The following is a 144,179-nucleotide window of genomic DNA, read 5'->3' as shown; positions in this document are numbered from 1 at the left end:
AAAAGGCCTAGGAACGCAGTAAACAAGTTTACTATCCTTGATGAATGTAACTTTGTTTTTCCTGTTTAAACTATTGTCTTTGGTTCAGTCCCCCAATTCGATGTAAACCGATCTGATATGGTCTTCTAACCATGAAGGTCGGTATAGAAAAGTGTTAAATAAAATAAATTAATTAAATCAGGTCCTAAAAAATTAATTCACTTCCTATTAGGAAAACAGAACAAGCCAAGCTGCTATAGAGCCCCACACAAAAATAACTGTAAAACTATACTAATAAATGTTTCAAAACAGCTGATGAACAGAATAACATCCAACAAAACTCGTAAAAATTATTTAAAAAATTGTCCAAATATCAATAAAATATTTCAAAACAGCAGACACATCACATAATACTCAATAATTAAAATGGCAGTCAATCAAGAAAAATAAACTTAAAATGCCACTTTTACTTACCATCTCCAGCAACTCTCTTACTCCTTTCCCTTGAAAGCACATACAAGGAGCAGCAGCAGCAGCTGCTGAAGTTCTGTCCTTATGGTCCTCTTCTTTAGGGCCCACAAGTCACAAACACAGGGCCGGTGCAAGAGTATTTGGCACCCTAGGCGAACCTTCAGAAATGCAACCCCTCCCCTGGATTACGTATTGGCAGCAGCTCCGGCACAGCGCCCCCTCCTTTGGTATTGGATTTGTCGCAGGACCTCTTGTGCTGGTGGGAGTTTGCAACCCCCCCAAATTGTGGCACCCTAGGCCACCGCCTAGTTTGCCTAATGGAGGCACCGGCCCTGCAAACTCACACACCAATTAAACCCTACGATCAGTCTCTGTCTCTCACACACACCCCAGTCACTTCCCTGCCCAAACTCTCACACACACCCCAGTCACCTCCCTGCCCTGCACTTCCAGCCCATGGCTTGAACACTGCCACTCCTCCCAGCCCGATGCCCCCCTTCTTCCTGCCCCACCGGCCAATCAGAGGCTTCCTCCTTCTACTGGCAGGAAGAAGGCTTCCGATTGGCCCGTGGGGGCAGGAAGAAGGGAGGAGGTTTCCCATTGGCCCACGGGGGCAGGAAGAAGGGAGGAGATTTCCCATTGGCCCGCGGGGGAAGGAAGAAGAGAGGAGGTTTCCCATTGGCCCGCGGGGCCAGGAAGACGGTAAAGGGAAGTATTACTGGGGCTGTGGGACACCGGGAGCCGCAACACACCAGCTGGTTTTATTAATTTCTTTTCTCCCTTGGGTGCCTGCTGATGCTGCCTGCTTTTTATTGGCTGCAGTGTCTTGCAAAGAAATTTGGGTGGGCCTGAAAGGAAAGTGGGTGAGCCACTGCCCACCCAGGCCCACCCGTAGCTACGCCACTGCTCCAGAGGTTGTGATGCCAGCCAAGAACGCCCTCTGAGGCCCGATAATAAGTTGGTGCATAAACAAAGAAACATTTATGTGAGCGATCATGTAAAACCTGTGAGCAATGCTCTAAAATGTATGAACAATCGCGTATGCACTCAGCTTAGAGGGAACTATGGCATGTAGTTTCTGTGCAGGGATCTATAACATCTTGGCTTGTTCTGTTTTTCTAACAGCAGGTGTATTTGTATTTTAGGGCCTGGTGTAATATTTGGAGTGCTGCTTTTTCATATTTCATATTTGAGTGCTGGCAGTTAGTGTTGTTTTCATACGGGAGGTTTACTATATTGCAATTCAGTATACTCAAAGCTTTCTGAAGACTGAGTCCTCACCCAACACCTGTTACAATAAGCTGTAATAACATATGGCCACAGGTGGCTTTTTTGCAGAGTTTTCTGGTTGGTGCCATAGTAGTGCATGTAAATAATATACATGTTATATATGATATTTTTACCTTAGAAGACTTTACTTTGAATGTTCTTTTTTTATGTAAAATCTGTTATTACAAATTACCCTTGCACCAGCCCTGGCTGCACTGGATCTACAAGAGAGAACAGGATTCCCTTCTGGAGCTGGGCTAGTAGCTCTCCCTTGTCTTGGCCACAGCTTAAGTTTTCCTTTTTATAAGCCCAGGGAAAAGTATGGATCACTTCTGGTCCCCTATCCACTGGAGTAGGTAGGCAGAGTCAAGTCTGGGAAACCACACCAGACTGTGTAGCTAGCATTCAGGCAGAGGGAATACACTGGAATGGTGGGAGGGTGGTGGAGCAGTGGAGGCAAGCTACAGGCACAGGAAGGGAGAGAATGAGCTCGGAGGAAGTACCTGTACAGTGTTGGGGAGGCTTCTGTCTGAGGTGACTGGACTGAAGTGTGAGAGGAGCAGTTAACTGCGGAACCAGCAAGTCTCAGAATGGGATTGGAAAAGGAGGAGGCTGCTGCAGAATGAGGAAGGGCTGGCAGCAAGCAAGAACTTTAAACTGTGATGTGGTAGTGCTGTGGTGGGGGCACGCTCTGTGTGAGCACATATGCAGCTGCACAACAGTAGCATGTTAGAGAGAGTCAGTGTCTGTGTCACACAGAGGGACACATACCTATACATACATTTGTGTCAGAGGGAGAATGCGTGTGTGGGTGTCTCTCTCTGTCATACAGACACACACACACAAACACACACAAACACTCTCTTGCTCTCAGAGTGTGGGTTTATCTGTGTGTCTGTGAGAAAGTGTTTGAGAGAGTATGTGTCAGTGTATATAAAGTTTCTGCAATCTATAAATCTGTACGTGTGACTGAGCATGTGTGTGTGTCTGACACTGGCTGGCAGTGTAGTTGTCTCATTACTTTCATTACTTTCAGATCAGCAAACAAGGGACTTCTAAAAACACCTCCTACGCAGTCCAATCAACTCACCTCAACCCAAAAGAGAGCAATTTCTCTAGGTAGCCCAAAACTCTGGAACTCCCTACCAACTGAACTCAGAACTCAAGAAAACCTAAAAACATTCAAAAAAGAGCTAAAAACATGGTTGTTCAACAAAAAATACCAACTCACCCAATGAACAACACAACTTCACCCTTGACTTCAACCTGAAGATTAAATGAATAAATGAACTTATCTCAACTATGGACTATAACTATGAAGTTAAACGTAAACCAGAACAGTAATTAACTAACATTTGATTCCCCTATGTTTAACAACATTTGAACCTTTTTGAAACTCTGTTTATCCCTTAACATGTAACTTTCATATTTGTAAACCGTTATGATGGATTTATAATGATGAATTTGAATGACGGTACATAAAACCCGATAAATAGATACAAACAAATAAATTAGTTCAAGACTGCTAGGTTGGCTAGACCAGGATATTTGTATGTGTATGTTAAGCGATTTGAATAGATGGAATGTGGTCTATAGCTTTGTTTACTCACAGCTGGTCTAAAGTATGTTCTATTTCTTAGTTATTTAGGAAATGTGAAATTTATTTTGGAGATATTTAGGGGCTTAATTCTGCCAGGTTCGAGTTGACTTGGTGTGCTGCAGAGAAAGTGCATGAGGGAGTCAGATACCCCATGGGCCGGATTTGAAAAAAATCCCCAGGGCTATTTTCCTGCAATCCACCCCGGGTTGCTGTGAGCTATAGGCAAATGGACTGTCACAGGCTCCTCTTAGACTCTGAGCTGATTCCTCCCTGAGAATCACCTCAGCAATAAGGCAATGACCATATACATACAGAGATCAATAAAGAGATCTAGGCATCATAGTGGACAACACATTGAAATCATCGGTTCAGTGTGCTGGGGCAGTCAAAGAAGCAAACAATGTTGGGAATTATTAGAAAGAGAATGGTGAATAAAATGGAAAATATCATAATGCCTCTATATCGCTCCATGGTGAGACCGCACCTTGAATACTGTGTACAATTCTGGTCGCCGCATCTCAAAAAAGATATAGTTGCGATGGAGAAGGAACAGAGAAGGGCTACCAAAATGATAAGGGGAATGGAACAGCTCCCCTATGAGGAAAGACTAAAGAGGTTAGGGCTGTTCAGCTTGGAGAAGAGATGGCTGAGGGGGGATATGATAGAGGTGTTTAAAATTATGAGAGATCTAGAACAAGTAAATGTGAATCGGTTATTTACTCTTTTGGATAACAGAAGGACTAGGGGGCACTCCATGAAGTTAGCATGTGGCACATTTAAAACTATTTGGAGAAAGTTCTTTTTCACTCAACGCACAATTAAACTCTGGAATTTGTTGCCAGGGGATGTGGTTAGTGCAGTTAGTGTAGCTGGATTTAAAAAGGGTTTGGATAAGTTATTGGAGAAGTCCATTACCTGCTATTAATTAAGTTGACTTAGAAAATAGCCACTGCTATTATTAGCAACAGTAGCATGGGATCTTCTTAGTGTTTGGGTAATTGCCAGGTTCTTGTGGCCTGGATTGGCCACTGTTGGAAACAGGATGCTGGGCTTGATGGGCCCTTGGTCTGACCCAGTATGGCATGTTCTTATGTTCTTAAACTTTACTAGCACTTATAGGGCAAAAAAGGGAAATGAGATAGCATGAAAAAGAATAAATGTGGTCAAATATTCTGATATAACAAGCATGTAGTAACTCTCTCCAACTGGAGCAAGAATCCTACAAGCAGTTATATACAGTGAATCACTTCAATATTTATTAGAAATGGTGCAACTATTCCCCAGCCCAATACCTGCAACCCTCCCCCCCAATACTCAGGATGTAATTTCTCAGTCACTGAAAATAGATGTGCAGCCATCTGGTTGGGGCCCTTGAAGATTTTTCATAACACCTGCAGAAAGGATTTCTGGAGAATATTTCCAAGGGACAACGGCTCTCTCCTTTGGCTGGCTTCAAAGTCCTCACATCCCTCTCTTGGGGGTACATTTAAGCACAATCTTTCTGGTTGCCCCTGTCAACAAAAGATTTGCAATGCCCAGCCCTGTGCAGGTGAATTAGGCTGGGCTGCTGCAGCAAGCCAGGGAAAGGCTCCCCTCTTGGTTTTTTCTGTGAGGGAATGTCCTTATACTACCCGTGTAAGTACTGAGGATGTAAATTCTCAGTCGCAGTATACAGATATGCAACCATCTGGTTGTGGCCCTTGAAGATTTTTCATAACATCTGCAGAAAGGATTTCTAGAGAATATTTCCAAGTGGGCAACATTCCCTGAGGTGATTCTCGGGGGGGGGGGGGGGGGGGGATCAGCTCAGGGTCTAAGGGTGAGCCTGTGACAGAATATTGATTGGGCACAGGGCTCATCTTCCAGTCGCTGTACAGTAACCCGCAAACCTTTCCCCCCATTTGCATATTCCCAATAGAATAGGTGAGGGTCTTCTGTGCGGCCCTATATCCCTTGGCCATTACTAGAACCCGAGATGGATGTTACATATGCTTCCAGTATACAGCCAATCTGGCACCATTTTGTTGTATGTATGACCGTACAAGAAAATGGCACAAACCTCAGGGCTGACCAGCACCACTGTTCCACAAGCAAGAGCAGCTGGGAATAACTCCTCCCCCTTTCTACACTGAAAGCCCTATTTCAGCTCTGGATATTTTGGATATTTTTGGGTAAAGATGATTTTTGGTTTGTTTCTTTCATAATAAACTGAAAAATTAACGTTTTCATTATGAAGTGTGTATCAGTTCTAAACAAATGCACATCCCAATAGCTCCAGATCTGAAGTGAACCATAGTAATGACCTGGACTTCAAGAGAACTGGCATCAAGATGATGAATGATGGAATTTAGAATACTCTATCAAGAACTAAGTATTAAAGTTTACAGACAAACTATGCACAGCAATGAAATGGAACATTTGGAAGGAAATACATGGTTTATGCAAGTTAATGCAAGGAGATGAAATAAAGAAGGAAATCAATATGGTTTTCTAAGGACATAGTAGAAATAGTAAGATAAAAAGGCTAACTTTTAGAAAATACAACAACTGATGGAGGAGGACAGGCAAAATTATTAGAGAAAACAAAGGGCTACAGGGAAGGCAGTTAGAAAATCAAACACCCAAAGGAGAAAACCATCCAGTCAATAAAAGGAGGCTATGTGCTTGTCTGCAGATCATACTAAACTCTGCAATGATATAAACATGCCAGAAGGAGTTGAAAAAATGAAAAGAAGCTTGAAAGAACCATCAAGGGTAAGGACAATAAAGTTCAGTGTTAAAAAGTGTAAAGTCATGCATTTGGGACAAAAAAACTCATTAAGAGTCAGGGAGATATGGAGTAGCAGAGGATAAGGGAGAGATGGAGGAAAGAAAGAGAGAGTGAGAGATGACAAAAAAATCTATATTTATTAAATAACTCAAATATATTTTCAAACAAATGGCAATCATTTTTTAAACTATTCAATTCTTCACAATTATAAGGCACGATGTTCCAACTTTACAAATAAAAGGCACTATCAAACACTATGATTGTGCTGAAACCTTGCATGGCATTACTAGTCTGCAGGACAGATGTTTCATGGAAGACGAGACATCTGCAAGGGAATGGTAAAGTCCTCGCAGAAGGCACTGAGTGGGAGCTATGGAGGTTATCAGCAGGCAATTTCTTCCCACCAAAGCGTGGATGCCTTTCTCTACCCTTTCCACCATGGATCTATGACCTCCTGAGAAAGCAAATCTTGTGTGGTGTGGTTGAAAAAAATGTATGCATGGGGGCACCAGGGTGGTGGTGTTGTTTTTCTAAATTCTGTTTACTGGTGTATATTGATAACTACTGCAGTCATTAATTTGATTAATTTATTTTTATTTAGTTAGTGTATTTAGCTCACACCTTTTCATCGAGGTTCAAGGTGAGTAGTACTATAGGTATTTTTCTCTGTCCAAAGACCACAACAAGCATTCAGAGGTTGATACTGAGTAAGATGGTGAGTGGCAAATTTATCTGGGTAAAGGTTCCATGTGGACATTCAGCAGGACTGACTCAGGTAAGTTTGCCACTGAATATGTGGACAAAGGTACATGCACAGCTTTTTCTGGATAAAGCTAGGTCAGATAGATTTCTGACTAGATGTACCTGCATAACCTTAGCTGGAGAGCACTCACTATGTCTGCTCAACACCTAAAGTTTAGCCCTGCCTTCAGAAGGTTTCCAGAAACACTTTCATTTTAACAGTTCTATTGAGTTCCATTTTAGCATGGCATACTAAATTTCTTAGTAGGGATGTTCAGGCCTGAGATTTTCATTTCAGTTTGTTTTTTGGTCTCAGGGAGGAGGGTTTGTTTAATGTTATTTTTTATTTTTTATTCAGTTTATCAAACCCCCTGAAAACAAAAAAATTAACAGGCCTCCTGTGACAGGAGTCCAGCACATTATAAAGGGCAAGACTGATGTCTACTCACTCCTCCCTATCTCTGTATGATCAGCACCATGTTGTACTGCCCTCACAAGTTTTTACAAGGTGGGATGAAGGGGTCAGAGGGGGCAGTGGAGGCCTTGGCTGGGCCCAGCTAAGCCATGTCAAGTAGACTTGGCCCCATTGTGATTTTGGCTCCTGACAGGAGGGTCAGAGGCACCTGGCTAAGCTCAGCCTGGACCCAGAAGCTTTTGTTGAGTGGGGTATGTATGGGGAGGCCCTTCAGGACACTTTCTTTGTTTATTCCCCCTCACAAACATGAAAATACTCAAAAATGTTCTGGTATTTTCATTAGAGGACATTTTCGATATGTTCTATTCAAAACAGACTAAAAATGGCTTAATTTGTTCTGGGGTTGTATTCATTTCAAACAAATGCACATTTCTATTTCTTGAGTACATGCTAAAAAAATATCAACTCAAGTTTTTAGTGCATAGTATCCTTTCTCTAAAGTTTGTAAAGAACTTACAAGGATATCTCGTATAAACTGAGTTCTAGTTCACAAAACCTCCTCTTGTATATGTAAACATTTGCCTTGCCTCAATTGTGTAAACTGAGAGGTCCATCTTCAAAAGATTTGTCTAGCTAACTTTGGGAGTTAACCGGACAAATCCCTAATATTTAAAATATCCACCACACATAATTTACCTGCATGGGAAAAGATGGTGTTGGAGACATTCTTGGAGCAATGGTTACACTTTTTCCAGACAGCACTGAATATCAGTGCTCTCTGGATAATGTTAGCCAGGTAAGTCTGGTTCAGTTGGATAACTTATCTAAAGTTAACTGGATAATATTATCTGGGTAGCTTTATCTGAGTATATTTAGTGGCATACTTAGCCACATTATGATTAGAGCTGGGGCAGAGAGTTATATATAGAATTAGAGAAAGGAAGTTAGGATAAGCGGTTGAAGCATGTCTTATTTGTCTACTATAAGCCTCTCATATGAACATTTCTATTCTGGTCTGTCATATAAGCCTCTTTAAATGCATAGAATAATGGAAATTATGAATTTTTAACACACAAAAAAGTAAAATACAAAGACAATAAAGAAAATTGTCCAAGAACCCTTAAATAACAGGAATGGAAAACATGTCCACATTAGAAAAAGAAAGAAAGAAATGGGGAAAAACAAGAAATTATGCAGGAAAAAAACAAAAAAAAAGTCAATTCTAACTGATAGTCCAAGTGGTACCACCTAAACCTTAGAGAGGTTTTAGCTGCTCTTTATCTTCAAGAAAAGTTTCTAAGTGGGAAGGGTGCACAAAAATAAATCTGTTCTTACTATAGGCAATCTCACACTTACAGGGAAATCTCAGGAAGAAGGTTGTCCCAATCTTAAAAACACAAGACTTAAGTTGAAGAATTGTGACAATTGTAAGATTGGCTGGGTTAATGACAGTTCCAAATGTGACATCTGCCACCAAATGCCTCTTGAGGAAATTTCTGATGGCTCTGAAACTTCTTCAGAGAGAACAACCAGTAGATTTGATTGCGACAAAAAAACTGGTTGTGGAATGGCAAGTCTAGATTCAGTACGGGGTCCTTCCTGGATAGGGAGCAGCTCTAAATTACCTTCCTTATTCATAATAAGAGATCCATGAGAAGAAGCCTCAGTGGGAGTAAAGAAATTGGAGTTCCAACTAGGAAGGTCCCCAATTTGTTTGGAGGAGTCACCAAATCAGAAGAAGAACAACATTCATCTAAGATTGGTTGTGAAACCTGGGGCATAATAGGTGGTGTCAATCTCTGGGACTCAGCAAAGCATCCATAGAATCCCCAGAAGTATTAAGAGAAGGATTCATATAAATAATATGGGAGTCCATTGAACCACTCACTGGTATCAATGTCATCGATGCAAAAACAATCTTTTCTGGCCCATACCAATGGAGAGAAAAAGAGAGAAGCCGCGCACCACTTCAATGTGCTGGCGGTGGTGCGCCGCTGCCGCACAGATTTTATAGAAAGCCTTTGGCGCCGATGGATGACATCTATGCCATTCTCTAGTTCCTCTCCTCCCTCTCTTGGAGCAGTGGGAACAGTCCACGGACACCTAGCAGGCAAGAATCCCTCTGCTTATCACTGTAGCACAGATTTTATGGAGAGCCTTCAGCGCTAATGGATGACGTTTTCACCTTTCTCCAGTCCCTCCTCTCTCTCCAACCAATGAGAAGAGGCTATGGACATCTAACAGGCAGGAATTCCCAAAGTAATGGACATTTAAACACAAAATAGTTTAAGTTTCTGCAATGGGCATACTATGGAAAAATGGATATTAAAGAATATGGACATTTACACACATACATTAACCAAACCAGAAAAAATACTAGGCCCAGAAGCTTTTTTTCAGCATTTGAGGGCTTTCTGATGAACCAGAATATTTTGCAGTATTTAAAAGTCAGAGCTGTAATATTTTCAGCTGTAGAGTAGGTGAATTCTATCACTAAAGTCAAACAGAAGCCTTTTCAGAACTTGGCAGTTGTATATAAACTGAAATCATAGTTGGAAGAGTTTAAAGATGGATATCAATTGGCTGAGAAAAAATACAAGAACTGTGTTTAATAAAAGCTCATATACAGTATGTATGTATTTATTTATTTAAAGGCTTTTATATACCGATAACCATTTTTACATCGTATCGGTTTACATGGAACAGTATAATTAAATAATATAGAATAACAGTTACATGGAACAATTGGTAGCATAATGTTAAGATATGGTACATAACTATAAACATAGTAATAAATAAAAAGTAAATGATAGGATTTCGAGTGAGGAAAAATAACAATTAACAAGTGAAGGACTCAGAGAGGTTTACATGTATTCTATAAGGGGTGTATTCTGTAAGGGGAGTATTCCATAAGGGATGTATTCTATAAGGAGAGGGGGCAATCAGAAAAGGCTTCATATCCAGATTTTTCTATACCCCTATACCATATGGGAGAAGAAGTCAACAAGCATGTGATGCTGTAAAAGACCATCTGATCTGGAACAAACAGGATGCCCTAACATTTATTGGGTGTGAATTTATGCTCAGATCCAACCAATGAACTGAAAAACATGCAATCTTCATGTTTTATTGCATGAGAAAGCACCATAAAAAGGGCTAATGCTGAGATCAGAATTTGGCATCAGCCCCAAAAGAAATGATACAGGCATCCAACCAGGCCCCAATGTGAGATGTGACCAGAAGAAGACAGACCAGAACAAAGATCCATGGTAAAGCAGATGTGACAAGACCTTTGGCATAGGGGCATCCAGTCAGCCCAACCACAGATGTGACCAGAAAGAGACAGACCAGACCATGCAGAGGTAGACCTGAGACCTTCAAGGAGACATGCAGAGGCAACATGGACTCCTGGCTGTAAAAGATAGCCTGGTTCTGGACAGGTAGTTGTTCTGCTGTGGGAAGTGGTTTCCGTGGAAGGATGCCTCTGGGGTGAGGGAGGGGAGCCTTTTGGGTATAAATGCATGAATGCCTCTCATGGATGATCTCTCTCAAGGGAGAGTTCTTGCTATGGTGAGAGGAGGGAGTTGGAGTAGGGCGATGTTTGGTCAGAAGCTTCGGGAAGAACCATTTTCGATTCAACAGGTTTGGAGGGAGAAGAAATCCATTGAACTAATCATCCAAAATGACCATGGATTTCAGGCCACAGTTGGCATGATAAAAATGTAACACTTGATCCAAGGCAAGGGTTAAACTTTGGGCTTTATCAAGTTCACATAAAGTAGTGGATGAGAACAGAATACCACACTATTTCCTCTGGGCCTAATAAAGCATCATTTCCATATGAAACTCTCTTACTTACAAGTGAGGGCATGCTGATTTTAGCATGAGCTTGCTAATGGTTTTACTGCATAGCATTCTATTTATAGTGTACACTAAAGGCCCTTAACCTGCCCATTGAATTTTATTGCATTGAACCCTTTATGTGATTTTTTTTTAGGTCAATGTTCTTGTCTCAGACAGCTGAACTCCATTCTCTATCATTGCCACAGCTGATGTGTTGGGTATGCATGCTTCTGAGAAGAAGTTTTTTTAAATCATTTTATAAATTTGTTAAAATTTGTATTGAGTTTATTTTTTAGTAACTTGCCCTGAAAGTCATAGATCAGATAGATAGTCAGACTTCCCTGATATATTTTTGAGGTTCTTTTTTTCAAATCTTCAAATATTTCCATTTAAAAACATTGAGAACCAAAGTTTTAAATCTCTCTATCATACAATATGTAGCCTCTTCCCTGGACACATAAAATAATTAGAGGATCAGATACATTTGGACTAAGAGTCAGTCTCTCTAATTTCTTTGTGGGTTCAACAAATGGGGTCCATCAGATGGTGAAGTGGACCCAATCAGAAACAGGATATTCAGCTTTTTTTTGTTTTGTTTCAATTAGTGCATGCTAAAACTTATTGCACACTATTGTGATTTAGTGTGCACTATTTGTAAAATAGTGTGTACTAAAAACTAACAAAAAGAAAACAATGAAAATGGGATCAATGTTTAAATGACACGAAATGACAAAACAAAAGATTTTTGGCTGTATATCCCTAATTAGAGGCAGTGGAGTAGGTTGCTCTTTTTGTCTGGTCAAGGAGATATATCCATTACTCTCCCCTCCTTGAATCTTAACCCTGTGTAGCACATTAGGTGCCTGCCATCCTTAAAGTCTCACAAAATTCTCCCCACTCCAGGTCCAGTCAAACTCTTAACTTTTATTTTCTGGGATCTCCAGCTAGCAACTATGTACATAACCTATAGAGGATATTCAGAGCATACTGAATTATTCAGAGTTCTTGGGATACTCAGCCAAGTTAAACATTCAATAACAAGGGTGATAACTTGCATCCCAGGATTTGCAATACCTCCTTACCCTTCAACATCTGGCATTCATTCCACTTTTCCACCACCACTTTCGTGCAACACACCATTAACAGGAATATAGAGCGTCACCATCCTTATACCATCCTTATACCATCCAGGTATCAGTGATTTCCATCAACAAACTTGCTCTCTTCCTTCACCAAAGGCAGGTGAATCACACTTTCCAGATTCCTCTTCCTGTTAAATACCAGAATCCAATGTGCGGCATGGGAGGCACATGCCTAACACCTGGGGCAACTCGCAACAGTCCACCTCCTTTTCTTTATGTCTCCTTTGACTCTTGCACCTCTCCTTAGTCATCCTGATTCTAACCTTCCAGCAATGTGCAGGTCTCCTCCACCCTCTGCCTCTTTGGGGTACTCCTCCTTTTGGAACAATCCTAGGTCATTTCCTCAGGGGGAGGAATTATCTCTTCTTCAATATTCTTGGCCCTGGGCCTCTTCCCTTGAGGGGAAAAGACCCTGCAGGGCCCCACTTCCTACTGGGAGGGCCCCCAGGTCCACCAGCCTTCAGGCTGGCTACTCCAGGCTCCCTACATCCTAGAGATCCTTTTCTTCCTCCGCTCTATGCTTAGAAAAAAGGGCAAGTCCTACCAAATTCACCCAGGATTTATATTCTCCTAGATCACTCTTAAACAAACATCGCTTGCCATCTCACTTAAGGGGAAGCCCATATAAAAAATCCCTCTGGTAACTTCAGGTTAAAACATCACAATAAATACAATGCAATCCACAGCCCAGCACTATGCTTGATGCCATTCAGAGGCCATCCAACAGTACTGCATGCCCAATCACATTTCTCCTTGTAACGTCAGATAAAGGACACCCCAGGATCTCCCTCACTGAAAAAAAGTCTTGAAATGGTGATTCCATCACACAACTGGTGATCACTTCACATAACTGGTGATCCCATAACAAATATGTTTCAGAAACAGATCTATAGCATCTTGAATATTAAACCATTGGTACCTGACGTGTCTCATCTGCTGCTAATCTGCATCAGTGCTTATGTTTCAGAGGACCAAGAGCTGTGATGGTGAGGATACCACAGCTCATCACAGTAAAGAGGCCTTATTGGTCTCAGTAAATGACTATATTTTACACACCTTGGATTCAGATAACTCTATGATTGCTATTTATCTTGATGTGGCCTTAATGTTTGATGCTATTAATCATTCCATCTTAATGACCAGGCTACAAGAGCTAGGGTTTGAGGGAAAAGCATTATTATGGGTTGAATTCTACTTCACTAATCAACAGCAACAGGTGAGGGTTGAAGGTAAAATTTCTAGCTGGTTCCCACTCAAATCAGGAGTACCCCAAGGGCATGTTCTTTCCTCTACTATATTTAATATTTTTATTCAACCCTTATTTTTAATAATGGATATGCACAATATTCAGTTTAAGGTCTAGGCTGATGATATTCGGCTTTATTTTCCTGTTACTGCTGAGATCTGTGTCACCAAATAATTGATATCCTCCTGTCTGCAGTAAGTTGATAAATGGATGTCAGGAAATGCCATGGTCTTAAATTGATCCAGAGTTTTTATGGATTTCCAGGAAAAAAAAAAGGCCAGCAGACTTGGCAGACTTTATATTTCAGAGTGTTCAAATGAAATGCTCGGATCAAGTTCACAATTAGGAATCCAATTTGATTCTAATTTGAGTTATAAACCTCAGATTAGATTAGTTTTATGAAATGGCTATTTTAATCTGATACAAATACACCACCTCAGGCTATTTCTGGAAGAAAATGATTTCTGTGTGATAGTTCGGGCATTTAACCTAACAACGATAGACTATAGTAATTCTCTATATGCAGGACTACCTATAATTTGTACCTGTGTTCTTCAATTCTTACAAAATTCTGCAGCGAGATTAATAACAAAAACCTCAAAATTTGAGCATATTACTCCACTTCTGCAAAGTTTGCATTGGCTGCCTGTCATCCAGGAAATAAAATTTAAAAAATTATAATCTTGGTTTTTAAAGCATTACAAGAAAATGCACTAGAATATCTTTTTAAACTTGTAACAATATATGTTCCCAAGCGATCATTGTGATCATCATCGTAACATTTACTTGATACCCCAAGTAACAGAGAGATCCATCTTCAAGAAACCTTGAATTGGACCTTTTCTGTTATTGGTCCCTTTCTGTGGAATTCATTACCGGATTTAAAAATAACTTTTTAAATTTTTTCAAAAGAAATTGAAAACATTTTTCTTTATAGAAGTTTTTGGCAATTGTGATTAATTTCACAATTTTTTTTTAATTTTATGTTGTTTTGTTTTAATTGGTTTTAATGTTATGTGATAGAATTGTATTATTGTGCTGTATTATTGTCTTAATCTGTACTTCGCTTAGCATTCTCTTATTATAGGCAGATTATAAATGTTTTAAATAAATAAATAGATGCAATGAGAATGTTTTTTTCTTATTTAGTGCAAGGATTGTCTATATGGAAGTGGGCAATCCATAGAGACAGCAGCCCTCTTATAGAAACAGAATGTGAGGTCACATGTAAGAAAAGTTCTCCACTACCAGTTCATTCACACTGCCTACTCATCTATTCAAAGGTTATGTTCATATTTGATGGCAAAAAGTTATATATAGATCTGAAATGAACTGAATGAAGCACCTAATAATTTGCCCTTGGGGGCTGGCATTTTGAGACTGGCAGGAGGGATTCTGTTACCTGACATTAAAAGAGATAGAAATATGCATTGAAATAACCTTAAAAGTTGGATATAGTCTAAAAGCACAAGGATTTTGAGAGTAAAGGTACAAGTGGTCTTCTATTAAACGTGCCTTGGAAATTGTGATGCCGATGCAAAACTAAAACTATGTTTTGGTAGGAAGCTGATTCCTTGTTATTTAGTTAAAAAATAGCTGTAATCGTTTTTTTTCACTGCCAAGAATTTTCCTGACTCAAGTACACTTCAGCAGCATATTATGATGTTGTTCACTTTTCATGTTCTAGTCCTTGTACAGCCCCTTTCCACGCTTCTTTCGCTCACCAAGCAAGACCTTTCACTTTGCTCTTTCAAGACATTTACTGACACAGAAATTAAAGGACAGAAATATTCACCTACTCACTCACCGTCTCAGTCACAGAGCCTGAACAATGGCCAAACAATGGAAAGAAAACACACAGAAGGAGTTCAAGACACCAATAGGTCATGCAGATGTCTGGTTTCTCCTCTCCCCAAACTCTTTGTTCTCCTTCAGCCTCCTCTCTCTAGGCTCCATTTGGTATCCCACTCTTCCCCTCAGCATTGACAACCAGCCCGATGTTCTATGCTTCCTTTTATTAGGGATGTGAATCGTTTTTTGACGATTTAAAATATCGTTCGATATATTTTAAATCGTCAAAAAATCGTTAGGGCCACGATACAATAACAATTCCCCCGATTTATCGTTAAAAAATCGTAAATCGGGGGAAGGGGGAGGGCAGGAAAACCGGCACACTAAAACCCCCTAAAACCCACCCCGACCCTTTAAATTAAATCCCCCACCCTCCCGAACCCCCCCCCCCAATGCTTTAAATTACCTGGGGATCTGGCGGTGGTCCAGAACGGCGGCGGTCCGGAACAGCCCCCTCAATAGAATCGTGTTGTCTTCAGCCGGCGCCATTTTTCAAAATGGCCGCCGCAAAATGGCGGCGGCCATAGACAAAAACGATTCGACGGAGGAGGTCGTTCCGGACCCCCGCTGGACTTTTGGCAAGTCTTGTGGGGGTCAGGAGGCCCCCCCAAGCTGGCCAAAAGTTTCCTGGGAGTCCAGTGGGGTTCCGGGAGCGATTTCTTGCCGCGAATCGTTTTCGTACGGAAAATGGCGCCGGCAGGAGATCGACTGCAGGAGGTCGTTCAGCGGGGGTTCCGGACCGCCGCTGAATGACCTCCTGCACTCGATCTCCTGCCGGCGCCATTTTCCGTACGAAAACGATTCGCGGCAAGAAATCGCTTCCGGAACCCCGCTGGACTCCCAGGAAACTTTTGGCCAGCTTGGGGGGGCCTCCTGACCCCCACAAGACTTGCCAAAAGTCCAGCGGGGGTCCGGAACGACCTCCTCCGTCGAATCATTTTTGTCTATGGCCGCCGCCATTTTGCGGCAGCCATTTTGAAAAATGGCGCCGGCTGAAGACAACACGATTCTATTGAGGGGGCCGTTCCGGACCGCCACCGTTCTGGACCACCGCCGGATCCCCAGGTAATTTAAAGCATTTGGGGGGGTTCGGGAGGGTGGGGGATTTAATTTAAAGGGTCGGGGTGGGTTTTAGGGGGGTTTAGTGTGCCGGCTCACGATTTTAACGATTTTTCACGATAGTTTACACACCCAAACGGCAACAATACGATTCCCTCCCCCTCCCAGCCGAAATCGATCGTTAAGACGATCGAGGACACGATTCACATCTCTACCTTTTATACAGTTTTCATGTAAGGTGGCGTGAAAAGGGTTAGCATGCACATTAATAGCATGGCTACCACTGAGGCCGCTTTTTACTGCCCAAAGTAAAACAGGAGTGAATTTTCAAAGGAGTTACTGTTATGCTCAGGTTTGTGGACCCATGGGCCGACGAGGGGATGTTACACCTTGCGGAGGATCCATAGATTCTCTCATCAGGTAGCGAGGCAGGACAGAGGAGGAGAGCAGCTGACCCTTGGCACTGAAGACAGAAGCTACTGTGGAGATGGACAAGGAGATGAGCAGAAGGACGGTCTGCGGTCCCCCCGGGAGGAGCCCGTAGGGACCCGACTGCTGGGACTTAGGTGGACCTCGAGAGGTCAGGGTAACAGTGCAAAGGCCAATTGGAGCTTCGCTCTGGAAGCCCGCGGTTCCCCCAGGAGGAGCCCGTAGGGATCCAGGCCGCTGGGACTTAGGTGGGCCCTTGGAGACGGTAGTCTTGAAGGAGTCCTAGGTCGAGTGCCAGAGGATCAACGCTCACCAGTCCGAGGTCGTGTACCAGAGAGTCACTGCTTGCGGATCCGAAGTCAGGAACCAGAGAATCACCACTTGCCAATCCGAAGTCAGGAACCAGAGAATCACCGTAAGCCAATCCGAAGTCAGGAACCAGGAACGCCAAGACGAAACAGGAACCAGAGTCCAAGCGCAGGGAACTCACCGAAGCAAGCAGACTAGACAGCATTGAAGGACGTTGCCAAGTCGAGGAATGGTCAGAGGAAGTCTCCTTATATACTTCCTCTGGCCCTAGAGGTAAGAACCAGCTGTAGGCAATTAAAGGGGCAAGGTCCCTTTAACTCTGGAAAAGGGGCATGGCCTCGCGTCCAAGCATGGCGGCGGCCATCTTGGATCCGGGCCATGGAGGAGAGCAGCAGCGCCCACGCGGGAGGAGCAGGGACAGCTCTGATCCTGGCGGCCAGCCCGAAGGGCCGCGCCGCCGCGCGGGGGTGCGGAGCTCAGGGCAGGGCAGTTGGTCCCGACGCTGCCCTGGTCGTCAGAGGAGGTAGGGGGCTGTGCCCGCGGACGGCCGTAGGCGCGGAACACAACAGTTACATAGGAAAATATAGCATAAATCATAGCAATTTTCAAAAGCTCATTTACTCATGTAAAGTCAATTTACACTCATAAAACCTTTTGAAAATTTAGCCCTATGAAGTGAGTAGCAATTTTCAAACTTAATTTTATGCACTTAAATATTTTTGAAATTACAGCCTTTGTGCATTGTATGGTCACTGAAGCATAATCCAGGTTTTTACATGTTTTTTAGTCTGTTCTTATCTATTTTAATATTAATTTTAGTCCTATTTTAGAAAGTTTTGATAGAATTTTATTCTCTGGATATTTTGTTATTTTCTCTTTTTATCATGTTCTTAAAATGTGATTATTGTAAACCGTAGAGATAGAACTTGTTTCTGTACAACGGTATATAAAAACTGTATAAATAAATAAATAGATAGATAAATAAATAAATAAATAAATAAATAAATAAATAGTGAGGGTTAAAATTCATATATATAATGTGCATGCAGACTTCAATCTGAATTTTCAAAGCATACCTATGCTCATTAGTCTTCTTTTAAAATAAGTGGGTGTATGTGAAACCCAGATTAGAGGTATGATGCTGAAACTGAACTGTAGTAAACTGTGCTGCTTAGGGACTTAAGCTACTAACAAATCATAAACTGTCAAAAAGTAAAGGCTCACATGGTCAATCAAAACTGTTCCAGGCCCAGAATATCTTCCAGTGAGGATAGCATAATTAACTACCATACATTTTGGTTAACATCATCTTTCATAGAAAATGAATTTAATTCAATTGATTACTATGTTCACAGCCCCCTGTCCAGTGTTTACTGAAGAGGATGTTGGGGAGGTACCCATACTGGAGAAGATTTTCATGGGTAATGATTCAGATGGACTGAACCAAATCATGGTGAACCTAGAAGATGTGGTAGACCTGATTGACAAACTGAAGAGTAGTAAATCACCTGGACCAGATGGTATACACTCCAGAATTCTGAAGGAACTAAAACATGAAATTTCAGACCTATTAGTAAAAATTTGTAACCTATCATTAAAATCATCCATTGTACCTGAAGACTGGAGGATAGCTAATGTAACCCCAATATTTAAAAAGGGCTCCAGGGGCGATCCGGGAAACTACAGACTGGTTAGCCTGACTTCAGTGCCAGGAAAAATAGTGGAAAGTGTTCTAAACATCAAAATCACAGAACATATAGAAAGACATGGTTTAATGGAATAAAGTCAGCATGGCTTTACCCAGGGCAAGTCTTGCCTCACAAATCTGCTTCACTTTTTTGAAGGAGTTAATAAACATGTGGATAAAGGTTAACCGGTAGATATAGTGTACTTGGATTTTCAGAAGGCGTTTGACAAAGTTTCTCATGAGAGGCTCCTAGGAACATTAAAAAGTCATGGGATAGGTGGCAATGTCCTTTCGTGGATTACAAACTGGCTAAAAGACAGGAAACAGAGAGTAGGATTAAATGGACAATTTTCTCAGTGGAAGGGAGTGGGCAGTGGAGTGCCTCAGGGATCTGTATTGGGACCCTTACTTTTCAATATATTTATAAATGATCTGGAAAGAAATACGACGAGTGAGGTAATCAAATTTGCAGATGATACAAAACAGTTCAGAGTAGTTAAATCACAAGCAGATTATGATAAATTGCAGGAAGACCTTGTGAGACTGGAAAATTGGGCATCAAAATGGCAGATGAAATTTAATGTGGATAAGTGCAAGGTGATGCATATAGGGAAAAATAACACAATTACACAATGTTAGTTATACAATATTAGGTTCCATATTAGGTGCTACCACCCAAGAAAGAGATCTAGGCGTCATAGTGGATAACACATTGAAATCATCGATTCTGTGTGCTGCGGCAGTCAAAAAAGTAAACAGAATGTTGGGAATTATTAGAAAGGGAATGGTGAATAAAACGGAAAATGTCATAATGCCTCTGTATCACTGCATGGTGAGGACGCACCTTGAATACAATTGTGTACAATTCTGGTCGCCGCATTTCAAAAAAGATATAATTGCGATGGAGAAGGTACAGAGAAGGGCGACCAAAATGATAAGGGGAATGGAACAGTTGTTATGGTCGTGGACCCTTAGGCCGGCTGAGACACTGGATGATATGCTGTGGAAGCCCACAGCGAGCATCACAGCCGGGAGGTGGCAGGGAAGGGACTCAGAAGAGGCTTCACCACTGGAAGTCCGAGGTCCCCCCAGGAGGAGCCCATAGCGACCCAGACCTCTTGGACTTGGGTGGGACCATATGTGACCAAGGATCCGGGCTGCGGCCGAAGAGATGGACAAAAGACGGCTAGGCCCAGGTAGTAGAAGAGTCTTCACCCTTGGAAGTCCGCGGCTCCCCCGGGAGGAGCCCGTGAGAGCCCGAGCCACTGGGACTTATGAGAATCCTCTGGGCCAGCAAGTACCGGATACCTGAGGTGATGAAAGAATCCGAAGTCTGAGTCCAAGAGCGAAGCCGGGTCAGAAACCAGAAGTCAGAGATCCAAACCAAAGCCAGGGACGAAAGCAGAAGACAAAGTTGTGGGACAGAGCCGGATCAAAACCAGAAGTCAGAGGACAAACTAAAACCAGGAGCGGAAACTGAAGACGAAGTCAGGAGATGAAGCCAAGTCAGATGCCAGAATTCAGAAGTCGATACCAATACCAGAAGCGGAAGCCGAGGACGTGGTCAAGAACAAAGCCAGGTCAGAAGTCAGAAGCAGAAGGACGATCAGGATACTGCAGCAACTAACAACTCAGGGGAACTGAGGAATCTCGTTGCAAGGCGAGGTACTGCTGCAGCTGCTGGGTTTAAATGGTCCAGCAGCATCTGACACCATCAGGGGCTGTTCCTGGGTTTTCCCATGCTGGCCCCTTTAAGAGAGAGCCCTGGAGCGCGCTCATGCGCCTAGGGGGTGGGGCCAGTCACGGATCGGTGCCGGCGTCTCCCTTGCAGGGAGAACACCGCGGAGGGCCGTGTCCTCGGCCTTGGAGGCCGGAGAGAAGGCATTCCTGTGGCCAGACCGGCCGCGTGGTAAGTGCAGGTTCTGGGGGCACGGCCCGGGACTGTAACCGGACCCCCCCTCTTATGCCCCCTCCCTGGAGGCCTGGGTTTACTTGGGTGATCCACATGGAACTGACGAAGGAGGTTTTTATCCAGGATATTGGAAGAAGGCTCCCAGGAATTTTCCTCTGGGCCGTACCCCTCCCATGAGAGGAGGTATTCCCACCGGCGATGGTGGAATCGAACGTCTAGAACATCCTTCACCGTATAGGTTCCATCGGTCTCGGCCTCAGTGGCGGTGGGTTCCGGAGGCTCGTCATGAAAGGTGGAGAGCACCACAGGCTTAAGCAGGGACACGTGGAACATGTTGTGAATCCACAAAGTGGATGGGAGTCATAGCCGGTAGAATACAGCCCCACTCGCTCCGCCACTGTAAATGGACCAATATACCTGGGGGCCAGGTGCATGGAAGGGACCTATAACCGTATATTTCTCGTGCTCAACCAGACTTTACTCCCTGGGAGGAGGACCGGAGCCAGGCGCCGTAGTCTGTCAGCGTACTTCCTCGCCTTGTCAGATGCCAACCGGAGTTTTTCCTGGGTAGAACTCCAGAGGATGCGCAACTGTCGCACCGTCAGTTGAACCTCAGGCGAGGGTACTGTCAGCAGCAGAGGCAATGGAGGTCTAGGACTCTTTCCATAGACCAGCTGAAAAGGGGACAATTAGTTGCAGAGTGTTTGTGGCGGTTATACGAAAACTCAAGGCAACAAGGTGACCCAGTCATTTTGCAAATCTCCGACGAAGGCCCTTCAGAGTTCGGTTGGTCCATTCGGCCTGGCCATTGGCCTTAGGGTGGAAGGCGGTTGTCAGGTCCAGCTGCACCCCGAACTTCCTGCAGAGGGACTTCCAATACTTCGCCGTAAACTGTGGACCACGGTTTGAGGTGATGTTCGAAGGGAGTCCATGTAGTCGGAAGACGTGCTGTGTGAAGAGGCTAGCCAACTCCGGTGCTGAAGGCAGTTTGGCGAGAGGCACGAAGTGGGCCATTTTCGAGAAACGGTCGATCGTGACCCAGATCATGGTCTTCCCATCAGAAACGGGAAAATCCACTATAAAATCTGTGGACAAGTGAGTCCAGGGTTCAGTGGAAATGGGTAGCAGCTGCAGGAGCCCCCAGGGGCATCCATGAAGAGGTTTCTGCCGGGCACAGGTAGGACACGACTGGACATAGTGTCGTACATCTTTCTTGACCTGCAGCCACCAATAGAACTCAGTCAGAAATTCGAGGTTCCTGGAAATTCCTGGGTGCCCGGTGGTCAGTGAATTGTGGGCCGATGCTAAGACTTTCCTGCGGGAACGAGAGGGCACCACAGTCTTACCCGCGGGAGCCAGCTCGGAATCGGCCAGCAGGACTTTGGCTGGGTCCAAAATGTACTGAGGTGGGTTGGTGGTGTCTTCAGTCTCCGTCATATGGGAGAGAGCATCCGCCCGGATGTTCTTGCATGCTGGTCGGTAACGGAGGAAAAAACTGAAATGCTGAAAAAGAGGGACCAGTGCGCCTGCCGTGGATTAAGACGCTGGGCACGGCACAGGTATTCCAGGTTCTTGTGGGTCGGTATAAATGACTATCGGATGTTGGGCCCCCTCCAGCCACTGGCGCCATTCTTCGAAAGCTAGTTTGATAGCCAGTAGCTCCTTATCACCGATGCCGTAGTTTCTCTCTGCGGGCGTGAACTTACGTGAGTAGTAGGAACAGGGTAGGGGTTTGCCTCCGGTGGACAGTTGGCTTAGCACAGCCCCGACGGCTATGTCAGAGATGTCGACCACTATGATGAACTGGCATTGAGGGTCTAGGTGGCGAAGGCAGGTGTCCTGGAGGAATACGTTCTTTAACTCCTGAAAGGCCCACGTGGCCTTAGTCAGCCAGTTCTTGGCATCGGCCCCCTTCCTGGTGAGGGCCGTCAGTGGGGCCACCATCTGGGAATAATGGGGGATGAATTACCGATAAAAGTTGGCAAACCCGAGGAACCACTGGAGTGCCTTAACTCCACCCGGTTGCGGCCAATCCTTGATGGCTGCAACCTTGTCTGGGTCCATGCGGAACCCTGTGGAGGATACGATATACCCCACAAAGGGTAGGGATTCTTCCTCGAACTGGCATTTCTCAAGTTTCGCGTAGAGTCGATTCTCCTGCAATTTCTGCAGTACTTGGCAGACATCATGATGGTGCGTTCCCAAGTCCCTGGAATATATTAGCACATCATCAAGGTAGACAATTACAGAGGTATGTAACATTTCCCTCAGGACCTCATTCGTGAGGTTCTGAAATACTGCCGGGGCATTGCAGAGGCCGAAGGGCATGACCAGGTATTCGTAGTGGCCATCCCTTGTGTTAAAAGCGGTCTTCCATTCATCTCCAGGATGGATGTGCACTAGATTGTACGCCCCCCGAAGGTCTAGCTTGTTAAATACCTTGGCTCCCTGCAGGCGGTCGGGGAGTTCGGGAATCAAGGGTAATGGATACCGATCCCGCCAAGTAATGCTGTTCAAGCCCCGGTAATCTATGCAGGGTTGAAGGGACCCATCCTTCTTCACTACGAAGAAGAACCCGGCTCCAGCCAGGGACTTGGAGGGTCGAATGAATCCTTGGTCCAGGTTCTCCCGGATATAGGTGGACATGGCTTGCGTCTCAGGCAGGGACAACGGGTATACCCTTCCCTGGGGCGGCGTGGTACCCGGAAGCAAATTGATCGCACAGCAGAAGGGGCGATGCTCTGGGAGAATCTCGGCCTTCTCCTTGGAAAAGACATCGAGGTAGTCTTGGTAGTGTGGAGGCAGGGCCAAGGAAGTCATCAGGAGAGGTATCGTGGCTGAGGAACCGCAGCCAGACAGGAGTCGAAGCAGGTTGATTCCCAGGCTGCTACCTGGAGGGAATCCCAGATTCCAAGGTAGCCCCAGAATGACCGGGTGAATGGACTTCTCTAGGATGAGGAAGGAGATCTCCTCCTGATGCAGAATGCCAGTGCGTAACATGAGAGGCTTGGTGCAGGTAGCGATGGTGCCTGGAAGGAGTTTCCCCTGAATAAAAGACACACTGAGAGGGGGTCTTTGGGGTTGGACCCCAATCTGGAGTTGCTGAACTAAGTCCTTAAGTAAGAAGTTCCCCCCGGCTCCTGAGTCGATCAGGGCTTGTGTATCGAACTCCCCCTCGCGGAGGAGTAAAGTCACCGGTACAATGCACGGGAAGTCAGAGGTGGTGTGACCAAGGGTTAGCTCCCCGACTGTCCCTAGGTCCAATCGTTTCCCAGACGCTCACTAAAGCGGGCAAGGAAATGGCCCTTGCCACCGCAATACCGGCATAGGCCCAGAGACCGGCGTCTCCTTCTTTCTTCTTGGGAGATAGGCCCCCGACCCACCTGCATGGGTTCGGTGTCTTGGGCCCCTGGGGAAGCAGACGGAGAACTCCCACTTCGGGAAGGAGTGGTTCCAAATGTCCCAGGCCTATGAGCTGACCTTCTCTCCCAAAACCGGCGTTGGATGTGGTGGTCCACGCAACCCGCTAGATCAATCAGATCGTTCAAGTCGTCTGGGAGGTCTCTGGCTGCCAATTCATCCTGGAGTCTTGGGGAGAGACTTTCCAAAAAGATACCATGCAGGCTGTCACTTCCCCAGTTCAATTCAGCGGCAAGAGTCTGGAAGTCCATGGCATGTTCCGCCAAAGGCCGGTTACCCTGACACAACTGGAGCAGCACTGACGCAGCAGTGGGTTTGTGGGAGGACTCATCGAAGACCCGCCTAAAGGCAGAGACGAAGTGCACCAGGTTGTCCAGGCAGGAGTCCTGATGCTCCCAGAGGTTGGAGGCTCACGCCAGGGGTCTCCCGTCCAGCAGTGAGTTAATAAAGCTTGTCTTGACCCGGTCTGTAGGAAACTGAAGCGGAAGGAGGTTAAATCGAATATAGCACTGGTTCAGGAACCCTCAGCAAAGCTTCGCATCTCCTGAAAACTGTGGAGGTACTGGCATCTGTATGGGTGCTGTAAATCCGGAATTTGTCCCAGCTCCGGGTACTGAGGGACTGGCAGCTGTGGCTCCGCCAACACGGTCGGCTAATCCCTGCACTGTCACCATCAGGGTGTCGAGGCAGGTTTGCTACTGTTGCAGCCTCTGGGCAATACCCGGGATGGCTTTCAGGCCTGCAAGGTCCGCCAGGTCCATGGCCTTGCAAACTGTTACAGTCATGGACCCTTAGGACGGCTGAGACAGTGGATGGTATGCTGTGGAGGCCCACAGTGAGCGACACAGCCGGGAGGCAGCAGGGAAGAGACTCGGAAGAGGCTTCACCACTGGAAGTCTGAGGTCCCCCCAGGAGGAGCCCGTAGGGACCCGGACCTCTTGGACTTAGGCGGGACCCTATGCAACCAAGGATCCAGGCTGCGGCTGAAGAGATGGAAGAAAGACGGCTGGGCCCAGGTAGTAGAAGAGTCTTCACCCTTGCAAGCCCGCGGCTCCCCCGGGAGGAGCCCATGAGAGCCCGAGCCACTGGGACTTAGGAGAATCCTCTGGGCCAGCAAGTACCGGATACCTGAGGTGATGAAAGAAGCCGAAGTCGGAGTCCAAGAATGAAGCCAGGTCAGAAGCCAGAAGTCAGAGATCCAAACCAAAGCCAGGGACGAAAGCAGAAGACGGAGTAGTGGGACAGAGCCTGGTCAAAGCCAGAAGTCAGAGGACGAACCAAAACCAGGAGCACAAGCTAAAGACGAAGTCAGGAGACGAAGCCAAGTCAGATGCCAGAAGTCAGAAGTCGATACCAATACCAATACCAATACCGATACCAAGTGGAAGCCAAGGACGTAGTCAAGAACAAAGCCAGGTCAGGAGTCAGAAGACAGAAGGACGATCAGGATACCGCAGCAACTAACAACTCAGGGGAACTGAGGAACCTCGATGCAAGGTGAAGTACTGCTGCAGCTGCCAGGTTTAAATGGCCTGGCAGGTCTGACGTCATCGGGGGCTGTTCCTGGGTTTCCCCATGCTGGTCCCTTTAAGAGAGAGCCCTGGCGTGCGCGCATGCACCTAGGGGGTGGGGCCAGCTGCGGATCGGCACCCACGTCTCCCTTGCAGGAAGAACGCCGCGGAGGGCTGTGTCCTCGGCCTTGGAGGCCGGAGAGAAGGCGTTACTGCAGCCGGACCGGCTGTGTGTAAGTGCAGGTCACGGGGCGCGGCCTGGGACCGTAACTACAGTCCCCTATGAGGAAAGACTAAAGAGGTTAGGACTTTTCAGCTTGGAGAAGAGACGGCTGAGGGGGGATATGAGAGAGGTGTTTAAAATCATGAGAGGTCCAGAACGGGTAGATGTGAATTGGTACATAAGAAAATGCCATACTGGGTCAGACCAAGGGTCCATCAAGCCCAGCATCCTGTTTTCAACAGTGGCCAATCCAGGCCATAAGAACCTGGCAAGTACCCAAAAACTAAGTCTATTCCATGTAACCATTGCTAATGGCAGTGGCTATTCTCTAAGTGAACTTAATAGCAGGTAATGGACTTCTCCTCCAAGAACTTATCCAATCCTTTTTTAAACACAGCTATACTAACTGCACTAACCACATTCTCCGGCAACAAATTCCAGAGTTTAATTGTGCGTTGAGTAAAAAAGAACTTTCTCCGATTAGTTTTAAATGTGCCCCATGCTAACTTCATGGAGTGCCCCCTAGTCTTTCTACTATCCGAAAGAGTAAATAACCGATTCACATCTACCCGTTCTAGTCCTCTCATGATTTTAAACACCTCTATCATATCCCCCCTCAGTCGTCTCTTCTCCAAGCTGAAAAGTCCTAACCTCTTTAGTCTTTCCTCATAGGGGAGTTGTTCCATTCCCCTTATCATTTGGTAGCCCTTCTCTGTACCTTCTCCATTGCAATTATATCTTTTTTGAGATGCGGCGACCAGAATTGTACACAGTATTCAAGGTGCGGTCTCACCATGGAGCGATACAGAGGCATTATGACATTTTCCGTTTTATTCACCATTCCCTTTCTAATAATTCCCAACATTCTGTTTACTTTTTTGACTGCCGCAGCACACTGAACCGACGATTTCAATGTGTTATCCACTATGACACCTAGATCTCTTTCTTGGGTAGTAGCACCTAATATGGAACCTAACATTGTGTAATTATAGCATGGGTTATTTTTCCCTATATGCATCACCTTGCACTTATCCACATTAAATTTCATCTGCCATTTGGATGCCCAATTTTCCAGTCTCACAAGGTCTTCCTGCAATTTATCACAATCTGCTTGTGATTTAACTATTCTGAACAATTTTGTGTCTGAACAATTTTGTATCATCTGCAAATTTGATTATCTCACTCGTCGTATTTACTCTTTCAGATAATAGAAAGACTAGGGGGCACTCCATGAAGTTAGCATGTGGCACATTTAAAACTAATCAAAGAAAGTTCTTTTACACTCAACACACAATTAAACTTTGGAATTTGTTGCCAGAGGATGTGGTTAGTGCAGTTAATATAGCTGTGTTTAAAAAAAAATTGGATACGTTTTTGGAGAGGAAGTCCATTACCTGCTATTAATTAAGCTGACTTAGAAAATAGTAGGGATGTGCAGCAGGGATGGATTCATCCCATTTGGGATTCGGATTCGTAGGGATCCAAATCCGTTGCATCCGTTCTCGAGGGCCCCCGATCCGTTCATATGTCAAAAATGCATTTGTTCCCTCCCAAAACCCCCATACAAACCCTTTAAAGTAATTTATCTACAATCCCCCACCCTCCTGACCCCCCCCCCTCAAGACTTGCCAGTGGAGTTCCGGGAGCGATCTCCTGCACTTGGGCTGTGGGGCTGCCAGTATTCAAAATGGCGCCAATAGCCCCTGTGAGATAGTATGGGCAAAGGCTATTGGCGCCATTTTGAATACTGGCAGTTGAGGAGCCGAGTGCAGGAGATCGCTCCCGGGACCCCCGCTGGACCACCAGGGACATTTGGCAAGTCTTGGGGGGGGGGGGGTCAGGAGCCCCCTCAAGTCCCTGGTGATCCAGCGGGGTCCCGGAAGCAATCTCCTGCACTCAGGTCGTCGGCTGCCAGTATTCAAAATGGCGCCGATAGCCTTTGCCTTACTATGTCACAGGGACTACCGGTGCCATTGGTCGGCCCCTGTCACATGGTGTCATGCTGACTAGAAAAGTGCAGGGGCAAAAGAGTAGGATTTGTAAATTTCCTTTTCTCTTATCTTTCCTTTAATTTTGTGATATTTCTCTAGCTGCAATTGCTGAAGTCTATACTCAAAAGATTTGTTTGGTTAAAGTTGGGGCTTAGCTGGACAAACTTTGGCCTTTAAATATTTGTCCCCAGCATTACATGCTAAGGGATAGATTTTTAAAAAATACGCTCGTGTCCATGTGCACATGCTACCCGGCGCGCACACATGGACGCGCAATTTTATAACATGCTAGTGCTTCTCTACCTAAGTAAAGAAAAAAAAAGGTGCTCAAAACAGGACAATATAATAATACACAATAGAATGCATGAATAGTGCCTAATTATTTAAGAAGTGCAATGGTAAGTTTTAGAATACGTAAATTTAATTATAAAGACAGCTGATCCAAGGTGAAGCAGTGTCAGCATTGATAGTTTTGGTGAATGAAAAGAGTAAATATTTATAGAGAGATTGCTTATGAGAGACAGTAAACAATCCAGGGAGTGAACACATGAGACTCCCAGAAACTGCTCTTCCAAGGGAAAGCTTTAAGTGGAAACATTCACTCTGAGTCATCCAGTGAATTCTAAACTGGAAAAATTTCCACTGGTTTTGGAGAAAACCTGAAAAAGGGACTTCTCTTCCAAAAAGGCTCAGGAGAGAAAGTGAACTGAAAAAAAAGCTTAAACTTCCTACCTACAAATACTGAGTGCTGTTAGTGAGCATTAACCAACCAGTGAGTTGTAAAAAGGGAGTAGAGTAAAGCTAAAACACTCTCCCAAACAAAAGAGAAAGTGGAAGATATTCTCTCAGAAAAATAGAGAGAAAGAAACCTAAAAGGACAGAGTGAGAACATAAGTAATAGGATGAGTTCCCATAAGCAAAGTGTTATGGTCATTGGTATTTGGGTGGATCCTTGGACACTGTGACAGCTGACCACGCCCATGGGGGGCAGTCCCATGAGGGACCACGTTGTCAGGCTAGACTCTGAACATACAAACACAGATTGAATCTTTATTTAAACAGTTTTGGAAACCACCAGAGGTGGCAGTAGTGAGTAGTAGATGTTGAGCCCGGCTGGGTAAGTATCCCACAGGGCGCTGGAACAGTGGATCCTCTGCTTGGCTGTGCTGTAGTGGAAAGAGACTGAGAGTTATGAGTACACAGTGAGAAAGATAGAGTCCCAGGTTGAATAGGTGAAGCTCTGAGACAGGGAGAGCAGGCCCTCGAGGAGCGAGTACCTGATCCCTTAGAGTAGAGAGACTCGGTGGTATTGTACTCACACAGCGATTCCACTAGAAGAGAGGTCTGGCACTGGAATAGAGTGCAGGCCCTCGAGGAGCGAGTGCCTGGATCCAGGGAAGCAGTACTGTGGAATAGATGGTAGTTGTACTCACAGAAGGAAACTGTTAGTGAAGTCTTCCAAATAGAAAGGGTTGTAGATTCAGGCAGCGACTCAGGGAACATGGGCCCTCAAGGAGCGAGTACCGGTTTCCTGATAGCACCTGAAAGAAGCAGAAGAGGCCCCTGAGGAGTGGGTACCCTGTTATCAGTAAGAGTTCCAGATAACGCTGGAGTGGCAGAGCAGCTTCGGTATGGAGAGCGAATCCCATCCGTAGTAATCCGAGTAGTTGCTAACTCGATTAGCTAGCAAAAGAGAGAGGCTTAAATATCCGGGCAGCGTGACGTCATCTCAGGGGGAGGCCCCTGAGGTTCGCGCCAATGAGGAAATAAAGATGAGGGCAGCGTGCGTGCGCACGCCCTATGGTACTTTGGAGGAGCATGGCGGGAAGCAGCACCAAAGCCGGTCCGGGGACGCCGGAGAGGACGGCAGACAGACGCTGCAGCAGCCAGTCCGAGGTGAGCGGGAGGAGCCGCAAGAAGAGTAAGGTAGGCAAAGCAAAGCCGTCGCAGACTGACGGTCGCAACACAACGTGCAAAGCAGTCATACGCTATTGGTCCTAAACAGCGTTAGTTAAGGAAAATACAATTATCCTTTGTTTTCTATGGTTAGCTGAATTAGTTCAATAAGCCATAACATTTTAGGGAACACAAATAGTTGCCAGAAGAACTGTCAGGGCCAGGGAGTCAGATTTTTTTTTTATTGATTTTTGTAAAGTCAGGTAGTAGAAGCAGAGTGACGAGAGTCAAGAGGAATTATCCATGCACCCCAACAGCATTCTCAAAGAATGCTGGACAAGGTCAAAGAAGAGAAAAAGTAAAGTGTGCAAAACACACAGGCCTGTTTGCAAAAAACAACAGAGGACGGTGAACGGCAAGGAAAAGAAATAGGAAAGTAAACACACAAGAGAGACAGACAGTAAAAAGAAAAGATTTAAAAGAGAAACGTACTTACCCAGGAACACTCCTGAAGGCAAAATAAACACTCGCGTCACCTAAGGAGACATAAGTACTACACAAAGAATTTGTGAGTTACATTAAGGGGATAGACTTAAAGTGAAACAAATGCTGCAACTGACAGAATTGATACATATCTTACTATATTGCCAGTAGAGTCCTGGAAATTTGGAGTTTTTTGCCGTAAGTTCTTGGAGTAGTAGGGTCTAGGAGAAAAGAATAAATATAGAGTTTTCTTGTTATTTATTTATACACTGAATTTGATTTAAAAAAAAAAAAAAAAGTATTGTATATAACAGAAGTACTTCTCCAAAACATATGACCTATTTTATATAAAATTATTTAGTTATTAATAATTGATGTTAACACATACAATTTTAAATATTATTTGCACAATATGGTCCGGATTTTCAAAAGGTTACGCGCCCCGGGCTCATTTTCAAAAGGCTTGGCGACACGCGTAAAGCCCTGGGACACGTGTAAGTCTTGGGGCTTTACAAAAGGGGTGGGGAGGGTGTGGGGCAGGGACAGGGGCATGGCCAGAGGCCTCCGCGCTTCCGCTGGGCCGGGGATTGCGTGCCGGCAGTCGGCCGGCGCGCGCAACTTACATGAGTTAGCGCGCACGGGAGTTAGTGTGCGCTAACCTGAAAAACGATTTTTCAGTAAAAAAAAAACGGGGATCTGCGGGAAAAAAAGATTTTCCCGTGTCCAGATGATCCTGAAAGCGGGAACGATTGGGCACCTGATTCACATCCCTAGTGATGATGGAACGGGCAGTGCAAGTGGACTAGAACTGTTGAGCACCTCTTTATACAAAACTGGCAGCATGTCATTGATTCTATAAGGGGCAGATGCAAAAAACTCGTGCTAAAAGCGGGCACTGTGTATTCAGTGCCCGCTTTCATAACACGCCCCTAGACACCTCTCCTGGGGGCACGATGTAATATTTAAATTAGGGCTCGCATTGTCGAGGAGGCGCTAGGGGCGATTGTGCACCCCTAGTGCCTCATTGACAGCACAAGCCGGAAAGAGGTCCGCTGTGGTGGCTGTCTGCTGGTTAAGAAAACGGAAGCTGAATTTATCAGCGTCCCGTTTCCTAATTTATCAGCATCCCATTTTCCTAACCACCAACCTCCGAACCTGACTACCGGCATCAGAAGGAGTTTATAAAATCAATATTAAAGTGTAGGGCACTTAATATTAATTTATTCACTCCTTCACTTATTGCGGATTGGTCCCTTTACTGTCACGTGTCAGTGAAAGGACCAGTCTCCTTCCAGAAGGCAGTCCTGAAAGGGGCTTGGTCCTTTCACTGACAAATGTCAGTGAAAGGACCAATGGGCAATAAGTGAAGGAGTGAATAAATTAATATTAAGTGCCCGACACTAATATTGATTTATATACTCCTTCTGGTGCCGGTAGTCAGGTTCGGAGAATGGAAGCTGAATTAACCAGTGTCCATTTTCCAAACCCCTGCCAGTGATAGAAAAGCATCTTTTTCTGCTTTTCTATACTAGTTTTAGTAGCGTTCAGCAATTTACGCCTGCTCCGGGCAGGAGTTAATTTCTGATCGCTAAAATGTGCATAGGGAGTGAATAGCTAATAGCCTCATTCACATGCATTTGCTATTAGTTTCACTCCGCGTTGGACGTGCTTTGTAGAGGCGCTAATCTCCTTATTGCATAAGAGGATTAGTTAGTGCCTCTATAACCCACGTCCAGAGCCGGTGGAAGCACTAGACAAACTAGACCTGGGCCTAGGGCGCCGAGTATTAGGGGGCACCATGAGCAGTGGTATCCCGAAGGGAGTCAATGCCCCCGGGTGCAGGGAGGCTCATGTGGCCGCCGGTGGACCTCATCCCACTGGTGGCTGAGCAGCGACACATAGCACACAGGCAAATCGGCAGGGCCGTGGTGGAGCTCACGTCACCACTGCTCGAAGAAAAAGGTTGCATTCAAGCCCGCAGGTCTCCTCCTCCTTCCTGCCCGCGCGACCCCGGAAGAAAACGTTGCCAGAGCTGCACGGGCAAGAAGGAGGAGGAACATCAGCACATGCAGAAGAGGAGCAGCATCAGTGCATGCAGAAGAGGAGCAGCCACTGTGGGCTGCCGCGAATCCCAAGTCGCAGCGACCCGAGAAGAGGAAGAGGCCCGGTAGCGACCCATGAGGAGGAGGCCCAGAGGTGAGAGAGAGGCTGACGGCCTGTAGAGTGTGTATGTGTGCGTGTATGAGATGAGTTGAGAGACTGTGTGTGAGAGTGAGTTGAGAGACTGTGTGTGGGAGTGAGGACCTGAATGTTTGCAGAGACAGCATGTAAGAGCCTCTGTGTGTGAGAGAGACAGCATGTGACAGTGAGAGCCTGTGCTTGAAACCCATAAAAAAACAAATTGCTTTCTCTGGTTCCTTTGAAATTTTATTGATTACTACCTCAATATTAAATATTGGCATTATTCACTGTCCTCCTGGCTGTCTCAACTTAGAGCTTTCAAGTTTCTTAGAAACCATTGCAACACTTCCTGTAGATCTAGGCAAAACTATTCTACTGGGTGACTTTAATGTACACATCACTAGCCCTTCCATAATTAAAAATTCATTTTTGGATTCCATGTCCAGTCTCAGTTGGGAACAGCTCATAAAGACTCCAACTCATGCTAAGTGTCAAATACTAGATCTAGTATTTTTCAATTCACTCTTTGCCACACCAATTTTGAAAGATATAATTGTTACTCCCATACCTTGGTCTGACCATTGCAAGATCCATTTTTCTTTCAACATAGATCATAATAAGCATAAGATTAGAAAACAATCTACGATATTTAAGAGGAAATGTATTAGCTCAGACTCCTTTATAGAAACAGTTACACCTAACTTGCCAAATAATTTATCATCTAATATAGAAAATTCAGTAGCAAACTGGAATTCAGCCATTACATCTACCTTAGATACAATTGCCCCTTTTAAATAAATTCATTTAAACAATAATAAAAGAAAATCAAATGCCCCTTGGTATACGAAATCTCTACATTCTTTTAAAACACTTCTTAGAAGATTAGAGTGCAAATGGCGACGCAAAAGAACTACTGAAACAAAAAATGCCTACCACTGCACCTTACGCCGTTATAATAAGGGACTAAATCAGGCCAAGAAGCTCTACTATGCAAATAAAATCTTCAAAGCCAATGGAAACCCAAACACATTATTTAATATTGTAAAATCTTTAACTACTTCTCACAATGAAAACTTCCCTTATTTCGATGCTACTTTTTGCAATAATATAGCCAACCATTTCAAAACAAAAGTAACTAATATATCTACAGAATTCTCTCAAATACCTTACCCAACATATGTTAATAAAGAATCCAGTCATCATCAATGGTCAGAATTTACTCCCATACTTGAAAATACTATTCTAATTATAATTAATAAACAAAAACCTTCTAATTCTTCTGAAAATCCCTGTTCTGGAGCCTTTTTCAAAGTTATTGGCCCACATGCTTGTACCTTTCTCAGTTTACTAGTTAATCAATCTCTAGAAACAGGACAATTCCCAAACAGTCTGAAAAAAACTTCCATTTTACCAATCATAAAAACAAAAACAAAAGATACAGCTGACCTCAATAACTATAGACCCATTGTCACACTTACTTCACTAGCCAAACTTATTGAGTCTGCAGTTCTATGTCAACTCTCTGACTTTCTATCAGAAAACAAAATCCTTCATATTAATCAACACAGATTCAGAAAGGGACATTCTACTGAAACCCTTCTAATAGCATCCTTTGACACTTTATTCCGCGCTTTTGACTCCTACATAGACTATATCATAGTCTTTCTAGATATTTCAGCAACATTTGACACGGTTGATCATCAAATACTCATTTCAGGTCTTAAATCCATAGGTATTATAGGTACAGTTCTAAATAGGGATGTGAGGGCAAAAGTAGTGCCGGCGCCATTTTGCCTTTTGCCCTCACTATGTCGACATAGTGAGGGCAAAAGTAGCGCCGGTGCCATTTTGAATATTGGCAATATGGCCCGCGTGCAGGAGGTCACTCCCAGACCCCCGCTGGACTTCTGGCAAGTCTTGTGGGGGTCAGGAGACCTCCCCCCAAGCTGGCCAAAAGTCCCTGGGGGTCCAGCGGGGGTCCGGGAGCGATCTCCTGCACTCGTGACGTCGGGTGACAGGAACCAAAATGGTGCCGGCGCTACCTTTGCCCTGTCATATGGTAAGGGCAAAGGGCCACCGGCGCCATTTCTTTTAACACAGCCGTGGCCCGAGAGCGGGAGATCGCGCCAGGACCCCCCCACTGGACCCCAGGTAATTTAAAACATTTTGGGGGGCTTCGGGAGAGTGGGGGATTTATTTTAAAGGGTCAGGTGGGTTTTAGGTTGCCGGTTTTCCCGCCCACCCCCCTCGCCTGATTTACGATTTTTTGACGATAAATCGGGGGAATTGTTATTGTATCGCGGCTCTAACGATTTTTGACGATTTAAAATATATCTGATGATTGTTTTAAATCGTCAAAAAACGATTCACATCCCTAGTTCTAAATTGGTTTTCATCCTTTCTTATTGATCGTCCCCAACAAGTTAACATTAATCACCACTCTTCCATCTCTTACACTATTCCATCCGGTGTACCTCAAGGCTCATCATTATCCCCCATACTATTTAACATATATCTCCTCCCTCTATGTCATATTCTATCTTCTCTCAACCTACAATTCAAAATTTATGCAGATGATATACAGTTCCTAGTTTCCTATTAAACATCTTGGTCCACTACCTTATCTATGGTCTCTCTTTATCTATCTATTATTAACTCCTGGCTTTCCCATAATCTTTTAAAATTGAACCCGTCCAAAACCGAGATTGTTCATCTAACATCTATTTCAGATTCTTCAATTGGTCCACCTTCACATCTGATAACAAACAGCGTGTCGATCCCGATAACACTCTACGCCACAAATCTAGGAGTCATCATAAACTCGGATCTGTCAATGAAACAACACATCTCTTCTCTAACTAAAAAATCTTTTTACAAACTGCAACTCCTAAAACGTCTTCACCCTCTACTCTTTCATCATGATTTCTGAACTATTCTACAGTCCCTAATTTTCTCTGGTCTAGACTACTGTAATGCTCTTTATCTAGGTTTACTTGACTCCTCAGTCTACTCCCTACAATTAGTTCAAAACAGCGCAGCTCGCATTTTACCTGGTATTTCCCTTTGAAATCACATCACACCTACTCTTCAATCTCTTCATTGGTTACCCATAAAATTCAGGATAAAATATAAATTACTCACTATCATCCATGGTTTAATACACAACTCCTCTTCTACCTGGCTCTGTTCTCTGCTTTGTATCTATAAACCCACTCGGCATTTAAGATCATTAACACAAAATCTATTAGATATATTCCATCACCTCGACAGGCAAGATTAGACATCACCAGAAGGAGAGCGTTCTCTGTAGCAAGACCCTCCCTCTGGAACTCTTTTCCGAATCCACTCCGTTTATTATCAAACCCACATCACTTAAAAAAATCCCTGAAAACATGTTTGTTTCAATTAGCATTTAATATTTCACCAACTCACATAATATCAACTACACAACCCCCTCCCCTTTCCCCTTCCTCCCTATAGTACTTCCCTCTGTGAACCACTTCAACAAAACAAACTTATTCACTCCTTTCCCCATCTTTTTTGAGAATACCTCTTAGCCCCCCCCCCCTTTCCCCTTTTATTTCTATAAGGCGATCTATGGCACAGCTCCCTTTTATTAAGATTTTTTTGTTAAGATTAGTTACTTATTGTTTATATACCAATTTGTGTATTTTTATTATTTTAATCTTTTAATCTTGTTTATTTTATATCCTTTGTAAACTGTTTTGATAAAAATTAACTTTTTAAAAAACGGTATATAAATACTTTTAAATAAAATAAAAGAAATAAATTAAGACAGCATGTGGGAGTGAGAGAGAGCCTGTGTGTGTAAGACTCAGACAGCATGTGCCAGTGAGAGACTGTGTGTATGAATGATTGTATGAAAGAGAACATGTGACAGTGAGAGCCTGTATGTGTGTGTGTGTGTGTGAAAGAGAAAGCATGTGAGAATGAGACCCTGACGGTGTGTTTGAGGGAAGAAGATGGAGAGAAAAGAAATAGAAAAAAAGACAATATAAAAGGAATTGACAAAAAAATAAGAAAGGGAAGGTGGAAAAAAATAAGAAAGGGAAGGTGGGAAAAAAAGCCTGTGACCAACCGATTAGAAAACTAAGATCAGACAGCAAAGGTAAAAAAAAAAAATACTTTTTTAGTGATTGGCACATGTAATCTTTGGGAATGTGCAAGAGTAGCACTTTCTCTATGCAGATCTCACAATGTACAAGATCAGCATGGAGGAAGTGGAAGCCCACGGGGCCTGCACAGAGGAGGCTGCAGAATGGGCTTCAGTGCCAGTAGCAGCAATCGGCACCTCCCCAATAGCCAATAGCCATGAGGCAGCAGTGACAGTGGCAGCAGAGGAATGAGAGAGGTTCCGAGGTTGCTGGCAAAAGAAAGAGAGGGGAGTCTGCCTTTAGTGTGTGCATGTGTATGAATGGGACTCTGCCTGGGGGTGTATGTGTGTGAATGCATGGGTGCCTGCCTGGGGGTCTGTGTGTGTGAGAATGAATGTGTACATGCCTGGGGGATGGGGAGGGAGTGGTGTGAAAATGAATGGGAGCCTGCCTGGGGGGTCAGTGTATATGTGTGAAAATGACTGGGAGCTTGCCTGGGTGTGTGTTTGTGTGTATGTGAGGGAGCCAGTGAGTGTGAGAGCATGAGTGTGTATGAGAAAATCCAGGGAAGTAAGAGTTTGTGGAGGGGGTGGTGGAGGGGAGAGAGTGTCTTAGAGCCTGAGAGTGTGACAGTGTCTGTGAGAGCGAGAGGTTATGGTGGATATAAGAGCATGAATGTTTATGTATGTATGTGTGAGAGAGAATGAACATGTGAGTATGTGTGAGAGAGAGAGGATAACCTCTTAATCCTCGATAATATCAGGGTGACTGAAAATCAAGATCTCCCACAGAAGGGGACAGCAGGGGCTTTTTTAAATCCTTATTAGTTTTAATTTTTGGATGTTATTTGATATATGTGCTTTTTTGAAATATTTTATTGGTGTTTGGGAAATTGTAAAAAATGTATATTATTTTAATTAATAGATATTCTATTTATCAGTAGTTTTAAAATATTCTTTTATTATGGTTTTACTATTATAACTGATGCTTTATGTTTCTTGATTTTATTTGTTTTATGAGGAATGGTGGTTCTGTTTTTCCATTGTTAATACACAGAGTCTGGCTTCTTGGAGTTTCCATTTCAGTTTTTGTCTAATTTGTGCTCCTTTATTTTGTATTCTGTATTTGGTGAGAGTCTGTCTCTGCTCTGTGTGTGTGACCGTGATGAGAGATTCTGCTAGCATGTAGTGTCTGTATAGGGATCTATAGCAATCGGGTTTGTTTTGTTTCCGCAGTAGGTGGTGTATTGGTATTCTAGGACCCAGTGTAATATTTATCCTTGCTTTTTCACAGGTAGGGTTATTTATTTATTTATTTATTTAACAACTTTTAATATACCGACATTCGTGTGGCACATCACGCCGGTTTACAGGTAACTCAAATATAGGAGGAAATTACAATGAACAGGTAGCAAGGGATTGGAGCAGGCCAGAAAGAGGAGAGGGGAAGGGGAGACAGGAGAAGAGAGGGAAGAGATAGGTAGCATGAGTAAGAAAAGAGCAACCGTTAATGTTGATAGAACTTATTTACAGAGGTATGTATTTACAATAGAACTATTTACCATAGATTACATTAGTTTAATTAAAACATTCTTGTAAAATTGCAATACGTTGGAATGAGAGGGTGGAGGGGGGATGCCTAGGGTGAGGGAAGGTCGGGTGGGGGGGGGAGGGGGGGAGATTAGGAGGGGGAGGGCTATTTGGGTACGTCTAGGTTTGGTTGGTTTCCGAATAGGCCTTTCTGAAAAGCCAGGTTTTGAGACCTTTTTTGAAGGTGGCCAGTGAGGGTTCAAGGCGGAGAAATGTTGTTTGAGTCCTTGGTGTTATTACTATTATGTTACGATGGGATTGCAGTATAGATTTTGAGTGTCTTTTTTGCTGGGTTTTGTGTTAGTTCACAATGTGCCTGGCAGTGGAAGGTGTTTGTGCTGCTGTTACTGTGAGGTGACACCAGAATTTGAAAATATCTTTTAGTATGATGAGCTGTAAGGGAAACATCCAGGCTCTATTGTTTGGGGGAATTTCAGTGGATGCACAGAGTTACAGAACTGGAGGTGCAGGATTTATATTGACATTCCTTCCCTTCCTATATATTCCAGACTTCACTCTCATAGCCATATAGAATTAGTTGAATGAGGCCATCAAATAATTTTATAGTGTGAAATTGGCCAGCTTTTTAAAATTACGCAGAAGACCCTTTGGACTTTTTTATTAACACTTTTTTTTTTGTAACCAATTTTAAAGCAGGATCCATGCTATAGAGGTGGGTGTGATGAAGAAATGTCATTTTTGCTCCCCCCCCCCCCAAAAAAAAATAAATTCTTCTGTCTAGAGATGCCATGAATTTCTGTGACCTTAAGCATTAGTACAAGAAGGATTAAGGGGGGATGCTGGAGAGGCACACAAATGCATTGGCCCTGTATGAGAGTTGTTATTGGTCATGGGGAAGATTTGTTTTGTATTACTTTTTTGATTCTGTTTTTGAATTTGCCTTCTTAGTTCGCCGTGGATACCCTGTCCAAGTATAGGTTTGATAAAGTTTATGTGCTCCATTGTTAGAATGGTTTTAGATAATAGGAAAGGTTATTATGGTAGATGAACAACAGGCTAGCACTTCAGGTGCACAAAGGGGCAAGCTCCTCTGTTTCACTCCTTTGTGCACTTCAAGGGCGCGCACCCAGCAGAGACCCTTGGTGCGCCACTGGGTGCGAACCATATGGGGCCGCAAGCGGCGGCAAAGAGGAGTGGAGATTTGGCGGGCCACGAGCAGTGCTCAACCTGCTCGCGACCCAGAAAACCACACAGTTGATGTAGGAGTCGGGGCCGAGACCGGGGGGGTGGGGGGGGGGAGCGCAAGGGAGAAGGCTCGCCTAGGGTGCCTAATCCCCTTGCACCGGCCCTGCCCGCGTCCAACTGAAGGTTATACAGTGCGCTGGGCTCAGCTCACTGTATTGCATCGGCCCCAAAGTATCTCCCCATGGCTCCTCCAGTCCAATGTGTTCGGCTGCTTGGTTAATGCATATTTTGGGGTAATTTTGTAACATCAGACATATATTAGGCAGCAAATATGCAAATAAATGACACCAATTTTCAAAGCTGACTTACTCACATAAGTCAGCTTTGAAAGTTATCCTGTCAAAACTACACACGCACAATTATACCTGCTATTTTGGTTATAAAAAAAAAAAAGCATGAATGTACTATAAGTTCTAACACCACCAGACTTCAGCCCCTGGAGTGCATCTCTCTTGCAGGTGTAAAAGTGTGTGCATACACAAAAGTGTGTGTGTGTGTGTATATATGAGTAAAAGTTTACACATGTATTGGTCACTAGGGGTGTGCATTCGGATTGACCGCATTAGTAAAACGCTACTCATATTTTTTTTTAACTTAAAAAATTGATTCGACATAAACGATCGGATTTCCCACATATCCAACATAGATATGTTGGATATGTGGGAAATCGCGATTGTTGAGCCAAAATAAAAATATAAACCCCCTCACCCTCCTTAATCCCCCCCCGACTTACCACAACTCCCTGGTGATGGAGCGAGGAGTGAGGACGCCATTTCTGCAATCCTTGGCGAGAAGCATGTGACGTCAGCGGCACGTCGAGTGACGCCGGCGTCACGTGATTCCCGGCGAGTTCGCGCCGGACGGCTCGTTCGGCCCAAAAAGAACTTTTGGCCAGCTTGGGGGGGCCCTCCTGACCCCCCCAAGCTGGCCAAAAGTTCTTTTTGGGCCGAACGAGCCGTCCGGCGCGAACTCGCCGGGAATCACGTGACGCCGGCATCACTCGACGTGCCGCCGAAGTCACATGCTTCTCGCCAAGGATTGCAGAAATGGCGTCCTCACTCCTCGCTCGATCACCAGGGAGTTGTGGTAAGTCTGGGGGGGGGGATTAAGGAGGGTGAGGGGGTTTAAAATTTTTTTTTGCACATATGTACATATACCCAACTCATTGGATTTTTTTTATGTCCATATTGGCCGCAAGTGGGACCCCCTTTCGGACATAAGAAATATGAACATAAAATTTTGCTCTGCACATCCCTGTTGGTCACACAGTTTTCTAAAGAGTCATGTCTTCAACTAAAATACTACTTTATCCAAAGCAGTCCCTTAGAAAATGACCCTCCCTAAGGACAGGAGGATCTCAGTTACATTTGTGTTTTGTGTTTTTGCAGGATTGTTCTTGGGGATAAGAAAAGAGGGGTTTATCATGAGTTTAATTATCAGAATCTCAGGGCAGCCTGAGACCTGAGTCTTTTAAGTACCTAGCAAAAGCTTGGACTACTGGCAACTCCCCCTGCCCCATCCTATTGTGGCCCATGGGGGAGGGGGTGCAAAGCCTATACCTACCCCCACTCCCTCCATACGAATGTGGCCTATAGGGCCACTGGTCAGCCTCCTCAATTTCTGTTCCCCAGGAAATACCTGTAACCTCTGCTGACAGAATCCAGCAGGAGAGCAGTGGGTGCTTCATCCTCTGTGTCCTCTTCCTCCTATTGCACAAAGTCTAACTGATGTTTTGAATTATGGGGGACACTATAGTGCTGGCATGGTTCATATCATAAGTAGGACCCCGGATGGCAGAAAAGAAGGATGTAGCCTGAGGCAACACTGTTACCGTCTTCCTTCTGCTGGCCTTATCAGTGGTGGTGATGGAGTCATAAGCTGGGGATGAGAACAAGATCATTGAGGGAGATCAGAGGGGAGTCACTGGGGGGGGGGGAGAGCTGAGCGATGACAGGATCAGCCAGGTGGGCAGTGTTTGTACATGAGATTGAGAATGGATTAATGCCTGGTGTGTGTGTGTGTGTGTGTGTGTATCTATATGTCAGATTGGATGGGAAGTTATAGAGGTTATGGGGATGCAAAGGGAAGCAGGAAAACAGCAGGGGTGGGGACAGCTTTTGCTCTCCACCCACTCCATACATAGACCACAATTTGGATCCTCCCTCCCTTGATCTTGGATTTAATCTTCCAGATCCTGGAACCTTCCTTTGTTCCCACCTCTCCCTTCTCTCCAGATCCTGAAATGCCCCCCAACACCTGATCACACACCTTGCCTCCTCTGATCCTCTTCCTTGTCACTCTTCCCCTTCTTCAAGTCCAGAACCTTTCTCTCTCTCTCTCTCTCCCTGTTCTTCCCCATCTCAGGTTCCCGATCCTTCCCCTCTTCCTTAAACCTCCCCATCTCCCAACCTTGGTCCTCTCTCCCTCTCCTCACCTCATTCTTGGCTCTCTTACCCTCTTCTTCTCCTCTCCCCATCTCCAAAATCTCATTCCTGAGATCTCTTTTCCTCACCAAATAGAAACAAAAGTATACAGACACAAGCACGTCTGGAAAACTGTTTTTTTTATAATATAATACAAAAGATGGAAATGTTTGCCAATGAGCTTCAAAATGTTCTAATTCTTGCCACAGATCAATCTACCCCTGAATTGCTGCAGGAAACTGTGGTGCTGTGCTTCTACTCCCTGTAGTCCTAACATCTGGTGTGTGTATGCATTGGGTGAGGGGCACCAATAATGCCTAGGAGTGGCAAAAACCTAAATCCATTCTGAAAATGACTGGATGAGGGAGAGATCAGGCAATAGTGGCTCTACCTTGACGAATGGGAGCTATTTTCTTTCTACTGTGGTGCTTGTCAGCAAGGTGCAGACATTACTTTCATTCTGAAGACTGCTGCTAGTGTTGGTACAGCCAGAGACGAAGCTAGCCTATGGCTGATATGGCCACAGCCATAGGTGCCAACCACCATGGAGCACCACTCACAATGTGGCTTATAGGTTGCCTTCCCTTCTCCCAATAAAACATTGATCCTCTAGAGCTCTGCCACAGCTGGGAGAAGATGAACTGTTCTGCCTGTTTGCCCCCCCCCCCCCCCCCCAGCATCCTCTTTGAAGAAAGTGGTGGGAAAGTGCTATCAGAACAATATACAAATACTGCCGCTCAGCCAAGGTGCCATGTATAGGACGCACCTCTCTCTGCATTCAGTCACGTGTATCTCCCACCCAGCACTCAGCAGCAGAAGGAGCAGAGAATAAGTGTGTGTGTGTGAAATTGAGCATAGCAGAGAGCGAGTGCATGTGTGTGAGGAGATTCAGTGAGGCAGAGATCGAGTGCATGCATGTGTATGTGTGTACATGTATGAGATTGAATGTGGCACAGAGCGAGTGCCCACATGTCTATGTGTGTGCGTGAGATGAAGGGCGGCAAAGAATGAATATGTGTGTGTGCATTAAGGTGGCTAACTGGCTCCACATTTTCAGGACAAGCTGATCCAGTCCTGGCTTTATCCCATTGCATGTTAGGATTTATTCTGATTTCCCTATTGCTTTCCCTAAGAAAAGAAAGACTATAAGCATCTGCATGCAGGGGAGTCAAAGCAGGACTGGATCAACTTCTCCTGAAAATCTGTGCATGTGAGATTGAGCATAGCAGAGATCGAGTGTGTGTGGGCGCATGAGATTAAGCATGGCAGACTGAGAGGAGAAGGTTTGGGTGCAACAATCCCCTACTTTCCCCTGGTAATCCATGACAATATCAGGGCATCTGGAAATCAATTTCCCAGGTATGGATAGCAGAGGATTTTTTTTTAATCCTTACATTTTTTAATTATAGTGTGTTATGCTGTTTTGAAATATTTTATTGACATTTGGAAAAGTTTTATGAGTTTTTAATTATTGGATGTTCTATTCATCAGCTGTTTTGAAATATGTATTCTATTTATTAGTATGGTTTTACTATTATGATTGATTTTTTAATGTTTTTTATTTTATTGTTTGTTTAATGATGAATTATTATTTTTCTGTTTTTACATTGTTGCACTGCATAGTTTGGATTGTTGTGGTTTCCAGTTCAGTTTTTGTCTGCATGTTTCTATTTTTTTATAGTCTCTTTATTCCTTATTTGAGAGTCTCTGTGTTCTGAATGTATGACTGAGGTGAGGGATTTTTCTAGCTTGTTGTTTCTGTGTAGGGATTTGTAGTAGATTGGCTTGTTCTGTTTTCCTCCTAGAAGGTGTATTGGTGTTCCAGGATCTGATATAATATTTTGCAGTGTTGTGTTTTCACAAGGAGGGTTGTTACTTTTTGAGTGCTGACAGGGCTGTTTTGGTATAGTAGGTTTACTTTATTGTAATTGTAACTCAGTTTTCTCATAGTGCTCCCAGGGCCAAGCCCACACCCAACATTCATTATGATAGGCTTAATACTACCTGGGTCACAAGAGTAATTTTTTTGCAAGGTTGGCACCATAGCAGAGTGTGTAAATATAATATATATGTTGTAAGTGATATTTTTGCTTGAGAAGACTGTACCTTGAATTAAGGGTGTGCATTCATTTTGAACTTATATGTAAAACGCTACTTTTTTTTTTTTTAACTTAAAAAAGTGATGAGGTGAAAACGATCGGATTTCCAACTTATTCAACATAGCTATGTTGAATACGTTGGAAATCGCGATCGTTGATCCTAAATAAAAATTTAAACCCCTCACCCTCCTTAATCCCCCCCAAGACTTACCAAAACTCCCTGGTGGTCCAGCGGGGAGTCAGGAAGCCATTCCTCTATTCCTTTGCGAGGAGCACGTGACGTCCGCGTCACGTCGGAGTGACATGGCCGTCACGTGGCTCACCGCGGTTCCGCTCCCGGACCCCTCGTTGGACACAAACGGAACTTTTGGCCAGCTTGGGGAGGTCAGGAGGTCAGGAGGCCCCCCCAAGCTGGCCAAAAGTTCCGTTTGTGTCCAACGAGGGGTCCGGGAGTGGAACCGCGGTGGACCACGTGACGGCCGCGTCACTCCGACGTGACGCGGACGTCACGTGCTCCTCGCAAAGGAATAGAGGAATGGCTTCCTGACTCCCCGCTGGACCACCAGGGAATTTTGGTAAGTCTTGGGGGGGGGGGGATTAAGGAGGGTGAGGGGTTTTAAATTTTTATTTAGGGAACCGGTGCACGTATGGACATAGACTCAACTTATGGAATTCTCCATATGTCCATATTGACCGAAATTGACCCCCCTTTTCGACTTATGGACTTATGAACATAAACTTTTTGTCTGCACATCCCTACCTTGAATGTTCTTTTTCATGTATTCTAAATGTATAATTTTTTATTTTGTTTTGGAAGGGTGTGACTGTGTGGAGCATAAGGCTTTAAGGAGGAGGGTGGAATCAGCAAACAACATGCTGGGATTTAATTTTGAAATTCCCACATGTGCTTTATGATAGCAGGTGCAAAGTCTGTGGGTGTGCAAGGACCCATGGTTCTGGCTGGCCCCCAGATTTTCAAAGAGAAACTTTGTGGGCAGTTTCCCAGCCTCTTACATTAGGTACATTGTATATGTCTGATGATATTGAATCTTCTGATCTATCCATAAGATATAGATAAAATTATTTTCCATGCTCATCATTACAATATTAGAATCCTAACTAATTTAAATATGAATAATATTTGATGTATGGATATATACGGTACATATTTTTGTTTGTCTTGTTTGTGAATCTTTTGATAGTTTTGAGTTTTAATCTGTAGGCAATTTTGTGTTCCACCTAGAATTGTAGACAGAGTGGTTATACATTTTTATAAATAAAGCTCATGATACCAGGATCCCATACTGGGTCCAATCGAGCTGGAAATCCAAAGGAGCAGGAGGAAATTACTAGGTCAAAATTAAAAATAGAAAGTAAAGCCCCCTATTGCCTTGCCATGGTATATATTATGTTCATGGTAAGGGCATACTTTTTCATTTGGCCATAGGTGCCAAATGGCCTGGCTACAGCTCTGCTCCTGTCTGTAAGATACAGGGCCCAGCAGATTTGTAATGTAGGGTCCTACAATAAGACTCTGAAATTGATTCTGAAAGTAAGATTAAAACCATCTATAAAGCACAGAGTAAATATCAGTAAAGTGAAGGCATTCAAGCAGAATGGAATGATTATTGTGTCAAAGGCAGAGGATATATCTAAGAGGATCCAATAGAAGTTGGTGTCACTGTCAAAACTGCAATGAACAACCTCAAAATTAGAAATGTGAAGAGTTTCAGTATTGTGGGCAGCTCTAAAACCAAATTGATAGCAATTGAGGATACCGTTTTCTTCAATGTAACTGTTAAGTTGCTTCAAGACTACTTGTTTATACATTAGAAATGAATGTGTCACAGAAAGAAATATGTAATATTATAGATATGGTTGATAAGGTCCACCTAGTCTGCCTAGTTTCCTATTTGTTGCAATACGTTAGGCTCCACCTGATTTATGGTTTTTCTCTTTACTTCTTCATAGCTATGAAATTTATGCTTATCCCTTTGAGATCGGCCTTTAAACTGGGCCCTGTGTCACTATATTGACTCTGGAGAGATTCTGGGTAGGGAAGTCCATTGACCTATACTTGGGATTTTTGCTGTGGAATAGATTGTATTAGAGGCCAAGCCAATACAATAGTGTGACAATTCACACCATAGGATAGTGTCTGAGGACCCACAACATTCTCCCCTAGCCTTGGATGGATGGTTATGCCACCACTATCAGAAGCAGGAGGAGGAGGAGCATGGTTCAAGCAGCAGGAAGAAGCAGCAATTGTCCCGAGCCTGTATGGTGGTTAGGAGCAGAAGGAGGAGCAGCATGGCCCATGGAGACAGAAAAAACATCAGCCTGTGCTACTGTCAGGAGTAGGAAAAGGAGCTGCAGAGACTGAAGGAGCAGGAGGAGCAGTATTGGTCATATGACATCAGGAGCAGAAAGCAAAGCAACATCGTCCTCCATGGCCCAAAGAAAGAGGAAGAGTGCCCTTGGCCATGGGGGCTGAAGGAAAAGGCTGCTGCTGCTGCTGCTGCTTATGCTTCTAGAGGGAGGAAAGTGAATGAATTAAATAGGGAGTATGTGTGAGTGGAAAAGCTTGTGTGTGTATGTGTGTGTCTGTGTATGAGTGAGCAGGTGTGTGTGGGGATGTGCTTCCAGAGAGGGGAAAAGTGAGTGAATGAGAGTGTGTGTGAGAGATAGGGAGAGTATGTGTGTATGTGTGAGTGAGAGAGAGAGCATGTGTTTGTGAATGAATGAATGAGAGAGAACATTGTTTAGGGACATCATTAGTTCTGGTCACACAGGGCTTATGCCCTAATTCTATTCCTTGGTGCCTCAAGTTTACAGCTGCTGATGGGCAGTAAAATGGAGAGGCCCAGCTGCTGTGGATCCTATCCCGCTGCAGACCAAGAAAAGGCCCAATGGGCCATCCTGTGGTGGCACAAGAAGTGGCTGGGTGGGGCTGCCATAGACCCCATCCCACGGTGAATCAAGAAGAGGCTTGGTGGGGATGAAGGGGATACCCCAAATGATAACCTGAGTAAGAATGGTAAGGGTGTTTGAAAAAGATTTTTTGAGAAATAAGACTAGTTGAGTGGCATTGAAGAAAGATAATTACTGCAAAGAGATTGTGCTGATCAGACTTGTAAAAACTATCCAAGGCTGATATAATGTTAGAATGTATGCTAAAGGTCAAAAAGTAAGTTAAGTGTCAGCACTGAGTTTTGTTTTTGCCTTCCGACTCAATTTACAAGAAAAATGTTATATTAACTAAGTAGCTAACGCAATGGGGTGCAAATTAGAGGTGGTGATCTATTTAAACTATTGTATCACTAGTGTTCTCTGAAACTGCTCCTGAATTGCCTTGCTGGTAATTGCACAATCCTGAGACATCTTAATAAATATCTTTCTCTTTTAGATGCCATTGTTAAGCATTTATTTACAGCCCACTATAGAGTGGGAGAGTATGTGAGTATGTGTGTGTGTGTGTGTGTGTGTGTGTGTGTGAAAGAGAAAGCAAGTGTGTATGTGAGAGAGGGAGTGTGTGTGAGAGAGAGATGGAATATGTGAGAGCATGTGTGTGTAAGAGGGAGAGAGAAATGGAGTGTGTGTATGTGTGTGTGTGTGTGTGTGTGTGTGAGAGAGAGAGAGAGATGGAGTGTGTGTGAGGGTATGTGTGTGTATCTGTGTGAGAGAATGAGGAGTGTGTGTGAAAGCACGAGACTGTGTGTGTATGTGAATCAACATGTGTGTGAGAGAGAGGATTGTGCGTGAGAGCATTAGTATGTGAGAGAGAGGGTGTATGTTTGAAAGCATGACTGTATGTGAGAAAGGGAGTGTCTGTGTGAGAGCATGAGTATGTAAGAGAAAGAGGGAGTATGTATAAGAGTGTTTTTGTGTGTGTGTATGAGAGAGAGGGTGGGTGTTTGTGTGTGTGAACGTGTGTATGAGAGAGGGTTGTATGTGTGAGCATGTATATATATGAGAGGGAGTGTGGATATGTGTCTGAATGTGTATGTATATGAGAGAACATGTGTGTGTGTTTGTGAAAGAGAGAGTATATGTGTGTGCAAACTAAGAGCAAACTAAGAGCATGTGAATGTGTTTGAGGGACGAAGGGTGTAAGAGCATGTGTTAGTGTGTGTGTGTGTGTATGTGTGTGTTTGTGTGTGTATTATATATGAGAGCATATATGTGTTTAAATGATAGAAAGGAAAATGTTTGTTTCATCTACCCCTGCCACTAATCTACAACAATTTCAGGGTGACTGGAAATCAAAAGTTACCGGGATTGGAGAGGAGGGGATTTGTTTATCTTTATTAGTTTTAATTATTGGGTATTATTTGATGTGTCTGCTCTTTTGAAATATTTCCATTGTAAACCGGTACAATAAGATCTGGTCTTGAGCATCGGTATATTAAAAGAATTTAAATAAATAAAATACATTTAATTGATTTTTGAGACATTTTGAAAAAAATGTAATGTTTTCAATTATTGGTTATTTTTTTATCAGCTGTTTGGAAATATGTATTTTGTTATTAGTATGGTTTTACTGTTATGATTGATGTTTTATGTTTCTTGATTTTTTGTTTGATATTTTATGAGGAATGGTGGTGTGGATTTTTTTTCCATTGCAGTTTTCAGTTCAGTTTTTATATGCATGTTTTTGTTTATAGTTTATGGTCTCTTTATTCTGTATTTGGTTTGGGTCTGTGTGTGTTTTGCATGTGTGACCAAGGTGAAGTATTTTGCTTGTGTGTAGTTTCTATGTAGGGATCTACAGCTACCTGGCTTGTTCTGTTTTCTTAATAGGAGGTGTACTTGGTATTTTAGGGCCTGGTATAATTTTTGCAGTGTTGTCTTTTCATTGGTAGGGTTGTTACTGTTTGAATATTGACTTCTATTTTGGTATACCGGTAGAAGGTTTATTATATTGTAATTCTGTAAATTCATGGCTTTCTGAGGGCTAAGTCCACACTCAGCATATGTTGCAATAGGCCTAACATCATATGAATTCCAAGTGTCTTTTTTTTTACAGGGTACTTTGTATGTCCTTTTCATGTTCAATCTATAAATGCATAATTCTTTGATTATATATGGGGAAGTGCAACCGAGAGAGGGGGGTGAGGGGTCCACAAGAATGCAAGGTTCACCTAGGGCACCTAATACGTTTGTACTGGCCCAGATACAAGATGTATATTGTGGGGTATGTTATATGTCTTCTTTAAGAAACTATGAGAAAGGGTTTCTTCACAGGGAGTAGACTGAGTGTTTTATATTCCTGTGTACCAAGTTTGGCCAGAAGAGATCCAAGGTAACCACCAGAAGTCTGGTGTGCCTTAGAGAGCTCTCTACAGAGGCTTTCCCCATCAAGGGGACAGGCCTGAGGCTTGAGAACTGTTTACCCCAAGGGGAAATGATTAGGGGATCCAGAACTGATCCTGAAGATTAAAGAAGTGAGTTGGGACTCCACAGGCCACAGAATGTCCCAGAGCAGTGTTGGTCTAAAGCTTAGGGTGCCAGTGATCCTTTGTTTATGGCCCCAAGGAGAGTTCCTATGACTTCCCTGGAGAGTACCTCCATTCCAATCTCTAATCATGCAAAAAATTTAGGTGTAACTATCAATACAGACTTAACCATGAAGCAACATCTCATTAGTAACAAGAAATTCCTTCTACAAACTACAACTTCTGAAGCGCTTTCATCCATTACTGTTCTTTCGGGATTTCCACACTATCCTTCAATCTCTTATCTTTTCAGGTCTTGATTACTGTAATTCTCTTTATCTAGGCCTTCCCGATAATAGCATCCAACCATTACAATTAGCCCAAAATGCAGCAGCTGTATCTTATCAGGTACTTCCATTAGAAATCACATCACTCCAGTACTTCAGACTTATCATTGATTACCAATAAAATTTAGAATACAATACAAAATTCTTACCATTATCCATTCACTCATCCATAACTCTTCTTCTACTTGGCTCTGCTCTCTACTCCGTATTTACAAACCCACGAGACATTTGAGATCACTAACAAAAAACTTCTTCACCTCGGCAAGCACGATTAGATATCACAAGAAAAAAGGCCTTTTCAGTAGTAGGTCCCACCCTTTGGAATGCATTACCAGATTCATTAACATCACTATTCAATCCAATTCACTTCAAGAAATCCTTAAAAACTCATTTGTTTCAGATTGCTTTCAAAATTGCTTCAAATAAACATTAACCACTCTACACACAACAGCTGCATAGAGCGAGGAATAACCAGTAAGAAAAAGGAGGTGATAATGCCCTTATACAGGTCCTTGGTGAGGCCTCATCTAGAGTATTAATATGTTCAGTTCTGGAGCCCATATCTCAAAAAGGATAGAGACAGGATAGAGGCAGGCCAGAGAAGGGCAACAAAAATGGTGTGGGGTCTGTATCAGAAGACCTATGAGGAGAGACTAAAGAATCTGAATATGTATGCCCTGGAAGAGAAGAGTGCAGGGGAGATATGATACAGACCTTCAGATACCTGGAGGTTTTCAATGATGTATGGACTTTGAACCTGTTCTGTTGGAAAGAAAACAATAGAAATAAGGGTCATGAAATGAAACACCAGGGGGGACTACTCCAAACAAACATCAGGAAATATTTCTTCATGGAGAGGATGGTGGAGGCTTGGAATGCCATTCCAGAGAAGATGGTGAAGAAGAAAACAGTCAAAGAATTCAAATGGGCATGGGATAAACACTGTGGGGTGGATTTTTAAAGGGTTACATGCGTAATATATGTGCGCAACCCTTTAAAATCCCTCCTGCGCATGCCGAGCCTATTTTGCATAGGCTCGGCAATGGGCGCAAGCCCCGGGACACGCGCATGTCCCGGGGCTTGAAAAAATGGGCAAAGCATGGGCGGGGAGGGGCATGGGCATGGCCAGAGGCCTCGACACTGCCACTGGGCCCGGGAATCGCGTGCCGGCTCTTGGCCAGCGCGCGCAACCTACGCCTGCCCGGAGGCAGGAATAAATAATAAAACAAAGGTAAGGCGGCAGGATTTAGATAGGGCTGCGGGGCGGGTTAGATAGAGGAAGGGAGGGGAAGGTGGAGGGGGTGGAAGGAAAGTTCCCTCTGAGGCCGTTCTGATTTCGGAGCGGCCTCGGAGGGAACGGGGAAAGCCATCGGGGCTCCCCTAGGGCTCAGCGCATGCAAGGTGCACAAGTGTGCACCCCCTTGCGTGCGCCAACCCCAGATTTTATAACATGCGCTGGGTTGCACGCACAAATCTACGCCTGCGCGCAGGTTACAAAATCTGGCCCTGTGGTTTGTGCTCCAACCATGTGACAGGGGCCGACCAATGGCACCGATAGCCCCTGTGACATAGTAAGGGCAAAGGCTATTGGCGCCATTTTGAATACTAGCAGCCGACAACCCGATTGCAGGACATCGCTCCAGGACCCCCGCTGGACCACCAGGGACTTTTGGCAAGTCTTGGGGGGGTCAGGAGGGTGGGAATTTATTCTTTAGTTGTATTCATAGGGGTTCGCCATATGTTTCGTGACCCCCACGAATACAACAAATATGGCATATACGTTGCGGATTGCCAATATGTTGCAAACAAATGCACACCCCTAATTACTACCCTTATCCAATAAGCCTGGATGCTTTTGATGCAACTGCAACATTGGTTTTTGCTTGTGGTGAAAGGAAAGAGAAATTTGGATTCAGAGACAACCAATACAAGCCATGACTATTTTACAGTTTGGGGTACTGATGCTCAGACATTAAGGAAAAAACACAGGGCTGCTTCTATGACCAAGTCCATAAGCAAAGCATGTCAAGTGAAGCTGACTGATACATGGGAGTAACCTTCACGGCATGGCAGATACTATTATGGGAAGCCTGCTGGGCAGACTGGATGGACCATTGGTCCTTTTCTGCTGTCACTTCTATGTTTCTGTGAAAAATGTTTCTTAATGCTACTCCTGATTCTGTCACTTTTCAACTTGTAACACACCTACTGGTGAAAAACAATGAATATAGAAGGGTGGAGCATGCCAGCAGCAGTTTTAATTTAAAAAAAATGCAAAAGCGTTTTTAAAAATCCCACTGTTTCAAAGAAAATATAATTGTGCAAAACAATGCTCTTTTCAAGTGACTTCCTTGATCAATGAATACAAAACCCCATTATTTAGATTCTATTTGTATTTTATAAAGGAAGGGACTTGTCTCTTATTTTCATGGACCTGGAGCTGCACGATTTAAATTCAGCTATAATCTTTCTAAACTAAATACATAAATAAATGTATTTTATAGCAACATTGAACTGAAAATTGCCTGGATAAAAAGTTTACAGATTTGACAATTGTCCAGTGAGAAGAATTTACCAATTCTGCACTTTGCTCTCCGGGCTGCCTTAGAAATATGTTATTACATATCTCACCAAACAGATGCCATTATATTGCTCTACATTTATTCTTTTTGCAGCTCCGTTCTAAGGTGATTTGCTATGGCAGGCAGGAGAAGATAACAAATGAGAGTCCCAAGCCAATGAAAAATGGGATTCCTCCCCCTCCCCCCACCCAGGTATAGCATTAAATAGCTATCTGTATTACAGCAATTTCTTATTTCACACTATGGTAAGATCGAATACTTTATTTGCTAATGACACATTATTTAATTTAACCATCCTGAATTGTTCTTTTTATAAAATTGACTTCTATTAAAAAATAGATTAAAGCCAGTCCATTTTTTTTTTTTTGTTATTGTTAAATATCATCTGGCTGACACAGCATTACTAGAGGAATTACTGTACAGCATTTCCAGTGCCACCTTCAAAATATGGGGAAGACTCTGTAGGCAGTCTAGAGTAGGGCTGCCAAAATGGTACAGAGTCTGCGGGCATACAAGCAACAGTGAACAAAGTACCTGTGGGAATCAAACCCAGTCTCTCTGCAGGGCAGTGCATAGCACTGTCACTGAGCCACTCTAGGACTGCTTTTGTGTTTCAGCACTATGGGGACCTTAATTTAGGTTTTACTTGGCACTTCACTTTAGTGCCTGCAACAGTGGTTACATCCAGCATCATTTTATCTCTATTAATCCCATTTAGCTTCTCTTCCCCTTTCTGTCCCCTTCCTTTCTCAGTTCGCTTCTCCATGTTACTATGCTCCTCTTCTGCCTTCTACTTTCTCATTGTTTTATCCCTATCCTCCACGTTTACCCCGTTCCTCTCCTAGCCCCTCAATATCCACCCTTTTCTAATCTAACTCCTAAGATCTCAAATAATTCCCTCTCCTTCCACTTCTTCATTTCTCTCTCTGTTGATCTAATCCCTCCCTTTGTAATCATTCTCTACTTATCCCCTTCCCTTTCTGTTTTCTTCCTTCCTTCCCTTTTCACCCATTGTCTTCCTTCTAATCCATCTTTCCTGACTATCTCCCTCTTCACTTCCCCTTCCTTACACCTTGCCATCTCTCTCTTTCTCTCCCAACTATCCACCTACCTGCTTTCCTTTTTAGCCTTCTCATATCTAGATCTCTCTACCTCATGCTCTGGCTCCTTTCCTCTTTACTGGCTTGTATAATGCCGGATCTTTCTTCTGATGCTGGCCCTTTGGATCCCTCCTCCTGCCACTGGCCATATGTACTTCATTCTTCTCCCCTGTCTCCCATTTATATTACAGGATTGTCTTTAAGTCAGTGTGATATGGCTGCTGTGGGGCCTGTGAAGTTCTACTGAATTAAGGAACAGCTCTGTCTTCTCTTCTGTTACCAATTGCTTTCACTGCCATCCTTGTATACGGCACCACTGACACCCTTATTTCTGCCCCAAATGGATCTTAGCTCCTATTTACAACTGGGCTGAGCTGACCACCTAGTTGACCTATGGGTGGAAACAACCAGAGTCAGCTTAACCTGTCTTTGTATTTTTTATTTTTTAAGTGCCTTTATTGTAGCTGTGGATTAAGTGTAGGTTATAAATGTTTTAACTAAATAAATAGCATTACGGTGCCTCTATATCAAACCCAGGGAGAAGGGGGAAGAGATGGAGATAATAGAAGGACCAGAGGACTCTCCATGAAGTTAGCAAGTAGAACATTTAAAACAAATTGTAGAAAATTCTTTTTCACTCAAACACAATTAAGATCTCAAATTTGTCGCCAGAGGAAGTGATTAGGGCAGTTAGTGTAGCTGAGTTTATAAAAGGTTTGGATAAGTTCCTGGAGGAGAAGTCCATAAACTGCTATTAATCAAGTTGACTTACGGAATAGCCACTGCTATTACCAGCATTAGAAGCATGGGATCTACTTAACGTTTGGGTACTTGCCATATGTTCTTAAAAACTCAAACTGCCAGCTTATGCTGGCAATTTATATCCTGTCCCTATATTGTAATTGCCTCATGAAAAGTTTCTTGAAATAACCAGCACGTCAATTCCTTACATAATCTGATGAAATCTGTTTCTAGTCTCAAAGCTATCAGTAAACTGTTGTACATCATTGGGCCAGCAGGCAGAAAATGCTCTAGTTCTGGCCAGTTGTGAGTGACATTATTTAAGTCCTGGCACTTCCAACCTTCCTTAGCTCATAGACTGTAAATCATATGATGGAACAGATCTGATGAATACTGCATGCAAATATTCCAGGCCAAGCTCCTGCTGGGCTTTAAATATGAGCAACAGAAACTTAAATTTTGCTCTCAAAGCAATAGGAAGCCAATGAAGAATCAATAAGACAGGTATGGTATACTACCTTCTTCCCAGCCCACTAAAGAACCAGGCAGCAGCAATTACTACTATCTTGAGCACCCTCAGAGGAGTCCAAAATACACAACATTGCAATAATCAAGGGGGGATAAAACCAATGTTTGTACTACTGCTTAGAAGTCAGTTTGTGTGAGCATGGACTTAAGACGTTTCATTCATTGACAACCGAGGTTTAATCTTAGAGATACATTCCTACATTTGAACAAAAGTCATTTGGATTAAGTCAACTACAGGAAACAACAGCTGCATAAAATTTAAAACGTATTCCCATGGAGTTCAACAATCCATCCAATGCAGCCAGGTATATATTAAATAAAATGGCAGATTCCCATCCCCAGGTTTTTACTCATCAATTCCATGCTATCATTCCTCCTATGCCAAGCAAAGACAATCTAGATAACAAAATTTAATGAGACAAAGTGTCAAAAGCAGATAAAACATAGAAAAGCATCATAATAATAACTGCGTTCCTCTTATCCATTTATTGTTGCAAAGAGTATTCAACTGACACAAGTAAAGTTTCTGTTCCATGATTGGCATAAAACCTACAAAGTTTAAACAAAGAAATACAGTATGTTGGTCTATCTTTTATTAAAAAAAAACAATGGGAACATAATTTTTGTTTTGAAAATATCACCTTTTTATTTAAATCCTTTATGATTGGCTAGCTATACTATGTGGTAATGGCTTCAGAGTGAAGGTTGCAAATGTATTTATTTATTGTTTATTTATTTATTTATTTATTTATTTATTGTTTTTGTTATACCGAGTTTCATGACAGGCATCACATCAACCCGGTTTACAATTAACAAAGTGTGAAAAACATAACGTAGCGTAGTAAACAATATTCTCAATAAAAACCTTGAACTTTAAATACAGGGAATCAGAAAAAGGATGTGAGAATGTACTTGATTGGTGCTTTGTGGTGAATTCTCATTGAGTAACATCTTATGCAGAAGCACTCATGATTGCTCCATAGAGAAGTCAGAAGCCATGGGTTTGATCTGACATCTGAACATAAAGAGCCATGCCTCTGCTATGAAAGTGAAGATCTGTTCTACATTGTATTGTTTGTTTTTTTTTTTATAAAAGTTTGGAAATTCTTAGATTGATTCTTTGCTGTTATATGTTTCAGTGCAGTCATGTTATGACCTCTGAAACAGGCATTTTTTGTGCCAAAATACAGGCAGTAACAGGTATTTATTCTGGTGTTCCACAACATGGTTCTCTGCATCCGGCCTCTGGCATTTATACAACAACCTGGTTTTGTGCCTTAACACACAAGATACTTTGAGAGAACCAGCTATCTATTTTTTAATTGTAAACATCAACATTTTTTAGACCAACCATGCTCAGTCTTGGCTGCCGTAATTAACATGGGACTGAGATGGCCCATATCCCTCTCTTTACAACCCAAGGAAGGGCTGATTGTGGATGTAAGAGAAGGAAGGGATGGGCATACTTCTTCAGAGAGGAGTTGTTGACAAGAGGGATGGGCGATGGTGATCAGCAATAAATTTGGGAGAGGTGTAGCCGCGGCTTTGAATGTTCCTGATATAAAGGCAGGATAGCAGTTTTTTGCCAAGTCAGGAAGTACAAGGCAACCCTCCCTTACTCCCTTGTAGTTTGCTGATACTTTGTACATTGTATCTTCACTCCAATATATTGTCGCAGCGCAGGCGGGAGACCCAAGCCAATTTGTTGGTTGGTGTGGTGGGCAAGGCTTAAGTTGAAGTTAATTTGCTGATGTTGAATTGGGGCAGCCGCTGGCGTGCTGGGGATGGCACATTGGATATACGGCCAGGGGATGCCTTGAGTAGCTAGTTCACATGGGCCCCCCTCCCCCTTGCTGGGTCAAGGTAAAAGAGGGCCTCTATTTGTGGCAGTGGCCTAAGGCCCAGGTGGGTCACAGGTTGTCCCCTGCTGGGATGTGGCTCAGGAGACACCCAGGCTTCTGGACTGGGGAATTAGTGTTTCTTGTTATGGCTCAGGTCATATGTTACACAATAAAGCTGCGGCCTTTTTTATCCAAAAATGCTGTGTTGATTTGTTATTAGATTATAAGGGAAGTGAAGAGAATGCAGATGAGCCAAGTGTCTTGGATATCCATGTTATTATCATTTGAAGCTAAATATTTTCAATACTCCAAGTCAAAAACGTTGAGATTTTCACATTTAAAACATTTTGGGCCGGATTTTAAAACATATGTGCATGGCCTACATGTGCGCGCGCTACCCAGCGCGCGCACATGTACGCCCGATTTTATAACATGCTCGCGCAGGCGTGCGCATGTTATAAAATCCGGGGTCGGTGCGTGCAAGGGGGTGCATAATTGTGCACCCTGTGTGCGCCAAGCCCTATCAGAACCGCGCTGCCTTCCCCTGTTCCCTCCCAGGCCGCTCTAAAATCAGAGCGGCCTTGGAGGGAGCTTCCTTAGCCCCCCACCCCACCTTCCCTTCCCTTCCCCTACCTCCCCTGCCCTTTCCCCCCTACCTTTTCGTTTTTCGTTTTGTTGTTCTAAAACTTACTTCAGCCCTGGGGCTGAAGTAAGTTGGGCGCGCCAGCCGACTGACGGCATGCAATCCCCGGCCCAGCGGCTGTGTGGAGGCCTCTGGCCCCACCCCTCCCCCTCTCCCATGCCCCGCGCCCGGACAGCCCCTCCCCGCCCCCTCCCCACCCCTTTTGTAATGCCCCGGGACTTACACGCATCCCGGTGCTTTATGCGCGCTGCCGGGCCTTTTGAAAATAGGCCTGGTGCGCGTAGGGCTTTGAAAATCTGCCCCAATATGGACACAGTAGTTACCCAGGAACTTCAGTGCCCATTAACAGTCCACTATAAATGCAGTTGATTATCTTTTCCATTGTCTGTCAAAGAAAATTTGCTGTCAACCATTTGGCATTCCTGACTTGCAAAAATCTGTTAAATGTCCATTTGTACTTTGAATTAATAAATGCTTCTAAAATGTTACTTAGTAACTTTCATTACTCTGAAAATTGCCATGGGTACTCACAGATTTTTGCACCCACTTTTAGATCAGGAAAACTGCACCAGAAAATAATGCACATAGATTTGAAACTTTAATCCACACATGCTATTCTGTAACCCACTAACCATCTCCTCCCACCCGTAATCTAGCTAAAAGTACAGTTGTGGGACCCCCACACACTTTTAGCCAGATTGAAGGAGGGCAATATTCTGACAGCCAGTCTAAAATCTTATCTAGCCACATATTGCAAGGCTGTAGACTCCTCCCTAATTTTCCTAGTTCTGTAACTCCTTTTGCAAGCAGCATTCATGGGCATCCCACAGAATCCCACACTAGGCTGGATGGAAGTCTGTGATGAGGCTATCACCTAGCCCTGCCCATTAGTCTAATCTTCCCTCTCTTCCTTGTCTCTACTGCATCGCCTCTGTGGTTCACTTACCCTCAGTGAAAAGGAGAGTTCAATTCAAGTTTCCTGCAAAACAGTGTTGTGGCTTGAACCAGGAGCTAGCTCTGAGGTATTTTAATCAAGAAAAAGTAATTGTTTTTTGTTTTGCTGACTTAGGTACATTTTCCTTGTTTTATGCATACCACATTTAGAATTAAATGCAACAAATCTGAGGGTACCAATTGAGTGTGGCTGGTAATATTTGATCCTTATCATAATGCAACTAATTCCAAAAAGTTTACCATATTTCTGCATTGCTCGAAGCACTTCTTTCTATTTCTGTCCATTTTGATTTTCAGGAACAGAATCTATTTACTGTCTATTAGAGAAACTCTTTCCATTTGGGAAAGTATGCATAATATACAGTATACTTTTTCAAATATCTTATTCAATTATGCATCCATTTTCCTATTGAATCAGGTATTCCAAGCTGTCCAATCCTGGAAAATGCCACTCTGTTGCTTTCTTAATTTGGAGGTTGATATAACACAGTGAAGGGCGGATTTTAAAAGGCCCGCGTTCCGGCGCGCCTATTTTGCATAGGCCGCCGGCATGCGTAAAGCCCCGGGATGCGCGTAAGTCCCGGGGCTTTCGAAAAGGGGCGGGAGGGGCGTGTCTGGGGTGTTCCCGAAACGACGCGGCATTTCGGGGGCGGGCATGGGGGCATGGCACTGGCCCGGGGGCGTGGTCGAGGCCTCCGGACCAGCCCCCGGGACCGGAGGACGGAGCGGGGCTGCCGGCCGGCGCGCGCAAAGTTAAGGGGGGGGGGTTTAGATAGGGCCGGGGGGGTGGGTTAGGTAGGGGAAGGGAGGGGAAGGTGGGGGGAGGGCGAAGGAAAGTTCCCTCCGAGGCCGCTCTGAAATCGGAGCGGCCTCGGAGGGAACGGAGGCAGGCTGTGTGGCTCGGCGCGCGCAGGCTGCCGATTTTGCGCAGCCTTGCGCGCGCCGACCCCAGATTTTATAAGATACGCGCGGCTACGCGCACATCTTATAAAATCCAGCTTACTTTTGTTCGCGCCTGCTGCGCGAACAAAAGTACGCGCTCGCGTATCGTTTGAAGATCTACCTCTATATGTGCAAACATTCATTTATCACACTAATAATGAGTGGTAATGTATGCCATATAAGCAAATCTTGTTCTATATCCTGTTTTACATTTCTTATAATTAAACATATATAAATGATAATCTTTTCATGTTATTAGTAAAATATTACAAGATCCCAAGAACAGTTGTGTAATTTCTCATTCATGATCCATGTAACGTCATTGCTTCAGTTCTGGAGTGCTTGACTACAACTAGAAAATTGTCTAAATAACCTAGAAGTGGTAGAATCAGTCCTAGGGAGGGTAAGAGTGGTGCTGCTGATGTGCTTCAGAGAAGGCAGCCCTTCAGTTTTTGGATTCCAGAGCCAACAGGGCTTGTCTTCTGAGGAGAGGGGAGGTGTCAAAGATAAACAGAGAATATGTGAGAAAAAAGCCAAAAAATATCTAGTTGTGTGATGTATAACATGTCAATGTAAAAAGAGATTTATGTTGTTCAGTCCTCTCTACCCCATGCAATATCTTTGAGAGAATAAGTGCAGTAATTTAGAGAATCATTAAAGCTTGTAGAACCCCTAGAGGTCTTTTATCTTAATTTAGTCAAAATTCTCTTCTCGTGAAATCTATCAATTAAGTTATGATCCGTGTCTCCTATGTTAGTGCATTATCATTAATATAATCACTGGCACTCATAGGATGAGTGCCCTATGGCATTCTTCTTTTCCTAATTAGAGGTGCTTGAAGGATGAAAGTTTGGAGACAAAAGGAGAGGTCACTACTTTCCTTAGCCCCTGATAGAATGTTCAACAAGATTCTGAAAAAAAAAATGAAATTCTCACCCTTCCTACTACTATTGGAAAAATCATTTGCGGGAGCACAGATGATCATGTTAAAGGAGTACTTTTCATAAAGTTCATATCAACTGCAAGCAATAGGAGATCAAAATACAATAGAAGAATTACCGCACAGGAATTAAGAGCAAAACATTTGTCTTCTTGTCCTCCTCAAGCTTACAAAATGATTAGGAGCTGTGTATGATATTAAAGGTCAGTTCTTGATAGAGATGTGAATCGGAACTGGAATCGGTTCGGATTCTGGTTCCGATTCACATCGTGGGTTTTTTTTCGTCCGGCCCGATCGCGGTTTTGTTTATCGGATGCGCCCGAGCCGATAAACAAAAAACCCACTCCAACCCTTTAAAACTAATCCCTTAGCTTCCCCCACCCTCCTGACCCCCTCAAAAACATTTTACAGGTACCTGGTGGTCCAGTGGGGGTCCCGGGAGCGATCTCCCACTCCCAGGCCGTCAGCTGCCACTAATAAAAATGGCGCTGATGGCTCTTTGCCCTTACCATGTGACAGGGTATCCGTGCCATTGGCCGGCCCCTGTCACATGGTAGGAGCACTGGATGGCCGGCATCATCTTTAAAAATGGCCATTCCTACTTCAGCTCCTGCCTGGTTCTAGTAGCCAGTCCTGCTTCAGCTCCTGTCTGGTTCCAGTAGCCAGTCCTGCTTCAGCTCCTGTCTGGTTCCAGTAGCCAGTCCTGCTTCAGTTCCTGTCTGGTTCCAGTAGCCAGTCCTGCATCAGTGCCTGCTTGCTTCAGTCCTAGCCTGTTTCAGTTCCTGCCTGTCTCCTGATCCCTGCCTGCCTGTTCCAGCTCCAGCTTCCGTGATCTCCTAAGTCCCAGCGGCCTGGCTCCTACAGGCTCCTCCCGGGGGAGTACCGGCTTCCAGGGTGAATCACCTAAGTCCCAGCGGCTGGGCTCCTATGGACTTCTCCCGGGGGAGTACCAGCTTCCAGGGTGAAGCTCATGTCCAGCTCCTGCCTGGTATCTGCCTCCCGACCTGTCACTCACCAGAGACTATAGTACACCTCTCCCCATTCTCTCACAGGTCGGCCCAAGGGTCTACTAAACAGTTCACTCACAACACCCATATTAAAATATTGGTCTTATTCTCTGTTTAACTCAATTCTTTAAGTTATGAGATATCAAATAATTAATGTATCACGTGTCCAATTATCATATTACATGAAAAATGATCTTCACTATATTCATCCGATCTTATTCTCACTTTAGCTCAATTCTTTACGTTATGAGATATCAAATAATTAATGTATCATGTATCCAATTATCATATTACATGAAAATGATCTTCACTATGTTCATCTGACGAGAGCCTTGTTTCACCCTGCTATACAGGGCTTCTTCAGGGACCTGTACTACTCAATTATTTCTTCATGTATGAACTGCATAGTCCTGACACCGCGTGTTCCAACAAGATAGCAGAGAGCGCTGAAGAGGATAAATATGCACCCTCATCCATGGCACCACTTCCAAAGTAGCCACCATCAAGCCAAGTACCTGTAGGTAGGACCACACTGTTGGGCATATAGTGTTCACCAACTGTTGCATTTGAGACATCAATTTCTGGATCCAAACTTCCAGTAGGAATACTGTCCGGTCCCATGTTGAACCAGACCCCCAGATACTCCAATGACTGGGATGGCTGAAGATTGTTCTTGGTCAGGTTCACCACCCAACCAAGCTCCTGCAATAAGGAGATCACCTTGGTGTCACTAGGCGGCTCTCTTCCTGAGACTTGGCTCAAATCATCCAGTCATCCAAATACGGGTGCACTGGGATTCCTTCTTTCCGCAAGGCTGCTGCTACTACCACCACCACCATAACTTTGGAAAATGTTCTGGGAGTGGTGGCTAGGCCAAAGGACAGTGCCCAAAAATGATAATGTTGCCCCAACACTGCAAAGCATAAAAAGCGTTGGTGTTCCAATTGAATGGGAATATGAAGGTAAGCCGCTGACAGATCCAAGGGGGTCAGAAATTCCCCCAACTCACTGCCATTTGTTATGGTTTTGTAAGAATGTGAACTCTGGACCGAGAGGAGAGATGTCTCTGCTCACAGGGAGGAGCCCTGTGAGCCTCACCGTCGGTGGGCGTGGTCTCAGCGACATAGGACACAGCTGTAGTAGAGACTTTATTGAGAGGAAAGACAAGGCATAGCCCAAGGAGCGGGGAATGTAAATAAACATAGTTCTTGAGCAATAAGTTATGCCCAGGGTGGTACCGCTGGGGTGAAGGTCCGGTAGTGACTCGCAGCGTGGGGTACACCAGGATATTCCTACATATGGGTGGAGATACCTCAGAAGTGAAGATCCTGTAGTGGCTCACAGTGCGGGGTACGCCGGGGATGACTGTACTGATGATGAAGGTGTTGAAGAGGTCTGAGGTGTAGGAACCCGGATGTGGATCTTGTAGAAGCTCCAATACCCAGCAGCACAGGATATGCTGGAATAATGATTACTGAAGAGGAGAAGTAGTGGCCTGAGGCACGAAGTACACCATAGTAAACTTCAGTAAGGCTGGTATCATAGAAGGTACTCACAAGAGGAAGTTCCAGGAGATGTGCCAGGCAAGAAGGCCCTCCGAGTAGCGGATAGCCAGGAACGGGGAAGGGCCCCTGAGGAGCGACTACCCAGAGCGTCCGAACATCATGAGACACTGGAACTGGAGATCCAAGAATGGAGTGGATTCAGCAACGAGCGAAGTCCTTGCTAATACATAGTAGCAGAGGGCCGGTCAGCTTAAGTACAGCAGCGGGTTGATGTCATCAGGAGAGGACACCCCCAAGGTTCCCGCCATGATGTGTACAAAGGAGGCCCTTGCGCGTGCACCTAGGTGATTCCTTTAACAAGATGGCAGTCGGCAGCGCCCACACCGTCCTGGGAATGCCGGGGAGGTCTGCAGTGGTTAGCAGAGGCCACCATTCATCCTAGGATTGACGATGCAGGGAAAAAAGAGGCGAGCATGAGAGGTCGCAGCCGTCTGCGACCAACGGGCGTAACACCATTATCACAGAGCATAAGGTTTCCATGCAAAAATGAGTCACCTTCAAATGAAGGTTGACCCTCTTGAGGTCCAGGATGGGATGAAAAGAGCCCTCCTTCTTGGACACAACAAAATAAATGGAATATCACCCCATACTTTCTTGAGACGGAGACACCGGAACTACAGCCCTCAGCCTGAGAAGTCTTTGAGGCGTGAACTCCACTGCCTGCTTTTTCTGTGGGGAGTGGCAAAGGGACACCATGAACACAACCCGAGGAATACTGCAAAATTCCAGTGCATATCCTTCTCATATCACCTCTAGGACCCACTGGTTCAACGTGATTTCGATCCACCTACGATAAAAGAGAGAGACACGTCCCCCTATTTCCTAATCCAGAAGGTGGGTCGGCAAACCTTCATTGGGAAGCTCGGAAGTCCGACACCTGAGCCCATTCTTCTTTTGGGCTGCTGGGGACAAAAGGACTGAGACCTACCAAAAGACCAAGTCCACTGAAAGGTCATCCCTCTGTAGGGATGAAAATGCCTGGAACCCCGGAGACAACCCCTCATACCAAAGGGGAGCTGTAACTGCTTCTTATCCTCTGGCAACCAAGGAACTGGAGACTCACTCCACTTACTGGCCAGTTTCTCCAACTCACTCTGAAACAAGAGCAAGCCTTTATAGGGCATCTTGATAAGATTAGCTTTGGAAACTGTGTCAGCAGACCAATTTTGCAACCAGAGTTTACACCTGGCCACTATCACCAAAGCCACTCTCCTGGCCAAAGTATGGACCAAATCACAGCCTGCATCTGCTAAAAACTGCTCTGGAATTCACTCCAGACTCATCAATCTCCTGAGAGAGAAGCAGACAAGATTTCATCACTAGGGTGCAACAGGAAGCAATCTGTAAAGTCATCATCACTGCCTCAAAGGCTTGCTTAAGAATAGCCTCAATCTTTCTATCATGTACATCCTTCAAGGCCGCTCCTCCATCTACAAGGATAGTTGTCTGCTTAGAGATGGCACATACCAGTGCATCCACTTTGGGAAACACTCTCTCACAGCCAGATCCAGGGGGTACAGGCCCTCCAACTTCTGACTCCCTTTAAGATTTGCCTCTGGGGCATCCCATTCCAGATCAATCAATTCCTGAATGGCATCCATCACAGGGAAAAAACAAGAGGCTTTATGTAAGGAAATCAAAATGAGATTCTTCCTTGGCTCTGACATGGCATCCAAACCAGGGACACCCAGCTGTTTCAAGATCTGGGAAGTCAGGGCAGGCAGTTCATCTCTATGAAAGAACCGCTAGATGGTTTGATACAGTCCCAGCTCTGGGAGAATTTCTCCATCTTCCATGGAATCAGGATCAACGCCATCATCAGTGCCATCCTGATTCCTGTCAGAAACACCCGCAATGAGCTCTGGCGGTTAAACATAGGGCTGGAATAGGGAGGAGCCATCGGCTGAGGGTCTGACTGGACAGGAACAGGGGAAGCAGAGAACTGGGTCTGAAGAAAGGCTTGTAAGCCTTGAAAAAATTCCATCCAAGAAAAAGCATCCGGTTCCAGACCAAGCCCAGAGGAACTGGAGCTGATCCCACAGAACTGCCCTCACCAGCAGAAGAGCCAGTCAAGGGATAACCAAGATCTGGCATCCCCCAGTCAAGGCCCCATCATCAAAATGGAAAGAGCCGGTGAAAGGGCGAGGGTGTGTCCAAGATGGCGGCCTAGTGAGAAGTGGGAGAAGGTTGCTCCTCTTGAAAATATATTCCTCAGTTAAATAAGTAAGAAATAATTACAAATGCCGCATTCCAAAAGGAAGGCACGGCTTCGTGAGAGTCTTGCCGCAACCGAGACAACTGAACCGCGACAAAGTGTCATTACAACCTTCTTCTCTTCAACGCCGAATCAGCCGGGAGCGACTGCCACGTTGGAGGGAGACGCGGAGCGAGCATCCCTCTCTATGGCAGAGGAAATCTCGCTTAGTCCCGGAGCGCCTGAGATGCCGTTCCCACCCCAGCGAGATGGTGAGAAGTGGGAGATAACATTAAAAGGTTCGCCGATAAGCCACAAGCTGGAGGGAGGCTTGAAAATGGCTGAAGTGGGAGGAACGGCTCAGCTGGGAGGTTACTTACCCCCAATGCCGAGAGACAACGACCCCGATGCACCAACGCTGGGAATTGAAAGGGACACTGTGACTGGCGCCGCAGAAAGGGGTGAGTCAGTACAAGCATTAAATCCCTTTCTTGTTAAACCCACGGTGATTAGGATGGAAGCTCTGTGGGAAGCTATGGCTGCCACTGAAGCAGCCGTTGTGAATTTATCAAAAGTGTGTATCGCAGCAAACTCGCGAAGTACAGAGAATCAGAAAAGATTGGATGTTCGGGATCAAAAATTTCGTGAGATGGGAGAGAAAATGAAAGATGTTGAAAGAGAATATCATCATGTTATTCAACAAGAGACAGTGCTAAATAAAAAAGTTGAAAATATCGAGAACAATCTCCGCAGTTTAAATATAAGGGTTCTTAACTTCCCGGTCACTCCCCAAATGCCCGCGATTGATTTATTCAAGAAATATCTAATAGATATATTAAATATGCCTTGTGAAGCTTTGCCTTTAATTCTAAAGGCTTATTACCTTCCTCAAAAGAAACAGGAAGAAGCCCAGGAGGAGGTGGAACCCCGAGCACAGGTGAATATCACAGATTTGTTAGAATTATCATCTGAGGATACAGTCTCAACAAGGTGAACTCTATTCGTGTCCTTTGCTTTTATTACAGAGACGAACACCATGATGAGACTGTTTTTTCGTAAGAGAACTGAAAAATACTACGGTCACACCATCAGGATGTTTCCTGATATCCCCTGGTCGACACAGGAAAGGAGGAAAAAGTTTATTGAAATGAGGATGGAAACATTAGCTATTTGCTCTAAATTTGTACTTCAGTATCCTTGTAAATGTGTAGTAAGATATCTTGATTCTGTTTATGTTTTTTTCGAACCGTCTCAACTTTGCTTTTTTATTGATTCACACTCAAATGCGGCAATAACAGTACAGTAGGCTTAAAGTAGGCTTCTCTCAGCCGCCGTCATTTTCTTTTTTCCTTTTTCCTAATATTGGGTCGCTCAAAATCTGTTTAGTATCCCCCCCCCCCCCATTAAATTCTTATTATAAAGATGGAGTTCACATGTTACTAGATATCTGATTGAAGATGTTACCTTGAGTTTATTTTTGTAAATGTGATACATCTGTTTTTTCCATTCACAAATATTATGTTTGTGTAATTAATGTTAAAATGCAATAAAGAAAAAATTATATTAAAAAAAAAAAGGGAAGAGCCAGGCTTAGCAAAATTCAAGGAAGACAACTCTCCCTGAGTGTCTGAGCAGCGCTGACACAGGTTAGAAGCCAGGTCAGGCTGAGAAGCCCTAATATGTCAGGTAACACAAATAGGAAGACCATCGTGGTGGTAAATGTGCATTGGAATGGAAGGGAAATGCACACAGAAAATAAGTGCCTAGAAAAAAGCATGAAAAGATGCATGCACAACTTGTGCGCCAAGCTAAGCACATGAACAGTGAGATATTTGTGTATGTAAAAAATGCACCCCAAAACTGAGCACATGATGCTTGTGTAGAGCTGATGCATTGCACACACAGATGGCCTGTAGAGGGTAGCAGAATACGCACAGGAGTGTGTGAAAACTGCTGCCATGGCCTACCATGCGGCATGCAAGAAAAAAGCCTAAGTGCGGGGCCTAGCCCACTGGAGGGGCCTTTCAACCCGCCAGGCTGCCTAGTTCCCAACCACAACGGGAGCAGGAATGAACGTCGGTAGTGCGCACCATGCATGGAGACCAGAGGAAGTCCTGAAACCCCTCTAACTGTCTCTGATTCACAGGTAATACTTCCCATTTCTTTTTTTAAACTTTATCTGAGCTCAGTGCTTACTGGCTGAGTATAGAGATAGTCTCCGATTGCGGGGGGAGAGGGCATCTGCCTTCACTGCCGCACTCGGCCTACTGCACCCACTCCCTTTCAGCTAAACTAGCAGCTAAGTCCACGCTGGGAAACCCAGCTTCCAGATCAAGGCACACATCTGAGGAACCATGGAAATCACCTCAGGAATTCTCAACTGGGGGAGGGACTTTTAGATATCACCACAGGAGAGTGGGACTTTCTTTTCCTGAATTTATAATTTCAAATTTCTCCTTCCAAAAAGCTTGAAGCAATCCTCATAGGGAGATGCACTTCCACCATCTGCTGGAATGGAGAATACTGGCAGGCTGGGGTCACTACAGGGTTTTATATACTGTGATGTCAGCTTGTTCTGTCTCCATCTGCTGGCAGGGGAGCATAAACCCACTGGTCCTGAGTCCATCTGTCTACACACTAGTAAATACTTCAGGACTGCTCTCAGGTATATCTAGGCTTAGCTGGATAACTTATCCTGTTAACTCTCAATATCAGAGTTAGTTGGATAAGTTCTCCAGCTAACGTTACTCTGTCCCGGAATGACTGCAACATACTTACTTTGTGAAAAATGTATCCTGTTAGAGGGGTCAGAAATTTAAACCTCGGGATTTGTCCAGAGGTTATCAAAGAAACCTATTGAATATGGGCCTCATATAATTTGAGAGAAACTACCTGTTTCAAAAGCATTCTGTGTAAAGATTGAGGGGTTAATATTCAGTAAGTCAGTAGCAGACAAGTTATCTGGCTACAGTTAGCCAGATAACTTGTCCTGAATACTCAGTAGGATAAACATCCATGACGAAAATTCCTAGTTTGGAAAAATTACTACTCAATCAATCTGATGATTTGGATAACCGCTCAAGGTGAAATAATCTGAGAGTGGTATGCATTCCCGAGTCGGTGGAGGAGAGGCAATTGAAAACACTACTAGAAAAAGGTCTAGTGAAAGAATTGGGCCTTCCAATAGAAAGTGGGCCTCTCATCATTGAACGTGCACATCGGCTCAGTGGAGTCACAGTGGGAAGAATCAAGCCTAGAGTGGAGATATTTAAATAACTGAATTTTGTGCAAAAAGTTGAGATAATGCAACTGTGTCATAAAAATAAAGAGCTCTGGTTATGTGACCAGCGCATTTTACTATTCCGGCATTTTTCTGCATGGGTCTCCTCCAAGAAGAAGGAGTTTGTAACAGTCTGCTCAGCCTTAGTGAATAAACAGATTTGGTTTGCACTGCTGTACCTGGCAGGGCTATGAGTTTGGTATGATAATAAGGTACATCTTTTTGAAGTGGTGACAGATGCACAAAACTTGGTGGAGGAATTACCTACTGCTGGGGAATGAGAACACTGTCCTGAAGAAGGCAATAAGGATAAAGTCTTTTGAGGAAAGGAGAACATAGATCGATCAGATATGGGAATCTAGAACAAGTTTATTTTTGCACATCATAATGACTTACCTTGGTTTCTGAGGCATGAATCTCCATGCTATTGATTGGCATTCATGGACGTTCCAGAGACAGGAGGCTGCAGCCCAACTCTAAACAACCAGCTAATGGGTTTATCAACTGCTATCAGCGTTAGAGTTTACAAGTAGTAAACCTGCAAAGAGGTGGAGATACTAGTTTTGATCGATTTTTGATTACATCTCATAACATCTCTTTATTGCTTTGAGATGTATATATATATTTTAATAGATGGAGGGGGTTTGTGGAAAAAAGCTGCAGGGTGAGTATTTATACCTCAGATGAGAGGGAAGAGGGGAGATCTGTTAGTTTCAGTAGGCTCACAATTGTTTTGTTTTTTTTTATAATTTATATTTTATTTAATTGTTTTTTTCTAAGCCCCACTTTGTCACTTAACTAGATATATTCTTTAAATATAGCCGGTTAAGATTAAAGTTTTCTGGGAACATGCTCTCAGATGACTTTAGAACTGCTCTGAGGCATGTTTAGAGTTAGGAAAAAAACATATCCTGCTAATTCCCAATATTGTAGTTAGCAAGTTAAGTTGTTCGCATAACTCTGCCCTACCTCAAAATGCACCCAACATGCCCCTTTCTTATTCAGCTGAAAATCTTAGCCGGATAAAGACTTTAGCCAGAAAGAAAAGGGGAATATTCAAAATAAACCATTTAGATGGATAATTCACAAATTATCCGGCTAAATGGCTTTGAATATTGATCTCTGAGAGTGGATGGAGCTGAGAGCTGTCTATGGCCCTGAAGCTAAATTTAGAAAGGATATCTGAATATGAATGTGCAAATTTTACCTCAGAAAATAAGTTATTTGAGAGAACTTAGAAGGCATGTTTTGTTTTTTTAATAAAATCTTTTTGAAAAAGATAAGGGAAAAATGGTTTGATTGAAAGGAAAACTGTTAAAATTTAAATGTGAGCAAAATTATAGTAAATCTGCTTTCATTAAAAGAAATGAATATGAAAGAGGTGTCTATGAAAAAAATATTTAAATCTAAACACAGTAAGACTGAAACTGTGAATTCAAAGGCTTTCACTCTTTCTCTATCCCTCTGCACTAAGTCCTGTCCTCTGCCATGAACTCTTCCATTCAATGCAGCCAAAAGTTTGTACATTGTAGAATAATGAGTAGACTTTTAGCTGGACTGGATGCGGAGAATTTTCAGTCTATTACCTATGTATATTGCTTGGAAAATTGCCTTTCCCCTATAGAGCTTTACATATTTTTGTTCTAGTATAGCACTTTCTTTTTCAAAGTGCATTACAAATGGACAACTAATATGATTACCCAATTACAACTACATATCTCATTTACCCCAGAAGCAGAAAAGCCTGGGTCAAGCTTACAAAAATCTGCACAGATGTTACAGGCTTCACTTTTAGAAAGCAGAAATATCCCCTTGGGAATTGCCTGACTTAAATCTGCAGTTGCAATATGTGCATTCAGCAAACAGCATTTATGTGGCCTGACCCCTTGCTTGATTTATACAATAACTTAAAAAAAAAATACAGAGGATGGACATTCTCTAAATACTTGCTGAAAGAGAATGGGAAACTACCTTTCATGTGCTACAGTAGACAATAATGTTTTGCTTCTAGGAAGGCAATTTTATCTAATCTTTGGTATTACAGGATGAAATTGTTTAAAATGTATTCTTCCTGCAGCAGTTGAGCAAAGCAGTATTTTTGTTTTACTTTTCATGGTTGAATTTTGCTGCTGACTAGCACTTCAGTAACACAATCGCTGGTGGCAGCAAATGAGTAGACAACTGGTGGCTCAGATGGCAAATGATGGGTTCTGTTATGTAGAAGGTCCCTGATTTAGATCTTCTGCTTCCTGCATTGGATGTAACTAAGGGGACCCAGAAGTAGTAATTTCATTTGTTGGAAATGAATGGACCAGAAACACATGCCTGTTGCTGAATATTTTGCTACAGATGGTGTCATTAATATAAAAAAAGGCAGTTGAAGATGGAGGCTATGAGGGGATCTATTTCTTTAAACATTTATTGCAGTGGACAGAAAGGAACACCCTGGAGTTGGGGGGGGGGGGGGGGGGGGGGTGCAAGGAATGCAACAACTTAATCGTGAAGGAACCAACAGAGAAAGATGCAGGAAAATAGTGATGCATTTCCACAGGAGTGTGGCCAGCACCTCTGTGAGAACCAGGAAGCAGTGGTAGAACCTTTGTACTAGCTGTTTCAGGATGTGGGCACCAGATGGAATTCTACCTATCTGATGCTGACAAGGTTAGTGGAGTAACAGACAGCTTTTCACATGTTGTCCCTGAAAATTGATATAGGAGTGGATCACCCTCTGGGACATCATGCTTGGGTACACATGACACAGATGAAACAAGCCTTGAAGCCCTTAAAGGATGCCATGGATGATCTAATTTCATTAAAAGTCACCCTGGGTGAGGTTATCCACATAGTTAATATTTTGGAGAAGTTAGAGGGTCTCTAGCAGGAACAAGGACTGAAACAGATGGACTCTTTGTGACTGTAACCACAAAATAGGCTTATACCCCTCACCCAGCCATATCCTTACATGCTAATCAAGATGTGTGACCCACAGATGAAAGAAAGTATCACTCTTTGGTCTAACAGTCTAATTCACTGGAATAAGAAGCAGATAGAAATAATAAATATTTTCCCCAGCACAGGAGACCTCTGCATAAATTTAAGTCACACTCTACCTTGCAGAGTCCAACAAGGACATGGCCACAGACATATTTGCATACTTGGCACACAAAGCTGTGGTCTGGCCTTGCCAGTGTGGACCAGCATTTCCTTTGCCAGTGTGGACCAGCATTTCCTTTGCTTCCCACCAACCAATATGCCTAGTGAATGGGTACTCTCAATGGCAGGGGAGATTGTGAGTCTATATCATTCATGGCTGGCACTAGAATTGGTAAAAAAAAAGTTCATCTTCATTAAATATACTTTCCTCTACTGATTTTCCCTGAATTTCCAAGCACATGACAGGACCAAGTGCACAGCTACAGAGAATCAATGTCCATGTGGAGAAAAAGTACTGACTGTGAACTGACAGCTTTCTTTTTTGCTCCACCTGTGGCATAGCACAACTCAAATCCTTATTTCCTTCTTTTCTAGTTCTCTGCAACTTTTTCTTCAAAAAATGTTTTCCTAATCCTAAACTGCCTTATTTAGTTTAATACTTCCTCTGACACTATGTAGTATTTGTTGCTGCTATGGTAATTAATGACTCACAGAAAAACAGGATGTGGATCAAACAACAGTTACTTAACAACACTGTGCAGCTCTGATTAATACATAACTGTCTGTATATGGTTATTTCTTCCTGTCATCTCAAAAATCTGCACCCATGCATCTGCTCCTAGAATCTTTCAATTCCTTCTACCATTATATGAGGGGTTTCTTTCAGTGCAATTATAAGTTTAATTTACAAACCTAGTTTATTATTTTACATTGTTACCGTACTATGATGGCACACGAGTAATTTGTAATCTATACCACCCATATTTCTCTTTATCGTGCCCTTCTGTAAACCGATGTGATGGTATTTAACTTAACGACGGTATAGAAAAAAAAATTAAATAAATAAAATAAATAAATAAAGTGTTTCATAAACCTCTCCTGGAGGCACACCTAACCAGTTGGGTTTATTGAATGAATATGCATGAGGTAGATTTTCATACTTTGGACACATACATATTCATTGTTTTAATCCTGAAAACCTGACTGGATAGGTATGCCTCCAGAAGAGTATTGTTATTAAAGCTCTGTTGTTAAAGCTGGGAATTAGCAATCTGTTATTAGAGCTCAGTTGTTAAAGCTGAGAGATAGCAATCTGTTATTATTTAGAATAGTTGTGGGTGGATCCTTGGACCAGTGGCAGGTGACCATGCCCTTGGGGGAGCTCCCGAGAGGAACCACTGGTCAGGCTTAGTGTAGGAGACAGACACACACTAGTTCTTTTATTAGACAATATATAAAACCCCCAGAGTTGGCAATAGTGAGTTGGAAGCACCCGGCTGGACTGTAGTCCCTCAGATACTGGAACAGCGATTCCAAGTTGGCTGAGCTGTAGAGAAACTAAGAAAGTGAGTAGTCAAGACATGCAGAGTTCAGGAACACATCCTTGATGGTAACACTCACACAATAGTCTCCTGAGGCAGCCCAGGAGTTGGTATGCATTAGGCCTTCGAGGAGCGAGTACCTGGTTCCAGGGAAAGCTCTGAGGGATAGATAGAAACTCACTGATGTTATAAGCAACAAAGACTTCTTAGTAAGCAGTATATTAAACCACCAAAGGTGGCAGTAGTGAGATGGAAGCGCTCGGCTGGGCTGTAGTTCCTCAGGTACTGGAACAGCGATCCCAAGGTGGCTGAGCTGTACAGAAACTAAAAAAGTGAGTAGATAGGATATGCAGAGTTCTGGAACAAGTCCTTGGTGATAACACTAACACCATAGTCTCTTTAGGCAGCCCAGGAGTTGGAATGCAGTAGGCCCTTGAGGAGCAAGTACCTGGTCCCAGTGAAGGCTCTGAGAGATAGATGGAAACTCACTAATGTTGTAAGCAGAGATGACTTCTTAGCAGAAGTGGTATTCAGGAGCTGGTCCAGGACATGGGCCCTCGAGGAGTGAGTACCGGTTCGGGACTGTGACCTGAAAAGAAAAAGAGAGAGCGAGGCCTCCGAGGAGTGGATACCTCTAGTAAAGTCCGAGAAGGTAGAGTAGCTAGGTTTGCGGAAAGCGAATCCCATCCGCAGCGACCTGGAGAAAGTGAACCCTTGCTAACTCGTCTTGTTAGCGAAAACTGAGACCTTAAATATCTGGAGCTGATGACGTCATCTCAGGGGGACGCCCCTGAGGTTCGCGCCAACGCCAGTATATCAGTCGGGCCGCGCATGCGCGCCCTTAGGCATCTGGTCAACATGGCAGCTTGCAGCGTCGAGCCAGTCCGGGAACACCAGAGGAGGACAGCCTGGAGCCGCCGCAGCAGCTAGCCTTCCATCAACCCCGAAAGAAGTCGCCAACGAGGTAAGGTGAGCGGAGCAGAGATGTCGGACAGCGACGGACACAACAAGTATTAGGAAACTCTGGGTTATAACCGTGGGCCTCTGTATTTCCCATATACAAGGTACAAGATGACCTTGAAGGTAGAGATTTAGAAATTAATCATGTCATCATGACAGAATCTGGGTAACATTACCTCTTTTCAACCCTCTCATATCAAAAGTAATGTCTACAAGGAGGAAGGTATAAATACATTTACCAGTGCATATACTCCTAACAGCCATAATATTGCAATCATTTACAAGTACTTTGATAGCAATCTGAGTAAATGGTATAGTGGTAGCAAGCAAAGTGGCACAGTGAGGTGGGCCAGCTGAGGATAATAGCAGCAGGAGTGATTCAGAAAAGATGTAAAATGTGGATTGTGTGAAGTGGTTCCAACACTAACATCCTGAGTACTATATTGTAGAGATGTGAATCGTGTCCTCGATCGTCTTAACGATCGATTTCGGCTGGGAGGGGGAGGGAATCGTATTGTTGCCATTTGGGGGGGTAAAATATCGTGAAAAATCGTGAAAAATCGTGAAAAATCGAAAAATCGTAAAATCGAAAAACCGGCACATTAAAACCCCCTAAAACCCACCCCCGACCCTTTAAATTAAATCCCCCACCCCCAATGACTTAAATAACCTGGGGGTCCAGCGGCGGTCCGGAACGGGCTCCTGCTACTGAATCTTGTTGTCTTCAGCCGGCGCCATTTTCCAAAATGGCGCTGAAAAATGGCGGCGGCCATAGACGAACACGATTGGACGGCAGGAGGTCCTTCCGGACCCCCGCTGGACTTTTGGCAAGTCTTGTGGGGGTCAGGAGGCCCCCCCAAGCTGGCCAAAAGTTCCTGGAGGTCCAGCGGGGGTCAGGGAGCGATTTCCCGCCGCAAATCGTTTTCCGTACGGAAAATGGCGCCGGCAGGAGATCGACTGCAGGAGGTCGTTCAGCGAGGGTTCTGGCGCCTCGCTGAACGACCTCCTGCAGTCGATCTCCTGCCGGCGCCATTTTCCGTACGGAAAACGATTCGCGGCGGGAAATCGCTCCCTGACCCCCGCTGGACCTCCAGGAACTTTTGGCCAGCTTGGGGGGGCCTCCTGATCCCCACAAGACTTGCCAAAAGTCCAGCGGGGGTCCGGAAGGACCTCCTGCCGTCCAATCGTGTTCGTCTATGGCCGCCGCCATTTTTCGGCGCCATTTTGGAAAATGGCGCCGGCTGAAGACAACAAGATTCAGTAGCAGGAGCCCGTTCCGGACCGCTGCCGTTCCGGACCGCCGCTGGACCCCCAGGTTATTTAAGTCATTTGGGGGGGGGGGTTTTAGGGGGTTTTAGTGTGCCGGCTCACGATTCTAACGATTTATAACGATAAATCGTTAGAATCTCTATTGTATTGTGTTCCATAACGGTTTAAGACGATATTAAAATTATCGGACGATAATTTTAATCGTCCTAAAACGATTCACATCCCTACTATATCGTAGAAACAAAGGAACATAGAAACATTGAAATGACGGCAGAAAAGGACCAATGGTCCATCCAGCCTGCCCAGCAAGCTCATGGTAGTTTCTGTCGCGCCATCCAAGTCACCCACATACTTATTAGTTTCCCAGACCGTCAAAGCCAGGGCCCTTGTTGGTTGCTGTTTGAGTCCAAAATCCCTGTTACCTCTTGCTGTGAAGCAAAGAGCCATGTTGGAGTAGCATCAAGAATTACCAGTATATTCTCCTTCATCCAATCAGAGAGCATTAACATTTGCTACATTCTAAAACTAAGATGACAGCAACAATATTACTAAAAAAAATAATTCAGTTGAAATGAAACCAAGATTTCCGGTTTCTGGGCAGATCCTGTATCTCAGACTGTAGTGTGGAATGAGACATCTAGGTTTGGATCCTCTGCATGTCAAGGTCAGTTGTACACTTTGTACACGGCCAGGGGTGGCTCAAGGATATCTGCTGCCTTAAGTGAGGAAAAAGAAAACTCCGCCCCCCCCAAAGGTGAAGTGCAGGTCAGATCAGAGCGGGGGGTGAGGGGATAGATCCCCCTTAGAGTCTAGCTCTTTTGGTGATTTGAAATGCTGGGCAAAAGAGGAACAGGGATCAGGGTTCCCAGAGGAGTGGCAAATAGAGAGTGTGAGTGTGAGTGTGTGAATATGTGTGTGTGTGTGTGTACTACTCTTTCCAGGATGGTGCAAAGGTATTGGCCATCTAGGCAAATTTTACAGCCTTGCACCCACCCCTGTTCACTCCCTGGCTCTCCCATACACAGTTTACAAATTACTCATTTGTAATAACAGAATTTACATCAGGTATATTACATTTACATGCACTATTGTGGTGTCAATCAGAAAATCCTGCAAAAAAGCAAGACCCTTGGTATTAGGCCTATTATAAAATGTGTTTGATATGAGTTTGGCCCTCAGAAAGCCATAAGCAAACTGAATTACAAATTATAATACAGTAAACCTTCCATACCAAAACAGCACTAACTGCTAGCACTCGAACAGTGTCAACCCTACCTATGAAAAGCAACACTGCAAATATTATACGGGGTCCTAAAACACCAATACATCTCCTATTAGGAAAAAAAGAACATATCAGGCTGCTGAACATCCCTACACAGAAAATAAACATAACAGAATACCTCAACTCAGTTGCACATGCAGAACACCACCAGAACACAAACTCATGATACAGAGAATAAAAAGACCATGAATAGAAATGTCCAGACAAAAATTGAACTGGAAACTGCAACAAGCCAGACTCCATTTGCAATGCAACAAAGGAAAAACAGAATCATCACCATTCTTCATAAAACAACTACAATCAAGAAATATAAAACATAATTATATTAAAAACATAATAAGAAAATAAATATTTCAAAACAGTTACAAATTTAACATTAAAAAACTCATATAAGAATTATTAAAATATTCCCAAAAAATCAATTAAATATTTAAAAAGAAGAGCAGACACATCAAACACCTAATAATTAAAACAAATAAGGATAACGTAAATGCATCATTCTATCTGTTAACTTTTTATTTCCAGTTACTTTGAGATTGTCATGGAAGAGTGGGAGGAAGGGAGCTGCACACAAACGTTGTCGTCTTTCATTAACACACACTCTTGCTCACACTCTCTCACATGATTACACACACACCACACACACACACACACATACATATTCTCTCCTGCTCTGGAATTCACAAGCTGTAGCAACCTCCACCTATAGCCTGTACAGTCAATAGGACTACTCTTTCCCCTTCAGTCTTGGGCAGAGGCTCTCCTGCTTTCTATTGGCCATATGGGCCAATGCTACTCTTGGTCCTTCTGGCTGCAGTTATTGAGCCTCTTTCTTCCTACCCACAAGGGCTCATGTGACAGCTTCCTATGCTGGACCCACATGGGCAGGAAGAACAAGGAGCTGCAATCATCACAGTCATGACCCCACTGTACCACAACCAAAACTGTGACAGTCTAGGCAGCCAACTACTTCTACTGGTCCTGAACTCTCTTTCATTTATATCCCCCACAATAAATTCTTGCTCTTCTGCTCTTCCCCCTACTGAATCACTTCTACCCCCTTTTCCCCTTCCCAATCTTACTCACGTGTTACTCCATTTCCGCTGACTCTCGCCTGCCTTTCTCCTCTCACTCACCCCTACCCCTTTCCCCCTCACACTCATCCCTTTCCTTTTCTCTCTCCCTTACTTACCCCTTTCCTCATAGGCAATCCCCTTTCTTCCCTCTCACTCACCTTCCATTCCCCTCTCCTCTCTCAAACCCCTCTCCTTTCACCAGAGCCATAGGCATGCAATTTGGCACCTATGGCCAAGTAAAAAGCTGCATCCTCATCCATTACACAAAACATGACGCTACTCTCTCTCTCACACATGCCCAAGATCAGTACAAGAGTGTTAGGCATCATAGGCAAACCTTACAACCTTGCATCCCCATCCCACCTTGTTACATTCTCCCTACATACAATTAAAATTTATACATTTACATGAAAAATGATATTCAAAGTAGAGTCTTCCGAGATAAAATATCACTTACAGATGGCTTGGTGCTCTGAAAGTCACAAGAAAACAGAATTAAAATGGAATAAACTTTCTATATCAAACAGCACTAACTGCCAGCATTAAAACAGCAACAACCCAACCTATGAAAAGGTAACAATGTAGATGTTATTATAGGCCCTAAAACACCAATACACCTCCTATTAGGAAAACATAACAAGCCAAGCTGCTTTAGATCTTTACATAGAAACTATACACTAGCAGGATACCCCAGTCACACGTGCAGAACACAGACAAACCCTCATCAAATACAGTATAAAGAGACCATAAAATATAAATGGAAAAGTGCAGACAAAAACTGAATTTGAAATCACAAGAAGCCAGACTCTGTATGCAGTGCAACAATGGAAAAAAAGTAAACATTACCATCCTACCTAATAAACGAAGGATGACCGACGTGCCGCAAATGCGCAGTAGAGACCAGCTCTACTGCGCATGTGCGGGAGAGCACGTCGGTCTGAGCCAGAAAAAAAAGAAAAAAAATGGCAGTGTCCAGTGGCAGCGGCGGCGTCGGGAGGCAGCGGCGGCAGCGGCGTTGAGTGGCAGCAGCGGCGGCGGTGGCTGGTGGTAGCGGCGGCGGGTGGCAGCGGTGGCGTCCGGTGGTAGCGGCGGTGGCGTCGGGTGGCAGCGGCGGCGTTGAGTGGCAGCAGCGGCGGCGTCCGGTGGTAGCGGCGGCGGGTGGCAGCGGAGGCGTCCGGTGGCAGCGGCGGCGGCGGCAGCAATGAGGGAGGAGAGAGAGAGAGGGAGGGACTGAGTGAGAGGGGAGGAGAGAGAGGGAGTGGGACTGAGTGAGAGGGAGGGAGTGAGACTGAGTGAGAGGGAGGGAGTGGGACTGAGTGAGGGGGGGACTGAGTGAGGGGGGAGAGAGAGAGAGGGGGAGGGGGGGGGGGAGGGAGGGAGTGGGACTGAGGGAGTGGGACAGGGAGGGAGGGAGGGAGGGAGTGGGACTGAGGGAGAGTGGGAGGGAGGGAGAGAGTGGGACTGAGGGAGAGTGAGAGGGAGGGGGGAGGGGGGAGGGAGTGGGACTGAGGGAGAGTGAGAGGGAGGGGGAGGGAGTGGGACTGAGGGAGAGAGAGGGGGAGGGGAGGGAGTGGGACTGAGGGAGAGTGAGAGGGAGGGGGGAGGGAGTGGGACTGAGGGAGAGTGAGAGGGAGGGAGAGAGGGAGGGGGGGAGGGAGTGGGACTGAGGGAGAGTGAGAGGGAGGGAGGGAGAGAGGAGGGAGTGAGACTGAGTGGGAGGGAGGGACTGAGTGGGTGGGAGGGAGGTAGGGGGTGGTGAAGAGGGGGAGGTGAGAGACAGAGGGATGTAGCCCGTTTTAATGGGCTTAACGGCTTGTTCTTTATAAAACAATAAAATCAAGAAATACAAATTTCATCAATAGTAGTAAAACTACATGAATAATTCAAAACAGCTAACAAATAGAAAAACAACCAATAATTAAAAACTCATATAAATATTTTCCAAGCACCAATAAAATATTTCAAAACAGACACATGAAATAACTCCCAATAATTAAAACACATAAGGATGTTTAGAAATCCCCTGCTTTCCATACCTGCGAACCTTTGATTTCCAGATGCCCTGAAATTGTCATGGATTAGCAAGAAGAGAGGATGGAGGTTTGTTGCACACAAATGCTTTCTCTCACATGTGCACACAAACACATATGCTTTCTGTCTCTCTCTCACACACACGTATGCTCTCCCTCACTCTCTCTCACACATGCCCTCACACAAGCTCACACTCTCTCACACATATGCATGCAGAAACATGCTCTCTCTCATTTTCCCACACTCTCAGTCATACACAGATGCTCTCTCACACATTCTCCCTTTCTCTCTCTCTCTCTCACTCACACACATATACTCTTAACTCTCCCCCCCCCCCCCCCCCCCCCCCAAATTGAAATAGCAGCAGCAGTCTACTTCATCCCTCACAGCCACCAGGACTTCTTGGGATTGACCCAGCTCCTTCCTGCAGAGCAGGTCGTGCTGATCCTCCTCCTAAGGCCCCGCCTGCAATTCTGGCAGGGCCACAGTGTTGCTCCTCCTCCCCGGGCCTCACCAGCAATTCTGGCAGGACTGCGGCATTGCTCCTCTTCCCCTGGCCTCGCTGGTGATTCTGGCAAGGTCACAGCATTGCTCCTTTTTTCCAATCCCTGCTGGCAATTCCAGTAGGGCCACGGTGTTGCTCCTCCTTAAGGCGACATCACCAATAGCACTATGGCGCCTTATTGGCCATAGGCACCCTACGGCTCTGCCTTTCATTCATTCAGCTCAGCTCAGCTCCCCTTCCCTTCCCTCTCATTCAGAAGGGAAGCAGTTCTGAGCTAAGTGTGGGGAAGGGGAAATGTGAGAAGTTCTCTCACCTTCCCTTCCCTTTGCTGCATTGCCTCTCCTCCTCCCCATGTCCTAACTGCCCGCAGGGGACGGGGTGTGTAATCCTGAAGGCAATCATCTTTGGTGCCATATGGTTTTATTTTGGCCTGGGGAACGTTACCAAAGCACGCTACTGTTGCCACGGTTCCTTTCTTATTGCCTGTGGCAGGTCGGGACCCCATGGGCATGTTAGTCGAAACCATATTGCCTCTCTAGTTCCTTCTTCCTGCCTGCAAGGGGTGGGGACCCTTCGGGCATGTCATTAAAAATGGCCATCATTGACTGCTGGTTCCTTTCTTCTTGCCCATGGGAGGGTGGGGACCCTGCCGGCCTGTCATCAAATTTACATCAATACTGTTGGGTTTTTTTTACTTCCTGCCCGTGGAGGATGGGGATCCTTCAGGCTTTTTGCAGAACTGCGCCTAAAGGCAGGGTGAAGTGGCTGCAGACAGAAAGTTTTGAGGAGCACTTTTTTGCGCCTCAAAACTCTGCCACCTGAAGAGACCGCCTCACCCTGCCTCATGATAGAACCCCCCTGTACACAGCAGAGGTGGTGCCCTTAGGCCGAGGGAAGTAAGGAATACTGCTGACACTACTGTGATTGCCCCTGCAGGCCAAAGAGCAGCACTGAGATGCATTTCGGAAGAGGCCGCCCTCTGGCCTTTGAAACAGCAAAGGTTCCCTAGAGACATGCTTTCTGGGGAGAGGGGGAAAAGGTGAGCATTGAGAACTAAGGGAGAGAAAGGTACAGTAAAGCTTGACATGCAAGGTAAGGGCCTCTTTTTCACATATAAATAGCATGCTATGCAGTAAAATCTTAAAATGCACATTTAAGATGGGCCCTTTATACATTAATATTTATATGTAAAGGCATGATCTGGGCAGGGCATGGGCATTTCAGGACATGTATCTGAGATGTGTGTGTAAACAGTATGCAACCCAGTGCACACCGAGGTCTCCTACTGGGCAACTTTACTTTGCTATGGCAGACACGAAAGTGATAAAGAAAACTAGGCAGATCAGCGGGGTTTAGTTCCAACAGTTTTTATTGGCATGAAATCAGGGTTGGGGGCTAAATGGGGCAGGAAGGCAAATAAACTAGGGGGGCTTGGAAGACCTATCTAGTAACTGGGCGAACTGGGAACAAACTAGTTTTAGTGGCAATGGCATTGGCACGCGCCCCTTTTAAAATCCCCCCACTTACGCAGTAGAAGTGGCATTTGTGCACACAGGCATGCGCCCACTTAAAATCGGGTGCACATGTGCACATGGCCCACCTGTTTTATAACATGCATACATATATGCGCGTATGCTATAAAACGGGCGTGTCCCTGAGTGCAGGCTTACACACGCACGCACAAGTGTGCCCACACGCCAGTTCTAAAATTCACCTTGTTAAGCAGACTATTAGTGATCCGCCTACTTTTGGGCAACCAAAACTTGCAATTTTTCAAAACTGTCAGTTGGAAAAATATGTCGAGCAAATGGAGCTCCATCGAAAGCATAGACTTTTCTTGAAATGTTGGGATCTCTATTTGCAATATGTATCTCCACGAGCATGAAGTCTACTCTTAAATGATTTGTCTTAGTGAGCTACCTGTCTAGATGTCTTTCTCTTGTGTGAATTGATTCAATATTTTTCTATCCCCTTCCTAAGTGATATGTTGGGCTTTAGGGGATGGATGGGGGGGGGGTGGGGGTTGTGGAAGGGGTTTATTCTGATTGATTGGTCTGTTGTATAATTACCGCCGGGGTGTTGCAGAGTGCACGCACCATGGCTATTGTGAGTTGTACTGTTTACATTTTCAATAAACACATTTAAGTGTTAATGGAGCTAGTGCCACAGTGCAACCCATGCTAACCAGCCTGAAGGGAAAGGGTAAATTAGAAGAGGTCATTTCCTCCCCTCCCTTAAAAGAATGTGTTGTCCTCCAACAGCATTCCCCACCCCCCACCCCCCAGTCTCTCATTCAGGCCATTTCCCTCCCAATCTCCTCCTGTCAAGAATAGCATTTCCTACACCAGGGAATCCCCATCACCTGCAGAAGCAATGATGTTGTCCGCCGCCCCCCCCCCCCCCCCCCACCCCCGTGGCTCCCTCCCTTAACAGCAGCAATGAGCTAGTACTGAAGAATTCCTACGCCTCTCCTGAACCTCCAAAATGGGAATTTACCAATCCAGAAATACTTCTTTTCTTCATCAGCAGGATGAGATTCAAAGCCATCCTCCTGGCTTGGCCACTGAACTCCAAGTGATGCTGCCTTGTGCTGCTTGATATGTAGTGAAGCATCGCTAAATAGTAGGATTTGGAGTTTGGTGTCCGTGCCGTGCTCTGCATTTTCTCCTCCTGTCGGTGAAGTAAGGGAGCACCTCTGGAATGGTAAGGGCCCTGAAGAGGTAGGTGGGGGATTTTAGGTACAGCTTCTGGGAGCGGGGGGGGGGGGGGGACGGGACGGGACTTCATTGCAGTAGGGAGCAATATCATTGCTGCTGTGGGTCAGGAGAAGGTAATCCTCGGAGGGTGCTATGTAATTACCACCAGGATGGGGGTAGGGGATACAGTTCAGTGCTGGGGCAGGGGACACATTTTTTTAGGGGGGAGTTTGTGGAAAGAAATCCCCCCCCCCTTTCACCTGCTAAATTGCCCAAGTACTCAAACAGTGATTAAATTGTATGCTAGTAATGCCAGTAATAAGCAGTGGCTAGTCCCTAAATCAACTTGATTAATAGTAGTTTACAGACCTCTCCTCCAGGAACTTGTTCAAACCTTTTTTAAATCCAGATTTACTAACTGCCTTAACCACATCCTCTGGCAATGAATTCCAAAGTTTAATTGTGAGTTGAGTGGAAAATAATTTTCTCTGTTTTGTTTTAAATGTGCTACATGCTACCTTCATGGAGTGCTCCCTGGTCCTTGTATAACTGATTCACATTTACCCATTCTAATGCTCTCATGATTTTATAATCCTCTATCATATCCACCCTCAGCCGTCTCTTCTCCAAGCTGAACAGCCCTAACCTCTTTAACCTTTCCTCATAGGAGAGCCATTCCATCCCTTTTATCATTTTGGTAGCCCTTCTCTATACTTCTTCCATTGCAACTATATATTTTTTGAACTGCATCAACCAGAATTGCACACAGTATTCAAGGTATGTGCTCACCATGGAGCATTACAGAGATATTATGACATTCTCCATTTTATTCACCATTCCTTTTTTTAATAATTCCTAATATTCTATTTGCTTTTTTGAACTCTGCAGCACACTGAGCAACTGATTTTAATGCATTGTCCACTATGATGCCTAAATCTTTTACCTGTGTGGTTTAGAATAAGGGTATTTTATTTGTACAGTATCAGATGAATTTTCAAAGAAGTTAAACATGTAAATGTAAAATACTATCGCAGCAATTTTCAAGAGCCATTTACTGGTATTAAGTGCACTTAACAAGGGGTAAAACCTATTGACAATTTAATGGCATATATTGTAGCAATTTTCAAAAGCCCACTTAGATGGGTAAAGTGCATTTCCATGTATAAAAACCCAGTTTTGATTGTTTAAATGCTTTTGAAAATTAGGCCCTCTGCATTTGTAGTTTTTGTAGTTTTGTTTTTAAAGTGATGATTATATATTGCTCTGAACTAGTATGAAGGAAGTGATCTGTAAATCCAAATATAAATAAACAAATGTCAAGACCTTGAATTCACCTCAGAAACTACTTAGTTACCTTAGGTAAAATCTTTTGAAACTTGCCCTCACCAGTAATATAGTTATATTACTCCAGAAAGTTTTCAATGTATAAGAAATAATATATATTAGAAATAAAAAAGATAAAGGACCCAGAGAGGAATTAAGAGAGAAAAGAAATAGGTAAACTGATAACGGAAAAATGTGACTTTAGGATGGGGTTTCCATGCCTTTAAAGAAAGAGGTTTTCCTGTAAAGCTAAGGAGAAAAAGAGAGAATTTACTGCAGCGTCAGGAGAGGATTTTTTTTTCTTTTTCTTTTCCTTTCCCTCCAGAGATTATAATTGTAGATAATAGGAAGAGTTTTTATCATCTTTCGCAAAGAGGATGTTTGGCAGGGGAGTAGCAGTCAGGCAAGGATCTCTCTTCTTCCATGTAGGAAACTAAAAGTTCTCATGGGCTTTGAAATCCAGTCTGAACGACAGAGCAGAAGAATAAAAGTAACCATGTAAAACACTATTTTGCCGTTTATGTGACAGGCAGAAGAACTGCATAGCTCGTTACGAATACAGAGAGCGTGAAGCTCTGGTTAACACAGAAACAGAGAAATATGCTGACAGGAAAAGACCACAAGGTTCATCTAATCTGCCTGTTTTCCCTGCCAACTACACAACTCTGCCCTTGCTTCACCATCGCTAAAGATCCTGTTTGCCCCATCCTTCCGTGATTTCTATTAATATGTTTGTTGTCTCCACACTTCTACTGGAAGGCTGTGATATGCATCCACCGCTATTTCTGCGAAGAGCGGCATATTTTTAAGCTCCTGAGTCTAGCCCTTCTAGCCTTATATTTGAATCCTTTTTCTAAAAATTATTTCCATTTAAAAATATGTGCCTCCTTACCTATGAGGATTTTAAATAGCTCCACCATATTGCTCCTTACTCTTGTAAAAATGAATCTCATTGTGTAAGTCACGTCTTGTGATCTCCTGTCTTTGTTTTAGAGATGGATGAGTTATTTGTGGACTGGCTGGATATGCCTGCTCATACTTGGCCTTATCCATGACCTTACCTTATATGTTAGGGATGTGCGGGGACCAAAACTTTCATTTCAGCATTTCTTTAATTTTCGGGCCATTTTTGGCCTGAATTTCATTTCGGGAGGATATTGGTTTTCTTGTTTAATTTCATTATTTTTTTCATTTTGAAAAATAGTACACACTATTTTCCAAAATGAGTAAAAGCTAAATTTTGGGGGATTTTAAGGGCCATTTTCACTTTGTTTTGGTTTTAATGCAATGAAACAAAAAATGGACATTCTCGATTCAGATTACCATTTGTTTTTCAATGAATACACATCCCTATTAAGTGTTCTTATATAGGGTTTGCTCAATTCTGACCAGCTCCTGATGTTTATGTTATTATAAAGAATAGTCTTATCTTTCACCCCAGATATGTCACCATGTACTCATATCAACATGCTAAAGCAGAGACATTTGACATTTTTAGAGTAGAAGTCCAAGCTTGGCCTGAACTCCAAAATTCTATGGAGGTTATTTGAAGCAGCTTCCACTTAAATTTGGTCCACAATTAGAAGGTGCCTAATTCTTTCATTTGTACAAATTCCTATTGTCACATCCACATTGGACTGCATTGCTGTAAACTATGGAATATACTTTTTTTTAATAAATGATCTCAAGCTTGAGTAATGATTTCTGAATTCAATCCCCCCCCCCTTTTTCCATGACCATCAAGAAATAGACAAGTAGCCACCTTCAGATTCTGCAGAGGTTGAGGAAAACTTGGACACAGCTCCGGATCAGGATTCTTCTGTGAGGGACAGCTAAGCTGTAAGGCCCAAGGGATCATGCACGTAGTCTGTCAAAAACAGAATATCTGCAACTTGGTGTACTCCCAAAACAAATATACTTTTCTAAAGCCAAAAAGAAAAAAATTTAAAATATTTCAGCAGTACAAAAATAAATAAAAGTCAGAATTCAGAAATTCACAGTTTCTTATGCTTCTTGAGACAATTAGGAAGAAACCAAGTTCTCTCTCCTTGCCCTATTGGAGCAAGTTCCCCCTTCACAGCCCTCAGAAACTAGAGAATCCTACTCTCTCACTTGGGGGCTGATGCAATAAATAAACGCGGAAAACGGGCACTCGGTGTTGAGCGCCCACTTTCCTAACACGCGCCCAGGTACTTCTCCCGGGTGCGCGATGCAATATTTAAATGAGGGGTCACGCTGCTAAGGAGGCACTAGGGATTTTTGCATGCCCCTAGCAGATGCCCAGGAGAGGTTGGCTGTCAGCGGGTTAAGAAAACAGATGCTCAATTCTACGAACGTCCGTTTTCGTAACCGGTGCACAGCCATGTGTTAGGAAAATGGAAGCTGGTTAATTGAGCTTCCATTTCCCTAACCTGACCATAGGCACTTTTTTTTTTTAATTTTATTTTTTAAACATTTTTTTACTTTTTGGTTCCTCTGTCTTAACATCACCACGATATTAAGTCGGTGGAAGTACAGAAAAGCAGTATTTTCTGAATGTAAAAACGTGCAGGTCAGGCGCACATTTTTTTTTTTTTCGATTGGGGGTAATAACTAATAGCATCATTAATATGCATTTGCATGTGGTGAGCGCTGCTAGTTTTGCCTCGGGTTGGACGCATGTTTTGGATGTGCTAATCCCCTTATAGCATAAGGGGCTGTAGACCCACGTCCAAATCGTGCATCCATCCTTGGGTTAAACAGTGCGCTTGGCTGAGCGCACTGCTTTGCATCAGCCCCTTGGAATATTTGGCAACACTTGGTTGCTATCTTCAACTTCTCAGACAAACTGTCCTGCCCCTGAGCCATGGGGACAAATACCTTCTAGAGGACTACAGACTATGGGACACCTCCTGGAATCCCTCCAATCATTTCGAGAGCGAGAACATCTCTCCCAGTGGAATCTTTCCAGTGAAGGTATGTCTCCAGAGTAAACACGGAAGCAAAGCATTTAGTTTTTCTGGTGTGTCCTTATTCTTTCTTAATTCCCCTTTTACCCCCTGGTTATCTAATGGCCCAATCGATTCACTCTTTTTATGTAATTGAAAAAGTTTTGTGTGACCAGAAAGGAGAAAATGAAAACAAATCATTTACTTTTTTACATCGGTGGTAGGGGACATTGTTGTTACCCCTTGAATATCCCTCGATGCAGTGGTGCCCATATCCATGCCTTGGGCTGGGATGTTATATAGTAGATTTGAGGAGATGGCTGTAACAGCCCAAGCCCATTGAAAGAAAGGGATATCATAGCCACAGCAGAGAAAGAGAGAGTTAGAGCAGGAGCAGGGCTGCCCTGACTCTGCACACAAGAACCCAATGTTTTTAATACGTTTTTGTCTTTGCTTTGGGCTCAGGGATTAAAGGGACTGTTAAGCCAAAAAAAATAGTGAAAAGGTAGAACTGACAGCGGTGGGAGTGCTGCTGTCTCTCCTTCCAATGTAGTGGTAAGTGCTGGTTCGGAGATAGCAATGTGAGCACCGTCAGACAGCTCTCACTGTAGAGAGGGAGGCAGCTGGGGGAGGTCTTCTGTTTGCCTCCCCCACAGAGGCAGAGCCTTTGGTTGGGCAGGTGAAGTGGCAGTAGCAGCAGACAAAGCTGCCACCATGTGGCGAGAACAGCAGGAGCATGGGCAGTTGGCACCCGCTCCTGCTGCTGCTGAAGCATGCATCTGGGCTCAGTGGTGACATCATGGGGATGCCACAAACACGGAAGTAGGTTGTGGGTTGCTGTGCCACTGAACCACCATCACAAAAGAATAAATATAGGGTAGTGGGAGCCAGAACAAGTGGCAGGGAGCCTTAGGCAAGTTCCCACCACTATATTAAAAGCCTGGGGGAGTTTATTTAGCTTATGGTGGGCACCAAAATCATCAGGCTGAGCCAGGTGTGCCACAACATGGAATTTAATTCTTACATTAAACGGTGAATTTTAAAGGTCCTGCATATGCCAAAACCGGGAGATATGTGAACATGTTGGGCCGGCGCATGTCGAGAGGATTTTAAAAGGTGCCATCGTACGTGCATACTTAAGGCTACTTACAAATTAAAAGTTCTAAAAAAGGGGTGAGTTGTGGTCTGGGCGGGGCATGGGCATTCCTGGGTTTCACCTTCAAATCTTCTCGCTGGCACACACTGGGGTCACTTACTGCGTAACTTACTTCTGCTATGGATGGCATGTAAGTAGTAAAACAAAAAGATATGGGCAGATCAGTGGGGTTTTAAAGGTCGGGGCTAACAGGGGAGAAGGGAGGATATTAAATTAGGGGAGTTTGGAAGTCCTATCCCTCATCTGGGTGAACTGGGAACAAACTGGGAAAATTGGAAATGGCGTCAGCGCACGTCTACTAAAATTCACTCACTAACACAGGAGAAGCGGCATTTGTGTGCATAAAAGTGCATGTCCATTTAAAATTGTGGGCACATGTGTGCTTGGTCAGTCCATTTTATAACATATGTGCATATACACATGTATGTTATAAAAATGGCCATGTCCCTGGGTGCAGGTCGACAAACACACGCACATATGTGCTCGCAAGCCTGTTTAAAAGTTACCATCTAAGATGTCTGTCAAAGTAGCAGCAAAGGGTGTGATATTCAGCAGTGGCCGAGTAACGGGCCGATACAGTAAAAATGCGGGAGAGTGGGCGAACGTCCGCTCTCCCAGTGCATGCACGGGCCACTCTCCTGTGTGCGTGATTCAGTATTTTAATTTATTTTGATTAGGACTGGCGGTAAAAAGAGGTGCAGGGGACACTAGCGCGTCCCTAGCGCCTCTTTTTTTTACAGGAGCGGCGGCTGTCATCGGGTTTGACAGCCAATGCTCAATTTTGCCGGTATCGGTTCTCGAGCCCGCTGACAGCCACGGGTTCGGAAACCAGATGCCGGCAAAATTGAGCGTCCGGTTTTCGACCCGTGAGCTGCGGGCCTATTTCAAATTTTTTTTTCTATTTTTTTTTACTTTTTTTAACTTTCGGGACCTCTGACTTAATATCGCCATGATATTAAGTCGGAGGGTGCACAGAAAAGCAGTTTCTACTGTTTTTCTGTGCACTTTCATGGTGCCCGGAGAAATTAGCGCCTACCTTTGGGTAGGCTGCACATTTTACTTTCTGTATCGCACGGGAATACTAATAGGGCCATCAACATGCATTTGCATGTTGCGGGCACTATTAGGTTCGGGGGGGTTGGACGCGCGTTTTGGACGCACTATTACCCCTTACTGAATAAGGGGTAAAGCTAGCGTGTCCAAAACGTGCGTCCAAACGTAGGGTAACAGTGCGCTCCGCCGGAACACACAGTACTGTATCGGCTCGCAGGTAACTTAGCTGGCTATGCCACTGAATATCTGAGGTCAAGGCACTACTTAGCTGGATAAGTTAAATCCGGCTAAATTAGATCAGCACTATGGCTGATCTATCTTATCTGATTAACTTAACTAGATAAGAACGAATATTGCTACTTATCTGCTTATCCGGTTCTTAACTGGATATTTAGCCCCACCCAGATCATCCACTGCCTGCCCACAAATTGGCCAGCTAAAAGATAGCCAGATAAGGGACTTATCTGGCTATCTAACGGTTGCTGATTTTCAATGGATAGCTAGATAGCCGGTAAGTCCTACTTATCCAGCTATCCAGCGCTAAATGCACTTTCAATATTAGGCCCAAAGGCGCTACTTAGCAGGATAAATTGTAATTTAGCGGATAAGTGTGTGCAAATGATATACCCACATATTTTTTATTTAACTTTTAAAGGGATGCATGGGTAGATTTTACACTCACTATTTAAAAGCACTTACCCACAAAAGTCAGTTTTTACACTCTTAAGTCCAAGGATTTTCTAACATGTGGGTAGCAATGTACTAACCAGTTTTACCAATTAGACTACCAGTTCACCCAGTTCATCTGCAGCTCATGAAGACCCTCCTGTGTCTTCAGCCTAAAGTCTGCCCATTCACCTAGTCAGCCAGTTTTTCACTTTAACAATCACTTACTACAGATATTGAGCAAGAGTAAATATACGCCGATAAGGTGCCAAATTTACATGCATAAATTGCTTATAAAATAGTAACATGCCCATAAATGTTGGCCCCCTTCTCAGAGCACCCCTGGCTCGCTGCTTTTTTACGTATGCAAATATACTCGTGGACCCTGATTTACGCGTGTATGTTGAGGTTTCTAAAATACCATATACTTGTGTACCATCTATTTTATATGCATAACTGCTGTTTTTTTATCTGCACAACTTTTAAAAAATTCACCTTTAAATTTTCAGCTAAAAAATCACATAAAGTTAGGGCCATAAATGTAGTACTCGTATTCATTTGCCTAGAATTAAACTTCTTAGGTGCCAAATTCTGAAAATCTAAGCTCCTTATTGTTTCCCTCACCTAACTTTGCCCTGTAGCTACACATCATTTAAGGGCCTACATTTCAGATCTTAGTAAAACTGGGAGCCTAAGGTTTGAGATTTCAGCTTGGGGTTACCTTCTCTTTAACTTATCCGTGCAAATATTTTATTAAATATCAAGGGTTTAAATATATATTTTTTGAAATCCTACCCAGCTTGCTTCTTTTATGTGTGCTAAGATAGGATTAGCCGGGAATCCTATTTCAGCATCATTTCCATTATCAACTTGAATGTTTATTCTCTTGTAGTTATATAAATTGAAGACCTTTCCTGTTGGCCTTCTCATTTTCCTCAAACCTTTATTGCTTTCTCTTTCTTTCCTTATTGATGGAATGTCTCCTTCAAAAGGTGGACTATTTAAATAACATCTCACCCCATACCAGGGAGCTTACTGCACTGTGATGGAGCCATAAAAGATTTCACTGTCTTTTCAGGGCTTTCTGGCTAGCTCTTATTTCCAAGGCCTGAATTCATTGTTGGATGGAGGGAAAGGTTTCACTTTCAAGGCCTGGAGTGTTAGGGGTGACTCTTGCTATACTTTTGTCCTTGGGAGATGGGTATATGTGCTGTAACTACCAAATAACATGCTAGAGCCACTAGCTTAGTGTCCAAAATTATTTACTGATAGAAAATTCAGATGAGAAATGGCACAAAATGAAGTCATTACCTCAGCACCAAAACAAAAATGTTCAACTGTCTCGGTTACCAGGTCCAGGGAAATATCCAGCCTCTAGGACTTGCAAAGTGGAGTTCCCAGGTGGGCAGGGCATCCTTTAGTTGGGCAGGGAAAACCCCTTTCAAAACTGGTAAAAAGGTACAAATACTGTCGCTTCACAGATAAAACCTCTCTCTCCCCAGGGTGAAGACTCCTGATGGGTGTCCTCAGGTGTCCTCAAATGGTTCTTTCCTCACATTTAGTTCATCTTCTGTATTCTCTTTGTCTCAGAAGAGTCCATGATGGGAGGGAACCGCTCTAAAACAAGCAGCTCCAGTTCTTCCTTTGGATGGGCAGGAAGAGGGGCAGCCAAAACGTCCTCCCAGATCTTCTTAAAGCAATTTCTTCTTCCCCAGCTGAGGTAAACATCAGAAGGTCCTGGTACTGGGTCACCACCTTCCTCTGTCCTCACTGAGGTGGCAGAGGGGCAGGCCTTTCCTAGCCTCCCTAAGAGAGGGCTCCCCGTGCCCTCTCTCTCCAAGCAGTGTCCAGGGGTATCTCCAGGTTTCTTAAATTAAAAGTCTTGTTAAGCCCCCAAAATCACCCCGGGATGCAAGCCCTACCCTCCAGGAGTGGATAAGCAGGGCGGACCCCGACCTAATTCACAAAATCCCAGCAGGGTTTACTGGAGTCCTAAGAGTAGGCCCAAAAATCCAACTCAGGCAAAAGCTCCTAACTCCTCCAGTAATTTCAAAAGTAACTCACACTGGCCCCAGAGCTCTCAGGAGAGAGCTTCTTATAAAATCTCACAAAGGAGATGGTCATTCCAGCACCCTCAGAGAGAGGGGCTGTACAGAAGGATGCTTCCCCTTACTAACTAGCCTGCACTGCACTAGCTAAACAATGATTTGCCCAGGGCTTACTGATAATGAGATCTGAGGGTCCATTTCAGACATTTTGATGTCTTATCATAGAATGTTTTTTTTTCTCTTGTATTTCCTTGATGCTTTTGCAAAACCAATTTTATTCTTGCTTTGTAAAATTTGAAATTGATAAATATTTGTTTTTTTGTTTTTTAAACTTAAGGCACTCAGCTGCAGCAAATGTTCAAAAGGACAAAATTTAAGAGCCTAACTCCCAAAGTTAAAAAAAAAAACCCTTTAAAAAGTGACCCCTCTACTTTCAGCTGGCCAGACTCCTTCCAGGAACCGAAATCCAATTTGCTCCATTGAACATAAGTACTGATTGAACTTGGGGTTCCTGCAAGACAGCTCTGTGCTAAAAGCTATAGAGTTGGCTCATTTTCTGTTTAAAAGAGTGTTTGGTGTTCTCATCCAAGCAGAGATCCCTCCTTATTAACAGAGTAAGGATATTCATTGATTCATCAAACTGTCACAAAATCAACCAGTCCATTATACATGTAGTAAGGGCTCTTTTTTCCTACATGATTGCCCTTTGTAGCGAGGAGTGTTATCTCATTTTCACTGAGGGATAGCAGGAATTATAGAACTAGCTGGTGTTGTCTGAAATGCCCATGACTGCATTTCCACAGTCAATTTCCTGAACATCTGTAAATCTATGTTAGGAATATTGGTTATTATAAATAATCACAACATTGATTAAAGTGATGTTGGCTTGGGTGGAGATGTAGCTCTTATCTCGACCAGCCAGATCCTGGGGCTAGACAATTTTAAGCCACTTTCATTGCTTATTCCATAGTGCAGTTCTGTCAGGGACAGGATATTCTTGGCCTGACTCATAGAACAAGACCACAGTTTGTTTGACAGTTTAATTCTTTATCGCTCTGTGCAGGGAGCTGTTCTAACCCTGGAGGGCTTGGATGGTGGTAAGGAGTGAAAGAAGAATTGTTGGAAGCCTTCAGAAAACAGTCTAATTAGCTCACACTCCATCAGACATAATTGCATGGGACATGGCCCAAAGGTGCTGTGTCTCCATATGCTTGTTTGTATAGCGTGAGCTCTGAAAAGGGAAAGGTTGCAAAAGTGTATTTTTTTCTCTTTTGTCTTATTTCCTTCCTTTGCTTTTTTTCTTTCTCTCTCATCAATATTTTTACCAATATAAATTTTAGCCAAGGTATTCTGCGGACAAATTGAAAAATTGTTATCTGTTTAGCTAATAAAGAATTTGCAAATTTAAGGGGAATTTTAAAAGCCCAGCATGTGCATTAATTAGGGGATGTGTGAACAAGTTGGGCCTGCACGCGCCGAGCGGATTTTAAAAGCTGGCGAGATACGTGCGTATCTCCCACACTGCGCACATCTTGAAAGTTTTCAAAAAGGGGTGGGTGGTGGGCCTGGTCTTGGTGGGACGTGGGTATTTCAGGGCATGAACATGAGATGTGCATGTAAATACTCACATGATCCGTCATGCACCAGCAGCCCCTGCCACTTCTGCTTTGGATGGCGTGTAATTTGAAAAATGGGCAGATCTGGTGTGTTTTAAGGGTCAGGGACAATTGGTGGGAGTGAAAGCTATTAAACTATGAGGGGGCTTGGAGGATCTATCTCCTAACTGGGTGAACTGGGACGAACTGGTAAAACAAGGAATAGCTTCGGCGCATGCCCCTTTTAAAATCCCCTAATTTATGCAGCAGAATTGGCATTTGCGTGCACAGGTGCATGCCCACTTAAAATCTGGCACACATTTTATTTATTTATTTATTTTATTTATTTAAAAAGATTTCTATATCGTCTTTACAAACAAAAATTTGACCAAAACGGTTTACAATATATTCAAAATCAAATAAAATAAGAATAAAATAAAATCAAACTAAAAAAAACCACACATGCATGTGGCCAGGCTATTTTATAGCATGCCACGCACCAATGTGCACCCGCGTGCCGGTTTGAAAGTTACCGTCCCTGTGTGGGTGCTTAGGGCACTTCCCATTGTTCTATACATATGACTAAGGGATCTTTAGAAACAGTAAAAGCAGTAGTTTTGCCAAACAGTGGCATCTCTTAAGGAGAAAATTGACACCTGGACAGAAAGAGAGCAAAAATTAAGGCTTGTGTGGCAGCTGCTATGGTTTTCACAGCTGTACAAATGACTAGTGTACAGTGCATGCAGATTCCTTCATTTTGCGGTTAAAACAATGCTATGAATTCCCTCTCCAGGTCACAGTACGAGAGAGACACATGACAGGAGGGTCCATTCCCCAGGACCGTACAATCATTATTAGAGCGATGCTAGATGCCAAGCCGGTAGGAAGCAAAGAGTGTATCCTGCTGGCTCAGCTTGAGGAACATTGTGGGGAGGTCCTGTGGGGTGCAAGGGCAAGTAGGAACTTAGAGGGGCGATGAAGGGAAGGAGGAATGTATTTGCTGACAAAAATTGTAAAAAGATTTAATGATCTTATTTAGCTCAATCCTTTGTAGAAATTATATTGGGATCTATTTTCAGCTGCAGTGTCGGATTTAGGATTTTGCCATTCCTAGGCACTGTTAATGCTTTCTCCCCCTCTAACTCCCTATCTCGTCAGGTCAGACATCCTGGAGTAGAAGGTCTATGGCACAGCCCCACAGTTTCCAGTGATAGCTCAGGGGTAGATTCTGTGGAAAAAATTTGAAAATTCTAAATCACATTGACAAACATTTTCATCTTTTATTTATTTACTTTATTTTTATTCATATTCTGCCTTTCAGCACTTCAGATCAGATTATATTCAGGTACTGTAGGTATTTCCCTATCCCCAGAGGGCTTACAACTTTGCTTGCAGCTATGTAATTTATTTTCTTGTTATTGGATGAGGAAAAGGGATCTTAAGTATCAACACGGGGGAGGGGGAGATCTCAGGAATGGGGAGAGGAGAGGAAGTGGGTAAGAGGACCAGGATAGGGTGAGGAAGGGAGGATGAACACAAATGGGGTGAGGGCTGGGGAGGAGTATGAGAAAAAAGAAGCCTGGGAATGGGGGGAGGAGGGAGAGAAAGTACTGGGGAGAATGGGAGATGGAGAAGATCAAGGAAGGGGGGGGGGGAACATCATGAATCTGGGATGGGAGAAGGGGAGGAAAGGGAGCAGAGAGTCAGAAGGGTTGGGTGATGGGTTCAAGGATGTAGGGAGAAGGGAGAGGTAGGAAGGAAGGAAGGGAGGTTCCAGGATTTGAAGGATAGAATCCAAAATCAAGAGAGAGAGAATCTGAATTGTAGTTAGGGCAGGAAGCAAGTGGCCCTAACATGCTCCAGTCCTGCTCCTCATTGTCTCTAACCTGCGATCCAATCTAGCATACACACACTACCCCTCCATCCTGCCACTGAAGGATTTAGCATTTTGCCATCCCTAGGTACTAGTGGTTAGGGATGTGAATCGGGCTTCAGACGATTGAAAATATCATCGATATTTTCAAAATCGTCAGAAATCAGGGGCTCCCCCAAAATGATAGGAAAACCCCACGAAATTGTTCGTGGGGGTTCTCTTATCGTTTTGGGGGAAGGCGGGAAAAACGGCACACAAAAATAACCCCTAAACCCACCCCGACCCTTTAAAACGAATCCCTTAGCTTCCCCCACACTCCTGACCCCCCAAAAAACATTTTACAGGTACCTGGTGGTCCAGTGGGGGTCCCGGGAGCAATCTACTGCTCTCGGGCTGTCGGCTGCCACTAATAAAAATGGCGCCGATGGCCTTTGCCCTTACCATGTGACAGGGTAGCCGTGCCATTGGCCGGCCCCTGTCACATGGTAGGAGTACTGGATGGCCGGCGCCATCTTTAAAAATGTATTTTCTGTTTCCTACTAGTATTTTAATTATATTGTAAACCGTAAAGATAGAATCATGTGTTCTGACTCACGGTATATAAAAATTTGCCTAAATAAATAAATAAACAAACAAATAAATAAATAAATAAATTAAATAAATAGACAGATGGATTCAGAACCAGTGGGATGTACCAAAGTTACCACCAACAGAGGGGTAGGCTGCCCGCTGACGAGTCAACACTGCATCCTTCAGGGCCTGCACATCTAGACGATAAAACCTGGAAAACGTGTGTAAGAAAGACCACGTCGCAGCTCAGCAGATATTTACGGGAGACAATCTCCGCCCATGACACTGCCTGAGTCCTAGTGGAATGAGCCCTAACTTTTCAGCATCCACATACTCGGCCGTGACTACCTCCTTAATCCAACTAGTTATGGTAGCCCGTGAAGCCGGAGCATCCTGCTTACCTCCGCCATGGAGAACATACAGGTGATCCATCTTTCAAAAGTACTCAGAGACCTCCAGATACCCCATGACAAGATGCTTAACATCCAAGCAGCGCAAGAGGCAAAATTCCTCCACATCTCTGACCTTATCCAGGGATGGGCAAGAAGTATGGAACAGTATGCAGCTGTAAAGTCCCAGGAGTCACCTGAAGGAATATCTCCCAGCAAGACAAGGCCTGCAGCTCAGAAATCCGACGCACAGAACATATAGCCACCAGGAACACAGTCTTCAAAGTCAGCAACTGTAAGGAAAGGCTATGCAGTGTTCAGAACATAGGGCCACCAAAAGGTCCAGCACCAAATTAAGATTCCACAATGGAACTGGTAACCTCAAGGGAGGCCTAAGGTGCTTCACTCCCTTCAAAAAATGGGCCACATCAGGATGAGATGGCAAGGCAACACCATTCACCAAGCCTCTGAAATAGGCAAGAGCCACAACCTGCACCTTCAAGGAATTAAGTACCAAGCTTTTATTCAATCCATCCTACAAAAATTCCAGAATATGAGGCATTTTAACTGAATGAGGAAGAACACCCTGCTCCTCACATCAGGCCTCAAAAACTCTCCAAACCCGCACATAAGCCAAGGAAGTAGAGAACATGTGAGCGCGGAATAAAATGGCAATCACCACAGAAGAAAAACCATGCTTTAACAGGCGAGCCCTCTAAAGGGCCAAACCATAAGAAAGAATCGAGTCTGATCCTCGTGAAGAACAAGTCCCTGCTGAAGCAGATCCATGTGTGGCAGAAGATGAAGAGGGTCCTCCACAGGAGTTGTCGCAATTCCGCATACCATGAAAGTCTGGGCCAGTCCAGTGCCACCAGAGTACTAGCCCCCTGTGGTCTTCGATCATGCAAATTATCCTGCCCATCAAGGGCCACGGAGGAAAGGCATAAAGCAGTCTGCTTTCTGGCCAGACTTTTACGAAAGTGTCTCTATTCCCAGGGACTACTGATTTCTCCTGCAACTGTAGAAGTGAGGAACCTTCGCATTTCGAGAAGTCACCAGCAGGTCTAGGAATGGAAGGCCCCAGCGATCCACTGTAGCTGAAATGCCTCGGCTGACAACACCCACTCTTCTGAGTTCAGAATCTCCCTACTGAGAAGGTTCACTCTTACGTTGTCTTTTCCTGCAATGTGAGAGGCCAAGATCATCTGCATATGACCTTCTGCCCATTCCAGCAGCTAGTCTATTTCCTGTGACACTTGTTGGATCTTGGCTCCTCCTTGGCAACTGATGTAGGCCACCATCGTTGTGTTGTCTGATATCACGTGAACCGCTTGATTCCGCTGCTTGTGGCTGAACTGCGTGAGCCATACTACCCAGGCATCCAGGTGATTGATATTCCAGCAGGACTCTTCAGCATTCCAGCGGCGCTGGGCCATTAACTCTAGACAGCGAGTCCCCCAACCGTGGAGACTCACATCTATCATAAGTACCAACCAGGCTGGAAAGGACAAGGAAACTCCCTTTTTCAGATGATCCTCCTGCAACCACCACTGGAGGCAAAAGCAGATTTTCATTGGCAAGTGGAGCCAAACCACATAATCCTGAGACTGCGGGTTCTAACGTGATAGCAGAGAGCACTGAAGAGGACGCATATGCGCCCTTGCCCACAGCACCATTTCCAGGGTAGCTGCTATCAAGCGAGGTACCTGTAGGTAGGAGCACACCTTCGGGCATATAGTGTTCATCAACTGACACACTTGCGATATCAATTTCTGGATCCAAACCTCCAGTAGGAAAACTCTGTCCTGTCTCATGTCGAACTGAACCCCCAGATACTCAAATGACTGGGATAGTTGAAAATTGCTCTTGGTCTGGTTCACCACCCAACCAAGCTCCTGCAATAAGGAGATTACCTTGTATGTCACCAGATGGCTCTCTTCCTAAGACTTGGCTCGAATCAGCCAGTCGTCCAAATACAGGTGCACCAGGATTCCTTCTTTTCGCAAGACCTTCACTATCACTATCATAATCTTGGAAAATGTTCTGGGAGTGGTGGCTAGAACAAAAAGCATGACCTGAAGCTGATATTGGCGCCCCAACATCGCAAAACATAGAAAGCACTGGTATTCAATTGGATGGGAATATGAAGGTTGACAGATCCAGGGAGGTCAGAAATTCCCCCGACTGCAGAACCATTATTACAGGAAGGTGGATCAGCAAACCTTCATTGGGAAGCTCAGGAAGGTCCACCACCTGAGCCCGCTCCTCTCTTTGGCTGCCGGGGACGAAAGGACTGAGATCTACCGAAAGGCCGAGTCCACTGAATTGTCATCCCTCTGTAGGGACAAAAATGCCTGTAACCCCGGAAATGACACCCCATACCAAAGGGGCACTATAACTGTTTCTTATCCTCCAGCAACCAAGGCACCAGAGATTCGCCCCACTTACTGGCCAGTTTCTCCATAAGAACATGCCATACTGGGTCAGACCAAGGGTCCATCAAGCCCAGCATCCTGTTTCCAACAGTGGCCAATCCAGGCCATAAGAACCTGGCAAGTACCCAAAAACTAAGTCTATTCCGTTACCGTTCCTAGTAATAGCAGTGGCTATTTTCTAAGTAAACTTAATTAATAGCAGGTAATGGACTTCTCCTCCAAGAACTTATCCAATCCTTTTTTAAACATAGCTATACTAACTGCACTAACCACATCCTCTGGCAACAAATTCCAGAGTTTAATTGTATGTTGAGTAAAAAAGAACTTTCTCCGATTTGTTTTAAATGTGCAAAATGCTAACTTCATGGAGTGCCTCCTAGTCTTTCTATTTTCCGAAAGAGTAAATAACCGATTCACATCTACCCATTCTAGACCTCTCATGATTTTAAACACCTCTATCATATCCCCCCTCAGCCGTCTCTTCTCCAAGCTGAAAAGTCCTAACCTCTTTAGTCTTTCCTCATAGGGTAGCTGTTCCATTCCCCTTATCATTTTGGTAGCCCTTCTCTGTACCTTCTCCATCGCAATTATATCTTTTTTGAGATACGGCGACCAGAATTGTACACAGTATTCAAGGTGCGGTCTCACCATGGAGTGATACAGAGGCATTATGACATTTTCCGTTTTATTCACCATTCCCTTTCTAATAATTCCCAACATTCTGTTTGCTTTTTTGACTGCCACAGCACTTTGAACCGATGATTTCAATGTGTTATCCACTATGACGCCTAGGTCTCTTTCTTGGGTTGTAGCACCTAATATGGAACCTAAGATTGTGTAACTATAGCATGGGTTATTTTTCCCTATATGCATCACCTTGTACTTATCCACATTAAATTTAATCTGCCATTTTGATACCCAATTTTCCAGTCTTACAAGGTCTTCCTGCAATTTATCACAATCTGCTTGCGATTTAACTACTCTGAACAATTTTATATCATCTGCAAATTTGATTATCTCACTCGTCGTATTTCTTTCCAGAACATTTATAAATATATTGAAAAGTAAGGGTCCCAATACAGATCCCTGAGGCACTCCACTGCCCACTCCCTTCCACTGAGAAAATTCTCCATTTAATCCTACTCTCTGTTTCCTGTCTTTTAGCCAGTTTGCAATCCACGAAAGGACATCACCACCTATCCTATGACTTTTTACTTTTCCTAGAAGCCTCTCATGAGGAACTTTGTCAAATGCCTTCTGAAAATCCAAGTATACTACATCTACTGGTTCACCTTTATCCACATGTTTATTAACTCCTTCAAAAAAGTGAAGCAGATTTGTGAGGCAAGACTTACCTTGGGTAAAGCCATGCTGACTCTGTTCCATTAAACCATGTCTTTCTATATGTTCTGTGATTTTGATGTTTAGAACACTTTCCACTATTTTTCCTGGCACGGAAGTCAGGCTAACCAGTCTGTAGTTTCCCGGATCGCCCCTGGAGCCCTTTTTAAATATTGGGGTTACATTAGCTATCCTCCAGTCTTCAGGTACAATGGATGATTTTAATGATAGGTTACAAATTTTTACTAATAGGTCTGAAATTTCACTTTTTAGTTCTTTCAGAACCCTGGGGTGTATACCATCTGGTCCAGGTGATTTACTACTCTTCAATTTGTCAGTCAGGTCTCCCACATCTTCTAGGTTCACCATGATTTGATTCAGTCCGTCTGACTCATTGCCCATGAAAACCTTCTCCAGTACGTGTACCTCCCCAACATCCTCTTCAGTAAACACCGAAGCAAAGAAATCATTTAATCTTTCCGTGATGGCCTTATCTTCTCTAAGTGCCCCTTTAACCCCTCGATCATCTAATGGTCCAACTGACTCCCTCACAGGCTTTCTGCTTTGGATATATTTTAAAAAGTTTTTACTGTGAGTTTTTGCCTCTACAGCCAACTTCTTTTCAAATTCTCTCTTAGCCTGTCTTATCAATGTCTTACATTTAACTTGCCAATGTTTATGTATTATCCTATATTCTTCTGTTGGATCCTTCTTCCAATTTTTGAATGAAGATCATTTGGCTAAAATAGCTTCTTTCACCTCCCCTTTTAACCATGCCGGTAATCGTTTTGCCTTCTTTCCACCTTTCTTAATGTATGGAATACATCTGGTCTGTGCTTCTAGAATGATATTTTTTAACAATGACCATGCCTCTTGTACATTTTTTACTTTTGTAGCTGCTCCTTTCAGTTTTTTTCTAACAATTTTTCTCATTTTATCAAAGTTTCCCTTTTGAAAATTTAGCACGCGAGCCATGGATTTGAATACTGCTCCTTTTCCAGTCATTAATTCAAATTTGACCTTATTATGATCACTATTGCCAAGCGGCCCCACCACTGTTACCTCTCTCACCAAGTCCTGTGCTCCACTGAGAATTAGATCTAAAATTGCTCCCTCTCTCATCGGTTCCTGAACCAATTGTTCCATAAAGCTATCATTTATTCCATCCAGGAATGTTATCGCTCTAGCGTGTCCCGATGATACATTTACCCAGTCAATATTAGGGTAATTGAAGTCTCCCATTATTACCACACTACCAATTTGGTTAGCTTCCCTAATTTCTCTTAGCATTTCACTGTCCGTCTCACCGTCTTGACCAGGTGGACGATAGTATACCCCTATCACTATAGTCTTCCCCGACACACAAGGGATTTCTACCCATAAAGATTCAATTTTGCGTTTTGTCTCATGCAGAATGTTTATCCCATACAAGAGTGAGCCTTTAAAGGGCATCTAGGAAAGATTGGCTTACAAGCTGTGTCAGCCGACCAATTTCGCCACCAGAGCTGACGCCTGACCACTATCACTGAAGCCACTCCTCTGGCTGAGGTCCGGACCAAATCACAGCCTGCATCTGCCAAAAAGGCAGCAGCCAGCTCCATAACTGCTCTGGAATTCCCTCCAGACTCATTAACTTCCAGAGAGAGAAGCAGATAAGATCTCACCACTAGGGCACAGCAGGAGACAATCTGTAAATTCATTGCCACTGCCTCAAAGACTTGCTTAAGAATAGCCTCAATCCTTCTAGCATATACATCCTTCAAGGCTGCTCCTACGGAGATAATTTTCCACTTAGATATGGCACATACCAGAGCATCCACTTTGGGAAAACATGAATGCTCTCTCACAGCTGGATCCAGGGGGTAAAGGGCTTCTAATGTCCAACCCCCTTTAAAATTTGCTTCTGGGGCATCCTCTTCCAAATCAATCAATTCCTGGAATTCATGCTTCCATCACCAGGAAAAAACAAGAGGCTTTATGTAAGGAAATCAAAATGGGATTCTTCCTCGGCTCTGCCATAGCATCCAAACCAGGACCATCCATGATGTTTCAAGGTCTGGGAAATAAGGGCCAGTAGTTCATCTCTATGACAGAACTGCAACATGGTTTGATACGGTTCCAGCCCTGGAGGAATTTACCCATCTTCCAGGGAATCAGGATCAACCTCATTATCAGTGTCATCCGGAATCCTGTCGGGAACACTCGCAGGGAGCCAAGTCAAGCCCTGGCACTTAATCATAGGACTGGAAGAGGGAGGAGTCACCAGCTGAGGATCTGACCAGACAAAAATGGTGGAAGTGGGGGACTGCACCTGAAGAAAGGCTTGAAAAACTTCCACCCAAGAAAAAGCAGCTGGGTCCAGACCAAGCCCAGAAGGAACTGGAGCCGGTCCCACAGAACTGCCCTTGCTAGCAGAGGAGCCAATCAATGGAGAACCAAGTTCTGGCATCCCCCCAGTCAAGGCCATGACCAACCCATCATCAGAATGGGAAGAGCTAGGCTTAGCAAAATCCGAAGGAAACAACTCTCCCTGAGCGTCTGAGCAGTGCTGATATGGATTAGAAACTAGGTCAGGCTGAGAAGCTCTAATATGACAGGCAACACAAACAGGAAGCACCATTGCTGCAGTAAATGTGCCTTGGAATGGCTCATGTTAAAAAATGAAATGCGCCCAAAAAATAAGCACCTAGAAGAAAGCACGGCAAGGCACACGCACAACCTGTGCACCAAGTTAAGCATGTAAAAAAGTTTGTGGCTTTGAAAAGCACGCCCAAAAAACAAGTGCACGGTGCGTTTTCAGAGCCGACACATTGTGCACACTGACGGCCTAGAGAGGTCAGCAGAACACGCACAAGAGCGCATGAAAGCGGCTGCCGTGGCCTACCACATGGCGTGCAAGAAAAAAGCTTAAGTGCGGGGCCTAGCCTCCCGGGGTCCACTCAACCTGCCAGGCTGTCCAGTTCCCCACCCAAAATCCTCCCTTTTTTCCTAATTTGCATTTTCAAAATGCTTCAGGGTCTACACATTAAGTCCTATGATATAAGATGTAAGAACCTAAATATGTATACCCCAAAGGAAAGGAGAGAACAGGGGTGGGGAGGGGGTAGGGAGAGATAATATAATATTCAAGTACCTCAAATGTATAAATACTGAACAAGGGGCAATCCTTTAACAGCAGAAAGAAAGCTCTAGAACAAAAGTTTATCCTATGTTGCTCCAATGGAGTAGAATCAGGAGCAACATCAGAAAATATCTCTTCACAGAAAGGGTAGTGGATGCCTGAACCCATCTTCCAGGACAGGCAATGAAGGCATAGAAGAGAAATAGGATTCAAGAAAGGATGAGATAGTCACAGAGGATCCCTAATTGGGCCAAAGCATCCTTATCTGTCATCATACTATCTGTTTATAATGCTTGCACTATGTAATATAAATGTAGATATGTCAACACAGGAAAACAGTGTCCTTCTTCCAAAGAGTTTGCAATCCATGTGAGAAGAGAGGGAGATGGAAGAGGAAATGAAGGTGTAGAGGCGGTGAAGGGAAAGTTCAAGAGATGTCCAGAGGCAGGACTGGTGTGATGGTAGGTTCATAGAAATTAGGTACATTTTTAAGAGGCTTGTATAATGCAACATGACAGTTACTGCCACAAAAATGGAAAAAGCGGTAGCAATCTCATTTGCTTACAGTGTGTTTCAGTACCTACCACTTCTGACCCCTGCATGATCCTTAAAGCAACTATGGCTGCAGGTTCATTAACTCAGGGAGTCGAGATCTGCGCTTGGCTCCTCTCCCCCACCACCAACAAAGACAACAACAACTTTCGGCTTTATAAAAAGGCCACAGTTTATTAATTACTTAATTAACTAACCCGAGCCCGTACAATACAATAACCATTTAATATAAATATATATACATCCCCCCCCCCCCCGATCCATATCTTCAACCTTATCCACCTCAACCACCATGTCCCAGTGGTAAGGCATAAGGAATAATTCCCCCCCCCCCCCCTTGCTTATCCTGCCTCATCCCGGCGAGAGTAAGCTCCGGCCTTGAGCTTAGCCCCTTGCTCGTTGGTCGCCCCGTGTAGCAGCCCCCCCACTTACACGGGACTCCCCCCCCCCCCCCAATGTCCTTTTCACAATGCCTTATAAACACTGTTTGGGCTCGGGTTTTCCATCCCCAACTGCGACAACTTTACCCTATAACCCCCACCCTCCGCACACACTTGCATTATAAAAGGTGGGTGGGAGGGACGACGAGCCGACACAGCCTTCTCCTCAGCCTGCTGGGACTGTATGCCTCGAATCACCACGTCACTGGTAGGCTGAGGGAACCCGACCAATAGGGATGCAGCGATTCACATTGCTGTGTCCCTCGGCTTCCCACGCTTGATCCCACCCCCTCCCCCAGCGACACTTCCGCCGCCGCGCACCCTCTCCCCTGGTTACACTTGGCGGCGAGGGACAAGCCCACGCCCCTGGTCATTTATCAAACAGACATGTTTTATATCATTGGAACTCCACAACATCATTCTCAGTTTGTTCAGGATATAAATTATAACAGAAAAAGATTGCAATATTCTGTGATTAGTGTTCTATGAAAGTACCATAAAAGAGAAGTTTGAAGATGAAAAAAGTCCCAGTTGCAATACCTTGTGTACCCCAAACCTGACAAAAAGACGGGAGTAAAGACAATAAAAAAGGATTATTTACTATTTTTCTGAGAGAGCGTTTTTCTTTTTAAGAAAAGGTTATTCACGAGAGAAAAATGAAAGTTGTGTGATGTCATTTTAATAGGCAACTGCTTCCTATTGGGGAGCTCCATTCCCAGATATTTAGATTTTCAGGACAGCGATAGATCCAAACCAATTCTGAAAAATATAGCTCAAAGACAATCAGAAAGTAATCTCTTTCTCCCTTATTGTTAAGGCTACTCATTTTTTAAAGTTCCATCCTTGTTAATCCTGAGATATCAGGAGGGGCTGACGTCAGAAGCTCATTATAGCCAACCAATATTAAACTACATTATAGCCAACCAATATTAAACTACTTTAAATGGATAACTAACTGCAATATATCCTCTTTGTGAATGACATATACAGTAGCTGGCTATATTTGAATTAGTGCCCATGGTTGTGGCATTGAAATCAATGGCTTCATGGTGTGTTGCCCCAGCAACCTACAAATTGCTCACAATACCACTGTGGATTGCTGTAAGTTTAAAGAAGCTAGCACAATATTTATTGTGTGTGTGTGTATGTGTATAAAATATATATCTGTGTATGTGTAACTATGTGTGTGTGTGGGGGGGCGGGGGGGGGGGGTTTGCTCATTTCTGTCCAAGAAACTTAGTCCTACCCTTCTCAAACATGCATTTGGAGGCTTCATCTGGTCTGAATGCACTCAGAGTTCTTGCAACAGGTGTACAGACAAGCCCCAGAAAGGTAAAATCCTAGGGACCTTGAAAAGACTGAATGTTTACCCCCCTGTGTAGAAACCCCAGCAGGTCATGGGGGCCTTGCATGGTCCATGGCCCTTCCTGTGTGCCTCCATGCCCAAGAGTTGACTACATGTATACATACAGAGCTTAGCTTCTTTAAGCCTCCAGCAACCCACAGAGACACCGGAACTTTATAATATCATATATAGCAGGGGTCAGGAACCTATGGCTCGTGAGCCTGATGTGGCTTTTTTGATGGCTGCATCTGGCTCGCAGACAAATCTTTAATGAAAAAGTAAAAATCTAACAAAACCCCCCATCCTCCTGACCCCCCCAAGACCTGCCAAAAGTCCCTGGTGGTCCAGTGGGGGTCCAGCGGGGGTCCGGAAGCGATCTCCTGGACTTGGGCTGTCGGCTGCCTGTAGTCAAAATGGCGCCGACGACCCTTTGCCCTTACTATGTCACAGGGGCTACCGCCGCCATTGGTCGACCCCAGTGACATAGTGAGGGAAAAGGGCCGTCGGCACCATTTTGACTACTGGCAGCCGACAGCCTAAATCCAGGAGATTGCTCCCGGACCCCCGCTGGACCACCAGGGACTTTTGGCAGGTCTTGGGGGGGTCAAGAGGATGGGGGGTTGTAGTAAATTAATTTTGGAAGTTTTGGGGGGCATCAGGAGGGTGGGTGGTTTTGTTAGATTTTTACTTTTTTATTAAAGATTTGTCTGTGAGCCCTGGACCCCCGCTGGACCACCAGGGACTTTTGGCAGGTCTTGGGGGGGTCAGGAGGGTGGGGGGTTGTAGTAAATTAATTTGGCAGGTCTTGGGGGGTGTCAGGAGAGTAGGGGGTTGTAGTAAATTAATTTAGTAGGTCTTGGGGGGGTCAGGAGGGTGGGGGGTTGTACTTAGTATGGCTCTCACGGAATTACATTTTAAAATATGTGGCGTTCATGGCTCTCTCAGCCAAAAAGGTTCCCGACCCCTGATATATAGTTTAGCTGGCAAATATGCATGTAAGTTATTCCAGTTTTCAAAGTGGACTTATGCGCGTAGGCATGCTTTCAAAATTATCACAACAAAACCATGCACACAATTATACCTGCTATTTGGTGATGTGTTGCTTCACCAAGATAATTTATGCACATATTTTTTTTTAAATCAGGAAGTATGCATGTAAGACTCAACCCTGCCCAGACTGCACCCTCTGGAATGTTTCCCCCCAGGGCACACACAATGTATGTGCATATATGTAGCTCCTCCTTCCCAGACATCAACTTCCTAGCCCTGGGAAAAAATAATCTGGTTCTGCTAGGGTGGGGAGTGCACTGTTTCAGGTCGTGTGTGTGTGTGGGGGTGTGGGGGGGGGGGGGGAGGGGGAGAGGTTCACCTGCAAGGTCAAACTGGGCCTCAGACACCTTGAAAAAATACATTGTCCATACAGAAGATTGTGCTCCAAAATAAATAGTTTGCTGTAGAATAGCCAGGTGGTATAATAGGCAAAAGCAAATCACAGTTAGTACAGGTGAGTAGCAAAAATTTCATAAAATCATTTCCCACTCACAAAAAAACCCAAAACTGTTTGTTAAGGTACAAGTCGAGTATGAAGGGGGACTTAAAGTTATTTAAGTTTTTCTGGGCAGGGACCCTGGCTAGCTTTTACTTCTCCTCCCATCCCAAGTTGTAAATCCTTCAGATTAGGGGTGGAAAGGAGTCCTCTTTGGTTGGAGTATGAGCTGACTTGTAAGCTGTGCTGAAGTTTCCTCTTTCTGTTCTGCACTGTGTGTTACGAGCCAAACAAACCACACTTGGCCCATATAGGCAATGTCCAAAATAATGCTTTACTGATACAGTTTCGTTGAATGACACAATTACATTTGGTAAATCACGCACCACAGTCTCTGCAGTTTAATTACAGACTTTTTCTCTTCTATCTGTTCAATAGTCTTTAACAAGCCAGGAATCCATCCACACATCTGGATTAGATTGTGCAGAGGCCCCTCTGGGCCACGCCCCCTTGGATGAACGGGAAACCCCTCCCGATGGCACAAAAATCTATCTTGGCACAGAACTAATGTCTCTATCCCTCAGGGCTCTTTATGGATGCCAAATGAGTGTCCTCCCTTGAATGTAGATATGTTACTCATAGTTAGTAGATTAATCTTCTGGTGGGATCCCTGGTGATAAGAATCCTTGCGGACTGCAGTTCTTGCCAGTCTCCTTCATGGGCAGGAAGAGGGGCAGAAAAACACTTCCTCCCAGATGTTGGAAAACAAATCTTCTTCCCCAGGCAATGAGCATCTACAGCCCAGGGTTCCCCATTCCCTGGGCTTTGGAAAGGCCCAGACCTTCAGCAGGGCTCCTCTAAGCAAACATTTAAACTTCCAAAATTAGTCCCAGAGCCACCACTGTGCACTCGTGTGTAGATTACAGCAGTGGAGTCTCTTTTCCCTATCCTGGAGGGGTCTCACAGGGTTTCTGAGACTCCAGGTAGGCCCAAAATCCAGTTTAAGAAAATATAACCTCTCACTCTCAACTTAGACTGCCCCAAGAGCCTATTCTAGAGCTCTGCTATAAAAGTTTTTTCACAGCGGAATCTATTACACCTCTGCCAGTGGGAGGCCTGTCCATGAATGAATATGCCCTTTGATTATTTCTCACTGCATATCACATAATCCCAGGGCATAGTGGTAACAGATCTGGTGTCTGTTACGCAGTGTTGCCAGGTTTTCATGAAAGAACAAGCACTTTTTTCCAAAAAACAAGCCCAAAAAAAGCCCAAAACATGTGAGATTGAAACGTTTTTTTATTTTTTATAGCATTTAACGCCCTCACATACTCATTCCCCTCTCCCCACCCCCCTCCAAGCACATCTCTGGCCCCCACACTCTCATCCCCCCCTCCCTAACCCCTCCGAGCACATCTCTGGCCCCGTACACACTGATTCCCCCCTCCTAGCACATCTCTGGCCCTCACATACTCATTCCCCTCTCCCCACCCCCCTCCAAGCCCATCTTTGGCCCCCACACTCTCATTCCCCCCTCCCTAACCCCTCCGAGCACATCTCTGGCCCCCACACTCTCATTCTCCCCTCCCTAACCCCTCCGAGCACATCTCTGGCCCCACATTCTCATTCCCCCCTCCCAACATACTAATTCCTCTCCTCCTGATACCTGGCTGTAGCTGCACAGTCTGAAGATTCCTTTGCTGTTGCTTGTTGCTGCGCTGCTGGCCTTCCCGTTCCAGGTCTGCCCACGTGAGATGCTGTGCTGGACGGACAGTGCTGGCTGGCTCTGCCCACAAAATATGCTCGTGTCGTGTGCATCAACAAGGCTTGCAGCTCTGCTCTGATTGGCTTACTGCTGCAATATAGGGATAGGGTGCGCCTGCTATGGACAGACTTCATCGCAGCATCAGCCAATCACTGTAACATTAGAGCACAAGTCCCGCCCAACAAGCCCAAAAAAATGTGACTGGCAGAAAAAATAGCCCAATTAAAAGCAACCTGCGAATCAGAAAAAAAACCGTGAATGACTACAAAAAGAAGCCCAATCTCGCGGTAAATAAGCGAGGTTGGCAACACTGCTGTTACATGTTCCTTGTTCAGATTTCACAGTACTCTATAGGCTTAACTGGAGAAACCCCAGAAAGACAGTCCAGAGTCAAAACTTACCAGTCACACCCTCCTAGAGATCCTTCTCCACTCCCAAGTTCTTTTTCTTCTTTCTCCAGACCCTCAGAAGATCCAGAATCACTTAAAGTCTCTTTAGAAACAAAGCTCAGTACTCACATCCACCAGGGTTTTATCCAGATAAAATATCCCTTTCCTTTAGGCAGGTATAGCTCTTTCACCTGTGATGCAGCTCCACCAGGCAACCCTTCCCCTAGGTCATTTGGATTCTAGTCCAGTATCCAGTTCTGAATCTTCAAACTTCAGAAGACTTACTTTTCTCACAATTGTACTTTTCAAAGTTTCATTTTACTTTTTCCACTCCTTGAGAGCTTGTAGAAATACCTCAGGTCTCCCATCTAGGCCTGCCAGTGGGAGAGGAACCTGCTACCACCTCTACATATTTCTCAATGTCTTCCCATCTTCAGACCTACTCCACTCTCCATGGGGAACATTTTTATACTATCTATTGAACAATTCCCACTTCTGGGCTGGGACATCCTGCCAATCTACTTAATAACCTTCACATCCCTTATCTTCTCTATATCCTTCCTGTGAACCACACTTTCTAGAAACTTTTCAATGTTGACAGATAGCCATCCTTAAATAAATAATTTAAATCCCTTAAAAAACCTTTTGCACCTTATTTGACCTCAACCTGAAAAGAAACTTAATGGCCCTATTAGAATAGGCTACTCTTTTTCCTATGGCTACTGAAATCTAGTAACCTGTACGGTTATATGTCTTTTATGCATGTATGGGGAGACCCATGAACTTATGCCTCTTCTTCACTTCTAGTAGAACCAGATATTTTGGGTGAGGAAGACCCAAGAATGTTATTGTATGATGTGTTTTGAAAATTAATGTTTGATGCTACAATTCTTCAGAGTGATCACTGGATGGTCCTTGGTATAATGCTGGATAATGATACCTGATTCAGGGAAAGGTTTCTGAGTGATAGTGTAGTATCTTGGGTAGTGTAGCATTCCCTTAGATTGATACAAGGGTTTTGATTGATTGGGAGGTATCCTGAGGATATATAAAGCCTGGGTCAATTTGGTGGGAGTTGCCTTTTTTAGGTTGGAGTTTAAGAGAGACAGAGACCTCCAGAATGTAGTTCCCCTGAAGTAGCCAGCCCAAAGATCCCTCCAGTGCAGATTGGGCCCTGCAGGGGCTTTTCTCCTCAAGGGAAAAGGTCCAAGGCCATGAAGTAGGTGCATGGTGGCAATTCTTCTCTTTCAGGAACTGGTTGGAGAAGAAGGAGAGTTGTCCATCTCCCCTTCCCCGCTCCAGCCCCAAGAAATAGAGTGCTGGTGTGAAGACAAGGAAGAGAATGCCTGGAGGAGGACATAAAGGGAGTCCTTAGATAAGGGGAGCCCTGAGGAATATACAAGTTGGAGTGTGAAGGAGACCAGAGAATCCTGTACATTTTTCGAGGATGAAGGAAAAGAGGTTCTTGAGGTCATGGTGGTGCAAGTAGCCTTGGGGTCCGGTGTAAGTGACTATAGAGATATTGGGGATATACTGCACATACTATGTCCTAAAAGAGTTGATGAGAAATGGGAAAGTAATGAGAGTGAAAAAGATTGGGTTTCTATTATGTTTGGTATGGAGGCAGTTTGGGGAGGTGAGCTCATGACCCCCAATTTGGAATCTTGTATTTAAAAGGCTGAGGAATCTGGGAGTAAGTGATTCACCTGTCCTTGCATGAGGAGGGGAGCTTGCATTTTGGAAAGACTCCCAGGTACCTGAGAATTAAGGGATGTAAGCTCTACGTTCTAGTTAATGGTATGTGGGAAAGAATGAAGCAAGAAAATATGGGGGGATTGGAATATTTAATTGCTGTTCAAGTGAAGACAGAGTAGTACACTAGGGCCTCCCTTTAGGTGTAAAATAGGGTATTACTGATGTTTACTCTGACTGTGTATCTCATGAATTCTGAGTATTCAGTATTGAAATGCCCACCCTATGTGGAAGGGTAAACAGTGACTAACTGTAAAACCAGAAATAAAGTTGAGAGTTTTGCTTTTATCTGAGAGTGGTGCGACTCTGTTTACCTGGCTTTGTTTATGTCAGCACTGATGTGTAGTCATAGGGGCCAGATTCATGGAGGGAAGAGGGGCTGATGCTCTCCCTGCCTATTCAAACGAAGGTGATCTATCTCTACTGTTTTTTTCTGGGTCTACTTTGCCATCTACAAGACCCATAAACTGGAACCCATAAAATGTATTTATTTATTTATTTGTTTATTTATTTATTTACCAATTTTTTTTCTATACCAGTGTATAGACTTAACCTTCACATCAGTTTACAATCATTTCAAAAAACCATATCATCCATAAAACAATATAAAATATCACAAGTCAAAAAACAACAAATTTCATATAACAAATCTTACAATATCGAAGCATGTTCCTATCAATCAGTACTCTGCATGTTTGGTCGGTTGTTCTTTTCACCGTAAGCCTGCTTAAATAACCATGTTTTCAAGGATTTTCTAAATTCTGAATGTCTGGATTCTAGTCTCAATTCTACTGGTAGCATATTCCAAATCTTGGGAGCCACTAGGGATAGTGCTCTTTCTCTTACTGCTGTTAGTCTGGCAGATGATAATGATGGAATTGCCAGAAAACCTTTGTTTGATGATCTCAGAGTGCTTTGTGGGGTATGTAATCTTATTGATGCAGTTAACCATTCGGATTTTTCAGTATGTATTGCATTGTGTAGAATTGTTAAAACTTTATATTGTTTCCTTTGTTCAATTGGGAGCCAATGTAAATCAATGAGGATTAGGGTTATGCCCATATCATTCAGGGGCATTACCGCTCATCATTTTAAGAACCCTGGGGCTGTATTGGTCACACAGTCTTCTAAAGCAGTGGTTCTCAACCTTTTTTTGGCTGGGACACACCTGACAGATGGTTCTCATATGTGTGACACACTGAACATGTGACCGTCACAGGGCTAAATATAAACATACATTCTACATCCACAGAAACCTCCTTGACCACCAACAAAGGATGCAGAGCAGAACTAGGGCATTATCCATACAACTCAGCAACAAAAAAGATATTCTGGTTCTGATGACATCTCAGTAAAAGCAAAACAAGCTCCCTTTACTACCAGGCACAATAGCCTTCCATATGAAAAGGCAATAATTTACCACTAATGCATGTCCTATTGAGAAAACACAACAAATAAGATTGATACAAATGCCTACATGCTAGTAAAATACCTCACCTCGGTCACACACGCATAACTGACCTTCACCAAGTATAGAAAGTCCACAAATTATAAATATGGAGACAGAAACTGGAATGGAAAACCAAAAAAAGCCACTCTGCATTAGGTACAAACCTGGAGAAATGGAAAGAGAAATATAGCACCTAATACAGTCCCAGGATCTGCAGTAATGCACACAAACTAATCCACACAAAGTTACTCCTGTGTTATGGAATACACTCAAACAGTAACAACCCTACCTATGAAAAGGCAACGCTACAAATATTAAACCAGGCCCTAAACACTAAAACATCTCCTATTAGGAAAACAGAACAAGCCAGGCTGCTATAGATCCCCAGACAGAAATAATTGTAAAACTATACTAATAAATATTACAAAACAGCTGATGACAGAATAACGTCCAACAATTAAAAATTCATAAAAATTATTAAAAATTGTCCGAATATCAATAAAATATTTCAAAACAGCAGACACATCACATAATACTCAATAATTAAAATGGCAGTCAATCAAGAAAAATAAACGTAAAATGCCACCTTTACTTACCTTCTCCAGCAACTCTCCTACTCTTTTCTCTTGAAAGCACACAGGAGGAGCAGCAGTGGCTGCTGAAGCTCTGTCCTCATAGTCGTCTTCTTTAGGGCCCACAAGTCACTCACCCCCTTCCCCACCCCCCAATTAAACCCTACAACCAGTCGGTCTCACACACAGACACCAGTCACCTCCCTGTTCAGTCTCTCTCTGTCTCTCACACACACACCAGTCTCCTCCCTGACTAGTCTCTGTCTTTCACTTACACCCCAGTCACCTCCCTGAGCAGTCTCTGCCTCTGTTACACAACCCAGTCACCTTCCTGAGCAGTCTGTCTCTCACACACCCCCTGGTCACCTCCCTGAGCAGTCTCTGTCTCTCACACACACCCGTCACCTCCCTGAACAGTCTGTCTCTCATACACATCCCAGTCACCTCTCTGAAAAGTCTGTCTGTCATACATACCCCGTCATCTCCCTGAGCAGTCTCTGTCTCTCATACACACCCCTGTCACATCCCTGAGCAGTCTGTCTCTCACACACACCAGTCACCTCCCGGAGCAGTCTCTGTCTCTCACATACAACCCAGTCACCTCCCTGACCAGTCTCTATCTCTCACACACACCCCAGTCACCTCCCTGCCCAGTCTCTGTCTCTTACACACCCCAGTCACCTCCCTGAGCTGTCTCTGTCTCTCACACACACCCCATTCACCTCCCTGCCCAGTCTCTGTCTCTCACACACACTTTGCTTAAAGCCCCAACGCTGTGTTCCCCTTTAATTTTGCAGTGGCAGATTTCCCAGTGCTGCCACTGCTTTCTCAGACACACTGAAGCAGCAAACATTTATTTTAGAAAAATATGCTACGACACTCAGGCCTTTCTTCTGACTGCTGGGATATCCCTAGGCTCCTGCGGCCCCTCCATCTGCCTGCTTTTACGGCCGCTGGGAACTCCAATTGCCCCATATATAACCAGCTACTTTTACTTTAATCGCGGCTGGCCTCCTCTTTGTTGCTCACCGCTGTGTTTAATTTCAGCATTTCCAGCCTGTGGCGGCCTTGCTTTGACGAGGTAGGACTTCTTCAGCGCCACGGGCCTGGATACTGTTACTCCTCCCAGCCCCCCTCAAACCACCCCACCCTGGAATATGAGATGCCCCCCCCCCTTCCTGCTCCACCAGCCAATCAGAGACTTCCTCCCTTCTTCTTATTCCCACTGGAAGGAAGAAGGGAGGAGGCTTCCGAATGGCCTGCGGGGGCAGGAAGAAGGGAGGAGGCTTCCCATTGGCCCACGGGGGCAGGATGAAGGGAGGAGGTTTTTCATTGGCCTGTGGGGGCAGAAAAAAGGTAACGGGAAGTATAACTGGGGCTGTGGGGCACCGGGAGCCGTGATACACCAGCTGGTGCTTGGCGACACAGTGGTGTGTCGCGACACACCAGTTGATAAGCGCTGTTCTAAAGGACCATTTCTGTGGGTAAAGTCCTATATTACCCGCAGTGTTACCTCTGAAATTTATCCTTTATCTAGACATTCCAGATAACCATATATATATTTACTGATTTGTTTAAAAAGATATTACCTGCTCATATCCATGCTTCAAAACAGGTAGGGTACAGATTAAACATACACAAGAAAATTAATCTGAAACATAAAATCACAAACAAGACAGCATGGAAAAAAATAATCTTTCTCAAAAAACTGTTGAAGATATAAACCATGCTAAAGAATGAATTATAATAGTTGTGTGAAAACTACTGCCAAATAGTTGTTAACCACAGCCAGCCAAGAGAACCTTAAGGTACCCTGCAGACTAATTGGCAGTCTCAAACATTTGTTGAAATAAATATGTTTTCAACTGTTTTTAAATATCTGAGCACTGAACAGTTTGCGCAATTATTCAGACATTAAATTCTAAAATATAGGGCCTGCAATCAAGAGGGCTCTCTCTTTCTCTCTTGTTACTACACCAGATGAACCATCGTTTCGTACTAGGTACGACACATGCTGCTAGATTTTGCACAAGCTGCAGTATTCTTAATATGTTTGCGAGTAAACCAATGCACAGTGAATTGTGGCCTGTTGAAAAATAAGCATTATCCCAATGCCTTCTTGGAAGCCAAATGCAAATCCTACCCCTGACATAACCGCGCCCCCTTTTCCCACAGCTAAAAGTACACGTGAAACAGCGCATATACTTTTACCCATACTGAGGTGAGGGGGTGGTGAGCAATATTCAAAAAGACCTACATAAGTAAACTTATATTTAGCCATGTAAAAACCTTTGAAAATTGTCCTCTAAATGTAGATACACAGTACTTTATTTTGCTTTTAACATCTCCTAGTTCTTCCTTTTTCTGTGTGCTTAGGCCTTTCTATTTAAAAGGGGTTAGAGAGCAATACAATATTATATAATAATAACAGTAAGCAAACGTAGAATTTACATCAATAATACTTTCTGTGTTTGGCTATAGGCTAGCCAATTTTCGGGAAGATTGATTCAGAGGTTATGGGCTACTGGGGCCTTGGGGTTAAGAAAAGAAGGTTAAACTGCGGTACACAATCAATACAGCAGACACTCTAAACACCATTTAAGTGCTGAAAATGTTCAGAATGTGATTGAAGCAGTAGAAAAGCTACAGAGGTGGAAGTGACACTCCTGGGATCTGGCAGCATTAAATTCCTGCTAGAATAAATGTCAGTGACATTATCTGTTTCTATCCAGCCACATCTTCTATCTGATTATGCCCTTTCTCCTTGGAAAAAGGCTATCTCCAATGATTTTCACCTGGGATACATGATGTCTGTCTAATTCTTGATGTGTCCATCCAGGCAACTAGCATGTGCAAACAGCATAGGCTTACATGTGGATATATATGTACTGTATATATCTATAGTGATGAGTCCTCATCACAATTCTTCCCAAAAGAGCAACGGAAAAAACAGAATCATTGTCCAAAGAAATGTGCCTTTAAAAATAGACCTGATCGTCAGAGACAGAATTGGAACACATGACATGGTTATTGGCAGACTGAGGGCAGGGATATACAGCCACTAGGTGCTTTTAATAAGGCTAGGGATTACCTACAGTCAGGGGACCCTTTTCTTATTCATGTGCACAGCAGATATGGGTTTTTTTGAGAAAATAAAAAGTCTCAGGATAGGAGGTAATGTCCTATTGTGGATTATAAACTAGTTAAAACATAGGAAACAGAAAAAAAGACTAAATGGTTAGCTTTCTCAGTAGAAAAAAGTAAACAGTGGAGTGCCTCAGGGGTCTGTACTTGGACCAGTGCTTTTCAATATATTTATAAATGACCTGGAAAGGAGAGCAATGAGTGAAGTGATAAAATTTACAGATGACACAAAATGATTCTGAGTTGTTAAATCACAAGCAAATTGTGAAAAATTGCAGGAGGACCGTGCGAGGATAGAAGACTGGGCATTTAAATGCCAGGTGAAATTTCACGTGGACAAATGCAAAAGTGAAGCACATAGGGAAAACAAACTCACACTGTAGTTACACAATGTTAAATTCCATATTAGAAGTTACTGCCCAGGAAAAAGAGCTTGGTGTCAGAGTGAACAATAATTTGAAATTCTCGGTTCAGTGGTCAGAAAAGCAAATAGAATGTTAGAAATATTTAGGAACGGAATAGAGAATAAAATGGTGAATGCCGTAATGTTTCATTATCACTCCATAGTTAGACCGCACCTTTAGTAATTTATGCAGTTCTGGTTGCCACATCTCAAAAAAGATATAGTTGCATTGGAAAAAGTACAGAGAAGGGCAACCAAAATGATAAAAGGAATGGAATGGCTCCACTATCTGAAAGGCTAAAGAGGTTGTTCAGCCTGGAGAAGAGATAGCTGAGTGGGGATATGATCGAGGTCTATCAAATTATGAGTGGAATAGAATGAGTAAATGTAAATTGGTTATTTACTCTTTCAAAAAATACAAAGACTAGGGGATGCTGTTCCGAGCATGGAATGCGATTGCTTGCTCGAGAAAGAGTGAGCCCTTGGACCAGGGTACAACCCCAGGGCAAGGCTCCAAGGTATGCACCACGGGAGACAAGCGTATCCAGGCATGGGCTGGACTTGGAACGTAGCTTGGACTTGAAATGAAGTTCACTCAGGCCTCTGCTGAACCTGTATGCACCAAGAGTGAAACCTAACAACGCAATGCTGGTCTTTGGGGGAGCCCTCCAGTCACTAGAAAGCCCTTTCAGACCTCCTGCTTGCGAACAGCGAGTGCATCAAGACAGATGGAGGTCGAGGATGGAAGATGACTCTGAAGACAAGGACTACACGGAGTCTCAAGGACTTGGCAGAGAAGACTTGGAACTTAGAAGAAGATTCAGGTACTGGTTTAGGATCGGACTCAGGTTCAGGTTCAGAATTCAGACTCGGATAGAGCTCTGTGCCGCAATGTGCCCTACACAGCCCGTAGACTGGTCACAGACCACGCTGAATGCGAAGCAGACTCCAGGCTTGGAACACAACGAAGTCTTGGCACTGGAAACATGACGAAGACTCTGGGAGGGGGCTGCACTGCTGCACTCCCTACACAACCCGAGGGCTGGTTGCGGCCTACACCGAAGATAAAGCAGACTCTGGACTTGAGACTTGGATATGGACGGAAGCTAGACTTAGTTTTTTGGGTACTTGCCAGGTTCTTGTGGCCTGGATTGGCCACTGTTGGAAACAGGATGCTGGGCTTGATGGACCCTTGGTCTGACCCAGTATGGCATTTTCTTATGTTCTTATGTAAGGAACTCTGAAGACCAGGAACATGATTCAGATGACTCAGGAACTCAGAACCAGGGACAGAACCAGGCATTTAAAACAAAGGATTTCCGGAGGCTTGACCGGCGAAGAAGGCAGGCCTTGTGCCATGAAGGTCTCCACACAACCTGCTGAAGGCTGGTCACGGGCCACAATGCTGGCACACCTGGAGGGATGGACGAGAGAGAAGACCTGGACAATGGGTGAAGGCAAAGGCTTAGACATCAGGCTTGAATAGAGACTTGGAAGACAAGCTTCAGGTACTGATGAGAGACCAGGAACAGAAGACCTTGAAGAAGTGAGATGTGGAATTCCAAAGACTCCTGGACCATAAGCTGGAACAGGACTCCAGGAGCAGGACAACTCCCTGCGAAGGCAAAGAACAGCAGACTGAAGAACCCTTTTATAAAGCAAGCAGGCTGATGTCATGGGGAAGGGCTGAGGAGCTTTTATTTATAAATTTTTATATACTGTCAATCAGACTGTAACATCATAACAGTTTTCCCACCATGGGCCCTTTAAATGTTCAACAGAGGTGCACGCACGCCTAGGAGAACACTTGCAGAAGTGGCATGTCGGCAGCGTTCAGGCCACGAACATCAGCGGCAGCTTCGGCAGTACTCCTAGCCGCATAGAAGCAGGAGATGGCAGTTTTGGGAACTGAGCGGCACTTAAGGTCCCGAAGACCAGCAGCAACTCATGGCCACATAAGGGCAGGAGTGGCAACAGGAGGGGGAGAGAGCACACAGGAAGACAAACGAAAGGAATTCACAACAGACGCTCCATGAAGTTAGTAAGTAGCACATGCAAAACAAATCAGAGAACATTTTTTTTTTCACTCAGTGCACAATTAAACTCCAGAATTTATTACTGGAGGATGTGATTAAGGCAGTTAGTGTAGTTATGTTTAGAAAAGGTTTGGTCAAGTTCCTAGAGATGAAGTCAATAAACTATTATTAACCAAATAAACTTAAGAAATAGCTACTACTTATCACTGCACACTAGCTGCATGGGATCTGTTTACAGTTTGGGTTCCTGCCAGGTACTTGTGATCTGGATTGATCACTGTTGGAAACAGGATACGAAGCTTGATGGCCCTCAGTCTGACCCAGTATGGCAATTCCCATGTTCTTATGTTACGTTGAGTGGATTTGTGTGATCTGTACACTTATATTCAAACTCCTCAGGTGCTCTTAATGTACCTTTTGTAGATTTTTAAAGAGATTTTTAAATAGAAAACAAATTCAAAATCTCCATGTGCTTTACATCTGCTGTTTATGTGGGAGGGAGCAGGACGAGGAGGGGAGTGTGAGTGTATTTGAAAATCAAATGTTCATGCACTGCTTTTCTCCCCTGATCACCTCTTTTTTCCCCAGCTAAAAATTCATGTTTATTACATGTTCTGCTATGGAACCTGTGTGTAATGTCAGCTAAATTTGAGGAGTGTGATTTTCAATTGGGCTATTTTACTTGGACAAATACTTGTCTAACTTGGAAATGTCTTTATAAATTGCTCTCACAGTGTTTTCCTGTTCATTTTTTTTTCTGTCCTTCTAAATCAGGGTGAATGCAAGGGTATTAGGCATCCTAGGTGAACCTTTAGCCTTGTGCCTGCCCATCCCCCAATTAACTTTTAGGCACCTAGGCTTCCCTCCACCCATGAGATTATTTTTACCATGTTCATTCCAGTACCTTTGCAGCCAGAATGAACCTGTAAAAACACATAATTGAACATCATGCTTTTAAATATTCATAAAACGTCACTGTGTCTGATAATATATCATCTGAGATGTTAGAAGGTAGAGTGCAAATAAAATCAAGAAATACATATGTTTATAAATTAAAAGTGTTGCGATCCTGGGTCGGCCCCAGGATCGCCACTTACCGCCCACTCGGTCCCAGGCCCCCTCGAGCCGCGTTCAGGCCGTACAGGCCCCGGGCACGGCGCCTCCACGCCGAGGAAGCAGCCAGCGTCCTCCCGCGGCTGGCCCCGCCCCCTAGCCACACGCGCGCGGCAGGCCTCTGCATTTAAAGGGGCCAGCGCTGGAGATTCAGGGAGTCGGCTGATGACGTCAGACGCTGCAGGGCTATTTAAGCCCTGCAGTCACAACGTTCCTTGCCTTGCAACGAGGTCCACAGGGTTCCTGTCTTCAGTTGCTGCGTTCCTGGTTCCAGCTTCACTCCGACTCGGCTTGCCTGCTGACCATTCTCCGTCTTGACCCGGCTCCGTCCCCGACTCCGCTTCTGGATCTGTCCTTTGGCTTCGGTACGTCTTCTGACCTCTAGCTTGACCCGGCTCCGTCCCTGACTCCGCTCCTGGATCTGTCCTTTGGCTTTGGTACGACATCTGACCTCTGGCTTGACCCGGCTCCGTCCCTGACTCCGCTCCTGGAATTGTCCTTCGACTTCAGTACGACTTCTGACCTCTGGCTTGCCCCGGCTCCATCTTCGATTCCGAACTACTGCCTTCCTGGACTCCGTCTCGGATCTTCACCGCTCCACGGGCCCGAAGATTCTCCTAAGTCCCAGCGGCTGGGTCCCTACAGGCTCCTCCTGTGGGGGCTCCGGCTTCCAGGGCGAATCTCCAAAAGTCCCAGCGGCCGGGCTCCTACGAGCTCCTCTCGGGGGAGCGCCGGTCTCCAGGGTGAAGAGATCCCTACTCCAGGGCCCAACGTCGTCCAACCTCCGTATCATCCTCGAGTCCTTGGTTGCATAGGACTCCATCCTGTTCCTGCGTTCAAACCTACTCCGGTCCATCGAGCCGCCTCCCGGTTGGGACCTGTAGCTGAGGTCCTCCGCAGCTTCCACCTCTTGTCCTGACCGGCCCAAGGGTCCACAAATCGTAACAAAAAGAACACACACTGGCTAAAGGCAATCTCTCAAATGGCTGATTGGGCTGATTTAGGATGTTTTTTCCTTATTACTCATTATACAAAAATAGATATTTGAATTCTTTTTTCATCTCAGTAATAGTGACACAAACTCCCTCCATTACCAGACACTTTGTGAAGTCGCACAAAACCCTGCAAAGAGACACTCATAGCCTATATAACAAACCTGTCGTACCCAAAAATCACAACTGTTTTGCTGTAACTGTAGCTGTTATTTGCTGCCCCCAAGATCCTGCTGTCCTAGGCAACCACTTAGTTTGTGCATTGGTTAAGCTGGCCTTGTTCTAGATTTTTTTTTTAAAGTATACTTTTATGTCCTATAGTTTATCCAATTAGTCTTCAGTGCATATAAACAGTTTTGAATGCAGCTTTCAGTCTGCCAAGGCAGTCTCTAAGTCCCTCAGTCTGCCTATAGATTCCTCAGTTTCTCTGTACAGGTGTGTGCCCCCCTGACTAACCACGCAAGAAGTTGAGTCTAAAGAGTTGTGCCAATCTACACACACACACACACACCAATCTGCCAGGGCAGTCTTCTCTCCCCATCTGTGCACAGCTGTCTCTCTGTCCGGACAGTTTTCTTTTTCAGTCTGTCTCTAGACCCTTCCGTTCACCTGCACAGTCATTTCTCCCTCAGTTTGTCTACGTTGCTTTCAATCTCTTCTGACACTCCTCTGTCCCCAATTTGCCCATGTAGACTTGTGCTTGTCTAGGCAGTCTGTCTCCCTCCCTATTTCACAGTTAAAAGGATGTTAAAACCCTGCAGTCATACCAAGGCTGAATTACTTTCTCTCTATGTGTGCTGCTCCCTCTCAGCACTAAAGTCATCTGTAGCCCCAGGTACTAATCCATAGCTGCTGCCGCTGCCCTTTTCATCCTTTAAGCTTCCATTTCACTCAGCGCAATGAGACAAGATAGTAATGTAATGGTTGATGAGTCTCATTCAACATGAAAGGGCAGCTGGGTGCAGCTGGCTAGTTTGATATCCTGCTTACTCTGGATGTACAATATCTTTTATTTCATTCTGATAGAAATAAAAAGAGAAAGACACAGAGTGGTCAGCATGCTGTAAGAATCACCAAGTTATACTCTGTTCATTTGTTTGTTCCCGTCTCGCTGCTGGGGGGTTCCTTTATGGTCTAGTGTAGTGGCCTAGCACTAATAAAGGTACATGAGAAATGCCCTTTGTCAGTCTCCGTCAGGCTCCCTGTATCAACAACACCAATATAAGTCTTGTACCAAAGCGCAAAAGGGCACTGGAAAAGGGTGATCTCCCTAGCTGAATATTAATCAAGAAGTTTTCTGTGGCATGTTAGAATAGTGCCTCTTACTGTATTTCCTTTTTGAGATTCCTCCTGAAGTAAGATGCAACCTGCCACAAAATCACCTATTTCCAATTCACAATCAAAAACTGATTTTTCTTTCCTGAAGAATTGGGAGTACTGTAAAGCCAAGATTTTCAGATAAATGCACAATTACAGCTAATAATGGGCCTGATTTATTGAGGCTCTCCCCCTCCCCCCCCAGACACACACACTCTCTGGGTCCTGAGCTCTTTTATACTGCTTTCTAAACCAAAACAGATCATCTAAATAAATGTACAACAATAAAAGCAATAACAGTAAAACTAAAAACAATATTATAAAACAAGATCTGAAAGAAAAACATAAAATAAATTGCAGCATAAAATTAAATAAAGCAAATACATAACAGGGAGGCTGTTCCATGCATCCAGCATCCTCTCTGTAAAGAAATACTGTATTTCCTAAGATAACTCCTGAGTCTACCTCATTTCATCCCCATCCTATGACTCCTCATTCTACAGCCTCCTATCCATTGAAAGAGGCTCACCTCCTGTCCATGGAAACCTTTGAGATATTTAAATGTCTCTATCATATCGCCCCTATCTCACCTTTCCTCTAGGGTATACATGTTTAGATTTTTAAGTCTATCCCCATATGTTTTAGAATGAAAACCACTGACCATTTTAGCAGCCTCCCTCTGGTCCAACTCCAACAGGATTATATCCATTTGAAGGTGAAGTCAGAATTATACACAGTATTCCAAATGAGTTCTCACCAGGGACCTATACAGGGGCAATATCACCTCCCTTTTTCTGCTGACCATTTCTCACCCTATGCAGCCAAGCATCTTTCTGACTTTTACTTTTGCTTTATCCACCTGTTTGGCCACCTTAAGATCCACAGATACAATTAGATCCTGTTCTTCTTTCGTGCTTAAAAGAAATCCACCTCCAATTCTGAACCTCTCTCTTGGGTTTTTCAACCTAAATGCACAGCTCTGTCTTTTTTAGCATTAAGTCTTAGTTGTCAGACACTAGAGCATTTCTTGAGCTTCGCTAGATCCCTCCTTCCTGTCTAACTTGTTGCAAATTTTGATATCTTTCCCATTAATCCTTCATGAAAATACTGAAAAGGACTGATACATGCAGTGACCCCTGAGGCATACTGCCAATAGCGTCCCTCCTCAGAGTAAATTCTGTTTACCACTACCCTTCCACACAGCCAGTTTACTTTCTAACCCACTCAGTCACTCTACAGCCCATGCCAAAGGAGCACAAAATATCAATATATTTATGTACACAAAATAAAACACACATACTTAAAACAACTGAATGTAGCACAACCCTAAAAATGTTATCATATTTTAGTAGTATACCACACTCTTCTGTAGCAAGATTAAGGACGTGTAATCTAGTGTGTTGTAAATAAATATATACCTATCCCCAAATATAAAATCCAGACTACACTGCAGTGTATCCCAATCTGTAAAAGTGAAGAGGTCATATAGGCTAGGAGTGTTGTAAGATGGAAACAATAGGCTGTGGCCAGTAACAGCCAGAATACTGAATTTTGCTGACAAAAAGAAAATAATGTATAGAGGAAAGAGAAATCTGACTAAATAATGGATCCAAAATTCTTTTTATTTCAATACTTTTTAGCAAAAGTTTCAGAAAGCAGAGGAGCAATGGCACCATACTGCATGGAGCTACATACTCATGATATCAGATTTATGTTTCGATTTCCAGCAAAGTGCATGTGTCGCATCAAAATGTAACATGAGTACAGAAGATCCAGTTCAGCTGAAGAATTATGCCAAAAGAAGGAGACGGAGCTTGTTAAAGAAAATGTGAATACACTGTATAGCTAGTAACATCTGACTTTATAATAGTATGGAGTTTTTTCTTGCTGCCTTGCTTTTGAAATAAGAGCTGCAACACAGGAGATTAATATCGACAAAGGATGGATGAAGGAATGTGCAACCTTATTTTGACTGCAGGTAGCGCAAGATCTGGTAGTTGCTGATCGATGTGTTTCTTAAGACTATTGGATATCTAAATAAAAGATTTGGGTATAAAAAAAATTTGGCTGTTTGGACACTGCTGTCACATTACCAATTATGTTCTGCAAAAGTTGAATGGCTGAGAGTTGTCCTTAAAATATTTCCTGACGGATTGGAAAACAGGACAGGACAGAGTGCACTTGAAACAGAATGACACAGGATGCTGAAGACTGGCAAGTGAAAGGATGTTAATGGCTGGGAAGGGATTTAGATGGCATGACTGAATGAGGATCACATGTGACTTGAAACATCAAGAATGCTACATTATTCCAAGGAGAGACAAGATTTTCTGTGGCTGGAAAGTGTTAATACGGACTTTTGGATTATCTTCTTGGGATCAACAGATGTGGGAGAAAGAAGGACTGGGACTAGACTGGGAAAGCAATGAAGAGTTACAGTAACAGTTTTTCATTTTGATTCAGAGCAGGCCCAACAGCCTGGAGGGAGAGATCGCTCACGGGACCCCGCTGGACCACCAGGGCTTTTAGTAAGTCTTGGGGAGGGCTCAGGATGGTGTGTGTGTGTGTGTGTGGGGGGGGTGTATTAAAGTAAAATTGGTGTGTTGTTTTTTTTTAATAAATGTGCCCCTCTCCCCCGTACTAACCCCAAAAATGAATTTTCCCCGAAGTTCGGGGAAAATCCGTGTCAGGATTCAAGCCCCCCGAATCTCGACAAATTAGGCAATTTAGTTGAAATTGCCTAATTCATGATAAACTAATGCACATCTCTAATAGGTAATGCAAGGAGCCGCACTAATGCTAGTGCAGGTTTTTTAATGCAGGATTTTTACTGCTACGGTCAGGGCATAAGTTAAGTGTCACCACCGACTCGGGGGGGGGGGGGGGGGCCCTATGTCAGCAACCGAGCATCCTGAAAACCACCTAGCTGAGTGCCTATCTCAGTGTCCGAGTGCCCATCTTAGCTAGGCGCTTTTCTGGGTGAATGAGCGGCCAGCATCGCTAGGTGCTTTTCTCGGCGTAAGAAAGGCCAGCTTAGGTAGGTGCCTCCCTAGGTGCTATTCTCGGCGACAAGCGGCCAGATTTGCGACCATCTGAGCACCTAGCCCAGTGCCCGAGCAGCCATATACACGGCCATAAAAGCACCCAGCTCAGCGCCTGAGTGGCAAGATTGGTAATTAACTAGGTGACTTTCTGGGCACACGATTGTATAGATTCGCGACCAAGTAAGCATCTAGCTCAGCACCTGAGCGGCAACATTTGCTAGGAGCCTTTCTGTGCACCCGATCATATAGATTCGTGACTAACTAAGCACCTAGCTGAGTGCCTGAGCAGCAATATTTGCTAGGTGCCTTCCTGGATGCCAGAACATTTACATTTGCTCCCAGCTGAGTGCCTATGTCGGCCCTCGAGCATCCAGATTGATGCCCAACTGAACACTTATCTGTTATGGTTTGCTTCCCCAGAGAGGAGGAGTTAGCAATCTGTTAGGGTTTGCTCCCCCATAGGGGAGGAGTTAGCAATCTGTTATGAGTGAGCTCCCCAGGAGGGAAGAGTTGGCACTCTGTTATAATCTCCGTACTGAGTTGCAAACTGTTATGGTTCTGATGTCTGATGGGTGGAGACACAGATGAGAGCTAGCACTCTGTTATGCTCAGCTCCTGAAGTGGGAGGAGTGAGCACACTGTATTAAATAGGTGAATCCTTGAGCCGATGGCAGATGACGCGCCCCAAGAGGATATCCTGAGAGGGACCACCGGCTAGACTTGAGTATGGAGACAGACACAGATAGTTCTTTTATTAGACAGGTTAGTAGAACCACCAGAGGTGGCAGTAGTGAGCTGGTATGCCCGGCAGGGCTGAAGTCCCTCAGATACTGGAACTGCGATCCCAGGGTTGCTGAGCTGTAGAGAGACTATAGATAGTGAGTAGACAGGGTATGCTGTATACATAGCCAGTAGTAGATGACAATCTCACATAGAATCTTAAGAAGGCTCAGTAGCTGGACAGAGTTAGGCCCGTGAGTCGCAACTCACGATTGTCTGTATCTGTAATAGCTTCTAGGCAGTAGAGAATCTTCAGAGTCTTCAGGAACATGGGCCCTCGAGGAGTGAGTACCAGTTCCTATCTGCAATCTGAAATAGAGAAAAGAGAGCGAGGCCCCCGAGGAGCGGGTACCCCTGGTAAGTCCGAGGAGGCAGAGTAGCTGGGACGAATCCGTATACCTAGAGCGAGTACGAATTGTAAACCGTAGTTCGTAGTCCTTGCTAACTCGAATAGTAAGTGCAAGTGAAGACCTTTTATGTTGGAAGCGGATGACGTCAATACAGGGGGACGCCCCTGAGGTTCACACTCTTGCTGGTACATACTTTGGAGTGCGTGCGCATGCCCTACGTCAACAGGAACATGGCGGATCCGCAGCATCGAGCCGGTCCGGGGACGCCGGGAAGAAGCGGCATGGAGACGCCGTGGCAGCAAGCCGTCTATCAGGCCCGGAGGGAGTCGCCACAGAGGTAGAGAGGGTAAAGCGAGGGCGAAGAGTAGGTCAGAGCGCAACAGTACCCCCCTTCAAAGGGTGATCTCCTCTTCGGGTACCAGGCTTAGGTTTCAAAGGATGCACGAAGTGGAACTGATGAAGCATCTCTTCCAAGTGATCAAATCGGGGCCGAAACTTTCCCAAACCGGAAGCTATTCAAAATTCTTGCCTCTGTTACAAACATCCAGAATCCCTTTGAACTTGAATTCAATTTCATCTTTCGCAGAGATAGATGGATCTTGAGATTTGGAAGAATCTTGCAGAGTGTTATTGATGATATCAGCAGCAATGGGAGGAGCTGCTGTGGATGTCACTGAGGGATTCAGTGGAAATGGTGGTAAAAAGAATGTCCAAAATCCACTTCTAAAGATGACTTTTCAGTAGATGTAGCTGAATGAGAGTTGGTAGCGTCACCAGTAGAAACTGACTGGCTGGTTGCTAGAGATATCTTCTTTGGATCTATTATGTGCTGTTGTTCATCAGGCACATCTTCTGAATGAAATGAGCGTGACAGCACGTCTGCTCTGGTGTTTCAATCTCCCGGTCGGTACTTAAGCACAAAATCAAAACGGTTGAAGAATAAAGACCACCTGGCCTGTCTGTAATTCAAACGTTGTACATGGCGGAGATATTCAAGGTTTTGTGATCCGTGAAGACGGTTATTTGATGTTGAGCGCCTTTGAGCCATGGCCGCCACTCCTCAAATGCAAGCTTTATAGCTAGGAGTTCCTTGCCACCGATTCCGTAGTTCTTCTCGGCTGGAGAAAATCTTCGTGAGAAGAATGAATGGGGTCGTAATGTCTTTGAGTCTCCCGCTTGGCTCAACACAGCCCCTACCCCCACATTTGAAGCATCAACTTTGACAATAAAGGGTCTGTTGGGGTCTGGATGCCGCAAGCAGGGTTCAGTGGAGAAGGCAGTCTTCAATCTCTTGAACATGGAAATGGCCTCTGTAGACCATTTTGAAGCGTTGGCACCCTTATGGGTCATTGCAGTCAAGGGTACAGTCAAAGAAGAATAGTTCTTAATAAAACTGCAATAATAATTGGTGAACCACAGGAATCTCCTCAAGGCCTTCAGGCTGGTGGGTTGAGACCAATTCTGGATACTTTCCAGTTTGTGAGGGTCCATTTGAAAACCCTCCTTAGACACGGTGTAACCTAGAAAGGGCATTGAGTCTTTGTGAAATTCTCACTTCTAGAGTTTGGCATACAGCCAATGTTCGTGGAGACGGAGCACTTGCTTGACATCTGCGATGTGGGTCTCCTCATCTTGGGAGAAGATTAATATGTCATCCAGGTAGACCACCACGTTCTTGTATAACAGGTCCCACAAGATGTCATTCATCATATTTTGGAATGTTGCGGGTGCATTGCACAACCTGAACGGCATTACAAGATACTTGAAATGGCCGTCTCGCGTATTGAAGGCTGTTTTCCATTCATCACCACTTCAAATGAAAATAAAGTTGTAGGCCCCCTTCAAGTCATGTTTTGAAAATATCTTGGCCCCTGCAGCCTATCAAACAGCTCTGAGATTAATGGCAAGGGGTAACGGTCTTTAATCGTGATCTCATTTAGACCACAATAGTCGATACATGGCCGTAGGGTACCATGCTTTTTCCCCACGAAGAAAAAGCCTGTGCCGGCTGGTGACTTAGATGGTCTCTTTCTGGAGATTTTCTTTTATGTATTCGGACATAGCTGTATTCTCCAGAGCTGAGAGAGGGTACACACGTCCTTTCAGTGGTTCCGAATTGGGCTTCAGTCTTATGGCACAGTCATAGGATCTATGTGGAGGAAGAACATCAGCCGCCTCTATGGAAAATGCATCTCCAAAGGCTGCATATTCAGGCGGCAGTCCTGGCATCCCTGGAGTCGTAGGCATGCAAACAATAGACGAGACCTCCTTGAGGCATCTCGCCTGACATTCAGGGCCCCATCGTGAAAGATCCAGAGATGCCCAGTCAAATTGGAGTTGATGCAATTGCAGCCAGGGTAACCCCAGGACGATAGGGTGCATGGCCTTTTCCAGTACAAAGGAAGAGATTATTTTCGTATGAAGTGCTCCAGTGCGAAGTGTAACTGGTACGGTCTTGTAAGTCACGTCGCCTGGCAAGGGCTCCTCATGAATGGAAGACAACTTTAGTGGATCTTTTAATTTGATGAGAGGGATCCTCAAGCATTCCACTAAATGTCTGGTCATGAAGTTGCCTCCTGCCCCTGAGTCCACCAGGGCAGTAGTCTGACCCGTGACTGATCCACAGATCAGAGAGACTGGAAGAGAAAGCGGTGTAGAGGATGCGGTAAGTCCCAAGAACAGTTTCTCCGTCGGACTTGCATTCATCTGTCTCTCGAGCAAAATGGGACATGTAGAAACATCACGGCCGGGCTGACCACAGTACATGCACCGGCTGCATTTCTTCCGGACTCTTCTCTCTTTAGAGGTCAAATGACCATGACCGCGTTGCATCGGTTCCTCTTTATCAACAGCAGGAATTGCTGGACCCATCCGTAGCGCAGGGGCACTGGCCTGTATCAATCCAAGTAGCACCTTAGGCCGGTTCCTTCACCTTGTCTCGGAGCCGACAGTCAATCCGAGTAGCTAAGGCTATCAATTCTTCCAGCGAGTCAGGTGTCTGACGAGCAGCTAGCTTATCCTTCAAACGGCTATCCAGGCCTCTGCAGAAGAGAGACTTGAGACATCTGGGGTCCCAGCAAAGTTCCACTGCAAGAGTCTTGAATTCTATAGCAAATTTGGCCAGAGATCTGTTGCCTTGCTTCAAGTCCACCAAAGCAAATCCGGCAATAGACATACAAGCAGGGTCATCAAAAACGAATTTAACAAGTCCACAAATCCTTCTATGTCCTGCAAAATAGGGTCCTTGCGTTCCCACAAGGTAGATGCCCACGACAAGGCTCTCTCATCCAAGTATGACAGGATATAGCTGGTCTTAGAGAGACCCGTGGGAAACAATAAAGGTTGTAAGGTGAAATGTAAGCTGCACTGGTTCAAAAAGCCCAGAGTCTTCTGGAGTTCTCTGGAGAATTGAATAGGCACCGCCAGTGGAACAGCTGTCTTCAAAGTTATCTCCTGTAACTGGCCTTCTTGTGAAGAAGCTGTGCCTTGTATCTTCTGTGAATGAAGCTGATGAAATGCTGCAGTAAGTTTATCCAAGGTTTCCTGCTGTTCTGAGATGTGTTGAGCCAGGCCTGGTATAGCCTGCAAAGCAGAGAGGTGTGCCTGGTCCATGGTTACTGACATCCAATACCTTAAACTGGATTCCCAGGAGTTCTGCTTCTTCAATTTTAAAGCCAGATTCACTGGAGTTAGCAATCTGTTATGAGTGAGCTCCCCAGGAGGGAGGAGTTAGCAATCTGTTAGAGGTTTGTCCTCCAGAGGGGAGGAGTTAGCAATCTGTTATGAGTGAGCTCCCCAGGAGGGAGGAGTTGGCACTCTGTTATATTCTCCATGCTGAGTTGCAATCTGTTATGGTTCTGATGTCTGATGGGCGGAGACACAGATGAGAGCTAGCACTCTGTTATGCTCAGCTCCTGAAGTGGGAGGAGTGAGCACACTGTAGTAAATAGGTGAATCCTTGGGCCGATGGCAGATGACAGCGCCCCAAGAGGATATCCTGAGAGGGACCACCAGCTAGGCTTGAGTATGGAGACAGACACAGATAGTTCTTTTATTAGACAGGTTAGTAGAACCACCAGAAGTGGTAGTAGTGAGCTGGTATGCCCGGCAGGGCTGAAGTACCTCAGATACTGGAACTGCGATCCCAGGGTTGTTGAGCTGTAGAGAGACTATAGATAGTAGGGATGTGAATCATTTTTTAACGATTTAAATTATCGTCTGATAATTTTAAAATCGTCATTAATCGGTTTGGGACTCGATACAATAGGAATTCCCTCGATTTATCGTGAAAAATCGTTAAATCGAGTACGGAAATTATTTGGGGGGATGGCGGGAAAACCAGCACACCAAAACAACCCCTAAACCCACCCCGACCCTTTAAAACCAATCCTTTACCCTCCCCCACCCTCCCGAACCCCCCCAAAATGTTAAATTACCTGGTGGTCCAGTGGGGGGGGGGGTCCTGGCGCAATCTCCCGCTCTCGGGCCATCGGCACCATTTTGGCTACCACTGATAAAAATGGCGCCGATGGCCCGATAAAAAAAACCCACCCCGACCCTTTACAAATTACCCCTTTGCTTCTCCTACCCTCCCGACCCCCCCAAAAACCGTTCACATGTACCTGGTGGTCTAGCGGGGGGTCTGGGAGCCATCCCTTCAATCATACCCTCGGTGCCTGTGCTGGACTGGTTTCAAAATGGCGCCGATCCCCTTTGCCCTCACTATGTCACAGGGAGCGACGGTCGCTCCCTGTGACATAGTGGGGGGGGGGGGTCCCGGCGCGATCTCCCGAGAGCGGGAGATCGCGCCGGGACCCCCCCCCACTGGACCACCAGGTAATTTAACATTTTGGGGGGGGGGGTTCGGGAGGGTGGGAGAGCAAAGGGGTCATTTGTAAAGGGTCGGGGTAGGGTTTTTTTTATCTGCTCAGGCCTCACTAAAAAATTAACGATGTGAATTGGAATCGGAACCGATTCCAATTCACATCTCTAACGATCCGATTTTTTTCTCCCTCCATCCGAACCTGATCGTTAAAACGATCGGGCACACAATTTACATCTCTAATAGATAGTGAGTAGACAGGGTATGTTGTATACATAGCCAGTAGTAGATGACAATCTCACATTGAATCTTAAGAAGGCTCAGTAGCTGGAAAGAGTTAGGCCCTCGAGGAGTGAGTACCTGGTCCCAGGGAAAGCTCTGAGAGAGCGGTTGCAACTCATGATTGTATGTATCTGTAATAGCTTCTAGGTAGTAGAGAATCTTCAGAGTCTTCAGGAACATGGGCCCTCGAGGAGTGAGTACCAGTTCCTACATGCAATCTGAAATAGAGAAAAGAGAGCGAGGCCCCCGAGGAGCGGGTACCCCTGGTAAGTCCGAGGAAGCAGAGTAGCTTGGACGAATCTGTATTCCTAGAGCGAGTAGGAATCGTAGACCGTAGTCCGTAGTCCTTGCTAACTCGAATAATAAGTGCAAGTGAAAACCTTTTATGTTGGAAGCAGATGACGTCAATACAGGGGGACGCCCTTGAGGTTCGCGATAGAGGTGTTTAAAATCATGAGAGGCGATAGAGGTGTTTAAAATCATGAGAGGTCTAGAACGGGTAGATGTGAATCGGTTATTTACTCTTTCGGATAGTAGAAAGACTAGGGGACACTCCATGAAGTTAGCATGGGGCACATTTAAAACTAATCGGAGAAAGTTCTTTTTTACTCAACGCACAATTAAACTCTGGAATTTGTTGCCAGAGAATGTGGTTCGTGCAGTTAGTATAGCTGTGTTTAAAAAAGGATTGGATAAGTTCTTGGAGGAGAAGTCCATTACCTGCTATTAAGTTCACTTAGAGAATAGCCACTGCCATTAGCAATGGTTACATGGAATAGACTTAGTTTTTTGGGTACTTGCCAGGTTCTTATGGCCTGGATTGGCCACTGTTGGAAACAGGATGCTGGGCTTGATGGACCCTTGGTCTGACCCAGTATGGCATTTTCTTATGTTCTTATGTTCTTATGTTCTTGCTGGTACATAATTCGGAGCACACGCGCCCTACGTCATCAGGAACATGGCGGATCTGCAGCGTCGAGCCGGTCCGGGGATGCCGGGAAGAAGCGGCATGGAGACGCCGCGGCAGTAAGCCATCCATCAGGCCTGGAGGGAGTCGCCACAGAGGTAGAGAGGGTGGAGCGAGGGCGAAGAGCAGGCTCGAACGCAACACCATCTCGCTGCTATTCCAGTGTGAATTAGCATCCACACTGCTATGCCAGTGTGAATTAGCATCCATGGCATGTTTTCTGCAGCACAGTTATTTAAAATATTAAAAATACTTTCCAGGGTCATACTTTCACTTAATGGGAACACCCATTCGCTCGCTCTCTTTTATGTGCAGATTGTCAGCGCAAATGCAGCCGCTTATTGCGTAGGCCCTTACCACACTTAGGTATGTGCATTTTTGCATATGTGCATGGATTTCTGCATGCAAATCATTTGCATAATTTATATTTTTTACATCCCGGGGAAGCAGCATCTTCAGCCATGTGAGGCGATCAAAACCCACGATCAAAATTAGCGCCTGTTTTGCCGTGGGACTTATTACATCGGCCCTATGGTATTTTGTATGTTGACACCACTCTTTGTACTGCTTTGTCCCTTTCTCAGTGCCATGGGGTTTTTCCTACCACCTGTTTTATTTATTTATTTTAGGTTTTTTATATTAACAGAAACAAAAGTTACATAGAACAAGGGAAATTGAAACTGGGGCTTAAGGCAGTAAGGGTATTTAATAACTAACTTGCACATCAGAAGAGCTGAATAAAATGATAAAATATTGACTAGAGCAATTTGAAGCAGAAGATATGAGAACACCAAAATGTTTTGAATTGTTTTGTTTCATTCCCCCTTCATTGTGCCTTAGAATGTTGATGCCATTCTTGGCATCACTTTGTCTCTCATGCTGCCATAAAGGCTTCATCCCACTGTTGTTGTTGCCCTTTTTTGAAGCCTTGGGGGTTTTCTTCCCACTCGTGCTGCTTCTTTGCTCTTCTGACAGTAACTTTGGAGAATTCCTGCCACTTTCTGGTGCCGTAGATTCTTTATGTCACTTTTGGTGCCATGTTGACATAATCTTGAAGAATTGGCATGCCTTATCCTTCTGATGATGTCTACCCACAAATTTCATTAGAAAAGAATAGAAAATATAAATTTGGAATCCCAAAATAGTCTACATTGCTTCTCCCATGGACTATAATGGCAAACGAATGAATGAATAAACACATATTTTTGTTTTCATTTGAAACTAATGAAACAAATGGAGGTACAAAACAAATGAGTGAACCAAATCAATTTTTTTACCTCTCCACATCTCTATTAGAGATGATGATGTGATCAAAATGCTTGCATTATGTTTGTGACCTTCATAAAGAGGACACTGATTGCATATATAACAAATGTTCAATGTCAATATTTGCATCTGTTGTTCTAATCATTAGTCCACATTGCAAACTGTAAATGTCCAATTTTGGGGAGATTTTTGTTTATGCAAACAAAATATTATAATTAAAAACATCTGATGATGTCTTCCATGATTGTCACTTTTATGAGACAAAATCGTCTTTAACTCGTCTTTGATAATATATCCTTGTGAGACAACCTGACACTTAACTCAGTGTTTTGAAATTACTCTACTACTGCCTCTGGTCACATTTCTTAATGAAGCAATGGCTTCAAGCTGAAACGCAAGCTTTTTGAGACTCCTTGATGAGTAGAGTCATGCTCAGTGTCTATTCACATTGATGACACTGATCCAATGTTTGTGATTATTGTATTACTGCCTCTGGTCACATTTCTTAATGAAGACACTGCTGCAAGCTGGAACACAAGCTTCTTAAGACTCCTTGATGAGTAGAGTCATGCTCGGTGTTACTTACATTAATGTAAGTAGACAATGTGAATAGACATTGAGCATGACTGAGTCAGATCCTGATATGGAGCGGGTTCAGAGCTGCCAGAAGACTGACTTCCTTCAGCTGCTGATAACTATGGCAGCACATTAGTTTCAGAATTTAAATCACTGCACTGCTGCAGCTACTAACATCTGAAGGATGGCAGCTCTGATGGCAGCTTGTAGCCCTTCTTGGACAGTGAGCTTTGTGAAATTATGACCCCCAAATCATCAGCCCTAATTAGAATTTTCTGCTTGTGACATCACACTGCCTTGCAATAATTATATCTCTTGCTAGTAGAGAAAGATGTCTTCCTGGGGAGGAAAAAGCTGCCAGTTTACAATTCTAAGTGGCAAATGCATTTTGCTATTTTCTTGAAAACATCCTGAATCTTCTAGGACTTGAAAAACAATGGGGAAACATATATGAAGTATAAATTCTTTTCTGCTTATAATGTAAAAGGTGTTTCCTCATAAATACTATAGTATTACAATAAGTGTGTGAGAGAGAACCTGAGCTTGAGTTTATCAGGATTCTGGGCAGGAATTCCCCCATTCTTAAGCAGTGCAATCTGTTCCGTGATATGACAAATCAATCACTTTGCAAATATCGTCTTTTTTTATTACATAAGCAATAAGCTAAGCACTTTGTTGGAAATTACATAAGTTATAATCTAATTAAGCAATAATTACATTGTAATGGCTTTGTAACTACTGCATTAATGCTTTTTTATTACACTATAAATTATGGCTGGTAATTGATGCAGGCCTTCTGAAAGACAGCTGATGTAAGTGCAGGAATTAGGGAGGGTATGAAGACAATTTTCAGAGAGCTTGCTATACCATCTTAAAGACTGCTTGCACCCAGTCAGAGCAGCAAAAAAAAAAAGAGTACATGCAAGAACTAGAATTGAGAAATACTGTGATCACTATTTATTGATGTCACGGTTATGAAGGGGTAGAGCCCAGGAATGGGCAGGCTGTAACACATGAAATTTCATAATCTACTTGACCATCAGGCAAATGACAAGAAAGAACTTCTAAACTCAAACCAACCTGTCAACCACATACCGTAGTCTCATAGTGATATAGATTACAGATCTCATAGGAGAATGCTGGGCTGGGAATTTAGTTTTCTAAATAAAGTCATACCTAATGCTGTGTTTGCATTAGAGATTCATGACATTTCTAAAACAATTGTTTTTTAAGTTAAAAATCTGTGTGGGTATTTTTGGTATTCCTTTAACTCAGTTTAACATTTTCAGTAGAAAGTGATCCAGAATTCATTTCTGATTCTTAAAGGAGTTGAGTTTGCCTACAGCTATCCCTAGCTGTTCATTATGTACCAGAAAATGCTTTCTATGTTGGTCTAATTCCTGCTGAAAATGTTTACACTGAACTAACACAAGTCAAGTGCACTGTGCCTTGTCTCTTACCAGGATCTTCTCTTTGATCTTTCTCTTTGTACACACATGCATTCAACAATGGTATAACAATGCAACTATTTATGTGTGTACTCACTGGCAAGTAGTTGTCAAACATCACATGTGAAACATTATAATTTAGCAACTCCAGAATATTGAATGTGGACATTTTCCACACTTTGATATGCTTGGATTAATTCTTTATGTCCTGATTTAGATCTACTGAGTCACAGATCACTCTACCTACCACATCTCAAATAACCCAAACTTGGTGGGTGGGTTCCAACACCCCTCCCCCCACTTCCCAGTTCTTGGGTTTCTTCGAAAAATGGTTGAGCAATTCATATAGTGGATGAGACCCAAGGTGCCTCTTACACTGGACAGGGAGAATAATCCCTGCTGTGGCTTGCAGGGTTCCCTTCTATCAACTGGCTTCTTCTACAGGAATAAATGTCTACGACAGTTTCACCTCACTCAAACCCAAACCCTGAAATAACCTCAGGCCAAAGAAGGTAAGGAGGCTACATAGTTACCAATTTTTTCAAAACACAAAAGGATCTTTGGGTTTCTTGAACAAGTTCAAAACCACAAGCTCCTCAGCAAATAGGTTCACAGCAGATAATAACACATCACAAAAGCTCTTAGATTTCTTCACACCTTGAATTCATTATCTTGACAATCATTACAGTTCATCCTTGAAATGATTTCAACATCTACTTATCACTGTAGGTTTAGTTATAAGTTCAGACTTCCAGCAACCAGGATTTCATTTTTTTAATCCTCATAATCCTCCTAGGGATTCTCTTAGATAGTTGTACCAAACATAAAGTATAGGGTATACTCAAAACCATAACGAGTCCATTTCTGCACCAACACTCACAGCAGACTTCTCTCTGCTAAAATCTCAGCAGATCCTCTTTAGAAAAAGTTCTTGTTAAAAAATCCCCCTCCTTTTACTGCAAATCTCACTAATTATACTCACATTTTCCCCTTATGATTTCACCATTTCTTAAAGTTACAGAATCCATTTGTGATCCTTGTAGCTTTTATATAGTGGTTTAAAGGTCACAGTTTTGGGACCAGGTCACACTCAGGTAAGGGAGTCACTAAAGTGGTCCCTTACTAGTGACTTTTGGGTCTCATAAGAACATAAGAAATGCCATGCCGGATCAGACCAAGGTCCATCAAGCCCAGCATCCTGTCTCTGATAGTAGTCTATCTGGGTCGCAAGTACCTGGCAGATCCTATGAAGTAGATCTTTTCTGTTAGATTTAATTCTTAGTGGAATGCAGGATTTGGTGAGAGAGGTAACAGTGGTGGGGCCAAGTGGCAATAGTGATCATAACATGATCAGATTTAAACTAATAACTGGAAGGGGGACAATAAGTAAATCTGCAGCTCTAACACTAAACTTTCAAAAGGGAAACTTTGATAAAATGAGGAAAATAGTTAGAAAAAAACTGAAAGGTGCAGCTGCAAAGGTTAAAAGTGTTCAACAGGCATGGACATTATTTAAAAATACAATCCTAGTTGTGCAGACCAGATGTATTCCACGCATTAAGAAAGGTGGTAGGAAGGCAAAACTATTACCAGAATGGTTAAAGGGTGAGGTGAAAGAGGCTATTTTAGCCAAAAGAACATCTTTCAAAAATAGGAAGAAGGATTCATCTGAAGAAAATAGGAAAAAGCATAAGCATTGTCAAGTGTAAAACATTGATAAGACAGGCGAAGGGAAAATTTGAAATGAAGTTGGCCGTAGAGGCAAAAACTCATATTAAAAACTTTTTTAAATATATCTGAAGCAAGAAACCTGTGAGGGAGTTGGTTGGACCATTAGATGACAAAGAAGTTAAAGGGGCTCTTAGGGAAGATAAGGCCATTGTAAAAAGACTAAATTAATTCTTTGCTTCTGTGTTTACTAATGAAGATGCTGGGGAGATACCAGTTCCGAAGATGGTTTTCAAGGGTGATAAGTCAGATGAACTGAACCAAATCACTGTGAACCTGGAAGATGTAGTAGGCCAGATTGACAAACTAAAATCACCTGGACTGGATGGTATGCTTCCTAGGGTTCTGATGGAACACAAAAATGAAAATTCAGATCTATTAGTTAAAATTTATAACCTATCATTAAAATCATCCATTGTACCTGAAGACTGGAGGGTGGCCAGTGTAACCCCAACATTTAAAAAGGGCTCCAGGGGTAATCCAGGAACCAGTGAGCTTGACTTCAGTGCCGGGAAAAATAGTGGAAACTATTCTAAAGATCAAAATCACAGAGCATATAGAAAGACATGGTTTAATGGAACATAGCATGGATTTGCCTCACAAATCTGCTTCATTTTTTTGAAGGGGTAAATAAACATGTGGATAAAGATGAACTGGTAGATGTAGTATATTTGGATTTTCAGAAGGTGTTTGACAAAGTCCCTCATGAGAGGCTTCTAAGAAAACTAAAAAGTCATTAGATAGGAGGTGATGTACTTTGGTGGATTACAAACTGGTTAAAAGACAGGAAACAGAGAGTAGGATTAAATGGTCAATTTTCTCAGTGGAAAAGGGTAAACAGTGGAGTGGCTCAGGGATCTGTACTTGGACCAGTGCTTTTCAATATATTTGTAAATGATCTGGAAAGGAATACAGTGAGTGTGGTTATCAAATTTGCAGATGATACAAAATTATTCAGAGTAGTTAAATCACAAGCAGATTATGATACATTGCAGGAGAACCTTGCGAGACTGGAAGATTGGGCATCCAAATGGCAGATGAAATTTAATGTGGACAAGTGCAAGATGTTGCATATAGGGAAAATTAACCCTTGCTGTAGTTACACGATGTTAGATTCCATATTAGGAGCTACCACCCAGGAAAAAGATCTAGGCATCATAGTGGATAATACTTTGAAATCGTTGGCTCAGTGTGCTGCAGCAGTCAAAAAAGCAAACAGAATGTTAGGAATTATTAGGAAGGGAATGGTTAACAAAATGGAAAATATCATAATGCCTCTGGATCGCTCCATGGTGAGACCGCACCTTGAATACTGTGTACAATTCTGGTCGCCGCATCTCAAAAAATATATAGTTGTGATGGAGAATGTACAGAGAAGGGCAACCAAAATGATAAAGGGAATGGAACAGCTCCCCTATGAAGAGGTTAGGACTTTTCAGCTTGGAGAAGAGACGGCTGAGGGGGGATATGATAGAGGTGTTTAAAATCATGAGAGGTCTTGAACGAGTAGATGTGAATCGATTATTTACATTTTCAGATAATAGAAGGACTAGGCGGCACTCCAAGAAGTTAGCAAGTAGCACATTTAAGACTAATCAAGAAAATTCTTTTTCACTCAATGCACAATAAAGCTCTGGAATTTGTTGCCAGAGGATGTGATTAGTACAGTTATTTATTTATTTATTTATTTATTTGAATTTCTTATATACCGGCATTCGCGATGGGAGTCGCATCATGCCGGTTTACAAATAACAGGGTGTGATAAGAGGATAAATACTTAAAAAAAAAAAAAACTTAGAACATTAACATGTGATAGAAGAATAACGTAGCAGTTACAATAAAACAGGGATAAAATGCAAACTTGGAATGTAGAGAAGGCGAGAGAAAGATTAACAATGAGATAAAAGATAATAACCAAGGTAAATAAAAACCTGCCAATTTAAATGAGTAAGAACATTACGGAGTTGTCAAAGGTTGTTGATTACCCTGACGGGAGGTCTTAATTGCTTGAGTTGAGAGTAGGTTTAGTTGGTATCTGGAAAGGCTTTCATGAATAGCCAGGTTTTAAGCCTTTTTCTGAATGTAGGGAGGCAAGGTTCCTGTCTCAGTTCTGGTGGGATGGAGTTCCACAAGGTAGGTCCTGCTGTAGAGAAAGCCCTGTCTCTGAGTGTCATATGGTGAAAGGTTTTTGCAGGAGGAACCTGTAATGAGTCTCTGTAGGACTCTCTGATAGGTCTGGCTGAGGCTTTTTAAAAGGGATTTGGAGGTTAAGCGGAGAGAGTTGATGGAATGCTTTGTAGATGGTAGTAATGGACTTATATAAGATTCTATAGTGCACTGGCAGCCAATGTAAGTCTTTGAGAATTGGAGATATGTGGTCTCTTCTTCTTGTGTTTGTCAAAATTCTGGCCGCCGTGTTCTGAACCATCTGAAGAGGTTTAGTATGAGAAGACGGGAGACCTAATAGAATAGAATTGCAATAATCTAACTTAGAGAAGATTATCGATTGCAAAACTGTTAGTGTAGCTGGGTTCAAAAAAGGTTTGGATAAGTTCTTGGAGGAAAAGTCCATTAACTGCTATTTATCAAGTTGACTTAGGGAATGGCCTTGCTATTAATTGCATCACTAGCATGGGATCTTCTTAGTGTTTGAGTACTTGCCAGGCTCTTGTGGTCTGGTTTGGCCTTTGTTGGAAACAGGATGCTGGGCTTGATGGACCCTTGGTCTGACCCAGCATGGCAATTTCTTATGTTTTTATGTACTCCTCCAATATCAGAAAAATAATTCTTCAGTGTTTTGGATAAAGAGAATTTTCTGTGTGGAGAGTCAGAGGGAAGATCGCCTTGAAGGGAGAAGGTCATAGAGCTGCTGTTTAAATGAATGCATCAGCTTAGACAATTCTGAAGAGTAACAGGAGAAGTTTCAGTTTTTTTACTGGGAAGGCATCTGCATTCAGTTTGCCCAGAGGGGGGGCCCTTATGCAGAGTAACTACTGCCAGGGTATGCAGATTTGCTATTATGTCTGTGATTTTCTTCTGGACCTTTATTTTCTGTATTAATGTTCACTTTTCCTAAAGTGTACCCGCTTGTGAGTTTACATCTGCTGTCAAGCCACAATGTGCCTTTGCGTTTCTTTTTACTGGACAAGTACTGAAGAACTCCAGGAAACTCTAAGGGCCCAATATTCAAAGATATTCAGTTATCTAAGTTGGCTGGATATCAATTATCCAGTTAAATTGGAATGGATATTCAGCAGGATGGCTATACTGCTGAATATACCCAGATAAGGTCTAGTTAACCAGATAAGTTATATCCAGATAATGTTAGACGTGCTATTGAGCTGATCTAACTTATTTGGTTAACTTAACCAGATAAGGCTGAATATAGGCACTTATCAAGTTATCATCCATCCATTACCTACCCACAAGATATTGGCTATCTACTTAACCAGATAAATACTTATCAGCTAAATTGTGGCCACTGAACATAGTGGCTGCCACTTAGCCGGATAAGTCACATTTGAATATCTGTCCCTAAGAGCCTTGAAAAATTGTTCCTTCCCCCCTGTCAGAAGAAGAACCAGGGATTAAGGGTCAGAATGTGGTCCCACACATCTGCCCCGAGCCCTGTTAACCAGCGGGACTCATATAGGGAAAATCTGATTCCACTCTTACCTAGTTTTGACCTGTCCATAAATCTTCACTGAAGCTGAAAACAGTATTCTTCTAATTGAATCCAAATCCAAACGTATTCAAAGCATAGACAACTGCAGATGACAAGTCATATAAGTCAGGCAGGTACAATAAAAGAGAATTCACTGACATTGTAAACATATCCCAAGAAAAAGCAATTACCATTTTTATACAGGGGCTTCTTAAATACTCCACTAAGTAAGGTGTCTCTTTTAAACAGGACAAATATTTTGTGTAATAAGGTATGATATGATCCATTTGTAAAAGCACCCTTTTAGGAGGCTGCCAGAATGGATTGTGCTATAAGCTAGGTAGATACCACTAAAGCTTTCTAGAAATCTGTGATATAGTGCTGAGAGATCAGTATCTCTCTCTTGCAATAAGTTGCAGGAGGCACATAGGGAGTTCAGAGCTGTTGTACACAAGGGAGCAGCTTCAGACCTAAGGCAGGGGTCTGTAGGCTATCTTGCTCTCCCAAGAAGTTTAAGGAAGGGAAAAGTAGTTTGAAGCTTTCCAGAAGAAGGCGCTGCAATGACATCACTGAAGCATCTACTTCAAGTAGACGGTATTATTTTAAGAAGATTCACCAAGAAGGAAGACTTCTGGAGGCCTGGTCCTCTGTCTTGGTGCCAGGACCAGACCTTAAGCAGAGCCTTGGCAATGAAAATAGGCCTTGGGCTGGGTTCAGACACTGGGCCTCGGCCTTGGCAACAAGATCAGTCCTTGGGCTGGACCCCAACACTAGGCTTAGGTTCAGAAACAGGACTAGGCCTTGAGCAGGGCCCCAGTGCTGGGACAAGGCCTCAAACCAGGCCCTGGAATCATGCTTAGTCATCGGCAATGGAACCAGGATGGGTCAGGCCCTGGTGCCAGGCCTAGGTCTAGGCCTGGGCAGAGGTCCAAGTTTCTGGCTGGACCCAGGCGATGGTAATAGGTCTGGGTCCAGTGCTGGGTCTAGGCCTTGGCAATGGGTCAAGGCCTCAGGCTGGGACCTGGTGCTGGGTCAAGGCTTTGCAATGGGTCCATGTTGAGACCTGTTCCTGCTGAAGGCCCAATTTTTTTTAAATGCACAAATACAAACCACAAATGGCCTCATTTGTTGCATTTTATGCATTCATTTTAAATTAATATTCATCCATAGAATGTAGGGATGTGCATTTGTTTGAAACGATATGGACAATGTCAATGACATTGTCTATGTTGTCATTTTTAAAATGCAGTAATAGGAAAATGCACAAACTTTTGTGTTTTTCTTCTATTGGTTTTAGTGTGCACTTTCTGATTAGTGCACACTACTTGGAAATAATGTGCCCTATTTGAAAAATGTGTGTACTCACTGTTTCCAAAACGTAAAAAAAGAAAAAAAAATTGGAACAACAACAAAAATCGACTTTAAAATGACACAACATAACATTTTTTTGATCTCTCATCTCTACTAGAATGTATGTTAAATTAGCAAAAAGTTATTAGTACAAAGAACTAGCTGTATTATGCAGGAAGAAAATTCAATTCTTTCAAAGTTGTGATTCCTATTGTTGAACCAAAAAAGAATTAATTGGGCAGATCTGGATAAGTACCACATGTTCAACTCCATTTTTATTCCAATGATATAACAAGGTTAATGAGTCAGTGGTATGCACTACCTAGAATGATAGTTGCCTATCGTGTAGCAATATTTCTCTTCTTGATCTACTTAAAGGGCACATCTTGTAAAAGAAAAGAGCTAGCAACTATGGAACATTTTTGTCCAGTTGTTAATTTATTTGTGTTTGTTTTACTCAGAATTCTGGTCTATCCATCATAAACTGGCAACTCTGAATCAGTCAAACATATTTGTTTTAGCTCTAGACTCTTAACAGGGGAAACCTGAGTCAAATCAGAGCCCACTATCAAAAGGTTTATGTGGAAAGAAATTCCAGAAAATCTGTGGCTATGTTTGTAGGCCTGTATGATGAATACTTTACATTGTGATGGTAAGTTTTAGCAGCTGCATAACTTTAATATGTGCACTTTGTGGCTAATTTTCAAAGAGAGGGTAGCCAAGTCATTTCTTTTTGAAAATAAGCTAATATAATACAAGCATCTGAAAAGCACCTGTGCATTTTGCCCCTGCTATTCTGGAGAGCTGCAGAGCAGGGGCAAAAGAGTGCGCAAAGTTTGGGAAATGGAATGAAAGCGTGATGTTTTTCTCCTCCAACCTAAACATCCCTTCCCCCAACCCGGGAACACCTTCTTTTAACCTGGCTAAATGTAACATATACATCATGGAGGCAAGAGAGGGACAATTTTCAGCCAGGTCGTTTTTACTCAGATCAATGGCTTTGAAAATTGCCCTAGTGTTCCCTTTTCCCCTGACAAATGGAAGATTGTTTTGAGGGAGATCCTTCCATTTGTATGCATATTACTATACATTGACATGGCTAAGGGATGCTTGAAATAAATACAGGGGTATACTTATGGGAAGCAAATTTGCAAAGACAGAAGAGGTGAAAGTCACCCAGAGGTGATGGGGATGCCATCCATCATTCCTGCTTTCGGCTTTGCTGACTTGCTATTCTCCCTTCCGTGTATGTGTGTGTGTGTGTGCATATGGTGTGACAGGCCTAGGTTTGCATTTCCCCTGTGTGGTGTCCTGTCTTCCTGGTTCACTAGCCAGTCTCATACGGCTCCAGAATCAGGGGCTCATTTTCTAACGGGCTGTCATTAGGAAGCTCAGCATCCACAGGGAGAAGGTGACTCTAAGGAAAGTAGAATATATTCCCTTAACAACTGACATTAATCCAGTTTGGTGTAATTCTGTTAGGGAATCCCCCTGATACTGAGGACATTAATATCTGATGGTCCATTCCCTTCTGATCTATTTTAGAACTACAGCTCCGTAGCAGCAAAGTAAATCTTGTATGGTGATCTGTATAATAGAGAGAGGAGGACATAGCTCTTTTAGGGGCAGGTCTGCTTTTCTAACAAAATTGTAGTTATTGCTTGAATTACTTTCTTTCAAGCTGATATATATATCAGGAAAAATATTATATTTGTAAATTACATTCCAATCATACTTTCTTGGAACTGTAGTTTAGAAAGTAATCTACATGGCAGGGATAATACTGTGGTCTCAATGTAGTACCTTTCTCCAATGTTTTACTGGAAGCTATGGAGTGAACTTTCAAGGGGTTTCACATTTAAAAAGAACACATACATGCTTTAGTGGTATGCACACACGTAGATTCTATTTTGTAAATGTCAAGAGTATGCACGCGTTTTCCATTTCGCTCAAATATTTTACCAGCTAAAAAAAGGGTGGGCGCCAGAAGTATGTGTGGTAGTTTCTAATTTGTAAGAGACATATATATATATATATATATATATATATACACATTGCCAAACTTATTTGTACACTTTTACACCTGCTTGTCTGCAGTTTTGGTGTAGGAAATCTGGATGAACTGGTGAGGGTTCAGAGTAAAGTGCTAGAGGGTCTAGGTCAGTGGTTCCCAACCCTGTCCTGGGGACCCCTCCAGCCAGTTGTGTTTTCAGGATATCTCATGCATATTCATTGTGGATATCCTGAAATGAATATACATAAGATATCCTGAAAACCCGACTGGCTTGGGGGTCCCCAGGACAGGGTTGGGAACCACTGGTCTAGGTGAAGTGCAGAAGAACTGGGCAAACTGGCGGACATATTGGTGAATTGGTGATTTCAGATACACATGTAAG

Source organism: Rhinatrema bivittatum, chromosome 7 (genome assembly GCF_901001135.1).
Source record: "Rhinatrema bivittatum chromosome 7, aRhiBiv1.1, whole genome shotgun sequence".
Classification (NCBI taxonomy): Eukaryota; Metazoa; Chordata; class Amphibia; order Gymnophiona; family Rhinatrematidae; genus Rhinatrema; species Rhinatrema bivittatum.
The sequence above is the reverse complement of the archived record's forward strand: the minus strand, read 5'-3'. Positions refer to the sequence as shown.